The sequence below is a fragment of the Dasypus novemcinctus genome, chromosome 7, assembly GCF_030445035.2.
Source record: "Dasypus novemcinctus isolate mDasNov1 chromosome 7, mDasNov1.1.hap2, whole genome shotgun sequence".
NCBI lineage: Eukaryota > Metazoa > Chordata > Mammalia > Cingulata > Dasypodidae > Dasypus > Dasypus novemcinctus.
Window position 1 is genome coordinate 71,859,522 of NC_080679.1, and position 144,179 is coordinate 72,003,700.

General features: G+C 37.1%; 1 protein-coding gene and 1 non-coding gene across 5 annotated transcripts; one reads left to right on the forward strand and one right to left on the reverse strand.

Annotated features, from left to right (window-relative positions):
• Positions 1-29,332: 29,332 nt before the first annotated feature.
• On the reverse strand, positions 29,333-91,725 carry MTX2 (metaxin 2). 4 transcript variants are annotated; one of them, XM_058300603.2, is made up of 10 exons: positions 91,363-91,725; positions 68,245-68,292; positions 67,238-67,284; positions 48,828-48,900; positions 44,568-44,644; positions 43,215-43,307; positions 42,664-42,702; positions 42,151-42,276; positions 40,612-40,688; positions 29,333-31,889 (listed from the first exon to the last, which is right to left on the reverse strand). In XM_058300603.2, exons 1-10 carry the CDS (start codon positions 91,400-91,402, stop codon positions 31,706-31,708), a joined length of 804 nt encoding a protein of 267 aa, XP_058156586.1. In that variant the 5' UTR covers positions 91,403-91,725; the 3' UTR covers positions 29,333-31,705. The 4 variants fall into 4 exon arrangements, with proteins under 4 accessions (XP_058156586.1, XP_058156587.1, XP_071072345.1 ...); XM_058300604.2 differs by lacking the exon at positions 91,363-91,725 and adding an exon at positions 72,596-72,661; XM_071216244.1 differs by lacking the exon at positions 67,238-67,284 and having other exon boundaries at positions 91,363-91,635.
• Positions 91,726-105,055: 13,330 nt separating this feature from the next.
• Positions 105,056-105,162, forward strand: LOC111760084 (U6 spliceosomal RNA). The gene has a single exon (XR_002793881.2). It is a non-coding gene; the product is annotated as a U6 spliceosomal RNA (small nuclear RNA).
• Positions 105,163-144,179: the final 39,017 nt, after the last annotated feature.

The following is a 144,179-nucleotide window of genomic DNA, read 5'->3' on the forward strand; positions in this document are numbered from 1 at the left end:
CATTTTTACATATTTTTACTGAAGTATATGATTCATACATGAACATGCATAAACAATAGATGTATAGTAAAGATTTTGAAATTACAAAACAAACATACATAACATCATACAGGGTCTCATACATCACCCCTCCACCAACACTTCGCATCGTTGTGAAACACTTATTACAAACTATGCAAGAGCATCGTCAAAATATTACTACCAACTATACTCCTTATCTTACATTTGGTGTCTTTTTTCCCCCAACCCACACTATTTTTTTTAAATTTATTTTTATTACAGAGGTTGTGAACTTGCAAAACAATCATACACAGGTGTAGATTTCCCATACAACACTCCTTCACCAACACACCACACCATGGTGGAACATTTGTTACAGATTATGAGATAATATCATCAGATTATTACCACCAACCATGGTCCATAGCATACATTTGGCACACTTTTTCCATATACCTCCATTATCAACACAGTACAGCTTTGGCATTGATGCAAGAATATTATAGTTTTGCTTTTGACCACAGTCTATAGGTCACACCAATTGTAGTTTTCCCATGTCTCTTCATATTCCCACCACCCTGCAATAGTGGTTACATCTGCTCTAGCCACAGAAGGACCATATTGCATTTGTACCCTCAACCACAATCCTCATCCACCTCTGGGTTCACTGAATTATTCAGTCCATAGATTATTCTTTAGCTTTCTTTCTATTGACAATTACTTCTCCAGACTACCCTTTTCAGCCACAATCCTATTTATAAACCAGTTGCTATTCACTATAATTTGTTACCAACAACTCTATCCATTTCCACACTTTCACAGTCAAGTTAATTAAAACTTCTACATATATTAAGCATCAGTAGTTCTTCTCAACCTTCCTCTTATCTCCTAATAATCTACATTCTAGGTTTTAACTCCATGTGTTTATTTTTCACATTTAGTTCATATTAATGAGGCCATAAGATATTTTTCCTTTTTGTCTGGCTTACTTCGCTTAGTATAATGTCTTTAAGATTCATCCATGTTATCATATGTGTCCCAATTTCATTTCTTCTTACTGTAGCATAGTATTCCATCGTAGGTATATATCACATTTTGTTTATCCATTCATTAGTTGATGGACACTTGGGTTGTTTCCAACTTTTGGCAATTGTGAACAGCATCACTATGAACATCAGTGTGCAAATGTCTTGTGTCACAGTTTTAGTTATTCTGGATATATTCCTAGTAGAGGAATTGCTGGATCATATGACAGTTCTGTATTTAGCTTCCTGAGGAACCACCAAACTCTTTCAGAGGGTGAACCATTTTACACTCCCACCAACACTAAAGGAGTTTTCCTATTTCTCCGCATCCTCTCCAGCACTTATTGTTGTGTTTTTTAAATAATAGCCATTCTATGCAGTATTAAATGATATCTCATTGTTGTTTTAATTTGCATTTCCCTAATAGCTAGTGATATGGAACATTTTTTTCATGTGCTTTTTTGGCCATTTGTATTTCCTCTTTGGAGAAATGTCTATTTAAATCTTTTGCCCATTTTTAAATTGGACTGATTGCTCTTCTATTGTTGAGTTGTATGATCTATTTATAGAGAATGAAAATCAAACCCTTATTGGATAAGTGGTTTCCAAATATTTTCTCCCATTAACTGGGCTGCCTTTTCACCTTCTTGATGAAGTCCTTTGAATCACAGAAATGTTTAAGTTTGAGGAGTTTCCGTTTACCCATGTTTTCTTTCATTGCTCCTGTTTTTGGTGTAAGGTTTAATAACCCACCACCTACCACCAGGTCTTGAAGATGTTTCCCTACATTTTCTTCTAGGATCCTTATTGTACTTCCTTTTATATTTAGGTCTTTATTCCTTTTTGAGTTACTTTTGTACAAGGTGTGAGATAAGGGTCTTCTTTCTTTTGGCTTTGGATATCCAGTTCTCCCAACACCGTTTGTTGAATAAACTGTTCTGTCCCAGCTGGATGGGTTTGACAGGCTTGTCAAAAATCACTTGGCCATAGATGCGAGGGTCTATTTCTGAACCATCAATTCAGTTCCATTGATCTATATGTCTATCTTTATACCAATACCATGCTGTTTTTACCACTGTAGCTAGGTACTATCATTTAAAGTCTGGAAGTGAGAGTCCTCCAATTTCAATTTTCCTTTTTAAGATGATTCTGGCTATTCAGGCCTCTTACTCTTCCAGATAAATTTGATAATTGTGTTTTCCATTTGTTTAAGAAATGCTAGTGGACTCTTTATTGGGATTGCACTGAAATAGTATATCAATTTGGGTAGCATTGACATCGTAATGATATTTAGTCTTCCAATCCATAAGCATGGAATGCTCTACCAATTATTTAGGTTTTTTAAAATTCCTTTTAGCGGGAAACGGACTTGGCCCAGTGGTTAGGGCGACCGTCTACCACATGGGAGGTCCGCGGTTCAAACCCCAGGCCTCCTTGACCCGTGTGGAGCTGGCCCATGCGCAGTGCTAATGCGCGCAAGGAGTGCCCTGCCAAGCAGGGGTGTCCCCCGTGTAGGGGAGCCCCACACGCAAGGAGTGCACCCCATAGGGAGAGCCACCCAGCGCGAAAGAAAGTGCAGCCTGCCCAGGAATGGTGCCACCCACACTTCCTGTGCCGCTGATGACAACAGAAGCGGACAAAGAAACAAGACGCAGCAAAGAGACACAGAGAACGGACACCCCGGGGGAGGGGGGGAATTAAATAAATAAATAAATCTTTTAAAAAAAAATTTCCTTTTAGCAATGCATTATAGTTTTCTAAATACAAGTGCTTTGCATCCTTGGTTAAGTTTATTCCTAAATATTTTATTATTTTAGTTCCTATTGTAAATGGAGCTTTTTTCCTGACTTCCTCCTCAGATTGCACATTACTACTGTATAGAAACACCACTGATTTTTGCATATTGATCTTGTATCCTGACACTCTACTGAAATCATTTATTAGCTCTGGCAGCTTTGTTGTAGGTTTTTTTGGGCTTTCTAGATATACATTCATATCATCTGTGAACAGTGAAAGTTTTAATTCTTCCTTTCCAATTTGGATGCCTGTTATTTCTTTTTCTTGCCTGACTGCTCTAGCTAGAACCTCTAGCACTATATTGAAGAACCATGGTGACAATGGGCATCCTTGTCTTCTCCCTGATCTCAATGGGAAAGCTTTCAGTCTTTCATCATTGAGTACAATGTTAGCGGTGGGTTTTTCATATATGGCCTTTATCACACTAAGAAAGTTTCCCTCAATTCCTCAATTTTTTGTAGTATTTTTATCATGAAAGGATGCTGGATTTTGTTAAATACCTTTTCTGTGTCAATTGATAAGATCATGTGATTTTTCTTTGATTTATTAATGTGGTGTATTATACTGATTGATTTTCTTGTGTTGAACCAGCCTTGCATGCCTGGTATAAACCCACTTGATCATAACGAATAATTCTTTTAATGTGTTGTTGGATTCTATTAGCAAGTATTTTATTGAGGATTTTTGAATGTGTAATCATTAGAGAAATGGGTCTGTAACTTTCTTTATTTGTAATACCTTTACCTGGCTTTGGTATTAGGGTGATATTGGCGTCATAAAATGAGTTTGGTAGAGTTCCTTCTTGTTCAGTTTTTTGGAAGAGCTTGAGTAAGATTGATATTAAATCCTCTTTGAATGCTTGGTAGAAGTCACCTGTGAAACCATCTGGTCCTGGGCTTTTCATTGTGGGGAGCTGTTTAATGACTGTTTCAATCTCTTTACTTGTGACTGGTTTGTTGAGGTCTTCTATTTCTTCTAGGGTCAGTGTAGATTGTATGTTCCTAGGAATTTTTCCATTTCATCTACATTGTCTAGTTTTTTGGCATGAAGTTGTTCATAGTATCCACTTATGATCTCTCATATCTGTGGGGTCAGTAGTAATGTTTCCCTTTTCATATTTATTTGAATCTTCTCTTTTTTTCTTGGTCAGTCTAGCTAAGGATTTGTTGATTTTGCTAATCTCGAAGAACCAACTTTTGGTTTTGTTAATTCTATTGTTTTTTTTTTTGTTTGTTTGTTTCTCAATTTCTTTTATTTCTGCTCTGATCTTTATTATTTAATTCCTTCTACTTGCTTTGGGATTAGTTTGCTGTTTTTTTCTAGTTCCTCTAGCTGTATAGTTAGGTCATTGATTTTAGCTCTTTTTTCTTTTTTAATGTAAGTATTGAGGGTTATAAATTTTCCTCTCAACAATGCTTTCACGGCATCCTATAGGTGCTAAGATGTTGTATTCTCATTGTCATTCATCTCAAGATATTTATTGATTTCTTTTGAAATTTCTTCTTTGACCCACTGATGTAAGAGTGTGTTGTTTAATCTTCATATATATGTGAATTTTCCCTTTTTCTGTTACTTATTGATTTCTGACTTTATTAAGATCAGAGAAAATGCTTTGTATAATTATGATTTTGTTGAATTTATTGAGATCTGCTTTATGACCCAACATTATGGTCTCTACCAGGTGAAAGATCCATGAGCACTTGAATATATCCTGCTATTTTGGAGTGCAATGTTCTGTATATGTCTATTAGGTTTAGTCCATTTATCATATTATTTAATCTCTCTGCTTCTTTATTGATCCCCTGCCCAGATGTTCTATCCAATGCTGAGAGTGGCGTATTGAAGTCTCCAACTATTATTGTAGAGATGTCTATTTCTCCCTTTGGTTTTGCCAGTGTTTGCCTCATGTATCTTGGAGCATCCTGGTGATGTGCATATATATTTATGATTGTATTTCTTCCTGGTGAATCATCCCTTTTATTAATATGTAATGTCCTTCCTTGTCTCTAATAACAGTTTTGCTTTTAAGTCTATATCATCTGATATAAGTGTAGTTATCCCAGCTTTTTTTTTTTTTTTTTTTTTTTTTGGTTACTGCATGTGTGGAATATCTTTTTCCAACCTTTCACTTTCAAACTATTGGTATCCTTGGGTCTAAGGTGAGTCTTTCGCAGACAACATATAGATGGTTTATATTTTCTTATCCATTCTGCCAGTCTGTTTCTTTGGACTGGGGAGTTTAATCCATTAACATTCAATGTTATTACTGTGAAGGCATTTCTTATTTCATCCATTTTGATCTTTGCATTTTATCTGTCATTTTATTTTTGACACTTTTAGTTACTGTTACCGATACAGTCATTGTTTCTAGACTCTCTTCCAAGTCTCTCCCTCCTGTCTTTTTTCAGGTTCTAACAGTTCTGGTTATCTGTAAATACTCTAATCTCACCCTCATTTTTAAAAGATAATCATGCTGGATATAAAATTCTTGGCTGGCAGTTTTTCTCCTGCAATATCTTAAATATATCATACCACTGCCTCATGGTTTTTAATGAGAAATCAGCACTTAATCTTATTGGGTATCCTTTATATGTTATTCATTGCTTTTCTCTTGCTGCTCTCAGAATTCTCTGCCTTTGGCATTTAACATTCTGATTAGTATGTGTCTCAGAGTTGGTCTATTTGGATTTATTCAGATGGGAGTACAGTGTGCATCTTGGACACGGATATCTATGTCCTTCAATAGGGTTGGGGAATTTTCCACCATTATTTATCCAAATAGTCCTTCTGCCCCTTTTCCCTTCCCTTCTTCCTCTGGGACACCCATGACACGTCTCTTGATATCATTTATTTCCCTGAGTCCCTGTGCAATTTTTTCCATTCTTTTCTTCATCTGTCCTTTTGTGTGTTCACTTTTCGAGGTCATGTCTTCAAGCTCACCGATCCTTTCTTCTGCTTCCTCAAATCTGCTGTTATATGCCTCCAGTGTATTTTTTATTTCATTTATTGCACCTTTTAATCTATTTTCCTATGTATGCTTTCAAATTCTTCTTCGTGCTCATCCAATGTCTTCTTTTTTTTTTAAAGATTTTGTATATTTCTCTCCCTCTCCTTCCCCCCACCCCCATTGTCTGCTCTCTGTTTCCATATGCTGTGTGTTCTTCTGTGTCCACTTACATTCCTGTCAGTGGCACTGGGAATCTGCGTCTCTTTTTGTTGCACTGTCTCACTGCATCAGCTCCCTGCATGTGTGGCTCCACTCCTGGACAGGCTGTGCCCTCCTTGCACTGGGTGGCTCTCCTTATGGGGTGCACCCCATGCACATGGGGCTCCCCTATGCGGGGGACACCCCTGCATGGCAGGGCACTCCCTGCATGCATCAGCATCACATGCGGGCCAGCCCATCACAGGGACCAGGAGGCACTGGGTTCAAACCCTGGACCCCCCATGTGGCAGGTGAATGCTCCATTGGTTGAGCCAAATCTGCTTCCCCCAATGTCTTCTTTATATCCTTAATCTCTTTAGTCATATCATTGAATTTATTAAGAAGATTTGTGCTTTTTGCCCCACATTGGGCACCAGTTGCTGCAATCAGCTCACAGTAGGTTGGCTTGAAGGGAAAGCAACACAGAAGTTCATGAAATAAAGGTCAGAGAGAGAGACACAAGAGAGGAGATAAAGATGGGGCCAGGGAACTCACAGCTTCTGGAACTGAGAGCCTCTACCCTAGTTTCCACATCGTATTTATTAGGAACTCCAAAGCAGCTGTTCCTCATTAGCACGGCAACATTTACAATAATTGGGGGCAACAAATAGGGAACAGGTAAGCCAGTTTCCCACAACACATTTATTTGAACATCTAAGATTAGTTGTCTCAGCTCCTTTATGTCTGCAGGCTTATCTTGTTCCTTTAACTGAGCCATATCTTCCTGTTTCTTGTTACAGATTGTAATTTTTTGTTGGTGCTTTCACAACTGGCTTGCTAGATGTATTTATTCTGGGTACAGTTACACCCTTTAGTTTAGGGACTTCTTGTCTTTTCTCCCTTGCTGGTTGTGCAGTAGGAGCCAAGGATGTGGCTGGTGCTGTAAGCTATGGAGGCTGAAACTGTCCACATTGCCCCAGGAATTGATGAAGCTTCTCGCACCTTTCTTCTCTGTCAGGGGTAGGGACAAAGCTGCAGCCATGTATAATAATCCAAGTTGGGCATGACAAGACTGTCTGTAGTTGCCTGGAGACACTGATGAAGCCTCACACCCCTTCCTCCCCAACCTTGGGCAGGGATGGAGCTACAGCTGTGGGTAGCAATCTATGCCAGGTGGGTCCAAAATGACCACAGTTGCTCAGGTAAACTGATGTAGCACCAGACCCTATCCCTGCTGGGGGTAGGAATGGACCCTCTGGTGTGCCCAACAATCTAAACTCTGTAGGCCAAATACACCTGCAGTTGTCCCAAGAGGCTGAGGCAGTACTGTCCCTTCTGCCTTTTAGGGCCTGGGAACAGAACCACCAACGCTCAACAGTTCAGTCCCTGCAGGCCGAAAGTACCACCATTGCCCAGAGAGGCTGAGGAAACACCAGCCCCCTCCTATCCTATTGGGTGTTGGGGGTGGTTCCATGGGCACCCAACAGTTCAGTCCCAGTAGGTCAAAAGTACCCACCATTGTCTAGAGAGGCTGTGGAGAACCCAGACCCCTCCGGTCCTACTGGGGATGGGGGTGGATTCATAAGCATCCAATAGTCCAGTCCATGCAGGCCAAAGGTCTGCCATGCCCTGAAAGGCTGTGGAAACACCAGCCCCCTCCTTTCCTATTGGGGGTTGAGGGTGGATCCACAAGTACCCACCAGTCCAGGCTGTGTGGGTCAAAAGCACCTGCAGTTACCCAAAAAGGCTGGGCAAACACAGCCTGTCTCTTATCCTATCAGAGATGGAGGTGGCACCAGAGGTGCCCAAAGGTCAGACTTCTGCAGGCCGAAACTGCCTGAAGTTGCTCTGAGAGGCTGAGAAAAAAACAGCCGCCTCCTATCCTACAGCGGGGACAGAGGTGGAGATGGGCTCGAAGGTACTCAACAAACCAGTTTGTTTGTGGGCTGAAAACTCCTGCCATTGCCTGGAGAGGTCAAAGATACCCAGCACCTCTCCTAATCTATTGGGGTGCAGGCATGCAGCCCCAGGTGACTGACTATTCAGTCTGTGCCAGCAGAGAGCACGTGCAGTTGCCTGGTGAGCCTGGTGCAGGTTCCGTCAGCTTCCTCTCCTTTGGAGATGGGACTAGAGCCTAAGCTAGGGCTGCAGTCAGATCTTGGTGGAAAGATGCCAGTCCCTAACTTCACTGGATTTTCCATCAGCCCCGCTTCCCCTCACTCCAGGGGCAAAGTCAAAATGGCAGCCACTGGCTTCCGTCTAACCTGGACAGGCTCAAAGTCTAGTTGTTCCTAGGATTATACTTCCGTCCGCCAAATCCACTAATCAGTAGCTAAAGTCAGTGCCACACCATGTCTTCCTCCCACATTTTTTGGGAAACGGAGCTTCCAACTCCAGCCACAGAATAGCTCCCCAGGCAGCTTGCACCACAGGCACTGACCTCTGCAGTGTGGAGGACTCTACTCATGAAGCCTCTGTGCAGACAGGCAGTCTCCTCCTTCCACACTCTCAAGGATGTTGCAGGATACTCCTCTGGTCTCCTAGGACCTCCAAACAGGTGCTTTAGGTAGCTCTACAACTGCCCTGTATCACCTGTATCCAGGAGCTCCTTACTCTGCCACCATCTTGGTCCATCCCCCACCCAACAATAAAATACATTTTGATAAATACACACATCTTGGAACCAATACCAAAATAAAAATATAGAATTCTTCCATTTCCCCAAAAAGTCCCTTTGTGCCCCCTTCCATTCAATCAAAAAAAAAAAAAAAAAATCTGACCCAATCAACCAACTGATCTGCTTTCACTATAGATATTTTGCTTATTCTAGAATTTCATATATATGCACAGAGTAATACATATTGTGTCTGGTGTCTTATCCTCAGCATTCCTAATGATTTTGAGATTTATCCATGCTGTTGCAGGTACAGTGGTAGTTAATTCCTTTTCATTATTGAATAGTATTCTATTGTGCACATGTACTATAATTTATCTATTCATCTAGAGAGGAACTTTTGGATTTTAAAAAAATTCAGGGCTATTACGAATTGAGCAACTATGAAAGCTCAGGTAACAAATATTTGTGTGGACATGGTTTCATTCCTCTAGAGTAAATACGTAGGGGTGGAACTATTCCATCATATAGAAAATGTATGTTTAAGAAACTATCAGTTTTCCAGAGTGCTAGCATCAATTTATACTCTTACTAGCAGTCTATAAGGATTCCATTTGTTCCACAACGTTACCAACACTTGTTTATTGTACTTTTCAAATTTAGTCATTTTAATGGCTATGCAGAGGTATCTCACTGTGGTTTAATTTACATTACCCTGATGACTAATGATGTTAAGCTTTCCATTTGTCAATTGGGCATTCATATATTCTCTTTTGTATAATGTCTGTGAAAGTCTTTTGCTCATTTTGAACCTGGGTTGTTTGTGTTCTTATTAAGTTATAAGAGTTCTTTATCTGTTCTGGATATAGTCCTTTATCAGATATATTATTGCAAATATTTTCTCCCAGTCTGTAGCAAAACATTTCATTTTATAAAGTATCTTTGGAAAAGCAGTAGTTTTAAACTTTGATGAAATCTAATTTTTCAATTTTTTCTTTTATGGTATTTTCTGTGTCTTATTTAGAAAATCTTTGCCTACCCCAAGGTCGGAAAATTTTTTCTCAGTGGTCTTTTTCTAAGTTTTAAAGTTTCAACTTTTACATTTAGGTCTATAATGCATTTTGAGTTAACTTTTGTGTATCGTGGTAAAGATTAGGTGTTTTTTCCCCCATAAAGACACTGAGTTGTTCCAGTACCAGCTCTCTAAAAGACTATCCTTTCTCCCTTTGAATTATCTTGAGTTTTATTGATTTTATCCTACTGTCTCTGTTTTCTATTTCATTTTGGGTTTCATTTATTTTCTCTATTGTTTGTCCATTTTCTAATTCACTTATTTCCACTCTTTATTATTTCCTTCATAATACTTAGAGTTTATTTCTTCTTTTTTTAGGTTCTAAAGGTGGACCTATGATCTTTGAATTTAGGGCTTTCTTTTCTAATATAAGCATAAATTTCCCTCTAGGTACTAATTTAGTTGCATACCACATATTTAGTTATACTGTATTTCCATTATTCTTAAATTCAAAATATTTTCTAATTTCCCTTGAGACTTCTTTTACCCTTGGATATTTAGAAGCATGTTGTTTAATTTCCAAATATTTGGGTTCTTTCCATGACCTGAATTCACTAAATAACTATTTGTTGAGGTTTACCATATGCTCAACAATTAAGTTCCTGGACAATAAGGGGCAGTGAATCAGTCAGCAGTTCTTATCCACAGAACTTACTTTGCACAGCCTATGGCATATTATAGGTATTTTTTTTAAATAAATGAAAATAAAGCATATTGGGGGGCATAAACATGAAATTTGGTAAGGACCTAATTCACAGCAATATCAGTCTAGTAATGAAAGAACATGACACCAAGAGAAAAAGATTATATGGGTATTCAAGAACTTGCTAAAATAACTTTTTCTATACAATGAGAAATTCAGCACTTCCAAATTCTCCAAGAAACAGCTAACAGAAGCCTAATCTTTTATTACTTTTCACTGGGGGGAAACAATTTTTAACAACATATAGTCAAATTACTGACAATAAATGAAACAGTGCATCTACATGAAATGAATAAAGTGTTATTGTTTACATAACGATGGTCTAATATTCAGGAATACATCATAGATTAATTTTCAAGTCTATTTAAAGCATCAACTATTTATCATGGTAAGATGAGAGAGTGATCTCTCCTATTTGTAAGTCTGAAAATCTAAGTTTTGTTAGTTGACTTAATTTCATTATTAGCCTTGCCTTCTCACTTTAAGACTCCATGTATGGTCAATAAAGAGACTCACATATGTATTTCCTCATGTGTGCCATTTTCATCTTGTCTTTCAGTGCCTCTGTTTGTTGTACAAGATTTCAGTAATATATTTAAGTACATAAATTACTTGTTCCAGGAGAAAAAAATAATTACAATAAATAGGATCAGGAAGTCAAACTAGATGTGTATAAATGATACATGCACACAGATAAATCACTTTTTCTACCAATTAAGCACAGGAACAAAAAGCTGAAAATAGCAATATCCTTAATGCTTTATTTTCAATCTTCCTTTTTATACAGTGAAACATTACACTGATTAAAGTAGATTGCAGCAAACTCAGTAAGCCAACATTTCTGATTTAAAGAAAAAAAACACGATGAAATTAGTTTTTCTGGTCTCAATTATATCACAGCTCTTATATACATTACTATTTTTAAAACAACTTTTTTTAAGTTTAGTTTTAAAACTGAGAGAAAAACAACAAGGAGCTAACCCCCAGAAATAAATTTGTTCCTACTGTGAATGATATTTCTTTTGAAGGTATAATTAAACCAAAATAAAATAATTACACATTCAACATTAACAAAATATGTTATTTGGGAGCAGAGTTTTTTACATATGCTCTCCCCACAAGAATGCATTTTGAGTCAATTGTCTGTTTTTTGGCTTTTTGTTTTGTTTTTTGATTTTTAGAAGGTACCGGGCATTGAACCTGGGACCTCATATATGGGAAGCAAGCACTTAACCACTGAGCACTCCTGGTCACCTCATCTCAATAGTTTTTCAAAGTGCACACATTAAAAATCTGAGCATGAAAAACACAAAAAACAATGTTGAATCCACTAAACTTAGGACAATGAGCTCAATAGTGGGTGTAAATTAACTTAATCCATCACCTAAGTTAATGTTTCAGTAATTTGGCATGTTTGGTAAAAGTTTTCAAAATATTTAGCAAATGCAAAGGTTTCTTTGTTCTTAAAGGTAGTCTTTGACTATCACTAACTGGGAAAGGCAGGAATCAGAAGGAAGAAGCACTGTTTTTCAAATTAGAATCAATAATATTTTTTCCTCTAATACATGTTCATTAGTAAGTAGGCAAGAATAAATGAATGCCATTTATTTTTTTGTGCTTAAATAGGATGTAGGCAAATCAAATATCTATGTTTTAGAACCTTATAAAAAAAGATTAGTAGTTTTGGTACAAACAGATACATTTACCATTCTAGCAACTAGATATATCAATTAATTGAGATATTAATTAAAGTTCATTCTAATATAACTGATTTTTTTAAAACATTACAATATCCTAGAATACCTACTTCATTCTAAGAAATTCAAATTATGCTTGATGCAATTTCACTGCTAATTACATTCTACTGAATTTTAATTATTTGAAAACTGGCAATCCATATAACAAGAAGTACCACATCTTGCTAGTAATAACTAAAGATACTATCAAATTTCTGTATAATATTTCAAATTGGAATTTTGTATATGATATATTAGTATTTCTAATCAGTGAATTTATAAAATGGCGCTGGAACAATTGGCTACCATTTGCATAAATAGATAAGTAAATAAACATACAAACAAAAAATTTAAAAAGCAGGACCGTTAACTCTCTCATTTCTTGCCTCAAGATAATTCCAGACAGACTTCTATAAACACACAAATCAGAAAGCCTAATGGAAACTTACCACACTCAGCTAAGATGGAGGTGAAGAAGGACAACCACCACACCATGGAGCCTAGAGTGATTACAACTGAAAATGGGAGGATTGCATCCAGCATCCAGGTGGAATCTGAGCCTCCTCTTGACATAAAGGTGCAATGGACACAACCAATCCAGTGGCCACATAGAAGAGGTGGCATTGGATTGGGAAAAGGGGACATAATGGACAAAGGGTATGGGGAAAGGCAGGAAGAGATGAGAGGTGGAGGCGTCTTCGGGACATGGAGCTGCCCTGGATGGTGCTTCAGAGGTAATCACCGGACATTGTAAATCCTCACAGGGCCTACTTGATGGAATGGAGGAGAGTATGGGCCATGATGTGAACCAATGTATGTGAGGTGCAGAGGTGCCCAAAGATGTACTTACCAGGTCCAGTGGATGTGTCATGATGATGGGAACGAGTGTTGTTGGGGGGGGGGGGAGAGGGGGGGTGGGGGGGTGGGGTTGAATGGGACCTCACATATATATTTTTAATGTAATATTATTACAAAGTCAATAAAAAATAAAAAAATTTAAAAAAAAAAAAGAAAGCCTAATGGAAAAGACTGAAATACCTGAAACATAAAAATTTTAATTTATTCCTGGAAAAAATATCATAAAGTCAAAAACAAATGGCAAGCTGAAAACAAATATCTACAACACCTGTGAAAACAATACAACGACCACATGTGAATCATTAAGGAAGCAATCCAATTGGCAATGAACAAAAATCAGATTACAAATAACAATATGAAAAGATGTTTAACCTCACTTGTAATTAGAGATACAAAATGAAAGCATACTGACATACTATTTTTCACTGAGATTGGCAAATATTAAAATATTTCATGGTGAAATGCAGTTCCATGGGAAAAGATACTGATATCATTTAGCTATATGACCTTGAGCAAATTTCTTAATTTCTCTGTGCTTCTTTAGTTTTCTCATCTCTAAAATGGGAATAATATTACAGCATAGGGTTGTTGTAAAGAATAATTATTTATATTTCTGAAATTAAAACAGTACATCATACATACATACAATGTATTATTTAAATATACCTTTTAGAAAAATAATTTTACAATATTTATTTTTTATCAAAAGTAAAAAGCAGGAAGCAGACATGGCTCAACTGATAGAGCATCCCCCTACCATACGGAGGGTCCAGGTTCCATCCCCAGGGCCTCCTTACCCGTGTGTGAGCTGGCCCACACGCAGTGCTGCCGCATGCAAGGAGTGCTGTGCCACGCAGGGCGACCCCACGTAGGGATGCCTAAGCACAAGGAGTGTGCCCCGCAAGGAGAGCCACCCCACACAAAAAAATCGCAGCCCGCCCAGGAGTGGCGACACACACATGGAGAGCTGACGCAGCAAGATGACGCAACAACAAAGAAAGAGGTGCAGTTTCCCAGTGCCGCCAGATAATGCAAAGTGGACACGGAACACACAGTGAATGGACAGAGAGAACAAACAACAGGGGGGAAGGGGAGAGAAATAAATAAAATAAATCTTAAAAAAAAAAAAGTAAAAAGCACACACCATTTCATCAAAAATTTCCACCACAGGAATTTATACTTCAGGAATATCCACACAAATTTTTAAAGATATAAGTTCAAGGATGTCCACTACAATGTAACTTACACAAACTGGAAAAGCCTAAATCTCTTATTAATAAGAACTGATTATTTATGGTACACCATATAATGAAACATACGATCACTGATCACGTCTACTTCTCCTTCCATGCTATATCCATTAAAATGTCAGAAAGGACACATATTTTTAAAAGAATTTATCCATAACGACAGTAGAAAACAAGAAAGTGCTACGAGAAGGGCAGAAATTTTGAAGATCTTATGATAAAAAGAAGGCAGAAGGAATAAGATGCATCTGGAAATAAGTTTGGAGGAAACCAAAGCGTAAGTAGTAGTAACCTTGGTAACAAAATTATCAAGAAGTGGCAACAGAATCCAAGGAATCAGTGGCATCTAATATAAAGGGCAGAAAATGATACTGGGCCTTCAAGTGATTATTTAGGAAAATAAATTCCAAACACTTGGTCTAATGGATCTCTCCTCCATCCCCATTTTTACTTAGAAGCAAACAGTCAAGAGCAAAATTTGCTCTCAGGATGATATAGTGAATATAGACCTGAAATTAGAGAGAAAATGGAGTACCTAACAACTAACTCCAAGAAGGATGAGAAACATCATACTCAGCAGACAAACTTCCATCAAACTCTTTTTAGAAGCAAATAACTGGCTATGAGAAGCATGATAATGTAAACATAATTAGCATCCACAGAGAAAGGTAGAGTATACTTCTCAAATTCAAAGATAAGCAGACAGCCAAGAGTTTTCAAACATGAAGAAAACCAACCCTGTCAAAGATATATTAATAATCCCCAAACTCTACATACAGAAAAACTATCACCCAAGAAAAGAATGAATGATACAAAGATGAATTTAAAATATCTTCAGTAGGTCAAAAGAATACTGTACCCATGAAATAGAAATAAACAGAAATCATGGAAATCAAATATTATTTGTACTTCATGGAGTAATAAGGCCCAGACTTACCCTCTCCCTTAAAACACCTAAAAATCCAGACAAAATATATGAAACAATCGTTTTAAGACACTGGACGTCAAGCAACAAGGACAGTAATCCTTGAGAGATGAGAAACAAATGTAATGGGCCCTATGATCACCCTCAGATTTCTGAAGGAGAATTTCCAGCCTAGAGTACAGGGAAGGGAAATTCAAGCACAACATGGAAAACTCCCTTAGTTGAGGACGTAGAAGGAGAGTCCAGGGAGACAAAGACAGCTAGAGTTTGCAGGGAGAGTATTGAGAGAAATGAAAATTTAGAGATCTGAATAGGATCCCCCTTGGGTATTCAGCAGAATACTGATCACTGCATGTGTATGAGGAAACGACCAGAGGCTAAGAAAACCACCTAAAAGGCTTAGAGGGAGCATGCTACTACTAATCAAAAGAAAGCTGGAAGGATTAAGGGGTTAGGGTTAGGGTTAAGGTCAGGGAAACTGAATGCTTCCTCCAAAAGATCAGGAACAAGGATATTTCCTCCCACCACATCTGCTCAACATTGTTCTAGAGGTTCTAGTAAGTTGTGCCACATTTAATCATCTACCCCCAAAATAGTATGTTCTTAATCTTAATCCACTCCTGTGGATGTGAACCCATTATAAATAGAAACTTTTGAAGATGTTATTTTTAGTTAAGGTGTGGCCAAGTGAATCAGAATGGGTTTTAATCTTATCACTGGAGGCCTTATACAGAAGGCCACAGAAAGAAAGCTATGAGAAGCTAGAGTCCAGAAGTTATTAGAACCTGGAAGTGAAAGGAAACATTGCCATGTGATGGGAAAGCTAAGGAACCCCAAAGATCACTGGTAGTCAGCCCTGAATACCAAAGTCTTTGGGCAGACATCTCAATTTTGGACTTCTCCTAGCTTCAAATGTGATGGCCCTCAGCCAGGTTTGTACACTCTAGAGAAATGCAGAGTTCGATGTTTCAGTCTTGATTTTCAATTACTGGAGTGGCAGGTCAGGCTTTGAAGTAGCTGGTGGCCAGGACACTTTCAACACACCTTGTATTCTTTTGGTTCAAAATTTTATCATCCTATAGTGTTTACACTTCTAATAAACAAGTGTTTAGAAGTTATGTTTTACATAGGCATATTTAAATTTTTTAGAGCTCTTTACATCTTAAATACATAACAGGTGCTTATCTTTTATAAATGAGATATTCATATGTTTATTGAGGAAGCTCATGCTTGCAAAAATTTTTACCAATTTTAATTAGTATCAACATGTTTATACAAAAATATGGTTTCAGGAAGCACACACACAGAAAGCAAATTGGTACAATGAGGCATCCTTACAAGATGTAAAAAGCTCCCCTCAATAATATTAAATTACTAAATAACTGATAATAATTAAAATAATAGTAAATAAAGGAGAAGAGGAAAATACACATTTAATCATCCTGAAACCCTTTAAAAGTGTTTGGGGTAAAAAAGGATGTGACAGAATTCAATTCCCATTCTTGATTTAAATGTACCGATACAACATTCTAAAATAAAACCATTAACAATATGATAAAATTTCCTTAATCTGGCCAAAGTACATTTACTTACTAACAACCTATTAAACACTATTCTGAGTGGTGAAATATTAGAAACATTTTTATCAATGGTGGGAAAAAGACAAGGATGCCTGCTATCACTAGTAATTTTCAACAACGTACTTAAAACCAAGCACTTCAGTAAGAGAAGAAGATACATAAATATTGAAAGGGATAGACTTATCCATCACTAGAAAACCCAAAAGTATCAACTGAAAAACAACTAGGGCTAAAAAAGAGACCAATCAGGTGGTTGGATAAAAGATCAACAAGTAAAATCCAAAAAAAGCTTTCTTGTTCACCAGCAATGACCAATTTAAAAATAAAATGAATAAAAGGGGTAGGGGGATCTAAATTATAATCATCATTCAAAGACATTAGTAGGCAAAAACTAAGGAAATAGGGAAGCAGACTTGGCCCAGTGGTTAAGGCATCCGTCTACCACATGGGAGATCCGCGGTTCAAACCCCGGGCCTCCTTGACCCATGTGCAGCTGGCCCACGCGCAGTGCTGATGCGCGCAAAGAGTGCCGTGCCACACAGGGGTGTCCCCATATACAGGAGCCCCACGCGCAAGGAGTGTGCCCCGCATGGAGAGCCACCTAGTGCAAAAGAAAGTGCAGCCTGTCCAAAAATGGTGCTGCACACACGGAGAGCTGACACAAGATGAGGTGACAAAAAAAGAAACACAGATTCCTGTGCTGCTGACAACAACAAAAGCGGACAAAGAAGAATATGCAATGAATAGACACAGAGAACAAACAACTGCGGCGGGGGGAGGGGAGAGAAAGAAAGAAAGAAATAAATCTTTTTTAAAAAACTAAAGAAATGTACAAGATCAATGTGTACTAAAATATAAAACTTTGGTAAAGTACACAAAAGAAGATAAATGGAGAAATGAACATTCTTTTAGGCAGGAAACTCAATATTTTAAAAATGTCAATGTCCATCTAATTAATCTGGAAAGACGCTCCATTTTTAAATCATATTCACTTAGAAGTCCTAGCTACCACAGTAAGACAAGAAAAAAATATTTTAAAAAATAAAAGATTAAAAAGAAACTGTCATTATCTATTATGATATTGTTACGTCCATAGAAAACCCAAAGAGATCTTTAGAAAAATTACTACAATAAGGTTTAACAGGACCACTGACTAAATTTCATTCAACCAAGAGTGTATCTTTATATACACAATTCAAATTTAAATCTAAAGATAGCTTCTATAACAGCTAAAAAAGAGGGAGAGAAAGCACTGAGGAACAAAATCAACAAAAGATGTTCAAAACCTCCATGGGAAAAAAATAATACTTTAATGAAGGACATTAAAGAAAGCCTAAAAAGATGGAAGCTTGTCACATTTATGGATATAAAACTCAATTCTGTAAAGATAGTGATTCTCCCTCAAAAACAAATCCCTTTTTTAATTATTATTTTGGGGGAAATTTAAAAGCTGATTCTACAAAGCCCCAACTTCAGTTCCTGAAAATATAGAACAAGGTAGGGAGCTTGCTTTATCAGGTATCAAAGCTTAATATAAAACCATAGTAATTAAGACAATTTGATTTTGCTGCAAAACAGGATAGCCAATGTAACAAACCAGTAATAGGACAGCCAAGAAACAATCCTCAGCATATACGGCAAACTTATAGATGATAGAGTTGTGATTGTATTATCAGCAGGAAGAAGGCAGACCAGTCAGTAAACTGCTGGGAAAACTACTTATCCATTTGAAAAAAGAATAATAGATGGCTACCTCATACCATTAAAACAGAAGATATTCCAGATAATGAACTTGAATATGAAAGGCAAACTTTCATAATAAAATATTGGGAAGTAGTTTACGATCTCAGGTGTGATGAATACGGTAGATGGATATACAACATCCTCTCCTGCAGAAGCTCTAAAAGTAAAACCTACATTTTCCAGATTCCTTTACTAATAGGGTCGTGGATGCATTTAGGCTCAGCCAATCAGATACATTTGTGAAAGTCTTGAAAGGAGTGAGATGGAGGCTACACTCATTATCATAAAGACTGTTTTTTTCTCCTGTAGCATCATCAGCAGAGGTCCTGGTATCTAGTCACCAATTTTGTGAAGTAGGGTGGCAGGGTGTGGGCATCCACTTTGCTAGTGCATATCAAAGAAGACATAATCTGGTTTTTTATTAGAATGCTGCCATTCAGAATCTTTTGTGGGGGGATATGATTCAATCCCCAACATTTTGCCATCTGGGCTCCAAAGAAACATGGCAAAAGCATCCTACTCATGGCAGGTTTCTGATCACAACAGTGATAGAATTGTTGTGGGCGCCACATTACATTCAGGAGTACAAAGATAAAAATTATTTTAGCAAATTTCTCATTAGAAACCCTGCAAGCCAGAAGACCACAGAATGGTATCTTTTAAAGTTCTGTCTTAGTTTTCCAGGGCTGTAATGACAAATACCACACACTGGTTGGCTTAAACAACAGAAACTTATTGGCTCACAGTATTGGAGGAAAGAAGTCCAAAATCAACGTGACAGACTGAATCATGCACCCCAACAAAAGACATGTTCTTAATCTTAACCTTTATAAGATGTTATTAGTTACAATGTAACCAAATTGGATTAGAATGGGTCTTCATCTGTATTACTGAAGGCCTTATAAAGAGAAAATTCTGATAGAGGCAGAGAAAGCCACAGAAATAAGCAAAAACGTCAGTGGAAACCAGATGAGCAGACACAAGGAGAGAGAAATCACTATGTGTTGGGAGGCACATATGTAAGCCAAGGAATCCCAAGAACTGTGGCAAGCCAGCACCAGAATATTAAAGACTTTGGGAATAAAGCATGACCTTGTTGGTACATTCCTTTTGGACTTCTAGCCTCCAAAACCATGAGACAATAAATGTTTATTGTTTAAGCAAACATATGGTGCAGTATTTGTCATAACAGCTCTGGCAAACACGACAATCAAGGTGTCAGCAAGGACAAACTTTCTCTAAAGTCTGTAGCATTCTAGTGATGGCAATCCTCTATCACATAGCACTCTCTCTCTCTGGCTCTTCCTACTTCTGGCTTCTAATTCTATGGTCAATTTCTTTTGCTCATAAGAACTCCATCTAATATTGAATTAAGGCCTACTCTCATTCCTTTGGCTTTACTTTAGCTAATAGCATCTTTAAAGACCTGTTTAGGTTCATACCCACAGGATCTTTTGTGGGGGACATGATTCAATCCCCAACCTTCTGCCATCTGGGGTCCAAAAAGACATGTCCTCCCACATTTAAAATACATTTACCCCATCCCAACATTCTAAAACCCTTAAGCCATTTCAGTAAAAAAATAACAAGGGGGAGTGGATGTAGCTCAAGTGGTTGAGCACTTGCTTCCCATGTATGAGGTCCCAAATATGATTCCTAGTACCTACTAAAAACAAACGTAAAAATCAACTCTCATTGAGGAGTGAGTGTAGCTCAGTGGGAGAGCACCTACTTCCCTTGTATGAGGTCCTGGTTCAATCCCCAATACCTCCTAAAAAAAAAAAAAAAAAAGCCCTAAAATGGATTGTGGTGATGGTTGCTCAATTGTATGAACATACTAAAAAAAGCCATTGAGCTGTAAACTTTAAATGGGTGTACTGTGTGGTATGTGAATTAAATCTCAATAAATGTTTTTTTAAAAAAGTAACAAAGGCCAAAGTCTTATCAAGATCAGTTATAACTATTCTGGTCAACCATGATGGCAGTGTAAGACACTCCAGAGTGCTATTCTCCCATAGAATCATTGAACAACTGGCAAAACCTGGCAGCACCAGCTTCCTCCAAATTCCAGAAAACAGTTAAATAGTTGCAGTAACTGGGAGAGAGCTGAATCAAGAAAACACAGCTTTAAAAAAGATGGGAGAGGCTTATTGCACCCTTGCCGGTCCACTCTTTTCCCTTCCCAGTGAGGTTGTGAAGTGTGGAACGAGCTTGCATTTCTACTGTGGGTCCCTGACACTGTGCTAGAGGGAGCACAGTAATTCCTACGTGCATACAGGTGCATTGGGGTGACAGCCTGAAACATAGTAACAGGAAAAATTAAGACTTCCCAGATAAACAAAGGCTGAGGGAGTTCTTCACCTGCCCTACAAGCAATGCCAAATGGAGCTCTTCAGACTGAAAGGGAAGAATAGACAGGGTAGTGAAGTAGCATAAGGAAATAAAGATCTCCAGTAAAGGGAACCATATGAGTAATTAAATATGCCAGTGTGATTAAATGTTGATATTTCTCATATGAAACTACACTTTTTACTTCAAACAGCTTGTAAAATGCAAAATGCATAAAATGTAGTGATAAACCAATGGTTTGGGATATACAATGAAAAAGATATAATTTGTAACTAAAATCACAAATAAAAAGGGTAGCCTTACTACTGCTTACTTCACTGAAATAAAAAGGACTCCAAGAGGATACTATGGGGTAGCGGGTATCCTCAGCTGATAGAGAACCCGCCTATCACATACAAGGTCAGGTGTCAAACCCCGGGCCTCCTGATCCATGTGGTGAGCTGGCCCACACACAGTGCTGATGTATGCAAGGAGTGCTGTGCCACACAGGGGTGTCCCCCGCATAGGGGAGCCTCACGCGCAAGGAGTGCACCCCGTAAGGAGAGCCACCCCACGCGAAAAGAGTGCAGCCTGCCCAGGAATGGCGCTGCACACAAGGAGAGCTGATGCAGCCAGATGGCGCAACAAAAGAGACACAGACTCCAGGTGCCGCTGACAAGAATGCAAGCCGACACAGATGAACACACAGCGAATGGACACAGAGAGCAGACAAGGGGTGGGGAGGGGAGGGGAGAGAGAAATAAATAAAAAATAAATCTTTAAAAAAATAAAAAAATAAAAATGGCTATTCTAAAAAAAAAGGATGCTATGAAGAACAGTATACCAACAAATTAGATAATCAAGATGAAATGGACAAATTCCTAGAAACACATAAATTACCTACACTGACTCAAAAGAAACAAAAGCTCTCAAAAAACCAATAACTAGTGGAGATTGAATCATTAATCAAAAAACTCCCAACAAACACGGGACATGGGGTGCTGCGATGCCCGGAGATGTACTCACCAGACGCAATGGATGTGACATGATGATGGGGGAGAGTGTTATTGTGGGGGGAGTGGTGGGGTGGGGGCGGTGGGGGCGAATGGGGACCTCATATTTTTTTAATGTAATATCTTAAAAAAATGAATAAATTGAGTAGAATTTGAAAAAATAATAATAATTTAAAAAATTTAAAAATTTAAAAAAAAAAACTCCCAACAAAGAAAAGCCCAGGACCAGATGGTTTCACAGGTCAATTTTTTTTTTATCATCATTCTAAGAGGAATTAACACCAATCCTGCACAAATTTCTTTAAAAAGTTGAAAAGGGAACACTTCCTGACACTTTCTATGAGGCTAACATCACCCTCATATCAGAGTTACATGTATATCAGAAGAAAAGAAATTATAGACCAATACCGCTTATGAGTATGTATGCAAAAAATCCTCAACAAAATACCAGTAAACTGAATCCAACATATTAAAACAATTATAAATGTGAGAGAAACTAAACATATCCTAGAATAAAGCAACTAAGCTCTGGGAGGAAAAAAAATTATATACCTTGTTCAAGTGGGATTAATCAGAAATATGCAAGGGTGGTTCAAATTAAGAAAATCAATGAATGTAATACACCATATTAATAAAACACAAGGGTAAACATGATAGTTTCAATTAACAAAGAATAAACATTTGACAAAATCCAGTATCCCTTCTTGATAAAAACTCATAAGAGAAATATTCTCAGCATGATAAAGGGCATATACGAAAAACCCACAACTAAAATCATGCCCAGTGGTGAAAGACTGAAAGCTTTCCCTATAAGATAAGAAACAAGACAAGGAATCCCAGCCTCACCACCGTTATTCAACATTGTACTAGAAGTTCTAGCCAGAACATTTAGGCAAGAAAAAGAAATAATAGGCATCCAAACTGGAAAGGAAGAAGTAAAAACTTTCACTACTTGCAGATGACATGATCCTATATATAGAAAGAACTGTAAAATCTACAACAAAGGTACTAGAGCTAATAAAGTCAGCAAAATCGTGGGGTATAGGATCAACACAAAAAATCATTACTGTTTCTATATACCAGTAATGAGCAATATGAGGACGAGTCAAGAAAAACATTCCGGGAAACGGACTTTGGCCCAGTGGTTAGGGCGTCCGTCTACCATATGGGAGGTCCGCGGTTCAAACCCCGGGCCTCCTTGACCCGTGTGGAGCTGGCCATGCGCAGTGCTGATGCGCGCAAGGAGTGCCGTGCCACGCAAGGGTGACCCCTGCGTAGGGGAGCCCCACGCGCAAGGAGTGCGCCCGTGAGGAAAGCCGCCCAGCGTGAAAAGAAAGAGCAGCCTGCCCAGGAATGGCGCCGCCCACACTTCCCGTGCAGCTGACAACAGAAGCGGACAAAGAAACAAGACGCAGCAAAAAGACACCAAGAACAGACAACCAGGGGAGGGGGGGAAATTAAATAAATAAATAAATCTTTAAAAAAAAAAAAAAAAGAAAGAAAAACATTCCATTTACAATAGCAAATAGAATAAAATATCTCAACAAATTCAACCAAGAAACTTTGCTAAAAGAAATCAAAGAAGATCTAAATAAATGGAAGACAATTCCTTGCTCATAGATTGGAAGGCTAAATATCATCAAAGTGTCAATTCTAACCAAAATTATTTACAGATTCAATGCAATCCCACTCAAAATTCTAACAGCCTGCTTTGCAGAAATGGAAAAGTCAATTATCAAATTTATTTGAAAGAGTAAGTCTTGCCAAAGAGGCAAAAACATCTTGAAAAAGAAGAACAAATAAGATTCAAACTTCTTGGCTTTAAAACTTATTTCAAAGCTACATTGGTAAAAACAGCATAGGACTGGCATAAGGATACAGATCAATGGAATCAAATTGAACGTTCAGAAAAAAGACCCTCACTTCTATAGACAACTGATTTTTGACAAGACTGCCCAGTCCCCTCAATTGGGAAAGAATAGTCTCTACAATAAATGGTGCTGGGAGAAGTGGATATCCGTATGCAAAGAATGAAGGGGGACCCCTATCTTATACCATATACAAAAATCAACTCAAAATGGATCAAAGACATAAATATAATAATTAGGATGATAAAACTCCTAGAAGAAAATGTAGGGAAACATCTTTAGAATCTTGTTTTAGGTGTTGGTTTCTTAGACTTTATACCCAAAGCACAAAAGACATAATAGGTAAATGGGGTCTCATCAAAATTAAAAACTTCTGTGCATTGAAGGACTTTATCATGAAAGTGAAAAAACAACCTATTCAATGGGGAAAAAAAATATTTGAAAACCACATATTCCAGGAAGGATTTAATATCCAGTATATAAAGAAATCCTACAACTCAATAATAAAAAAATAACCCAATTAAAAAATGGGCAAAAGGCCTGAATACATTTCTCCAAAGAGGATATAAATGGTTAAAAAGCACTTGAAAAGATGCTCAACATCATTAGCTATTGGGGAAATGCAAATCATACCCACTAGAATGGCTATTTAAAAAAATGGAAATTACAAGTGTTGGAGAGAAGGTAGGGAAATAGTAACCCTCATACATTGCTGGTGGGAATGTAAAATGGGGCAGCCACCGTGGAAGGCAGTTTGGCAGTTCTTCAGAAAGCTAAGTATAGAATTACCATATGACCTGGTATTCCCACTACTAGATATATACACCAAAAAATCGAAAGCAGGTACTCAAACAGATATTTGCATACCAATATTCACAGTGGCATTATTCACAATTCCCAAAAGATGTAAGCAACCCCAATATCCATCAACTGATGAGAGGATAAACAAACTGTGGAATAGACATACAATGGAATATTATTCAGCAGTTAAAAGGAACAAAGTTCTGGTTCATGTAACAATATGGATGAACCTTGAAGACATTACATGAGTAAAATAAGCCAGAAAGAAAAAGACAAGTATTTATAATTTCACTGACATGAAATAATTAGAATAAGCAAACTCAGAGTCAGAATCTAGTATATAGAGGTTACCAGAGTCTGGGATGGGGGTAGGGAATGGGGGGGTCAATGTGTAAATTGTAAAGAATTTCTATTTAGGATGAATGTAAAGTTTTGGAAATGGAAGGTGGTGAAGGTAATACAGGATTGTGAGTGTAATTAATAACAATGAATTATGTATGTGAATGTGATTGAAAGGGGAAGTTTTAGGTCGTATATAAGTTATTAGAATAAAAATTAAAAGAAAAAACTAGGATTGTACAACACAATGAACCCTATTTTAAATGATGGACTATAGCTATTAGTACAATTATAAAAATGTTCTTTCATGAATTATAACAAATGCACCTCACTAATGCAAGGTGTTAATAATAGGGTGGTATACAGGAAGTCGGTATTTTATATATTTTCTGCATATTTCTGTAAACCTACAACTTCAAAAATTTTATTAACAACAAAAAAAATCCCAGCAGCCTTTTTTTTTGGTGGAAACTATCAGAATGATATTAAAACTTACATAGAGATGTAAAGGACCAGCAATACCCAAAACAGTTTTGAAAAAGAAGAGTTGAAGGACTTACTTATCCTATGTGATTTCAAATTTTATTATAAAGTTACAGTAATGAAGACAGTTTTATATCAGCATAAAGACAGACATAATGATAAATCAAAGTTGAGAGTCCTGAAATAAATAATTTCATTTATGGTAAATTCATTTTTGACAAATGTGCTAAGGAAAATCAGTGAGGAAAAGACAGTCTTTCACAAAACAAAAACCTTATCACTTACCTCACATCATACATTATAATTAACTCAAACTGGATCACAGACCTAAATGTAAGAGCTGAAACAATACAATTTCTTAAAGAAAACAGAGATTAATTGTGACCCTGGATTAGGCAAAGATTGCTTATATACGAGAACAAAAGCATAACCCTTAAAGAAACACTTGATAAACTAGGGTTCTTCAAAATTAAAAATGTATACTCTTCCAAAGCCACCTTTCAGAAAATGAAAACAAGACACAGACTGGGAGGAAAGCAATATATATTATCTGGAGATAGGCTTTGATTAAAGATGTATGCTGTAAACTCTGGTAACATCTATTAAACAAAATTTTTAACAGGTGTAAACAATAAGCCAGTAGAATAGTGGAGATAAAATAGACTCATTAAAAAACTCAGTTCAAAGGAAAGAAGAGTGTAACAAATAGAAAACACTCAGCAAGATGACAGATTTTAATCCATCCATATCAATAATTACATTAAACACTTCAAACCAGGGGTTCTTAACCAGGGGTCCATGAGCTTGAATTGAAAAATATCAACTTATTATATTTTCTCTGACCTCTAAGTGAAATCTAGCATTTCCTTCACTTACGAATGTAAAGCAATAAATTACAGTTGTAGTCATTCTATATCACAGTTGTTGCATGTCTCAAAAAATCATTTATGCTCATCCATACTTTGAAATCACAGTAGTTGTCAGACCCAAAGCTCGTTGAGTATTGTAAAACTATCTGCTGCCACATTCTAAGAAGAGGTCCAGGTTTTCACCTGAAGGGTCCATGGACCAAAAAAGGTTTAGAACCTCCGCTGTAAACATACCAATTAAAAGACACAGATTGTCAGATTATCCAAGACCAAATTCTAAATTGCCTATAAGAAACATTTTATTTTTTTTAAAGATTTATTTATTTAATTCCTTCCCCCTCCCCCGGCTGTCTATTCTCTGTGTCTGTTTGCTGCGTCTTGTTTCTTTGTCCGCTTCTGTTGTCGTCAGCGGCATGGGAAGTGTGGGCAGCGCCATTCCTGGGCAGGCTGCACTTCCTTTCGCGCTGGGCGGCTCTCCTTACCGGGCGTGTGGGGCTCCCCTACACGGGGGACACCCCTGCGTGGCAGGGCACTCCCCGCGCGCATCAGCACTGCGCATGGGCCAGCTCCACACGGGTCAAGGAGGCCCGGGGTTTGAACCGCGGACTTCCCATGTGGTAGACGGATGCCCTAACCACTGGGCCAAGTCCGTTTCCCAAGAAACATTTTAAATAAAAGCATATAAGTGGATTAAAAGTAAAAATATAAAATATATTTTGCAAGCATTAATCAAAAGAAAGTTTAGTTGAATAGCTATATTAACAGCAGACAACTGAAATAACGAAGTTCATATCAGACAAAAAAACTTCAGAAGAAGCATTACCATGGATAAAGAAGCACAGTACAGATCAATAAGGGATGAATTCTCCAAGAAGAACCAATAATCCTAAATAAAAATGCACCTAACGAGATCTCCTGAGAGTAATGTCACCAGCATGGCGACATCCCCTAGAAAAGTCTATACTCAGAATCAACAAATAAAAAGACAAATCCCACTTGATTAGACCTCTGGAGATAGAGACTGGAGAAGGACTCCAACAACACTGAATCAAAGAAAAAGAATCTCCAAGATCAGACAGAAAATTTCAGTCCCAGACCTGCCAGTACAACTCCACCCCCTCACTGAGCCCCACTCAGCTTGTAAATTGCACAGAGGCAGCACAGTTCATGTCTCCTGTCACAGATGCTAACTATAGAGCCCCTCAAACCAGTGAGTTAGAACCCCACCTATATCCAAGCACAGGGATCAAAGTCCGCATAGAGCCAGGGCAGAACACAACCTACTGAGGTATGTTGCATACAAAAGGGGGAAGAGAGAGACCTCAGTAAAACTGTTAGCAAGACCTGTGTACACTGTATTGCCATTTTCTATTGGCTAGACCACCTAAATGCAAAACGAACTTCTAGATTAATCCATCTGGCTCCCCAAGGCACAAGACTTCAATGGGGAAGAAACTGGAGGCAGAAAAGCCTCAACAGAAAAAAAAAAAGGGGGGGGGGGGGGAGGGAGGAGGGAACCAAACTGTTGTAATACAGGTTAAGTCCCAGAACTGAACAGTGTAAGGAAAAGAGGGCACTGAGTGAGGGACAGAACTGAAACAAATCATAGGAGTGAGAAAATTCTGCACAAAAACAAACAGAACAGATCAAGATTCTCAGAGAAGGAACAGGGGAAGGAAAGTTTGCTCCTGAAAGTGAAACAATTGCACAAAAATGCAATCTTAAAAATTATACTGTATATCCAGGGTCAAAAGAGAAAATCTGAACAGTTAAGCATGGGCTACACTAAAGCCCCAGAATAAATTGGGCCAAGTATTAAGAGCCTTAACACAAAGCCAATCAAAAATAAAACCCTAGACAAGAGGGAGAAATAGGCCTTTAGAGTTAACTCATCAAGATAATAAGATGCCCAGACACCAGCAAAAAACTTAGAAGCCATACTAAGAATAAAGAAAATATGGCCCAGTCAAAGGAACAAATTAAAACTTCAAAGGAGGGAGTGGATATGGCTCAAGTGGCTGAGCACACACCTACCACACGGGAGGTCCTGGGTTTGGTTCCCAGTGCTTCCTGAAAAAACAAAAACAAACAACAAGCAAAACAAACGAAAAAAGCACCTCAGGGAAGCCGATGTAGCTCAGTGGTTGAGCACTAGCTTCCCACATACAAGGTCCTGAGTTCAACCTCCAACTTCCCATTTCTCAGAAGTTTGCCAACCTGTTCTACACAATACAGTAATAATTGATTTCTTTTTTTTTAAAGATTTATTTTTTATTTCTCTACCCTTCCCTCTGCCCCCACCCCAGTTGTCTGTTCTCTGTGTCTATCTGCTGCGTGTTCTTCTTTGTCCGCTTCTGTTGTTATCAGCGGCACAGGAATCTGTGTTTCTTCTTGTTGCATCATCTTGTGCCAGCTCTCCATGTGTGCAGCGCCATTTCTGGGCAGGCTGAACTTTCTTTGGCGCTGGGTGGCTCTCCTTATGGGGCGCACTCTTTGCGCGTGGGGCTCCCCTACACCGGGGGCACCCATGCGTGGCAGGGCACTCCTTGCACGCATCAGACTGAGCATGGGTCAGCTACACATGGGTCAAGGAGGCTCAGGGTTTGAATCGAGGACCTCCCATGTGGTAGGCAGATGCCCTAACCACTGGGCCAAGTCTGCTTCCCTAATAACTGATTTCCAATGCTTGCATTTAGGCTCCTGGCTCCATAATAAAGATACAAATATACATGGGTCTCTAATTTTGCTTATATTAATGTCTTTTAAGAACTATATCCCCAAAGATGTTTAGGTATGTTTCAAACATTATTCCTCAAAAACTCCTAGGTTTACACAGAAAATAATACATACTCTTTGTGGAGGTAGAAATGCTGCACCAGAAAGATTAAGTTAGCTTAAGTCACACAGATATTTAGTAAGATAACCACAAAAAGGATGTGGTAGGTATTGCTCACTTTGTTATGGTCTGTTAACTATTAGGTCTCAATTTCATACTTAACATGAAATCATATTTTGAGGGAAGTTATGCTGAGTTATTCAAAAGCTTCAAGTAAAACAACCTTAAGTAAGCTAAAGAAATTTTCGTAGTTATCGTAAATTCAATTACCATAATTTGACAAAATCATTTTTAAATTTTAAAAAAATTCTTAGGAATTTGAAAATTAGGAAAATATCTACAACAGTCTAGATATAATCAAACTTTTTAATATTTCCTTTTATGTAAGGCTTAATACAACTTACAAATTAACTTTCACATACATGGATATAAATGAGAAATACTATAAAACGGTTGTCTATGAAACAATGTGCTTTAAAACAGTGACATTAAAGTAACTCCAAAGTTATTTATATCACATTAAATTTCATTATAGAATATAGTATCTTGAAATACCTTAATATTCAGGTACATTTTAACTACTTCTTATTAAATGACAGCCACGCACAACAGTAAGAAAAATACAACTCATTATTTATTGGTCAAAAAGCATTAAGAAGTCATATTATTAGTGAATCTTTCTGATTTACATATTTTAATTTTCTACTTTTCCTGGATTTAGGGTACCCAGCACTTAATACCACAGCTACTCATCCAACATTCAAATCAATTAAAAAGTAAGTAACAACAAATTGGATTTCTAAAGGGTTTCACAGAAGATAAACTTATATTAAACCCTATAAGGTACATTATTCAGAAGTCATCAACTATAATACTTTATTCTGCATCTGTCTTGATTTATAGTTTCTCACATCTAAAACCATATTCTGAAAAACTATGATTTAAATTACTATTCAAATACTTATTTTAAAATTCAAAACACATACAAGTATTTGGCAGCAAGATATTTAGCTCTTTTGTCAGCAAACAATAAATGGGAACAACTATCACTGATTTTTTCAGTGATAATTTTTAGATTTATGACTTGGCTTTAGAGACCCAAATGTTAGTAATGGCAGAAAACTGAATCCCCATAATGGGATAGCAAGGTTTTAATTTTCTAATGCAATGTGTTTGATAGTGACTCACCTCAATATGAGAGCGAAACAAGACCTCTCTAGGGGGGAGCTATGATAGTAAGTCTTAAGAATATATATCCCAACTGGAACAAACAACCAGGCCCTCATATTAAGAATACAACCAGTTGTAATGATTAAAAACCACAGCCCATGTTGGTATAGTATTTTTATGTCCAAAAAACTCAAGTAAAAAAGTCTCGATTTTATATTCTGGCATAGAATTGATAACTTGCACAATTAAATTAATGCGAAGGGGATCATTATTATAAAAAAGGCACCCCTATATACAAAACAAATATACAAATTTATACAAATAAACTGTCATTAAAATTGTACAAAAACACAGGTAACTGGGAGTATTTACTTTAATAATAAAACACATTAAAAAATTCACTTAGGACAGTGTTACAGTATTACAATCCAATGAGAGTATTCAAAGTTTATGTGAGATTTATACTAAGTAGAACCTAATATATCCTTTATTTGATAAAAATCTATAATTTTGTTTAAAAGCCTAATAGTTCAAAGGCAAACTGCTGCCAGACTGCCTGGGCTTGAATTCTAACTCCTCCATTTATCAGCTCTGTGACCTTGGGCAAGTTATTATCCTTTCTGTGTCCCCATTTTTTCACCTGTGAACTGGAGATAATACCATGCATAGTGTTGTGGTAAGCACTAAATAATTTTAAAAAGTCTGGAATATAAAAAGAAAATACCTAAGTACTATCATCATTCTAGACATTTTCTAGAAATTTCAAGTACCACAATTTCCAGACATTGTTTACAACCTCTCCCTGGTTTCATAAAATATAAAATATTAGAAAATTTTAGGATGTAAAATATAATCCTTAGAGCTTAACAGAAAGTTCCATTGATACTTCTGTGAAAACAATGTCCCTTCCCAGCAAAAGGAATAAAATAGCATTATTAAAATATCCTCATCTCAAAAAATAAGATACCTGAAACTGTTCCTAATATAAATTAGAGCTGCTCTGAGAAAACGTTTTCTATCAGTTAGATTTATACATGAAGAATGGTTTTAAATGTTACTCCATTACAAGATTTAATCATCTTGTAAACATTCACATTTTTTAAGTGTACACATGTTAAGAACATATTCCCCATGATCAAGCTCACCATATATTTATCAAAGTAGGAGTATTTAACATAAATTACTTGCCTTAGAAAAGATACTGTTTATTTCACACTATAAAAAGGTCAATGAGGAGGGTTTTGGAAAGAACAAAAGAGAATATAATATCCACACAGTTGTCTAAGCTTTCTTTTTATTTTTATACATCTTTCAAGGAAACAAAAATTTCAAGATACAGAGTACAATATATCAAATGGAATAATTCAGAATTATTTTAATATGTACACAAAAAGCAGTATTAAATGCATGTGAAGGATCTATAGTATGTTTTAAGGTTCCCAAAAGCAGTGTTTTTTATTTTAAAATCCTTATACCATTATCTATTATAATATTCAAGTAATATATATTTTAAAAGTTAGATTAAAAAATAATAATTAAGTTAACAAGCAAGTCTAAGACAACCTGATAGATAAGCTACCCTTATCATGCTCTTCAAAATAATGCTGTTCAATTCTTCTACAGAAAGCAAGGAGGTTGCTATAGTTTTTCACCTTCTCAGAAAGTTCATCATTCGTCAACTGTGTGGTAAGAATGGTATACAGATGCCCAAATACCAGTGCATCTAGTTCCGTAGGCCTAAAACAAAAAGTAAAAATGACAGTACCATGAATGGCATTTAGCTTTTACAGCAGAAAATACAACAGTTTTTTAAAACATTTTATATATCACTTAAAAAGAAAAAAGTCACAGAAGAAAAAATTCCTAACCCAATGTGACAGAATTTTATTGTTTTGACTTGGAGTTTCTATTACAGTATACGAAAAAAACTTTTAAACTATGATTTGCTAGTTGTCTGACTTGCTTTTTTGAAGTAGTGGTATTATGTGAGATAAGTCAAAATAATATTTGTGTTGTATGATTACCAATTAAATAAGTTAACATAGGTGTGAAAGAGAATAACAAATGTACCCTCCACTAATGCAAGGTGTTAATATGGGAATTCTATCTTCTGCATGATTTTTCTATGAACCTACAACTTCTCTAATAAGACATAATAATAATATAAGTATAATAGATAATATTCATTTTATTCATTAATTTAATAACTAAGTAAAAACAGCAAGTTTCCAATGTGCCCTGGCACACTGAAATAAAAAAACAAGAAAGATACTCTGAAACATGGACAGAAAACATGAATAACACAATTTAGTAAGAGCTTAAATAGATGCATAAACAAAATGTTGTCAAAGCATAAAGGACTTCACTGTGGTGCTGGAACAACAAACGGTATCAATTACTCAACCATACAGCGACAGCTTGATTTAACTTTAATTTTGCCACTTCTAAAAGTAACTGCTTTCTGAAGGAAATATAAAGATGGCCTCAACAAAAAATTTTCTGGAGTTTTTTCCCTTTAATTACACAGGCATACCTCATTTTATAGCACTTCACTTTATTGCGCTTCACAGATACTGTGTTTTTTTACATATTGAAAGTTTGTGGCAATAATCCTGTGTCGAGCAAGTCTATCGGCACCATTTTTCCAACAGCTTTGCTCATTCATATCTGTGTCACATTTTAACTAAGGAATGTACATTGTTTTTTTAGACATAATTCTGTTGCACATTTAATAGACTACATAACAGCATAAACATAACTTTTACATGCACTGGGAAAACAAAATATTCATTTGATTCACTTTGTTGCAATATTTACTTTACTGCAGCAATCTGGAACAAAACCAGCAATAACTCCACCGTAAGCCTATGTATTACTAACAAAAATGAACTTTATCTACCCACTACCAGTGGCCTTTGAATGGGGCATTACAAATCTATATTTTATTAAAATAATTACTAGTGCAATTTTATCAAAAGGAGAAAATACATCATAATTATGAACTAATTATTGCTATCAGTTCCATGTGGTAGTTTTTGAGAAAATATTTGTTAGACCACCTAAATATGAAAATATATCTATTTGGAGGAAAGAGAATAGCTTTAGGGTCAGTCAAATTTGAATTTGAAGCCCAACTATGCCACACTCTAGCTATGTGGCCTTGAGCAGTATTGATAAATAACGTCATGAAGATTTTTGTCTTAAGTACTTATCTACATGTCACTAACTCCCAAAAATTTATCTCCAGTCTCAGTTTCTCCCCTGAGCTCCAGATTCATACATTCAAATGCCTATATTTGACATCTCCACTTGAAGGCTTCATAGCATCTCAAACCTGCTCCACCTAACCGCCCACCCTGTCTTTACAAATTAAAAGGCACTGCTATCTACCCAGCTGTTCAAGCCAAGTATCTAGGGGTTACCCTTGAACCTTCTACTTCTCTTATTCTCTCATATCCATCAGCCATACCATGACATTCTACCTCCAACACACACACTGGATGCCACCACTTATTTACCTCTCCATTATTATGTCCAGTTTAAGCCACCATTATCTCTTACCTGGATCACTACAATAGCCTCCTAATGTGTCTCTTTACTTCTACTGATTCTCCACACAGTAGCCAGAGTGATTTTTTATAATGTCACTAGATTATACCACTTCAAACTTTAAACAGTCGAATGGATTTTCATTCTATTTAAGACTAAAATGCCAAACTCCTTACCCTAAGCATACAAAGCCTAGATTATCTGGTCCCTGCCTACCTCTTGAGCTTCATCTCCTACCATTTTCTCCCTGGACACCCTCTCAATATACAACCAAACTGGCCGTGCTTCCTTCATTTGAACATAGCCTGCTCCAGCGAATCCTACGGCCTCAACAGCAACTATTTCTGCTGCCTGGAATACTTGTTCCCTGAACTTCACACTGCTGGCTCTTGTCTGTGTTTTGGAATGAGGCTTAAATGTCACATCCTAAAGAAACTTCCTCTGACCATCCAAAACTCAAGGGGTCACACAGTCCTTATTATCATGTGATCCTACTTAACATTTTTTGATTATCTCTATCAGAAAGTAAGTTCAGAGAGACAAATGACCTTGTTTACTTGTTTCCTGCTGTATCCCCAATACCTACACCTATGCTCAGCACAAAGTAGGTTCTCAATATAAATAAGTGGAATGAATCAGTAAAAAGGTGATTCCATATCACACTATAACTGTGTTTACTTAACTGTTCCTCCCACTACACTTCAAACTTCGTGAGCAAACACTGTACATACTTTATCACCCCAGTTCTTAGACAGTATATAAGGAAACTGAACAGCATTTGCTGAATTAATGTATCTATCAGTCAATCAAAGAGATAGAAAACAATTTAGCCTGATGAAAGGTATGTGGGATGTTTTTTCAAAAGTAATAACACTCTTTCAAAGCCTTCCTCCTTTTGACATATTCATGAAGCATTAACCAAAGTGAGGTGTATAATCTACAACCACATTTAAAAAGGTAGCCAACTGGATAGTTTAAGAAGATCACAAATGTCTTTGGACTCAAGATTATTTCACAGTCAACAGTACTAATACCATCAAAGACTCTAATAATGCCATGACAGATGAAGAATCAATAGCAAATTGATCACTGAAAAGAATCAAGGATGTAAAAGGTAAATAAGCCTACAGCTAAAGCATTTGTGGAAAGTAATATAAATATCAATTCTTCCACATTCCTAAACATATTTCTTATAAGGTATATCATCTCACAATTAAGGATTTATTTTCCTTATCCTTGTTTAGAGCCAAATCCATTGCTTTTTATACTAATAAGAAAGGTGAATATATCCCCTGATCAAATGTCTAGTAATGCTGATGGGCATCCATTATCATTAAGTGAAGGCTCTGACTGAGTTCAAGTATGGATGTACATTCAATAGAGTGGTCTAGGAGTATTCCTAAAGTGGTCAAATTGTTGTTTGCTGCAAATACACCCCCACATAACTCCAAAGGTGCTGAATTCTATATGGGCATGCACATACACGAATCAATCTGATGTTACATAAAGTTTAAAAATTCATAGCAAGTTACTTCAGAACATCTAAGAGGAAATAGAATGCAGTATATTAAGTCATACAAAGCATAGCAGACATGTGCGTGTGCATATATACACACACATACACATATATATCCTATATAGAGATCTATATACATATCTACCTATAATTTTTAACCCATCTTGTTTTTTGTAGTTGTGGCAGTTTGAGATTATTTATGAACCCCAAAAAGAGATAAGGATTATATTTGTAAACTGATGTGTTCCTCTGGGCATGATACCCTTTGATTGTATTAGATTCAGCTGAGATGTTTTTAATTAAATTATGTTAAAATTTGGGATTTGATTCAACCACATCAGCAGGGTTTAACTCAGGTGGGCTGATATAAATGGGCACTCACTCAAGAAGACTCAGAAGAAGATACACAGGAAGAGAGAGAGCTCCATACACACAGGAGTAAACTTTGATCCTGTTGCCCCAGGAAGAGAGATGAGCCCAAAAAGAAGCCCTATGCCAGCCTACAGCTGAGAAAGAAGAAGAAAACCCTCACAGAGATCACCTGCCTACTTGCTTCAACACGTGGCAGCTGACTTTGGTGAGAAAGTACCTCTTATGGTACCCTGAGATGGACTCTTTAGGGCCTTATAACTGTAAGCTTTTACCCCAAGTAAATACGCTTTACAAAAGCCAACCAATTTCTGGTACTTCGCATCAGCACCCCTTTGGCTGACTAATACAGTAATCCTTACAAATTTCAGCAACTTCTAATTAATGGCCTCTGACAATATACATTACAACGTTCTGTCTTCTTAAAAAGTACACTTGTGGTAACAGTTACGTGACTCTATACCTTTGTTAAAACTCATAGAACTATACATCTAAAAATGACAATCATACTATATGTAAATTACAACTCAATAAACCTGAATTAAATTTAAAAATTTTTAAAAACAAGCAATAAACTCAATAAAATATTTGCAACTCATATAAGAGACGGGAGGACACATTTCCATGTATTGCTACAGAACTGTTTAATCAAGCCAAATATTTATATATATCCTGTTTTAATTCCTTTTCTATATCATATGAAAAGCACATATAACGTTTTCCACCGTCTGCTTACCAAACAGTTTGTGGACTGTAATTGAGATATACATAGCAACTCTCTTCCTAAGACCTCTAAGATCTTTCATATATATTGTCTCATTTATCTTTATAGACTTTATTAGAAACACCCAAGGGTGACATACAAATATATATTTACAGTACTAAGAAATTTCTTGCCTTATCACTTTTTTCACATTTCTGTTGGTTATCTACTACTCTTTCATTTGAATATCAAAAATTATAGAGCAAAATGTGAATTTTCCTATCTTTGTCATTCTATTATACATTTTTCTGATACTCATTTTTTATTATGTTTCTATATTTGTTTATTGTTTATGATAACTGATAATATCAGTCTAGTGTCAAAATTTATCTGGCTGTTCCCTACTTTTTCTTCCCCAATGTACTATTTTTTTTTTTTTAAGATTTATTTTTTATTTATTTCTCTCCCCTTTCCCCCACCCCAGTTGTCTGTTCTCTGTGTCCATTCGCTGTGTGTTCTTCTGTGTCCGCTTGTATTCTTGTCAGTGGCACTAGGAATCTGTGTCTCTTCTTGTTGCGTCATCTTGCTGCATCAGCTCTCCATGTGTATGGTGCCACTCCTGGGCAAGCTGTACTTTCTTCACACTGGGTGGCTCTCCTTACGGGGCACACTCCTTGTGTGTGGGGCTCCCCTACGCAAGGGACATCTCTGTGTGGCGTGGCACTCCTTGCGCGCATCAGCACTGCATATGGGCCAGCTCATCACACAGGTCAGGAGGCCTTGGGTTTGAACCCTGGACCTCCCATATGGTAGGTGGGCGCTCCATCCACTGAGCCAAATCTGCTTTCCCCCAATGTACTATTAACTTGCCATTGCTTCATACTATTAGATATAATCTACATATCCTTTCTTTATATACCAATCACTTACCTTTAGAATTGTTTAATTAAAGTTTGTAAATCAAGACCCTTGCCATCAACCTTTTTTATGTTTTGCCTTTGGATGTTTTTGAGCAATTATCTCTCCTTGTTCTTAACTGGTGATATTTTTTAATTGAATAAGTTTCAATAAAATCCTATTTCTCCCTGAAATTCTTCATCTTAAGATCTCCAAGTATAAATTTTGCACCATTTCTTCAATATACTTTCCCATCAGTATACAAATTCATTTCTTCAAATTTTGCCCTTTGTTAGTAACAATATTTTTTTCTTTTTCAAATCTAATTCCTTTTCCAATTTCTCATTCAATTTATTCTGGCTTAACCAACTTTTATTTAGCTTCTTCTAGCTATGACATTTTGATTAGAAATCAAAAAAGCCTGATTTAAAATAATACAACTCGTAGTATCCTAATTACATTTAGAAGAAAAAAATTTTTCTACTCTCTTCCTCTTTATTAAAATGGTTACATAAACATATCACTTTAAGAAAAGTTTTAGTTTTATTATTCCAAGTCCCCATTCACCATGTGAGAGGGAACAAATGACTTGGTAGCCTATGTGTAGGTATCTGAAGAGACATCAAGAAGATGGTATGTAACAGCACCAATTTTGTTTTATCTGCATTTCAGAATTATGTTTTAACTATTTAATAGTTACAACACTATATATTATGAAGTCTAAAAAAGCCATCAATGTTATCAGCTATCTTTTTCATTATTTCTAATTTTCAAATACGCTTTCCTTCTTCCTTCCCACTATTTAGCATCTTTGTCCTCTCTTCTCATTTACTGTCTTGCTACAAGATCTCCCCTAACTAACCTTTCCCTTTCTCTCAACAATTGAAGCTATTTGGTTTCTTTTATCAGTCATCTCAAAATCCCCTAATAGTAAGCTAGGAGGATACTTGATTCTAATTTTATTAGGGAGGAGTACACAGGGAAAATAAGTAATCTGCCAAAGTCAGTTTAGTATATGTTCAAGCTAAGACTAGAATTCAGGACTGCTGACTTGGAGTCTAATACTATAATACCACATATCTTGACTTAAGCCACTGCTCTATTCATTAAGATACAATGTCTCACAAAGCAAGGACTCCTGCTACTGATTAAAAGAAAGAGAAAAATTTGTCACAACAAAGTAAAAATATGAATTACTTTTTTATAAATGTAGTCCATTTGCATTCTAATATTAATTAAGCTACTGGATAGAGATTCAATTAAAAATGATATCCATTATTAAATCATAATTATTTGCTAGCCAAGAGAGAATATTATCTAAGTCTTCTTTAAGATGAAAGATTTTAAAAACCTACATCTTAATATCAATTATACTGTTCCTCAGAAGCCTTCAGTTTTGTACATGGTCTCAATTTTTAATTTTTTCATTAAAGTTTAAATATAATTGTTTCCTTATGAAGGAAAAAGATATCCACCAAATCACATGCCAAGTATCTCCAGTTATTCGTCATGAAGGAAAAAGGTATCCACCAAATCACATGCCAAATATCTCCAGTTATTAACTTTTTTTTTGTACCTAGTCTCAATTCTAAATTTTTTCATTAAAGTTTAAATATAATTGTTTCTTTATGAAGGAAAAAGGTATCCACCAAATCACACACCAAATATCTCCAGTTATTAATTCTCTGCATTGAGTTTAAATGAAAAGTAAATTATATCTATTTGTTCCTGGCCTCCCCTGAAGACAGCATGAATAGCAAAGCCAACTCTTAAAAAGATGCACTTCAAACAATAAAACATACCCCTTTCTGAGCTTTTCAACTTTTAAGAATTCCTGTATCAAGAAGAGACAGGAGAGAGGATATAGCTCAAGTGGTTGAGCACTTACTTCCCATGTGCAAGGTAAGGTCCTGGGTCTGATCCCCAGCACCTCCTAAAAAACAAAACAAGCAAACAAAAAAACCAACTCTTGGGAAGGAGCCATGGCTCAAGCAATTGAGCTCCCATTTACCATATGGAGGACATGGTTTGGCATCTCAGACCTACAGAGAGGCACAAGCCCCCGGGCAGCAAGGCAAAGCAACATACCAAAAAGATGATGATGCAACCAGATAGGAAAAAAAAAAAAACAACTCTCAGGGAAGCAGATGTAGCTCAATAGTTGAGCATCTGCTTCCCTTGTACAAGGTTCATTCCCCAGTACCTCCAGGAAAAAAAAAAAGATTACATAATAGTAACATTTGAGACTAAACAAACAGAAAGAATGTACAAAGCAAACATCACTAGAAACAGCAATATAGCTGTAAAGATACTACCTACCAGGATTTCATGGTTTGAATTTCTGACCTTTCTGCTTCAGAGATCAAAAGACCCCGAATTTCATTTTAATACCAGTTATATACAGCATACTTATGTTATAGATTTCTAAACTACTGTTATAGTCATTTTTACTACCAAAAAATGTTTTTATGCATATCTCCACCAAAAGATGTTTGATATGGCTATATCATAGCCATATATGTTTATGAAGACGTAATAAATAACAAATAAAAATTTTTAAAGATTATTAATCTAAAAAGCAAGAAATTTTTATTAAAAAGCCAAGAAAACATTGGCATTTCTAAGCAAATCATTGATATTAAATGTTAATTTATGCCGAATTATGCCCAATTTATGTTAATTTATGGTTCACAGAACAGACAGCTAATTATGACCTATTAAAACTGTAAAAATGTCTTTACCTACATTAGAGATTCTTCTCCATATTACAAACACAAAAAATTCTGTCTTAATGAATTAATTTGCCTATGTGTATATATACCTTTTATATTCATTTCTATGCTTTACAAATATTCTCAATAATTTTTAGAAGTAAAAGTCATGATAGTACTTGTCCATCCGACATCTTCTATCATTTAATTCTATTCCTTTTCGTTATAGACAACTATAGCTATACTAGCAGCATATTCATATTTTAATAGTATTCTGTAAGTTTAAAATCTTGTTATGATTTCATAGTTTGTAACTACCTCTTTTAGAACTACCTCCTTTATCATACTATATAGTTATGACTGATTTACATGTCTGTCTTTAAAAGAAATTCATAATGGCAAAGACTGCACCTTAGAAATCTTGGCCACCCAGAACCTAACACTGTGCTTGACTCCCAGGAAGTGTTAAACATTTGATGAGAGCAAAAATGAATTTTAAACCAGTTAAGCCTTTTCATAAATAAACACTCATTAAATCATCATAATTCAATTTTACATATTCTATCTATCTAAATTACTAGGCTACATGAAAAATAATCCTATGCTAAAACATGATAATTTCACTATTAATGGTCTCTTCTTGATTAAAAAAAATTCTCTCATAAAATCCAATAATATAGATGAGAAAATAACTAAAAAATTAAAATTTCTTACTGCTTATTGAAGAAATACAGTTGTGTTCCCAGTCTTTGAGAAAGAGCTTGACAGCACTGGTCTACATCTTCCAAGACCTAAGATAGGAAGCAGAGCCCAAAGAAAAATATTAAATTAGCAAAACTATAAAAGTGACTAAAACTTAACTTATATCACATTTTACAAAAATAGAGTAGAGGAACCTTTATAATATATTTCAAACAGACCACAGACCATATATATAAGTAGTACTTTCTATCTAAGAAATTGGAAGAAAACTAAAGAGTGAATGTCCTTTAAATGCAATTGTATTTGAGTTATTTAAAAGGATTATCAGGAAGCGAACTTGGCCCAATGGATAGGGCGTCTGCCTACCACATAGGAGGTCCGCAGTTTAAACGATGGGCCTCCTTGACCCATGTGGAGCTGGCCCATGCGCAGTGCTGATGCGCGCAAGGAGTGCCCTGCCATGCAGGGGTGTCCCCCACGTAGGGGAGCCCCATGCGCAAGGAGTGCGCCCGGTAAGGAGAGCCGCCCAGAGCGAAACAAAGTGCAGCCTGCCCAAAAACGGCGCTGCACACATGGAGAGCTGACACAGCAAGATGACGCAACAAAAAGAAACGTAGATTCCCAGTGCCGCTGATAAGGATAGAAGCGGTCACAGAAGAACACACAGCACATGCACACAGAGAGCAGACAACTGGGGGCAGGCGGTAGGGAAGGGGAGAGAAATTAATTTTTAAAAAATAAATCTTTAAAAAAAAACCAAAAAACTCCACTCCCCGCAAAAATGTTCATATATTTCAAATGACATATATTAGATATGTATTTTTAAATCTCCTTTAGAGAGGATATTGCTGACCCACCATGAGTAAAACCATTTCAGTTGTTTTCCCACTAGGAGTGATGGATTTTATTTACTCCATCCCTATTCATTTATTGAATCCCCCTTGTGGTCAATGGCACACATCAGTGAGGTGGCTAGCTAGGATTAGGTACAACCTTGGGAAAAAAAGAGACATTACCTAAATTAATGATACTCAAATTCGTGACCCTGACTAGATAGTTTTCTTTTAAATTTTGCTACTTCAGTAAATTTAAGACCAAAGAAAAATAGAAACATTAAGCACTGTATTAACAGGGTTGTTTAGTTTTTTTAAAGCCCTGATGCTGCAAATCTACATTTATTGACATAGAAGATGCCTCTAATGTGAGGAAAAAGTCAGGTTATAAAGTAGTAGGTATAACCGGAACTCATTTAAGAAATATGTTAAGAAACATCCAGGAGAATGCTCTATAAATTGTTAACAGTGGCAATCTCGGTGGTGGGATTTCAGGAAATTATCTCACTTTGAACTTTTCTGTATTATACATATATATTTTTTACAATAAGCATGTGTGATTTCTATAAAGTGAATAAAACTACATCATGTCAGAGAAAATAACAGCAAAGTTTTGCTAATTTTACATTATTTGAGAGTTTTTTTTAAAAGGGGAGTCAATACAAGAAATAATTTTTTTAATGCATAAAAACTGCATTCAATTTCCACCTGAACTGACCTGGTCCAGAGTCTTGTTACCCCATCCAATAGCTTTCATCTTACGCTTGACTTCCCATTGTTTCTGATAGGCCAAAATATGATTCAGTGGCCAAGGGTAAGGAGATCCATACCTAGCATGAGTGATCTAAAGCAAAAAGAATTTGTTAAAAACATGTCCTTCCTAAAAAACAAAGCCTCTTTTACAAATAGAATTCTGAGGGAAATATATATGCAGAGAATACAAATAGCACAATCTGAAAAAAGTACATAGCTTGCAATCTAAAAAAATTAAAATTTTAAACCATTTCCTTAAAAAACATATAAACTTTTATGTACTTTGCAACCAGTTATAACAAACAATGACACATAGCTTTCCTAAAATGTATGTGCAAGCAAAATTAAAGTAAGTGAAAAACTATATCACTAATGGTATAAACCACAATGTTTCATTTATGAGCAGGGACTTGCAATTCTGAGCAAAAGTGTTTTCTCATTAAATTTTAATTAAGATAAATGCTGCAGAACCACTCACCTCCCCTACTGTAGCTTCATCACACCACTGAAGATACAACTAGGAACAAAAGAACAGTCACTAAAACTTTAGAATACAAAAGAAAATGGACAAAGAAGTTATTTCTTGCCAAGGTAATTTTTTATAAGCCAACTTCATAAAAGTCACACATGAGTTTTTTCCCTTGGCTAATAATGCTACACAGAATCTTAAATTTAATGGTGATACTTTATAAAAATAATATTTTTTATTCATACAGTACATTTCTAAATACCACTAAAGCATCTTACAGGCATTATTTAAATAAACATCGGAAGGCCAAAAGAAAATAGTAAGTGGGCTAGAATAAAGTAAAATAGTGAGTGGGTCTTTTTTACAAATTGAAAATTTAGGAATGAAAATGCTAGGAAATTTGTTCAAAGGGAATGATCAAATAATTTGGGTACTCATCCTAGCCCTAGAATGGCTTGACTATTTTGCCATTTTTCAATAACTTTAAAATAAAATGTAAGAAAGAATATATTGTGTAAAGGGGATAAGTTATTTTCAAGCACTATTATCTTATCTTATACCTCTGCAGTCAACAGCATATTGTTGACTAATTCCATGTAGGCTTTCATTTCTGCTTTTTGGACTTCACCCAGTCCATCACTAAGAGAATGGCCCTAAGGGGAATTTAAAAAAATACAGAAGAGCATCATATTAAATATACAAATACTTTCAGTTATCCTACTACCAAGTAATATAACGTCAATGTTTTCACTATAAATGTCCAGGATTAATTTCCAAAATACTTCCTAAAACAAAAATATTTTATATGAAAGCATATTTTATACTCTGCTGTCATTACAAAACAAATACGTAGCATTTTTTCATAATAAAAGTGTATCTTTCAAATGATAAAATGACATTACAATTAGTACACAAAAGAAAATAGAATGGTCAGTAGCTTTGTTTTTTGTTTTTTTTTTAATTAAGAGACTAGCCTTATTAGTAACAAAAGAAATGTCAAAATATTAGCATATGTTGCTTAAAAAGTTGTCAAGGACAAAAAAAATATTATCAGTAAAACAGTAACCAAAAGACACTAATTTTTAGATTCTAATACGTTTTAGTACTGGTGGATGCATAAAATGGTATACCTTTTAATTCAATCAGGCAATCTGTTTAAAGATTTTAACAGCGCATACCCTATGACAATACAATATCACTCAGACATTTCTCCTGAGAAGATAATCAAATATACAAAAGTGTATGTATGAGATATTTACCTTAGCACTCATTATAACAGCAAAAAAAGTGGCAACAACCTAAATGACCATTACCAGAAGCCTGAATAAATAAATTATAATGCATCCATACACTAGAATATTACAGAATAAGTTTAAAGGATGTCATTGACATGGAAAAATTTCCAAACATATTGATGATTTTAAAAGGCAGGTTGCAAAATAACACATAATAGTATTATCTATATTGTCCATATACTTATAGAGAAAGGTCTGAAAGGATGTTCCCGAAATGGTGGTTGTACCATGATAACTATTAAAATCTAAACTGAATAAATGAGAAGTAGAATAATTCAAATAGTAGATAAACACAGTCAATTTCTAAACATATCCTATTCTCCCTACTCAAAGATATAACAACCTAACAGTTTATAACAACTTAACAGTTTTCATTTGTGACCAAAATTGTCATAAGCATAAAACAGAAAGTTATCTACCATTTTGGAAAGATCAAACTACCACTGATTTACATTAGGGGGAAAGAAGTATACTTTAGAAATATTTCTCCAGTAGTTTATATTGATATTTTTAGAAAACTAGTTAAAATCAATGTAAACATTAAGACATGCTAAAGAATGATAAATGACTTTTTTAGGAATAAGTGTGATTAAATGCATTTAATATCTTTTTTATTACCTTGGCTTTAACGAATTGGACTATTGGACCAAGTTCTGATACTACTTGATTTCCCACATGAATAAAAGGTACTTTACCTATTGAGGAAAAAAACGTGTGAAAACACTTTCCATAAAGTTTGTGCTAATAAAAGGGTATTAATATAAAACTGAAATATGTTTTATTAATACTCAAACTAGAGATTTCACAAAACTGTAACATTAGAAAATTAGAGTCAAATATGTTGGTGTGAAATTCTATAAATTTTTAAATATACTGATTATTGACTTAAAAGAAAAAAGAACAAGTAGATTCATTTCTAGAGATTCCATTTGGATATAATAAAAATACAATATTCCCTGTTCAGAACTCAGAGTAACAAATCACTACACAGCAATGAATAATAATTATCCAAGTACTAAACCAGGAATTGGTTTATGACCACTGATAAATTTCAAAGAAATTTAACTGAGCTTTCTCTTTAAAGTACAATAAACCACTATATTTTTAAATATATTTAAGAAACCTTTTTATGTCTTCAAATTTTAAATCTCTGATACCAATTAAGGTCAATATGTTAAGCATATAATGGTACGTCAATAAATGTCTTTGACTCCAAAATATCAGGAATTAAGAAAAGAGTCTTTGAAGGCATGCTATACTACCTTGTCCTTTATGATATAAAGTATGTTCCCAACACATGTATTAATGAGGAACAATCAGTGTGCTTACCAAACTGGCTTCTCTAAATAAGTGGACACTGAAAACTAGTATTTCATTTTAATACATACTAATACTTGATGAAATTATCAGAGACATTGAGAAGAAAATAGTCTCCAAATAATACGGTCTACCCCAAATTCCAGAGGATGAAACCTGCTGTCAGACCTAGTTCAAACAGAGTTCACACTAACAGCAGGCTTCTTCATGCTCCTATTCAATAGTCACTCCTCTTGGGCTCAGTCAACCTAAGGGTAATGGATGAGGGGCATAGCACCAACAAAAGCTTGGTCTGCAGTCACAGGATAACATACATGACAAAAGACAAGTCTTTTGGAACAAACTCAGTAGATATATTTAGAAAACATTTCCATGTTACCAATGTAAGAGTATTGAATTCTGCATTCCTTTCTTCTATTGCTTTATAAATCTTATTAAAAAGAAAAAAAGTCCATTTTTGGGTAAGCATTAGGCCATATTGTTTTTTACCTTGAGATATAATCTATGTAACTACCATATTGCTAAAAATAATGCAGGTCCTCTGATTTTAAATATTGTCTGAGAATGAAAGCTATCGTGAATAAGTACCTAGACTGAAGAGTATTTTGGGGGTAAGATCTTTTTAGAGTAAAGTGTATTTCCCATCTCTAACATCCAGTATGGAGTGTTTGGAAGAAAGAGATTATATTTTATTCATTTTTTAAAGATATATTGTAGATCCCAAAGCAGGGAAACAGTGTGGGTAGTTTATGAGTACTCATCTTACATATCTCTAAATATAAAAAGATATATAAAAGTTGAACATAACAAATTATAAGTGAATAATAAAATTTTCTGTCACTAACCTGACTTAAAATACAACAATGTTATAATATTATTGCAGGTTATCAAGCAAAAGCACAGTAAGACAGCTAACTCTGTCACCAATCAAACATCATTCTTACTATTAAAAAAACAATGGAGGGTCCATTTTTCATTTCAGGCACAATAATCATATTTAGAATTTTTATAATTCTAAAGAAAGCAAGAAAATGTTGCCAAAGCAAGTTCATAAATTCAGAGAATGTTAGAAACAGAAAGGATCTTGGATGCCATCTAATCCAACCGCCTCATATTAGAGAAGAAATCACTGAGGCTCAGAGAAGAGAAGTGTAATGTCCCAAGGAAATTGTTAAAATGTAACAAAGTCACAGGAGGACCAGAGTAAAAATTTCCTAACTCAAGCAGCCTTCTCACTATTCCATGATGCTCTCTCCTCTAAAAATCTACAGCAACAAGATCAAACCAGCAAATAAAATTTAAAACATTCTCCCAAGTACTCTAAATAATATGATGAAAGGGAATAGAATTTGAGATATTATGAAATTTAAGAACCTTAGCAGAAACGTTAAGACGTTAGACTCCTATGAATGTATGAATGCATGTTTATGTACATATTGTAGTCCTCTGTAATATTTATCTGTTTGTCTTTAAGTACAGTATAGTCATTTTAGGAAACAGGTGAAAAAACTACCTGGCTTCTCCTCATTTGCTGGAGAGTTTAACTTTATTATTAGTTTACTAATCTTCTAATATGGATAATGTGTAAACTCTTTTTGCATGATTATACAGAGGGAAAAGATTAACAGAAAGGAATATAATTCATCTGGCCAGAACTTAATAGTTTATAATATCTATATAGAAAATCATCAAAAAATGAGTCAATAAATGACCAAGAATCTAAAATATTTATGCTTATAAGCCTAGAAATTCTTCTGTGGAAAATTTTTTTTAAATGAATATCTATAAACTTATAGAGAAGGCATTCATATAAAATGTTCTGTATGTATGGGAAAGGTGTCTTGATATCTTTTGACAATTATTAGCATCCTTATGAACTTAAAATGAAAAAAAAGAAAAATGTTTAATACAAGTCATCCCCAAGTTATCATCACAATGAAGAGCTAGATAAAGGTCTCCCTAAAAAGTATGGGAAGGTGACGTGGCTCAACTGATAGAGCATCCGCCTACCATATGGAGGGTCCAGGGTTTGATACCCAGGGCCTCCTGACCCATGTGGTAAGCTGGCCCACGCGCAGTGCTGCTGTGCGCAAGGAGTGCCGTGCCACACAGGGGCACCCCCAGCTAGGGGAGCCCCACACGCAAGGAACACACCCCGAAAGGAGAGACACCCCGTGTGAAAAAAATCGCAGGCTGCCTAGGAGTGACACCAACGCAGCAAGATGATGCAACAAAAAAAGAGATGCAGTTTCCCAGTGCTGCCTGACAATGCAAGCCGACAAAGAGCACACAGCGAATGAGCATAGAGAGCAGACAATGGGGGAGAAGGGGAGAGAAATAAATAAAATAAAATAAAATAAAATAAAATAAAATAAAATAAAATAAAATAAAATAAAATTAAATTAAATTAAATTAAATTAAATTAAAAAGTAATGTAAGACACTTATACTGACTGGTTATACGCAACAGATTCATTCATTAAAGGACGGCTCTATGCGTTATTATTGCTCCATTAAAACTGTAATTATAATAATTCATATCAATTATATTTAATGTTTATTTAATTTAACAGCTTTGGGGTACTATATTTTCATGTCAAAAGTTATCTGAACCATATGTATTTAAAAGGGTACTTTAATCTAATATATGACATTGCAGAAAAGGTAAAACTTATAAAAAATGGGGAGAAAAGCTGAAAGTTGAATAAAAAGTATCCTAAGGGGAGCCAAGAGTGCCTACAACTGCAAACAGGAGAACTGGATCCATCATCCAGGTGGAATCTAAGCACCCTCTTGATATAGAGGTAGAGTGGACATAGCCATCCCAGTGTCCACAGAATGGAGGAGTGGAGTATGGATTGGAGTGGACTTGCTGATGCTCTATTCTGGAATTGTTATGATCAGTGATGGAAACAAATGTGGCACTCAGGTGGAGAAAGTGGCCATGATGGCTGCTGGGGGTGAGAAGTGGGAAGAAGAGGTATGATGTGGGGGCATTTTCAGGACTTGGAGTTGTCCTGAGTGGTACTGCGGGGGGTACTAGACATTGTGTGTCCTCCCATGGCCCACTGGGTGGACTGGGGGAGAGTGTAAACTTAAATGTCGACCATTGACCATGTGGTGCAGCAGTGCTCAGAGATGTGTTCACCGAGTACAGTGAGTGTCCATGATGTTGGAGGAGGTTGTTGTTGTGGGAGGAGTGGGGTGAGGGGGGTAGGGAGGGATATGGGGACCTCATAGTTTTTGAATGTAACATTAAAAAATAAAGACCAAAAAAAAAGTATCCTAAGATCTGTTAAAATAAAACATAGAGAAAAGAAAGAATTAGAAACAAATTTTAAGTGATGACTTTAACTCAAATCTATAACAAGTTAATTTTAACATGCCCATTCTAAAACTGTCAAGTTGCAACTGTTACTTTATAAAACTATGAGAAAATAGTTTCAAAGGTTAGAAAGGATAGGCATTTTTTAACTTCTGGGTTATATTTTTATATATATGGACTATCACTGCAATTTTAACAATACAGAATATTAACAGAAAAGAAAAAAATTTCACTTACCAGATGGAGACATATATTCTGCATTTGCCCTACAAACCACTTTGATAGGCAGATTACACATCTGCAAAAAGGTCTGTAAACCAGAAGAAAAGTACAGTAAACCTACTGAAAGCATATGTGTATTTGAACACAATTTTTTATTCAGTTTTTTCCCCCAAACTTAAGTAACAGTTGATATATTAACATTCTTCTGGGGAAGAACAAATTGATTCAAAGTGAACAATTTGCTTTCCAAACAAAAATGAAATGTCATTTCATTACTAAAAATCAATTAAGACTTAGACACCAGCAGGAAAATGAAATTTAAATATTTCTACATATTTAAGAGAATGTAAATTAACCACACATATTTTACTGTATTAGTTTATATAAGTCTTTGACAATGCATATTGTTTTAATTTTCTTTAACTGATCACTAAAGTTCAAATTTTATAAGCTATTGGTTGATTCCACTGTTCTTTATAAGATCATTGTCTTTCTGTTCTTAGGGAAAGAATCTCAAAATGTTATTTGGGCACTTTGAAATTCTCTCCATTAATACTCATTCACCATCCTAACATGTAGCTTCTATGCTCACTGATTTGCTTTTTTAAGGCTTAAATAATATATTTTCATTTTGTTTATAATAACAAAAAAAGTTTAACTTAAATGCCTAACAATAAGGGAACATGTAAATCCAAACCACAGAATGTTATGCAATTAAAAGGAAAAATGTCCACATTATAATATTAAATGAAAAAAATACAATTTTTTAAACTATCATACAAATTCACCTTTAAACATTTTTTAAGACATCAGTGAACTCTGACAAACCCATATGGCTTCTACCTGGTTTTCTCCACTCTTTTATATAGTACTCAAAGTTCCCCGTCTAACTCTCCACCCACAAGATTTATTATACCTATGTTCTTCTGTTGTTGTTTTTTTAAGATTTATTTATCATCCACCCTCCCCCACTTGTTGTTTGTGGTCACTGTCTGCTCTCTGTGTCCATTTGCTGTGTGCTCTATGTGTCTGCTTGCCCTCTCCCCAGGAGGCACCAGGAACCAAACCCAGGACCTCCCATGTTGGAGAGAGAGGAGCTCAATCACATGGGCCACTTCAGCTCCCTGGTTTGTTTTGTCTCTCATTATCTCTCCTCTTTGACTCTTTGTTGCCTCATCTTGTTGAGCCAGCTCATCTTCTCCAGGAGGCACCAGGAAGCAAACCAGGGACCTCCCATTTGATAGGCAGAAGCTCAATTGCTTGAGCCACATCCGAGTCCCTTTCTTTAACTTACTCAGTTGGGGAGGTCATAGGATACAATGGTTGTAATTACCACAAATTTTTAAAAAAAAATTTTTAAAAAGGAATGATTATAAATAGTAGTCAAATGGAAGCTGAGATAAATTAATAAGTAAACATGAATATTACTTACTGTACATCATTAAGATTATGACTAAACAGTCTATTCCCATTCAACAGAGATTTCTAATAGGGTGGCTTATTAAAATTCCTTCCTTACTTGTAGATTAGATATCAGTTCTGAAAAGTCTTAAGTATTAAGAGTATTGGACAGTGATTAATCGTACATAAAGAATGCCATTACCCAAAAGTATGTCTATTTTCTTCTTCAATCCTGTCTTTCCCAAACTCCAGCCCTCTAAGAACTCTTCCCTCTAAGAATAAGCCCTACTTGAGTCTGATCCCTCTCTTCTTAAACTCTCAAGATTTCTGCATTGTTCTGTAAATTTACATATGCATACCTGACCTTCCCAAGTGAATGTAACCTCTTAGAAAGCCACACTGTAGGTTTAAATTTTTTTGTTGTGATCTATTTGTTAAATTAAAAAAAAACACTCCCCTCATTTTCCCACAGCTAATGTAATACAGTGCACTACTTATAATAAGCACTTGATGTTATTTACTGACTGACAAAGTTCTCAAGATTTTATTATGACAGAAGCTGTAAATTATTCCCCCATATTTGTGCTCCCTTTTCTCTACAGTGGTGGAACCCATTAATTATATCTGAATACATGGCCTCCTGAAATAAAAACTTTATTTCTCAGTTTCCCTTGTAGCTGTGTATGGCCAGTGTTTAAATTTTAGCCAATAGGACTTAAAGTTCTGGCAACTCCTGGTAAGTTTCTTTAAAAGGAAGTATGAAATCCTCTTTTCTCTTCCCTGCTGACAAGAATGTGAAAAGGGGGAAGCGGACTTGGCCCAGTGGTTAGGGCGTCCATCTACCACATGGGAGGTCCACGGTTCAAACCCCAGGCCTCCTTGACCCATGTGGAGCTGGCCATGTGCAGTGCTGATGCATGCAAGGAGTGCCCTGTCACACAGGGGTGCCCCCGCGTAGGGGAGCCCCACACTCAAGGAGTGCGCCCCATAAGGAGAGCCGCCCAGCGCAAAAGAAAGTGCAGCCTGCCCAGGAATGGCGCTGCACACACGGAGAGCTGACACAACAAAAAGAAACACAGATTCCCGTGCTGCTGACAACAACAGAAGCGGACAAAGCAGACGCAGCAAATAGACACAGAGAAGAGACAACTGGGATGGGGTGGGAAGGGGAGAGAAATAAATAAATATATCTTTAAAAAAAAAAAAAGAATGTGAAAAGGATGTCTATAGCTACAGCAGGTGAACTGAACTATGACTGGAATATGGCGATGGTAGAACAACTACAGTGAAGGAGCCAAGGTCCTTGATGATCATATAGTCACTGAACTTGGACTGCCTATGTTTATATGAAAGAGAAATAAACTATCTTTTAAGCCACTGCTATTTTGGGTTTTCTGCCATTCGCAGCCAAACTTAATCCTAACTCATATACCAATTACTGTTTCTAGGCTTAAACACCACCTCACCCCAAAATTTGATTCCTCTGTGTCAGTGTTCACGCAAACTACCTAACAGTCCTCTAAATATTAAAAGTTTATTCCAAAGTGAGCTTTCTGATTGACTGAAAGTATAGATTAGTACAGTGGTTTTCAAACACCAGCATGCATCAAAATCACATGGAAGACTAGGCAAAATACAGATTGCTAGAAGGGGAAGAATTAGTGAGAAAAAGTATAAACAGTTCTTTCAAAGAGCTTGGCTGAAAGAAAAAAAAGAAGGGAATAGAAGGTCAACTCCTGTGGTGGTTTGAAACTGTTACTTCTATTAAGGTGTGGCCCACCTCAATCAGGATGGGTCTCAATTCTATCATTAAGCCAAGTAAAATTCAGAGAGAGGGAGAGAAAGCCACAGAAGCAACAGCCAGATGAAATCAATTGAACCTGGAAGAGACGGTAGTTATCAGGAGATGCCACGATGTGCCTTGCCATATGCTAAGAACCAAGGATTGTCAGTAGCCAGCCCCAAAACACCACGGTCGTCAGGACGAAAGCATGGCCTTGATGATCCTAGATTTAGAGTTTGTCCCAGCCTGAAACCATGAGCAAATAAATTCCCATTGTTTAACCCAACCCATTTCCTTACTTGAACAACCTAGGGAACTTCTATTATACATGTATATGTAGTAATGATAGAGAAGATTTGAATGCATTAAAACAAGACAAAAAACAACAACAGTGGAGAAGTGAAAATATAAGAAATAAATAACTAATAAAAAAAGACCCATAAGGAGGTAAAAGGGGATAGAGTAAGAGCACAGATGGAGGAATTTGTTTTGTCAAGAAACAAGACACTTTTCCACTGTAATGCAAGGGAAGTGGTTGGGAATCTGAAGATAACTGCAAGTTGATAAGTGAAAGGGACAAAAAAAATGAGGAAATGCTCATGTTGTATAAAATGGGAGAAGAAATCATCTGCAGAGTATTACCGACTAAGAAGATATTGTGGCCTTTGGGAGAACAAAAAGAATGTCAAAGAACTGCTTAATATAACATCTCAAAGGCATGAATAATATTCAGTTTTTACTTAATAACTATAATACTATAGAAATAATACAGTATCTTTTGCTAAACTACATGCATAATGGTAACAATATCAATCAATATTTTTAAAAGCTGTATTTCACTAAAAAAAAATTATGCCAAATTGTAATGCTCTGGAATCAAACCCAAGCTTCTCAGTTCTGTGATATTTTTAATTTCTTTACCAAAAAAATAACTGATCAAATTTGACTGATTTAGGGAAGTGGATATGGCTCAAGCAATTGGGCCCCTATCTACCATATAGGAGGTCCAGGATTCGATACCCAGGGTCTCCTGATTTAGGCAAGCTGGCCTGTGTGGCAAGCTGGCACAGGCAGATTGCTGGCCTGCGCAGAGGGCTGTCCCACGCAGGAGTAATGGCCCACATGGACAGCTGACACAGCAAGATGACTCAACAAAAAGATACACTGAGGAGAAATAATAAGAGACACAGCAGACGAGGGAGCTGAGGTGGCGCAAGAGAATGATCACCTCTCTCCCACTCCAGAAGGTCCCAGGATCAGTTTCTGGAGCCACCTAATAAGAATATAAGCAGACACAGAAGAACACAGAGCAAATGGACACAGCAAGGAGACAATGGAGGGATGGGGGAGAAATAAATTTTTAAAAATCTTTTAAAAACAAAATTGACCTATTTAACAATATTCAACTTACCACAGACCTCAAAAAATTAATGGCATAATTCTGGTCAGACCAAGGTTAATTTTATTAATTTTACAGTAAATACTACAATAACTTTTCATCACCAAACTATAAGAAATTTTCTGAATTAATCTATAGTTCACACACCAAGTTTGGTGTGACAAACACAGAATTTTCACTCAAACATTAAGAATGCAAAAACCAAACATTACGAAGACTGTCTTCAAGAACATAAAAACTCTAAAACCAAACCAGGCTTTGGTTCAAATAGTATTTCTCCTCTTTCTTGAAGAATGGAGTAAACCTCAGAGGTCCCAAAATAGTACTGTCACAAGTATCTTATCAATCCCCAAAAATACTCCAAATAAAACACATATGATACAACTTGAAACACGTCTTAGTTCCAATTTTGAAATAGCAATCTTCATATTTTCATCCCTATATAAATCCAAAGAAAAATGTAATTCTAATTATAAAAATTAACTTAGTATAACTTACCTGCTATTCTTCCTGGATACTTTATTCCAAACTAATTTAAATGATACATATCAAATATAGCAATATAATGGAGTGAAAACCTTAAGATATCCTATCAGAATAATGTTCTATAACAACTATGCTGTCCAATATGGCAATCACTAACCACATATGGATATTTAAATTAATTAGTTAAATAAAAGTTTAACTTCAATTTCCCAGCCACAATAGCCTCATTTCAAGGGTTCAAGCAACATGTGACTAATGGCTACTATAGTATTTGACAAGACAGATATAGAACACTTCTATCATCACAGAAAGTTGTACTGGACTATGTGGCTCCATAACAAGGCTAATAACTGTTTAAAAGAGATCTTAGCAAGAGAGGCTAGGATAATCAGAAAGTGATGAGGCTAAGAGTATCTGCATAACAGTACATCTGCATAACAGCAGAGTGCTTACACATGATGTGAGTAATCAATCAGCTTTTAATGATGGTGACACACTGAATGCCATATTTCCAATTTCAGAGAGAATTAATATATGATTTACTAATCTGCTGAACAACCCCAATTGCTAAAACCAACAGGCAAATTTATTAACATGTAAAAACTAAGAACTAAAGAATTAAAAAATTAAAACTATAACCAATAAATATACTCATTGTTTGAATATGAGTACTTAAGCATATGACAAGGTGGGGAATTTTTTAAACATATACATGCATACACACAGAACACAATACCCAGTACCTGACTTCTAAGATGCTGAATTTAGTAAGCCTGATTTATTTCAACATATTAAATAAATTAATTGAATTCACATTGAAAAAAATCATTGAAGGGATAGAGTGTTGGGATAGTTTTTATTTCCAAATAAAAAAATTTCAAAGGGAAAATGTAATACTAGATCATCAATAACCAGTTAAACATGAAGGACTGAACTTACACATTTATATTTACAGTCTTTCAAGAAAATGACTAAAGTAACAGTGAAGAAATAAAAAAAAAATAAACCCAGAAAGACTCAAAGAATGGGAAGGGACACAATGCAGACCAGAGATGTCAATCCATTTTTATGAGATGAAAAGCAGAGAAAGGAATGCTAACAGAATTAGCAAGGCAGAAGAAGTTAAAACCTAAGAGCCTGCAGAGAATATCAATACATTTGCATTCAGAGAATACTAGTAAGATTACAAAATTGGAGGCACCAAGTACAGAGAAGCGAATGGGCACAGAGAGCAGACAATGGAGGGGGGGAGAGAAACAAATAAAAATAAATGTGATTTTGATTTTTTTAAAAATAAAGGTATTCAATGAATATTATTGTAAATAATTTAAAGTCAAAAAAAGTGTATAATCCTTTCATATTTACTTTTTCCTTTCTCATAATAGCAATGGGTGACAAATTGTATATCATTTTTGCTTGGAGTTGGGAATTTTAGACTCAAATTTGTTACGTTAATGGATATGTTAATCTAGTCTTTATTATTATGAATAAAGCTACTTTGAACATTTTCATATTCTTGTATGTGTTTGTTAGTGGTCATATGCCTGATTTCTTTAGGGTATATTTCCGGGTGTGAACTGATGGCTCACAGGGTAGGTATTTGCTTATTGATAGATATTGCCAAATAATTCCAAAGTTGTACCAATTTATACTCCACTAGCAATGCAGGAGAGGCACATAAAAATACCAGTCAAATGTCCTATCCCAAATCCTGATACCCAGACAGCCATTTCGAATTTCTCAGTTGTTTTATTTTTCCTTGTATTTACCTGTACGTTGTTAAGATGCTTATGTTACTATTTCACTGTTTAATTTTAAATATATCTATTGAATTCCACTGTGGAATTCAGCTCTCCTCTCCTTCAATTTCTCCATCTTACATTTCTGGTTAAATTAATATTCATTGTCTACATTTTAATCAGAAGATAAATATTTTTCTCACTTGCACTATGAAACTATGAACGTATTTTTTTTAAGTGTACAGTCAGTGGCTTTTAGTATAATCACCGTGTTGTACATGCATCACAAAAAATTTGAGAATAATTTCATTACTCCAAAAAGAAAAATTCTACATCTTTTTATATGATTGTTTTCCTTTGGATATATACTGCTTTTAAAATTCATTTGGTTAGTTTATCTCCTTCAAATTATTTTGCAGAATTGTAATACTTCTCCTTACAATGGCCAATGTCCAGACACACAAATCATTGAATCTTTTTTTTTTTTTTAACTCTTGGAAACGTCACCTTTGAAATCATTATTCTTTTTACTTTAATTGGAATGGTTCCTGTATTGGCTGGCTCAGAGCTGTTTTCCTGTGGTGACTGTTCATCATCTTCCAGAAAATTCTGATTTTCTTCTATGTTGAATCCCGTTTTCTTGACCCTATATTGTTTTTTTCTCTTGGTTTATTATTTTTAATTTTTAAAGATTTATTTATTTATTTCTCTCCCCTCCCCCCCACCTCGGTTGTCTGTTCTCTGTGTCTATTTGCTGCGTCTTCTTTGTCCGCTTCTGTTGTTGTCAGTGGCACAGGAATCTGTGTTTCTTTTTGTTGTGTCATCTTGTTGTGTCAGCTCTCTGTGTGTGCAGCACCATTCCTGGGCAGGCTGCACTTTTTTTTTGCACTGGGCGGCTCTCCTTATGGGGTGCACTCCTTGCACGTGGGGCTCCCTACGCAGGGACACCCCTGCATGGCACGGCACTCCTTGCACGCATCAGCGCTGCGCATGGGTCAGCTCCACACGGGTCAAGGAGGCCCGGGGTTTGAACCGCGGACTTCCCATGTGGTAGACGGACGCCCTAACCACTGGGCCAAGTCCACTTCCCTATTATTTTTATTTTGTTGAAACACATCTTCATTAGCTTCCTGAGAAAAGGGTACATGGGAAATATAAATTTAAAGACCTTGCTTGCATGATTTTTTTTAAATTTCTCTCCCCTTTCCCGCCCCCCCCTCAGTTGCCTGCTCTCTGTCCATTCACTGTGTTTTTCTCTGTCCATTTATATTCTTGTCAGCGGCACCAGGAATCTGTGTTTCTTTTTGTTGTATCATCTTGCTGCATCAGCTTTCCGTGTGTGCGGCGCCACCCTGAGCAGGTTGCACTTTTTTCGCACTGAGCGGTTCTCCTTGAGGGGCACACTCCTTGTGTGTGGGGCTCCCCTACATGGGGGACACCCCTGTGTGGCACAGCACTCCTTGCGCGCATCCGCACTGTGCCTGGGCCAGCTCATCATACGGGTCAGGAGGCCTGGGGTTTGAACCTTGGACCTCCTATGTGGTAGGCGGACACTATCCATTGAGGCAAATCCGCTTCCCTTGAATACCTTTATATCAGTGAAGTTCTAAAACTAGCCCCAAACAATGACCTCTGTGATAGTCCTTAAAGATTCTAAATTCTATTTCTTTAGCAACTACTTCTGAATCATATCTCCTAGGCATTATCAAAATGGCTCAGATATTAAAAACAAAAATAAAAACTGGTTTTGAGGGGGAAAAAAAGCTGCCTCAGTGAGACTGCTATATTCATCACTTAGAATAATTTTACTTTCTGTTCCTGAGTCATATTTCATATCACCCTTATAAATGGGCAATCATCAGCACAGTTTCAACTTCTTAATCCTCACTAGTTAAGTCCCCTAGGAGAACCTAATGGATCCTAACAGAGTTCAGATTTAAGAAGCAAGTTGCTTAAGCAAGACTTGAGTGTACATATATATGAGAAATGTAATCCTCTCCATCAGTCTTAAGAGTCAATAGAGAACAACGAGTTAATAGAGCAGAAGCCTCCCAGACAGACATCTCTAGGTAGGAATCTTGATGAAAAATTGTGTTAGCTTGAGAAAGTTCCTTTACCTCTTAAACTTTCTCGTTTATAAAATGAAGACAATTGTATAAGCAGATTAATTGGAGAGATGTATGTAAAACACTTTACATACCATCTGGTCCACAGCAATTCAATAAATACAAGGTATCATTATTAACATTAGTAGTACTATTAGTGATAATAAATACTCATTTACCCATTTGCAAAGAAAGACTGTTTAACTTTGGTGACTATAAAAGTGAATATATGATGTATGTTTTCAGTGTGTATATTTATACAATAGTCTTTTGTAACAAGGCAAAACCTAGTGAATAAGGCTGTCCTGATTTTGATATCAACATATACTTTATGAATAATTTTTGAAAGTCATATGCACTAATAAAATTCCTCTCCTGCCAGAATATAAGCTCCCCTAGAACACAGAAACCATGTCTAGCTTGTTCATTACTTTGTGTCCTGCATACAATGGTTCTCAACAAGTACCTGCATAATGAATAAGCCATAGATATTCATAATAATAAACACAAACTTACCTAAATAGAAAATTAATAACCAAAAAAAAAAAAACTGGCATTTTACTGTTTTATGGGTCCAAAACTCACTGCTTTAAAAGGTTAGAGGGGAGCAGATGTGGCTCAAGCAGCTGAGTTCTCGCCTCCCACACAGGAGGTCCCTGGTGCCTCCTGGAAAATAAAACAATAACAAATGGCAAGCAAAACAAATGAAAAAAACGACTCAGGGAAGCCAATGTGGCTTAGTGGTTAAGCACCAACTTCCTACATAAGAGGATCCAGATTCAATCCCCAGCCCCAGGACAAAAAAAAAAAGTGAGATTTAACTCCTATTAAATGCAGAGGTATTTTTTTTTTAAATCAATAAAGTTACAAATATCAATAAACAAATACTGTTTTAAAAAACAGTAACTGGAATTCAACTTCAAGAAAAATAGTTACCTGGGCAGAAATCATCAGAAACCATAATTCAATAAGCATAAAAAGCTGTAAATACAGCAAATCTGCCACCAAAAATATGACATGCTATTTGAGAACACACACAATGAGAGATCGTATCAGAGAATAAAACCTTCATTAATACAACTCTCATGTGAATATATTCCTGGAATATTTGGCTCAATTTTAGATACATCAAAACTTGATCTGACAGCTATAGAAAAAAGTCAAGTTCAGAAAGAAAGCAAAAAAAAAGATAAACAAAATTGGAAGAGATTAACTTTCTACATCGGAATTTATAAAGAAAATAAAGTTATAGAATTAAAATTATGAAAGAGTAATTTTTGTAAACCAAGAAATTAACACACTGCCAGCCATACAGTTGGCGTTCAAGGAACAATTAGGGAGTAAAGAAAGAAAACTCCTTTTTTTCTGAGCTCCTACAAAGAATACTCTAAGTTTTGTTGTTTACAGGCAAAAAACATTCCCACCTAAGGAAATAACAATTATCCAAAAACCACCAAATTAAAAATTCCTAGGATAAGCTAAATAGATCGCAGGGATATAAAATATATTCATCTCATTTTGATAAACTACTGATAATAAGATTTTAAAACATTCACCAATGAACAGCACCAACTCCTTTCCTCTTGTTTATTCCAAAAATAAAATGAACATTTGTCTTACAAGTTAAATACATAACAATACTCTCTTTAATTGTACCTAAACAAAAATATCAGCATTGTCTGCCAGTAAAAATATAAAAACAATCCTAAATTTAAAGATATCCTTAATAAACTTTTAAAGGATTGGATGCTTTACAATGATTATTGTCATGGAATTTTAAGGGATTATAAACATAGTTTGTAAATGTATATAAGCCACATTAACAAAGTTACCTAAAATTCTCAACAGGGAACAGTCTATTTTCAGACCCATGAGATAAAGCTATCCTTTACACAGCAGACTTCAGATTTTCTTCTTTAGGACAAACCTACTATTCATTTCATAATTAGAGTTGAAATATTTTATGTAAGAATTCATTAAGGACTATTCCAAAGCAAGCAATACCATTTTTTGGGTACAAAATGGAAACGGTTCTGAATTTTAATTCATATCCTATTTTACCAGGACACGAAGGAAAATCAGTGACAATTGAAGAATTATTTTCCGCCAAACCGAAGAGGCATGTTTTAAAATTAAAAACCACGAACAAATCTATCTATAAAATAATTCACTTTTATATCAAACAGCTGCAGACCCTGTAATTGAAATAATGTGTCTAAGGTTACAGATGAAAAGTGTTAGGTATCATTCTTGAAATGACAGATTAAGTTCCTAATCCAGTTACAGTAATAGCCAAATTTGTAGTTTAACATAAATTAAGAACTTAATTATATTTGTGACTATTTTAAACAAAATAACAAATTCCTTTGTACCTGAGAATGTAATTTATAGCAAAGCCAGGTTCATTTTCTGAACCAATCTATTTCATACTGCAGAACACTGGTATAATGGTATAATGCAATTCTTGTTGTAGAATGTTGAAAGAGTAGACTCACTAGAAGCACAGAAGAGGTCTGAAGATAAATGAAGATGCTATTCATTCAAGGGTAATTTCATCTTAGAACTATATGAAAGATGTTTCACTCACACAGGGTATTGTACAGTCTCAGATTTAAGTGTATTTTCAACTCAAATATAATGCTGCACAATCTATTATGTTGATAGTATTTATCTAATAATGAAGAATTCTTAGTTTCTGTTTAAAAAATAAACTCTTATTTCCTCTACTATGTTTTTCTTTTTCTGTTTAGCAGCAACAAATTTTAAAATCTGGCTCACTATTTACTTTTTTTAAAAAAGTATTCCACTCTCATACTACCTTGCAATCTCTGAGAACTATAGGAGGATAAACTATAGAATTCTTTCTCAGTTAAAACAGATATTTATATTAGCAAGTCATTACCCTGTATAACCATTTTACATTAATATATATTGCCAATGACTAAAAATGACAACACTAATAGCCATGTAATTCTAAACATACTTCATTTCTACAAATCCTACAAGGCTAATTCAAATGTTTTACATACACTGTACCATTTATGACGGATTAATGTTAATACTGATATTTTTTAATCCACTAAATTCTGTTTGCAATTTAAGCTCCCAGTTATCTTTTACAGGATCACATTTTACATATTTAAATCATTCCAGATACTATAAGCATAATTCACCAAATGCTTTAATGCTTCCAAAACAAACTGAAGAAGTTAAATTAAGTCCTATCAAAGGAAACATCTACATTTTGCTAGTTTTAGAAAATGAAAAAGGACTTTAGGCAAACTCTTATCTAATAAATGATCACTAAATTCTCTGCATTTCTTAGCTTTTCTTTCCTTCTCCTAACCCTGAAACGAAATTCAGATCCTCATTTTGCAGAGGATGATTAAAGGGAGGAATGAACAAACTTTTAAAAACTAAAATTTTATACTTCATGCAATTTTAAGAAAGTTATATCAATTTTTAAATGTTTTTCATAAAATATTATTCTATTAGTTGTATTAAAATATATCCACCACTGGTGATCAACCTGTTTAAAATAAAAATGTATCCAACCAGACTGAAAATTCAAAATCATTTCCTCTAAAATCCTTCAGGTAAGCTGTCCACTGTGGCCCTTTGAATGACATAAGTTTACAGAGGCTATATTTTCACACCCACAGTTGTTGCTCCAATGCAACAATCAACCTGTCACCCCAAAGGAAAGCAAGTTCCCTCTTGCTCTTTCCCAATCACTACAGTAGCATATTATCATTTAACCACTAATTAATATGTCCACCTAAATAGCATCATTTGCTAAAAGGAAGAAGCAAAGGTCAGCTAACTATCAGAAGATCTGACATGTTAGTGTTCATGGCCCAGAATTAATGGAGCCTATTAAATGCTGACTTTCTTTAAATGATACAACACAGTCAACAGAAAGTAAATAGTTTGCATCTCTGACTTCCTTTTCATTTTTAGAGATAAAAGTATTCACAAGGGGTAGGGAAAAATGAAAATATTAAATGGGATAGGGAGATTTCCCTTAACCTAAGCTTAAATGTTCTTCTTACAGGAAGATTACTTTCTATGTAGGATTCTAACAATGATTAATAAATTGAGACAATCTCTAGAAATAAACTCTAATTTTACAATATTTAGAAAATTAAGCAATATATAAAAAGTAAACCAGTTTCTTTTTTAAAACTGACAGTATATACTAAATGAAAAGTAACATTTTATTAAAGACATTCACAAAATATGTAAATAAATCCTTTAAGTTAAAAGAGGCATTAATCCAGTACTCAATATCATCTTACATTTCTACTGCTTTTGCTTTTTCAAAAGGAAGTTCCCATTTGTTATCTAACTTCATCCTCACAATAACCCATAATATAGGTAAGACTGATTTTATCCAATTTCAAACAACTAAAACTGAGACATGTTTATCTTTTGCACTTTAATGTAAACTACAAACTATACGATATTATTTGCTAGGAAATGTCAGAAATAACTTGTTTCAATTAAATGTGTACTTATTGTTGGACAAAGAGTCAAAGATCTTATATCATGGGACTAGAATGATACGCAGCAAAGTATTATGAGTGTGGACTCTCGACTCAGACTCCCAGGTTTTACATTCCAGCTCTGCCATTACTTAGTTATATAACTTTGGGCAAACTCTTCACTCTTGTTGCCTTAATATCCTCATCTGGAAAGCAGGAATAATAATAGTAACTACCTCATAGGGTTGCTGTGTGTGAGCATATTCTATGGTAGCTAAAGCACTAATAATAAGGCTTAGCACACAGAATAAATGTATACATTTTAGCTACAATTATTACTGTTCATACTGACATTACCTGCAGAACGGGACATAATAGCACCTGCCTCATATACCTGTTGTGAGGATTAAATGAATTAAGAATGAAGTTCTGGGGAGCAGGTGTAGCTCAGCGGTTGAGCATCTGCTTTGCATGTACAAGGTCCCGGGTTCAATCCCCAGTACCTCCTAAAAAAAAAAAAAAGAATGAAGTTCTCAGCACAACGCCAAGCACACAGTAGGTACTCAACTACTGCTGTGGTTTTTCTGTTTACTTCCATAATTTTTTTTACCTTAGACAGGGCTTCCCCGAGTTTCACTTGCCCATCTTTCAAAAATGAGGTTAATTGTATCCTACACTAGGGTTGTAGAAAAGATTAAACAGGATATGTCACATTAAGCTCTCAGTACAGTTCCTACTGTTCAAAGAATCAAGAGAGAAGGATATAATAACCAACATTCATTGCATAGTTACAATATGCTATATTTGAAAACAAAGAGGCCAACAGCCTATTTGTGGAATCTACTATAAAAGACAGCACATAGAGAATGAGTAAAGATATCAACTCCGAAGAAAATTAAACAAAACATTTACTGCAGAAAACATATATATCTCTTTGAAGAAAATTAAACAAAACATTTATTGAATTCATACTATATTTCTAGACTGAACCTGCAGGGTTAAGGGCCAGCTCCACGTGGTTATCGAGCACTTGAAATGGAGCTAGGATGAATTTACATGTATTAAAGCTGTGAAATACACCCAGATTTTGAACTTAATATAAAAAAAAGTAAAATACCCTGTTCACAAATTTTGTATTGATTACATGTTAAAAAGATATTTGTATATAACAGGCTAAATAACATAACCTGTGTTATTAAAATTAATTTTATCATTTCTTTTTACTTTTTATAATAAGGCTATAAGAAAATTTTAAATTACATGTATGGCCTGTATTATATATCTATTGGGCATTTGGTTTAGGTTTTGGAGGTAAGAGAGAATAGTAACAAAGAATTGATATAAGCTTAAGTCCTCCAAACTGTAAGTATTATGAAATGGAATTTTTCTCTCCTCTCTCTCTCTGTCTGTTCCCCCTTTCTCTCTCTCTCTCTATATATATACCCATAAAAACGTGTTTATGTATATACGTGTATATGATATATATTACACACACGCACTGCTCATGGAAAGGAGAGAAACATGCTACACTTCATAATATACAACATATAAGATTATTTTATGACTAGACAAATTCTTCAATATGATGTCAACTTTGTGGATGATGGAAAGAAAGCAAATCTAAGGGAAAATCACAGGAAAAAATTATTTTCCTTCAAACTGAAATCTAAAGTTTCACTTAATCAAAAAAAAAATAGAGAGAGAGATCTAACCACTTAGTTTCAGAGGTATGCTAAATACCAAGTCTATGTGGTAAGGAGAATATAAATTTCCTGATGAATTAACAGGAAGGCTATTAAAATATTACATGTTGACATCTGGTGTCTTCTAGACACCAGTTTATGGATCCTGTAAACAGGTATCAGTTTACGGATACCTGTCATATTGTTTTGATCAACTTTATATAACAGAAGTGAGGTCTTTAACTGATTCTTCTAAACGAAGGCTAGTCCACCATCTAGAAGAAAATTACTCCATAAAGTTTACATCAGATATCTGGAAAAGTCACATTTATAGTCATGGCTACTATCAGCTGTCAAGCCCAAGAATATTGAAGAAAACCAAGAATTTTTAATATATGCTGGTTAATTTATCATCTAAGTGACATATGTAGGATAACAAAAAATTGAAATGCTTAAACAAAATTCTATATTTTAAAAAGTCTTTTTTCTCGCTTTACATTTATTTGTAAAATATATTTGATTTGAAGTGAGAAAGCAAATAAAATAAGAACCATAAAAATAGAGTTGCTAAATAAAAGTACATACTAACAGACCAACTACTTAACAAAACTGTTTTTTCTTTTTTTCCTGTTATAGATTATTTTAAAAATCAGTTTAATTTTTTTAAAGCAGTAATATATCTTATCTTGCTTTGTACTGAAAACCAGTTAAATCACTATTCCAGGGTTTCTCAACCTTGACACTATTGATATTTGGGGATGGATAATTCTTTGTTGTGGGAGATGTTTAGCAGCATCCCTGGCCTTATCCACTAGACGCCAGTAGCAACCTCTTCCTCAAGTTATGACAACGAAAAATGTCTCAACATTGCGAAGTGACCCCTGGGGGGATAAAAATCTCCCCCACTTGAGAACCACTGATCTATTCCTACCCAAAATACCTTGCTATTGGTGAAAATTACTTCAGAACTTCCTAAACTGCTCTTCTTCAGTTTAGGGGTTCTTCATAGGAGAGTCCCTGTATGGATTCAGGAGGAAGAAAAGTAAACTTCCTGCAACCATACGCAGACCTGGGTATGTTCTTATTTGTAGGTGTGCACTGGCATGTTTTCTAAAGAAAAGACCTGTGATCTGATGAAATGTTCTTTTATCAGATCCTAAAAGAATTACCAAAAAGCAGCAATTAAAAGGATTAAGAATCAGTGTTTCAACTAAAATATTAAATGTGCCATAAAGCTGTCTTTTCAAAGATATAAACAATTGAAGACACTATTTTATACACAGCAAAAAATTTACCTGTGCTCTTGGTTATCAGCAAGATTGTTTTCACCACCATTCATTCAACAAACATTTACTGAATAAATACTACATGCCAGATACTATGTTATTAACATTTGAAAGCTAAACTTAATTCTAGCTCCATCGCCAAAGGAAAAATAAACAAAACTCAACAACAGTGTTATAAAGTCCATATTTATTGTAATAACCAACTGGCAATTTTTTCTGCTTATCAAATGTTAATAACAATATTTTATTTTTAAAAATACATGACTTATAATACTAGTATCTAAAGTTAAATAAAACAAACATAATTTACACTCTTGGTAAAAAACAGTAACAAAAATCTTTTAAAAGAAAAAATTCTAAACTAATAAATTACTTTCCAGATAAATTTCTTTCCATCTTTTCCTTCCTTTCCTGTCTTAAACAAAACAAATGTACTGAATGACAAACTTATGTTTTAGATACTCTTATTATGGCCAGAGGATATCCAATTGAATAAAAATAAATAAATGAAATAACCTAAAATTAAGTAACTAGCACTGTGCTTGAACACAATAAAAGTGCAATAAACAGTTCCTTCCCTTCCCTTTCTTTCCATCCTCAAGAAGTTCAGTCTCATTTCCAATAAATACTACATCTCTTAGATTTCTCTTTTGAGTTATCTTTTAGGTGTTACAAAATAAAAAAAGTTGTCTTTTAGATTTACAAAACAAACCTAAATAACTAAATAGCTAACTATATGAAATGTTTGAATAACTACATAATTCAATAATCTACGTAAATATTTCTTTTTTTAAGTAAAAAATCACTAAGTATCCTATTATCCCTATAGTGCAGTTCAGAGTTTGGAGGGCCAATATTCACTTTCTGATTACACAACTGTGATAAACAACTTGAAGAGCTATTGCATTCAAGAAGTGGTGTGGGGGAGCAGATGTGGCTCAAGCAGTTAAGTGCCTGCCTCCCAAATGGGAGGTCCCAGTTTTGGATCCTGGTGCTTCCTGAAAAAACAAAAACAAACAACAAGCAAAACAAACGAAAAAACCAACTCAGGGAAGCCAATGTGGCTCTGTGGTTGAGCGCCAGCTCCCCATATACAAGGTCCTGGGTCTAATCTACAGCCCCCAGTACCTTAAAAAAAAGAAAGAAAAAAAAAAGTGGTTTGGGGCTAATAGATGCTAATGCAATCAATAAATATATAAGGAGTGGCTAGAGAAGAACATGTTTGCTTCAAGATTACCAAACTCAATAAGGATAGAATAGGTAAACTGATGCTTAAAAAGATGTGGTGAGGGAAGCAGATATGGCTCAACCAGATAGGCACCTGCCTACCACATGGGAGGGCTTAGGTTCGGATTCCAGTGCCTTCTAAAGAAGACAAGCAGGCACCACCCAGTACCGAGCTAGACGCTGCACCACTGCAACAAAGCAAGCAGATACCTAACAAGCAGACACCTAAACAAGCAGACACCTAAACAAGCAGATACCACAATTCAGCAGACACCACAGCCCATAAGGAGCAGAATGTGACTCAAGCCATGGAGGTCCCGGGTTCAGTTCCCAATGCCTCCTGGAGAAGGCGAGCAAAAAATGAGCAGACAGACAAGAGAACCATCTAGGGGTGGGAGAGGATAAATTAAAAAATAAATAAAGTTAAAAAAACAAAAAAGATTTACTCAAATATTTACAAATAAATTTAAAAATAATTGTGTCCATAAATGAACATACCACCTCAAGTAATCATTACCATCATATCTAACAAAAAAAAAAAAAACCCAAACTGCTTAGAAACAGAATGTTCCTAGTACGTAATTTTGATTTTTTAAAATTAAACAAAACAATTGTTTTTCTGTTTGTTTTATATACTGACTGTAATTGATTAAATAATACTACATGAAATTATACTTCAACAGAGAGGTAACATTACGTTGATGATGGTAAATTACACAGAAAAATTCTAAACATATAGTATCAGACTTTCTGGGTGGGAAAAAGCAATTGCAACACAATATGATGCATATCACCAAGGGTATGAAAATTCATTCCATTATTTATATATTTACCTGTACAGCAAGAGAAGCTGCATTGTCAGAAAGCAAAATTTGCTCTCCTATGGAAATACAATGAAAGGACCAAGTCAAAAGCATGATTGCTAAACAAGTAAAATATAAATATAGTACTTTTCTTTTAAAAATATTCTTATTTTTTTAAAAAATAGGTACAGCCTTTCACCAAAGTAATTATTAAGTTCTATAATAATGCTATTGTGTAATAATTTTGGCTAAATTATCCTATAATAAAACAGAACCATTTTCTCTAATAGTTTTAATCATTTTTCTTATTTTATCAGCAATATATAATTAAAAATCTCTCATTTAAAATACTCATTTTTCAAGTTTTCAGAAATATTCCTCTCCTTTTTCATTAAAACTCAGTAAAATAAGTAAAATAGTATCTGTTCAAACCTCTGTAGTTAAAAGTAAAAGGAATCACAATCATATAAAAGCAACTTGCAGTTAATATTGTGCAGTGTGTCTAGGTCTGTCACACAAAAGAAAGATGACAAGTTTGCTGCAATAAAAATTCCATGCTTAGAAAACGAGGGTTGCTGCCTATTAGTCTTCATTACTTTGCAGTCTTCTGACAACTGTAGCAGGCTGCTGAGCCCCAAATGGGGTCCATAATGTGATCTGATGATATATGAAGAGCTGCTAAAGGGAGCCTGAACTATCCTAGCCTATACATTTTAACAGTTCCTTTTTACTGAGAGCCCACTTTACCACAGGACTCAAAAATCTGCTGTCTCAGCTATTGGTGCAGTAAATCTGCCAACTGTGCCTGCAACCACATCATTTTACACTGCCTACAGCAGCCAACATAATGAGTCAATAATAAACTAAGGACCTTATAGACCATGATACAAGTTTAGGTAAAACCTCCTAGACAAATTATACAAGAAACCCCTTCTCTATGTTTTATGTTCTTTTCCAGTAAATTATATTAACTGAGAGATTTTTTTAAAAAATAAATTTTTATATGAAGCCATTTTTATTTGTGAACAAGTACCTACCTTTTAGTTGCTGATATAATGTAGCATTTTCAGGCCATGGTTCTGTAGCTGTGGAAACAAAAGAGTGATAATCAATAACTAACCAAATTAATATGCATAATTTACCTAGTGCATTGAAAGCCAATTGTCAAAGTTACCTTAAATATGGTGACTAATCACACACTACCTTTATAAGTAGATTAGATAATGTTTTTTAAATGCATGTTTGTTTACTGTTTGGTGGTGGTTTGTTTCTTATGGGGAGGAGATGGGAGACATCTTACCCATTAAAAAAAAATGAGGATTTTTAAAAAATCAAATAGCCTATATATTACTCTTGCTTTAGTCTCCTTCAAATATACACACATCCAAATATATCCATATATATACTACTCATACACATAAACACACCTATATAAAGATACTGAATTTCAATTCACTAAAAAATAGTGAAACTTAATAATTTTAACATTTTACTGCAAACTTTTAAGAAGGTAAATTTCAGACAATCTGAATGAATCAATATATTCCTATCAAGCTGCGCATCTTTTCTAATCATTAAAACCTGATAGTACTTAAAAATACAAAGTACTCCTATTACATTTTAGAACACTTCATTGCCTTGCCTTTCCCCCCACACCTACCCGCCCCACAAAAGCTAAGCAAAGTAGCACGATGCATCAATAAGGAACATGAAAGAAAGCTGATAAAACTAATTTTAAGTCTGAAATCAGCGCTTGATCTTGACCCTTTAACCTCTCATCTAGAGAAGACTCCAGCTACAAAGAGAATCTTTCAATTCCTGGAAAAAGCACTAAATTGGAATTTTGTCCAATCAACTGCACTTAAGTAGCAAGGGCTCTGCTGACAGAACATACAGCATATCATTTGTTGAGTTCTTCTTTGTAAAAACCATAAAACATCAGAATTACCAATACTGATAAAATAACTACTTTTGCTCTCAGCAAGAAAATTAAATATATGAGATTTTATAATAATTTGTATTTTTCTTATTGTGTTTATATTAATCCAGGCTGTTGCACTGCACAGATTATTATTTTTGTGATATAATTCTGCCTGTTTGGGTTTGTTAGGTTTTTTTTGTATAAGAAATTTATACAGGTGATGTATTTTTTTTTTCTTAAGACATCATTTAAGATACTCTACAACAGTACTGGGGGGGTCAGGGAGGATGGACTCCTTAATGTGCTTTTACTTATGCTTAAGAATGAAAAAAGGGAAACGGACTTTGGCCCAGTGGTTAGGGCGTCCGTCTACCATATGGGAGGTCCGCGGTTCAAACCCCGGGCCTCCTTGACCCGTGTGGAGCTGGCCATGCGCAGTGCTGATGCGCGCAAGGAGTGCCGTGCCACGCAAGGGTGTCCCCCGCGTGGGGGAGCCCCACGCACAAGGAGTGTGCCCGTGAGGAAAGCCGCCCAGCGTGAAAAGAAAGAGCAGCCTGCCCAGGAATGGTGCCGCCCACACTTCCCCTGCCACTGACGACGACAGAAGAGGACAAAGAAACAAGACGCAGCAAATAGACACCAAGAACAGACACAACCAGGGGAGGGGGGGGGGAATTAAATAAATAAATAAATCTTTTAAAAAAAAAAAAAAAAGAATGAAAAAAAAAAAAAACCAACCCAGCAGCATGACCATAAATTATAATGTTATTTTTCTTTTGTTTTGTTTTGGTTACACAAAATTAAACAAGTACTTAGGGATAATACTACATGAAATCATCAAGCAAATAATCGACCATACATATTTGTATGCTGTTTCCCACAATATTATGCATATAAGTAAAGACTATTGGATTTCAACTCACAAACCAAAAAGGTAGTGTGACTGAATGTTTATTTTACTGCAAACTTTTCAGCAAAGTAAAATTTCAATAAAAACCAATTAACCTGTATAACAGTTTTTAAAATAAAAGTTAGGAAAACAAAAACAAGCTGACATCAGTGAATGCTCAAAAATAATCTTTTAGGATAAATTACATGGTCAGCACACCATTTACATCTATACTAGAAACAATACAATGAGGTTCATTAATTATATGAGCCTAAGTCATTAGCAATTCAATTAAATGCATTATATTAATCTTATTAAAGCAAAAAGCATAGTACAAAATATACAAAAATTTCAAGAGTAAATATAGAACTAAGTTTCTTTTCTTTTTTCTTTTTTTTTTTAAAGATTTATTTTTATTTATTTAATTCCCCTCCCCTCCCCCGGTTGTCTGTTTTCTGTGTCTTTTTGCTGCGTCTTGTTTCTTTGTCCACTTCTGTTGTCCTCAGCGGCACGGGAAGTGTGGGCGGCGCCATTCCTGGGCAGGCTGCACTTTCTTTCGCGCTGGGCGGCTCTCCTTACAGGGCGCACTCCTTGCACGTGGGGCTCCCCTACGCGGGGGACACCCTTGCGTGGCACGGCACTCCTTGCGCGCATCAGCACTGCGCATGGGCCAGCTCCACATGGGTCAAGGAGGCCCAGGGTTTGAACCGCGGACCTCCCATGTGGTAGACGGACGCCCTAACCACTGGGCCAAAGTCCGTTTTCCCAGAACTAAGTTTCTTGAAGGCACAGATGTCTTATGTATACTACACTATACCATGTTTTACATACAACTGAGGTTTATTAACTGTGTGTGAGGAAAAAAAGGGATATTTGATTAAACCTACCATCCCATTCCCTAAACAGTCTGGCTAATCAGTTTTAATGAACCTACTACCACCAAGTATGCTAAGGTAATGGAATATTCTAATTAAATATTCTTAACATAAAACTGAATGTATTCTAAGTATTCTAAATATATATATATGGTAGTATTCTCTACCAAAAGTAGTTTTAATTTTTGCTTAGCTGTTTGGGCTATATATTACACACAGATTACAAATTTTCAAAACAATGGAAAAACATACACTTAAGCATTAAGTATATGCTGAATATAATTTAAGCATTACTTTGATCAATCAGAAACTACATCACTACTCTGTAGTATCACAGGGTTCTCATTTGAGCAACGTAGGGTTTAGAAGTTTCAGTTGAAAGTTAATTTATCATACCCAAATGGATTCTCTAGATAACACATGCAAAAGTAATGGACTCCTACAACATATTAACTGATGGCAAATACGAATAAAGAAGCTGCCTACAAATACCAAAAACTCTATTAACCTTCAGGTGTGGTGTATGGGGGTGGAGATGGGGTGGAATGGTATATTTTACTTGATACAATGTTCTAGCTCAGAAATGAGTATAAAGTCTCAGAAAGTAAACTAAAACTACCAATGTTTTCTTCATAAAGAACCTATCTCTTAAAAACAGAAGGCAACTAGACTGATAGAAATCTATGTAACCATGTTATTTCAGTTGCTTGGAATTCTAGTGGATCATGGCTCAATAAACAAGAAATGTGCAAGGAATGTGCACGGAATAACTAGCTACCTATCTCGCCCATAGGCAGTTCTGAGTATAGAAATGTTACTCATTTAAATACATCATCTAAATGAAACAACTCAAATAATTACATTTTAAGCATGGCATGGGAGAAGAAATCGCTAGTGCGTCATTTGACAAGAGTGCCAAAAGTGAAAATCCTAAATTGGGTGGCATAGCAGTGGATCCACTAATCCACCATGCAGGTATCATTCTAGGAAATGAGCTCTAGAACTGTCTTCATCAGTAAATCCATGAATCATGAACAACATTATTATCTACATGTAACTAAGTAAAAAGGTTATTTCTTGATTTGGGTAATATTAATTAGGGTCTTTTATCAATAACATCTACAATTTGAAAGACATTCAAAGTTCAAAAGAATAACTTCTTCCCCACTCTTCTCTTTCCCAGGATCAGGCAAGTCAATACCTATCCCTTGCTGCTGTCTGTGCATAAAAGGGGATAAACAAAGAGTTCAAACTTACGATACTACAATAAATCTTCAAAAATTTTAAAGATTTTCACCTTTTACTAGTTTACTTCAGTTAACCTGAAATGTTCAGATCACAGACTACTCCAATAGTGAATAAAATTTCACAGCTCACCTATCCTACCTATTCTCAATTCTACCACCAAAATTCCCTGATGTGAAGTATCTTTTTAAACCTTTTAGGAAAGGCCAGCCTTAGAATAAATAAAGGAAAACTAAAGTTTCTGAAAGGAGTTAGACAGGAAATGGGAGTTGAAGGAGAATGTTTATCCAATATTATCAAGGCACAACTTACTAGTATTATTAGCCATTCATGTACCCTTGCACAAAGAAGAGTCCTCCTCTATTCTGGTGAAATAATCCTCTTTGACTAAAAAGAAGGTAGGGGAAGAACACACATGATTTAATGAGGAAGATGGAGATACCTGCCTACCCACCTACCTAACAACAGGACCTCCATATCCAAGCGGAGTACAGGGGAACTTCAGTACTCGTCAATAATTGGTTCTGGGAGACATGACAAGTATCGAAAACGATGAGTACCAAACAAATTTTTCCCATAAGAAATAATGTAAATAAAGTTAATGCATTCCCAAACCAAAGTCAACAACCACTTTTAAGGCAATATGTAAAAATATAGGGTTGTTTATCATTACTTTACATGAGAAATAAAGCTAAAAATTAATAAATATTACATTATATAAAATAAAAACTTCATTTTACCTGTACTAAGAAAAACCCATGGCCTAATGGGATGGGGAGGGAAATGGTGAGGAAGAGAGGTTAAGAGGAGTGTTGCTTAGAAGGAAAGCCAGTAGATCACTGGGCACTTGTACTTCAAGTGTTCTTTCTCTTTGCCTTTTTTCAACTTACACCACAGGCTCTGTCACACACTTTGTCACCTTCACTAAAAACTTATCCAATGAGGACTGCTTCCGTATTCTTCTCAGAATTCCTCAAAAGTGTTAAACTGTTTAGTCACTCAATAAATTCACATTTATGTTTGTCAGAGCTTTGTCCAGATGGTACTTCTCCACAAAGTTTTGAACTTTTTGCCTATTTTGCACACATTTCTTTTATTAAGGAACTGGGGACATCCTCCCTTATCTCCTCACCTGAAGAAATCTCTTCAGCCACCTCATGTTGCTGCTTCTTCTGCAGTTCCTGCAGCTCCTCAGTGCTGAGCTCTTCACAATGTTTCTCCATTAATTCCTCAACATCAGCATCATCGACCTTCAGATCCATGGATTGGCCCAAAGATACAACCTCTTGCACAACTGTACCCTCTGTACCTGCAGGCTGAGGGTCAGCCTCAAATCCTTTGAAGTCTCTCAGAGTCACAGCTTGTCAAACTCCTCCATGCCGAGTGCATTGTCCTACAACCATGATCTTGAAATTCACTGACAATTCATCAGCAGCCTTTTCATTAGCACTTGCTGCCCTACCATGCCTCACAACACTATGGATACCAGTTCTCTTTTTACAATTATCAAACCAGCCATGGCTGGCCTTAAAAACTTCAACACTTTCATCATTCTTTTCAGGTTTGTTTTTCAAAAGACGGGCATGCAACACTTGCTTTTCCACATACCATGGCTTCCAGTATACTGTTGCTTCTCATTTATCCAAATTAATAACAGCTTTTCAACTTCGAGTGTTTGGGAACACTGCTTTGTTATGGCTTTAACTCCTTTCGCAACATCAGCCTTTTTTATTGCTTCTTTATTCATAATGATGGTGGAAATTGTTGTAGGCATACGGTATTCCCTGGCAAGATCAGTTAATGTGAATACCACTCTCATACTTACCTGCTACTTCTTTTTTTTGCTCAATGGCGGTGCAAAGTAATTTTCTTTTCTGCTCAGTACTATTACTACTCATTCTCTCAGGACCCATGATGAGGAAAAAAAAAATGCAAAAATATACAAAATGACCAGAGAAGCTTAAATAAGACAGCAATGGGATGTGCACAAGGCAAAAGCTACCATGTAACTAATAAGTGACCTTTTGTTTAGGCTGGAAAAGGTAGCAAATCACAAGGGTAGCAAATCACAAGGCAACCAACACCAACAAGTTCTAGCTTGCACATCAAGTACCAAATGATGAGTAGTGGGACAAAATGTTTGCATAAAAATGTACTGAGTGCCAAATTTGATGAGTTTCAAAGCCACTTTGTACCAAGGTATGGCTGTATTTAAAATTCCCCCAATACACTTCATTTTTTCTCACCTTCGTGATTTTGTTCAAACAATTCCCCTCAGCCCAGAATACTCTTTCACCTCCATATACCCTAATCCTATACCTTTTTCAAGACCAAGTTTAAACACTACATTCATTAAGAAGGCTTTTGGAACAACACAAATCTAATTTCTCCTTTATCTATACTGTCCCTAGTAGTTTGTACTTCTCGTGTCATATATTATTTTCTACTTTATTCTATTTTATATCAATATCTTATCTCCCTTTCTAGGCATTAAGTTCCTAGAATGTGAAAAATTCTTATGGTCCTGAGGTCATTTATTAACAACTTAGCTTTCAATTGCTCAAAACAGAATATGGCAATTTCAAAAATACATGCCAAAATATTTTAATTTTTTTTTTTTAATCTAGGCAGCATTTAAAGCTAATACCTTCATTGCAAGAGTTCCGAAGTAAGCTACCCACCTTTCAGAAACTAATTCTTTCAGGATAAAGAAACTACTGTATCATTTTCATATCCAAGCAACAATTTACTCTAAAGTACTCTAGTGGCCTGTATTAATTCACTCTTTAAAATTAATTACTACGGTAACCTCTTATTTTTTTTAGTGTAGCATTTTTTTGTGATCTATATATCTTTAAAAAAACAATCAAATTTTTAAAAATTAATTACTTGTATGTATAGTTATTTAAAAAGATAAACATAAAATTCAGCATCACATTGGTGTGATGACAAGTAGTAGTAATGTGCTATGTGGTTACATTAAAAGCACAGTGATTGTGTAACCAGTTACTATGACTGGTGGTTTTTGTAAACTAGGTTCAATTTTATACTAGCCAGAATACCTCATCTGTAAATACAATGTTTATGACTTCATTGAAATACAGTTATTGTAAAAAGAATATGAAGCCACTGGCTGACTTATGCCTTCTGACCTATTCTTGCCTCATTTTTTGTAAAGGGGTTAGGCTTTTTTTGGGGGGGGGGTTAATAAGGGTTTACAGCTAGAATTTTTTTTTTTAAGATTTACTTATTTTTTTATTTCTCTCCACTTCCCTGCCCCACCACCCGTTGTCTGCTATCTGTGTCCATTTGCTTGTGTATTCTTCTGTATCCGCGTGTATTCTTGGCAGTGGCACCAGGAATCTGTGTCTCTTTTTGTTGCGTCATCTTGCTGCAGCAGCTCTGTGTGTGTGCAGCACCACAGACTGCGCTTTTTTTGCGCGGGGTAGCTCTCCTTACAGGGCACACTCCTTGCGCGTGGGGCTCCCTTATGTGGGGGACACCCCTGCGTGGCACGGCACTCCTTGCACACATCAGCACTGTGCATGGGCCAGCTCGTCACACAGATCAGGAGGCCCTGGGTTTGAACCCTGGACCTCCCATGTGGTAGGTGGATGCTCCATCCATTGAGCCAAATCTACTACAGCTAGAATTTAGAATGCCAAAGTTCTATTTATTAAATAAAAAAAAAGTTTCACTGTTAATGGCTAGTACTTCTCCACTGGAAAAAAAAAGTTTGTTAATCTCTGAATTTGTATTTTCAGAGTAATAAATTTTTTATAAAATGAAAAAAACTTTACAATTATTTACTAGCAAAAAAACATTAATTTTTCTCATTTTTATAAAGAAAAATATATTCCTATTTTATAGTTGTTTAGTTAGAACTAAAAAAAATCAGATCGCCTCAAACCTAAGCTTGTATCCAATTAACATTATTAAAAGTCTTTTGGGAAAAAGTGATTTGGCTCAACCAATAGTGTCCGCCTACCACATGGGAGGTCCAGGGTTCAAACCCAGGGTCTCCTCATCCGTGTGGTGAGCTAGCCCACGCAAAATGCTGATGCGCACAAGAAGTGCTGTGCCATGCAGGGGTGTCCCCCGAGTAGAGGAGCCCCACACACAAGGAGTGCCCCCTATAAGGAGAGCTGTCCCGTGCGAAAAAAGTGCAGCCTGCCCAGGAGTGATGATGCACACATGGAGAGCTGAGGCAGCAAGATGATACAACAAAACGAGACACAGATTCCCCGTGCCGCTGACAAGAATGCAAGCAGACAAAGAAGAACACACAGCAAATGGACACAAGTAGCAGACAATGGGGGGGTGCGGGGGAAAGGGGAGAGAAATAAATTTAAAAATTTTTTTTAAATCTTTTGCCCACTTAACCCTTTACCTGCTTTCCAATTTTGCCTAGTCCTAGACCCTGATTATTTTCCATTTAGTGTCTCCTTTACCAGGAGCAAACAAGATGCCTCTTAAGGTTTCAGTCTTTTGCAGAAATGTAGAGTTTTTTATTCAAATGAGTATTTTTCAAAGAAACCTTCTCCACTCCTAACTTCCATTGGAGGAGAAGAAAAAAAAAAGAAAGGACACATACTGTTGCACTTCTGAAAGCCAAAAGAAAAAATAATGAATAAATAATTGTTAGAAAGCATATGTACAAAAGCAATGTTCCCAGACCAAAAACACATATTTGCTTCTCATTTATTTGAATTGTCTTTAAACTACCTACTATTTTTTTATGATTTATCAACCAATACAATATACAAAAAAAATCAATATTCTTTATGACATTATAATTTTTAGTTAAATAACTACTTGCCAATAAATTCACATATATAAATACAAAGATCTCTTCCAAGCTCCATATTTTACTTGCAGTATTCTCTTAAGTAACAAGTTGGGTGATAAAGTCATTCTGATGGCAGGTGATCTATCTAGTCCATTCAATTCAGGATATTTCAGAATATGAAAGTGCTGTGACCTAATAAACAAGTCATAATTCCAAAGTCCATCTCTTGATGATCTAATCTAAGAGGAAAAGAGAAGGGCCATGAAATGAAGTGCCCTCTTTTTTCTTTAAGTTCCGCATTCTTAATGTACAACATGACTCCTCTGGCATATGAATATAGGTGAAGACATAATTTGTAGAATAATGGGCATTAATATTACACACTGCTTCAGTTCTGTCATATTTCCAATCCATCAAATTGATTAATGCTATAATAACTACACAAACCTATCATTTGTGCACTAATGAAGTCAAACCCAGTTTATTCTTAGGCAACTAGTTTCCAAAAGCTCATAGATGTCATCTCTTCAGCCAACCAAGACTACTGAGATGTTTTTATATAAAGGAGTAAGAAACGTGATGGCTTTCTGCCAAAGGTGCAAATGCAAATACTACAAAATGCTCAAAATGCATTTGGCAGCTCTTTAATATGGACAAGTTACTGTAAGACATAGAAAAAAGAAGGAAATAAATAGACTAGTTTGACATAAATACTATAGAGATGCTTTCAAGTGATATCAACATGGACACTCAGTTCAAAACCCAACCAGTTTTAAGGCAGTTATGATATGAAGGCTACATTTAAAATAAATCTGAAAAATATTTAGACTTAAAATGTGATGCTATAGCACTTTATCAAAACTGGACTTTCAAGGGCTATACGTTACATTCAATGGTAAATCAACTTAAAAACTCTAGTACGATTCAAAGATACCTACATCCCAGGTAATACTGATCATGAAATGATCAAATAGTAATACTTGTGAGCTACTGTACCATAGTTTAATATTACATAGGATGGTTAAGCAGAAAATGACTCTTCCCACAAAAGGAGTTTAAAACTTCAGCAGTCAGAGGTCCTGGTTCACATCAAAAAGTGGCTCATGTTGAAGAATAAAGACACACAGTGTCATGCTTTCTTCTCCATAAACCTTTACAACAGGTAGCCAGCATTTTGTAACATAGTGGTAAGGCTACTTAAAGAATACATTAACACTTCTCCAAGCAAGTGCAGTTACAAAGATTAAGGGCTCTGAAGCAAGAAGCAAGAATTCTGGGACAGACAGTAGACTGGAGACACAATGCAAAAGGATTGCCGGACTCTTGGAGAAGATTCCAACCAAAACTATTCCCTTGGCTAACAAGTTATCATCAGTCCTTTCAGAGAAAAAAAACTTGTTGACTGACACTGAAACCCACTGTATATCCTTTAATGCTTGTTGCATATAATTACGTATGATAAAATATATACAGTTCTCATTTCAGAAAGTGAATTTAACCACATTCTACAAACCTGTTTTATTATTCATTCAATAAATACTAACTGATGCTTATAATTGCCAGATATCTTTCTATATGCTAAAGATACAAACATAAAGAAAATTAAGTCACTGTCCTTAAAAGACTTACCCTCTAGCGTTCTCGTGTTACCACGTGGCCTATCTCCATATTTGTTACCTTTATGTGTCAAATTTTAAAACCCCAAGAAATACATTAAACATTTAGTAACTAATTCTAATTCTCATCCACTAGCCAAGCCAGAATCTCAAACTGATGAATAAGCACAGTAAAAATAACAATTATAATGTCTAATGAAAAAGCAGACAGTAATTTTGATGTTATTTCCTATTGACAAATTTTTAAATTCATAAAATAAGAAAATTAGAAACATTACTTAAAATTCATGAACATCAAACCATTTTCCTACAACCTAAAGACTAATAATCAAAAGAAAAGAATCCAACAAAAGGTCAGACCATTGAAGAGTCAATTACCAAAATTACCTTACAGAAACAAATACTCAAGTCATGAAGGCCTCTTCTTCGGGCTTAACAACAGACAAAATGATACGATTTATTAGGGTATAATTCTAGTTAGAGCTCTAGGTTGACCCAGGTAATGAAATATGACGCATAGGGGGAAATTCCATTATAATCTAAGGATACCATATCAGCTAAGATAAATACGTACATCAGAGTCATTCTTAAAAATACAGAGGCAGGTTAAGTCATGAAGAAATTTTTTGGTTCACAAAAGTTTTTAAAGATAAAAATATATAATCAGCACAAAAACTTAGTTAAGTGTATAAACACAATGAAATGCATTTTATGTTTTCTATTTTGATAAAGCAGTTACAGTTAATGGGAATTGCCAAGACAAAACAATTGTTTTTATGAAAAGAAACTTCTTTATTACTAACCAATCAAATTTCATTTTTATTACTGGTATAAAAGAATTCAAAACCATGATTTTTTAATAAAATGTACAAAAATAAGAAAAGTGTTCAAGAACAGAGGATCATTTATGAAGAAATAAAAAATTAAAGATGTATTTTTCTGACTGCCAAAGCAAATACCTGGCTTCTATATATAAATGTCCGTGGCAGAATGTGCTGAATATTATAACTCCTATCTTTGACCAAAAAATGAGAAGCCTGAATTTTCAATAGCATCTCCATTTGATAAATTCAGTCCATCTGGATAACTACCTGCTAATCAAAAAATTTCAAAAATGTTAAGAAATCTGATGGTGTTTTCTTTCAATTTTCACTCAAATATGGAAGGCTTGAGCTAACATTAATAACTCAAAAGTCTTCACAGAAATAAGACCGACAAATTTTATGGGACACTGATCACCAAAATCTTTTAAGCTCAAAACTAAAAACCATGTAATTTCAGAGTAGGAAATGTTAATAAAGCATGCAAGAAAATTAAAACTCAAATTATAGCATCACTGTGGACTATTTCAAGGTCATACAAGCCTTTCAAGTGATCTTAACATCATATCAAAGTTTTGTGTTTTTTTTTTAAAGATTTATCACACACACATTGTCTGTTCTCCATGTCCATTTGCTGTGTGTTTATCTGTGTCTGCTTTGAATTCTATTAGACAGCTCCAGGAACCAATCCTGGGACCTTCCAGAGTAGGAGAGAGGTGCTACTTCTTTGTGCCACCTCAGCTCCCTGGTCTGCTATGTATCTTATTGTCTCTCTCTTCTGTGTCTTTCTGTTGTGTCATCTTGCTGCACCAGCTTTCTGCATGGGCCAGCACTCTGTGCAGGCCAGCACTCCTGCACAGGCCAGGCCGCCGCACGGGCCAGCTTGCCTTTACCAGGTGGCCCCAAGTATTGAACCCTGGACCTCCTATATGGTAGATGGGAGCCAAATCACTTGGGCCACATCAGCATCTCTCAAAGTTTTCTAAAAGGTAACAAAACATTTTCTCTAAGAAGCTGGTTTCCATACTATTCATGAATACATCATGACAAAATAAAACAACCCACATTTGCCATCAACAAGCTCTGCTTTGCCTCTAATCTGAGTATAACCTATTTTGTCTTTGTTTTGCTTCACCATCTGCCCATTCAATATTAAGTTCATTTGCGTCAAGGTTATAAGCCCTACAAAGACTATTCACATAACAAATGCAAATGAAAAAAGCGTTCTCTAAAATGTGATAGCCAGTTCAATACCTTAATAATTTCACAGTATGTTCCTTAATATTCCAGAATTCTCAGAATATTGAGGAAAATTTTCTAACAAAATATCTTTATTTTCAAAAACAAAAGACTTGAAGGCATTGTATTTTTTTCCCAATTATCAGCTGCAATTATCATCAAATATTTTGATATGTAGAAGTCTTCACCATCATCTTCATTCTGTCCTCAATATACCTTGTGAGCAAAAGCATCACTTCTATTTTCCAAAGGACTTTTAGCCAACATTTTCTACTTCTTAGAGCCTCTGGAACCCTTCTAAAATGCTGTAAAGTCCAGATTCTCCAGCAGTCATATAGAGGGGACATAAAATAGAAACACTTCACTACTGATATTAAAAAAAAGTTTTTAGACATGCCTGTTTTCATCATACTTGCTTACAAGTTGCTTACATATGAGTTCCATGGAACACATTTTCAAAACTACTTTCCTAGATCATACCATAAATTAATGCTCTTGCTAGAATGAAGTTAATACATTTAAATAATCAAGTACTACCCAATGCCTACAGTGAAATTAACAGAATATTCCAAGTCATCTTTTTCCACCCCTTATATAGTTTACTGGACTTCTAAATAAAGAACAGAACAGATAATGGTCCCAATTTCAAAAGATCAATAAATTACAATAGATGAAATTAACAAAAGTGCTTAAAATATAGCAAGGCATTGGTAAAACAAGAAGATAATTCAGAAAAAAAATGGTATAAGGGTAAATAAACATGAAGGACACTCTGGACAATCCAAAATGGTAATTAGATAGTAAAAAGTAACATCCTCAAAGGCCTCCTTGCTATAAGGAGAATAGCCCTTGGGGAATAAAAGGAACAACACAGAGACCACCATGGTTTTGCGAATTATGTACCACTCTATACTTGGTCTTTTAATATACATTATAAAATCTCCTTTTAAATAAGGAAACCAAAGCCTAGAATGGCGTGCCAAGATCACAGAACAAGTAAAAGGCAGAGCAGAGCCTAGGACCCAGTTTTTGTTTTATTTTGTTTTAGATTTTTCTTTTTACAGATTTTATTTATTTATTTCTCTCCCCTTCCCTCCTGTTTCCCCCCCCCCCCCCCAAGTTGTCTGCTCTCTGTGTCCATTCGCTGTGTGTTCTTCTGTGTCTGCTTTTATTCTTGTCAGCGGCACTGGGAATCTGTGTCTCTTTTTGTTGTTGTTGTTGCTGCATCATCTTGCTGCGTCAGCTCTCCGTGTGTGCGGCGCCACTCCTGAGCAGGCTGCACTTTTTTTTGAGTGGAGCGGCTCTCCATACAGGGCCCACACTCCTTGAGCGTGGGGCTCCCCTATGCAGGGGACACCCCTGAGTGGCAGGGCACTCCTTGCGCGCATCAGCACTGTGTATGGGCCAGCTTCACCACTTCACCACACGGGTCAGGAGGCCCTGGGTTTGAACCCTGGACCTCCCATGTGGTGGGCAGATGATCCAAATCTGCTTCCCTAGAATTTTTTTTTTAATACAAAGTTTAATTTATTTTTTCCTTCCCCTCTCCCTACCCTGCCCTGATGTTTTTGCTGTCTGTGTCCATTCACTGTCTGATCCATTTCTCTTCTTGTCTTTTCTTCTCGTCTTTCTCCTCCAGGATTCACTGGGATTCGATTCTGGGGACCTCTGATATGGAAAGAGGTTCCCCGTAAATGTACCACCTCAGTTCCTGGTCTCTGCTACACTTCGCTTTGACTCTCCCCTTCATCTCTCTTTTGTTGCATCATCATCGTGCTGTGTGACTCACCTGTGCAGGCACTGGCTCACCACATGGACACTTGGCTTGCTGCACAGGCACCCACGCAGGCACTCAGCTCACCACAGAGGCACACTTTCTCTTCTTTTTCACCACGAGGCCCCAGGGATCAAACCCGGGTCCTTCTATACGGTAGGCGGAAGCCCTATCACTTGAGCCACATCTGCTTCCCAGAACCCAGTTTTGTCTTACTCCAATGACCCTGGTTCCTAACTTTATACCTTCAATTTCCTTATAAAACAAGAATAACACCTAACAGGATCAATTGTTAATTATCAGCAATCATGTACATAAATCATCTTACACAGTACCTCAAAAATGGAAGCTTACTCTTATCATCAGTAATCCATTACTTGCCAGCTAATCTTTTAAGGCTAAAAATCGTTGAGCAGTATCTAGTACACAGGCCTACACTGAAAAAGACCCACAATAAATATACATCTATGATCTATATACAGGATTCAATTTTATAATGAAGATAAACATACCTGGAGCTTATCAAATGTATAACATGTTGGAAAAATTTGTTATAAAAGTAATTTCAATAATTTGCAATATTTATAGATTTTTGTAAAATTGAATTATGTCTTCTGTTTATAGTTTTTAAAAGTGTCACCAAACTCCTATCTACACAAAGGAAAGTGGAGGCAAAACCTGACAGAACAAAAAAAACTGATAGGTAAGCAGCTAACAATAATATTAACAAGCATTTATTGGGTGCTTTCTATGTGCCAAGCACAATGAAAAGATTTTTATCTATTTTCTCATCAAATCTTTAAAATAATATATATTATCACCATTGTTCAAATGAGAATCCTGAGGTTTAAAAAGGCCAAGTAATTTTCTCACTACTACACAGCTTAGCAGGTACCTGAACAAGAATCAAGACCAAACTTACTCCAAATCCACAGAAGTTATAAAAGCAAACTGAAGGAAGTAATCAACACCATAGCAGATTTCTGCTGTTTAGTACTCAGCACCTTTTTACAGTAGGGTAAATTATGTACCCCAGCAAATACATGTTCTTAATCTTAAGCCGCGTTCCTGTGGGTATGAACCCATACTCGTAGGACTTTTTGAAGAAGTTATTTTTAGTTAACATGCGGCCAAATGAATTAAGGTGGACCTTAATCCGGATTACAGGAGGCCTTATAAAGACAGCACAGGAGTCACAAAAGCAAGAAAGGAGAAGATATCACCTTGTAATGGGAGGCAGAGATGCGAGCCAAAGAACCCCAAAGACTGCGACAAGTCAGCCCCAGAATGCCAGTCTTCAGAGAGAAAGCATGTTCTTGTCAAAACCTTGATTTTGGATTTCTTCTAGCCTCAAAACTGTGAGCCAATAAATATAAGTTGTTTAATTGAAACCAGTTTGTGGCATTTAAGGCAGGGGCTCTGGCAAACTAAGATACTCTCCCTCCTTCTTTTATGTGCATCTTGTGGTACTGTTGTCTGGAACCTAGAGCCACTTGTGACACAGAATGGGCAAATGAGCCAGGGCTGTCCATCACATTACTCCATCCTTTTGGCTACAGTGACTGCTCCAAATGTGATCATGCAACCAGAACGGCACTATTCACAATCCACCCCAGAATATTCCCATACCCAGCTGACTGTAAAAAATAAAAACAAAAAACAGAAACTCAGGTAATATATTAGAAAATCATGTAATCTAAAAAAAAGTCACATGCAAGTGAAAATTTAAAATACTCAAGTTGCTTTACAGATTTTGAAAAACACATGATCATCTCAAATTAATATTATTTGTGATATTAATTTTTGATAAAAATCCTTTATTCCTATAATAATCATATTTCTATATTAAATAATTGTATGCCTTTTGCGTTTCTGCTATGACAAATAAGAAAACAGTTCACTTTAATTTCCTCTCTACTTCCAATTTTTGATAACGGCAACCATATTGTTAATCTCTTCATACACAGCCCTTGAAACTTCAATTAATGTACTTAAATATCTGGTTCACATTCCAATCATCCTTCTTCTATCTTGAAATTAGCATGCCTGAACTTCCTCTGCCTCTCCTCTTCCCTTCTAGGTATCTTTATAAAAGAAATCTATACCTTACTTTTCCACAGTCAAGATAAATAATTGTATAGCCATAGGCATTTTCAGGATGTTGTCTATACAATGAGCCTAAACGTTGGAAGTCAAAATTCAGAGTTCAAATTTCATGACCATAAAAATACTTCTCAGGTTACTTCTGAGTTGAACACAACAGCCTGAAAAGCATTTCTAAAGTTCTACCCATAACTTAACTCTGATGAAAAGACATCTCTTGAACAGAGTAACCATGATCATGATTACATTCTAGAGGAGCATGCAGTATATATATCAGCTTTGCTGGGATCCCAGGAAAAGCTTCTGTCATGCTCTTACCTGGACTAAAGTAGGAACAAACTTCAGGATGTTGTAAAGATGAGAGTTCCAGTCTTCTCTGGAAATATTGTTTCCTGGTGCTAGAGCCGCACATATACAACCCAGGAGTTCATTTTGGGTACTTGGTGCTAAGAGAATTTGGGAGAAGCCCTACAGATTTTCTAGGTTCGTCCCTATCCTTCAGGCTTGGAGAGAACTACACCTACAAATGAGAAGACTGGGAGCAGCAAGGCTTCTTCCTGGCATCTCAACACTTTGAATATGTCACTAGCCCTTAGCAGAATGGACTGCTCTACTTCCTACCACTCATATGTTATTCACTACTACTGGCTCAGAGACTTAAGTACACACACAAAATGAGAGTTTACCTAAGGGGATCAATAAAGCAGGCAGCTCCCAAGTAAGTAAAACTGCTAGAGTGGACAGAGAGATTTTTTTTTTAAATGACATACTGTAAGGACGATTCACTTGAAAGAGAAATATTCTGGAAATAAAATATATTTTAATTAAATATTTAATATATAAACCTAAAAATGGAATAGTAACCTGGATATCAAGTATCTCAGAATACTAAAAGAAAAAAAAAAAAAGGGAAACCTGAACACCTGACAGATAGATATAGGATATCAAATATTTAAATAGTTGTTGTCCAAAGGAGCAGATGGTGCAGAGGATATAATTTAAGATATAAGAAAATTTCCTCTGCTTGAGGAAACCTATAAATTTAGAGACTAAAACTACTCAAAAAATTCCTTATAAAATTAATTTCAAAAGACTCACACTCTTAGACCTATACTACTTTGTATTCTTGAACTCTAGGGTTGATGAAAATAAAATTAATAAATATCAAGAAAGAATAAAACTTGTATCATTTCTTATCAAATACATAGAAAGCTATAAGGGTAATGGAATAATAGCTATAAAATATAGAGAGAGGAAAAGAGTTATGAATTAACAATATATGCAGCAGAGACAACAGTCTTATGTCAGAGTAAAAGGAAAATGTTTTGAGATATTAAAAGATTTAGGGAAGGAGCAGGAGTAGCTCAGTGGTTGAGCACCTGCTTCCCATGTATTAGGTCCCAGGTTTGATTGCCAGTACCTCCTTTAAAAAAAAGAAAAAATTAGGGAATTATATCCCTAACACAAACCATGTGAGTAAAGTAATGAAGAACTACCTATCATAGGATGGGATCCCTGGAAGCAGATTTTGCAATATTATTCTTAATGGTGAAAGGCTGAAAGCTTTCTATCCAAGATCAAGAACAAGACAAGAATGTCACTTGTTACTCAACATTGTACTAGAAGTTCTAGCCAGAGCAATTAGGCAAGAAAAAGAAATAAAAGTATTCAAATTGGAAAGGAAAAAGTAAACTTTCCCTATTTGCAAATAGCATGATCTTATATAGAGAAAATCTTGAAAAAGCCACAACAAAGCTATTAGAGCTAACAAACAAGTCAGCAAAGTGGCAGGATGTAAGATTAACACAAATATCAGTGATATTTCTATACATTAGTAACAAAACAATCTACAGAGGATATCAAGAAAAAAACAACTCCACTTACAATAGCAACTAATATCTAGGAATAAATTTAACCAAGAATATAAAGGACATGTACACAGAAAACTACAAAACATTGCTCAAAGAAATCAAAGAAGACCTAAACAAATGGAAGGACATTCTGTGTTCATGGATTGGAAGACTAAATATTGTTAAGATGGCAATTCTCCCCATAGCAATTTACAAATTCAATACAATTCCCATCAAAATTATAACAGCTTTCTTTGCAGAAATGGAAAAGACAATCATCAAATTTATGTGGAAGAATAATGGACCCCAAATAGCAAAAGCCACCTTGAAAAACAAGAATGATGTTGAAAGACTCACATTTCCTGATTTTAAAGCAGAGTACAAAGCTACGGTAATCAAAACAGCACTGTGCTGGTACAAGGATAGACATATAGACCAATGGACTCAAACTGAGAGTTTACGGAAGTAATTTGGCTCAACTGATAGAGTGTCTGCCCACCACATGGGAGGTCCAGTGTCCAAATCCAGGGTCTCCTGACCCATGTGGTGAGCTGGCCCATGTGCAGTGCTGATGTGCGCAAGAAGTGCCCTGCCACGCAGGGGAGCCCCATGCGCAAAGAATGTGCCCCATAAAGAGAGCCACCCTGTACAAAAAAGCACAGCCTGCCCAGGAATGGTGCCGCACACACAGAGAGCTGACAGAGCAAGATGACACAACAAAAGAGACACAGATTCCCAGTGCCCCTGACAAGAATGCAAGCGGACACAGAAGAACACACAGCAAATGGACAGAGAGAGCAGACAACGGGGGGGGGGGGGGGGGGGTTAAATAAATTTAAAAAAAAAAAACTTTTAAAAAAACTGAGAGTTTATAAACTCCCAATTGCCAAGTGTTTTTGACAAGGTTGCCAACTCCACTCAGTAGGGAAAGAAGAGTCTCTTCAACAAATGATGCCGGAAAACTGGATGTCCACATGCAAATCATAAACAAAAATTAGATCAAATGGATCAAAGACCCAAACATAAAACGCCTAGAAGAAAATATGGGGAAGCATCTTCAGGACCTTGTGTGTAAGGTAATGGTTACTTAGACTTTACACAAAAGCCAGAGCAACAAAAAATAGGTAAATGAGCCTTCATTGAAATTAAAAACTTCTGAGCATCACAAAGGACTTCATCATAAAAGAAAGAAGACATCCACAGAATGGGAAAAAATATTTAGAAATCACATATATGGTAAAAGTTTAATATCCAGAATGTATAAAGAAATCCTACAACTTAACCACAAAAAAAACCAATCCAATTAAAAAATGGGCAAAAGATTTCAATAGACATTTCTCCAAAGAAGGTATTTAAGGCCAGGACTCTGGCAAAATGGACATGAAAAGATGCTCAACATCATTACAAATCAACACTGCAATGAAAAAACATTTCACATCTAATAGAATGACTACTATGTAAAAAGCAGAAAATTACAAGTGTTGGAGAGGATGTGGAGAAATACAGACACTCATTCATTGTTGGTGAGGATGTAAAATGGTGCAGCTGCCTGTGAAAAACAGTTTGTCAGGCCTCATAAAGTTAAATACAGAATTACCCTATGACCAGGCAATCCCACTTCTAGGTATATACCCAATGAGAGATACTGGCCATTATATATCCTGCCATAACATACAGAATTGAGTGGGAGAGTGTATAAAATAAAACGTAAACTACAATACATGTTTAGTGGCTCCAAATGTGTTCATCAATCGCAATGAATGTACTACACTAATGAAAGAAGTTGTTAATGAGGGAAGGGTGGGAGGTGTGGGGAATGGGGCATATGGGAATCCCTTATATTTTTGTGTATAACATTTTGTGTAATCTAAGTCTCTTTTAAAAAAATAAAAAATATATTAAAAAAAAAAGAATTGAAATCAGGGACTTGAACAGATATTTACACATGGATGTCCACGGTAGTATTGTTCATAATTGCCAAAAGATGGAAGCAGTCCAAGTCTCCATCAACAGACAAATGGTCAAACAAAATGTAGCATATACATACAATGGAATATTATTCAGTAATAAAAAAAGAATATAGTTCTGATACACTACAACACAGATGTCCTTTGAAGACATCATGTTGAGTGTAACAAACCAAACACAAAAGGACAAATATTGTATGATCTGATAAAATTAGAATATGCAAATTAATAGCCAGAAACTATATACAGGTTGGGGGGAGAGCAGAGATAAGGAATAGGAAGTTAATATTTAATTAGTATATAGTTTGTTTAGGATGGCGAAAAAGTTTTGGTAATTCATGGTGGTAATGGTAGTACAACATTGTAAATGTAACGAACACCACTGAATTGCATATGTGAATGTGGTTAAAAGGGGAAATTTTAGGTTGTATGTATGTTACCAAAATGAAAAGTTTAAAAAACCATCATGTAAACTATGGACTAGAGTTAATGGTATAATTATAATAATAATATTGTTTCATCAATGGTAATAAAGGAAGCAAAGTGTTAATAACAGAGAAAACCATGTATATGGGAACTCTATTTTCTGCACGATTTTTCTGAAAGCGTACAACATCTCTAGAAAAAGGAAAAAGATCATTATATGCTAACATAATTCTGTGAATAATACCTGTAACTTGTGCTAGGGAAAAAAACAGAAAGTTTAAAAAAAAAATTCTAAGAACCCAGAATTATTTTTACTCTCCTTTAAAGTTCTAATTCCAGCATAACATAATCCAAAATCATAATCTACCATTCCTTTTCATATAACTGAGTTAAAAGAACAAATCAAAATCCTCTGCCACTTTAAGAAAAGTATCACAAAGCAAATGCACAAATATGTATATGAAAGCACTGTTTACAACAAACGTAATGTGACATTTGGGATGTCCGGGGTTCAAACCCCGGGCCTCCTTGACCAGTGTGGAGCTGGCCCATGCGCAGTGCTGATGCGTGCAAGGAGTGCCCCCGCGTAGGGGAGCCCCATGTGCAAGGAGTGCACCCGTAAGGAGAGTAGCCCAGCGCCAAAAGAAAGTGCAGCCTGCCCCAGGAAAGGCACCGCCCACACTTCCTGTGCCTCCGACGACAACAGAAGCGGACAAAGAAACAAGATGCAGCAAATAGACACAGAGAACAGACAACCGGGGGAGGGGGGGGAATTAAATAAATAAATCTTTTTAAAAAATAAACTGGGAAGTTCAGGAAAGACTTCCAAAAAGATGTTCTTATGAATAAGGCCCTGAAAGAGGGAATTTCAAGAATATCACTGATGCTAGATGCCTTTGATGTTATTAAATACACTAAAAGGTTAGCGTAAACTACAAAAGTAGATTTATAATTACTTATTAGGTTATAATAGGATTATATGGATATAGCTCGCTAAATCTTAGGGTTGACCTCTTCCAAGAAAACCAAATTACAATCAGAAACAGAAACAATTGAAACAGTAGTTGGATAAAAGTCACAGAAGTCACTTAGAAGTCAAACACGGGGTTTCAGATAAATTATTAATTAGTTGAATATTCTTCCATAAGTTTTCCTTTGCTTATATAAACATATGCCTGTTTATATGATTTATTTTGAGTTGCCCCTAAACCATTTACTGAATTATCCATCTTTCTCCCAGAGTAATAGATCACTACAAATAGCTAGGATGGTGAACAGATAAAAATACTAGAAACTTTTAAACTTCAATTAAGAAGCAGAATTCCAAACTTACTAAAAATTTCGTGTAAGACATTCATCGTTCTCTCTTTAAAAGAAATACACGTTGGGGCACATGCATACAGTATACCAATATCAACAAACTGAAATGGTTGGTTTCTTTTCTTAGTTTAGTGGCAATCCAAATTAAATCCAATGATCTAACTTTATAAACTTGATCAATTTTTTTCCAACATATATGGTAAATATAGAAATAATCATTGTTTGAAATCTCAAGATTATTCATTGTTTCAGGTCACAAGTACTTATTGAGCATCAAATGACAGGTGCTTAGGATACAGTGAGGAACAAAATAAGAATGATCTCTGCTTTCATGGATCTTACAACCTAGTGGGAACATCTCTCTCCCCTAGAGAACAATATAGGTTAAGTGGAAAACAAAAATAGAAATCTATGTTCACATAAATGCAAAGGAATGAAAAACATTTTGGCAAATTTTATGACATTTTCAGTACTTCCCATTTCCAAAACACTACGTTCTTATTTCAAAAGTACTTATTTATCCTGGTGATTGTCTCTTTACTGTAGTTATGCTGAAAATATTTAAATCACACACTACGGATTTAAGACTAAATCCATTTAAAGATTAGCTATTGCCCATCAAAACCTACACTTAGAATACCTACACCTAATCTCCTTGCTTTTTTCAGCAATGTTTACTTTCTTTCAATACAGTAAAGAAACTCAATACCAGAGAACATTATATATTCCAATATATGCACACGCCATATTCAGTTCATCAACTCAAAGGTGTTTCTTAAAAGGTATACGTAGATTTAAAGATGCTTCAGTGAATCCTAGAAACTGGCAAATGGCAGTATTGCATCACTTGGAAAGGAAGTATGATATGCGGTGGCCCTCAATGACAAAAGATAACAAGTACGACTCATCACTGTCGCCTTAAACTTAAGGACCCAGGACGGAGAGCCTGCACCTGAGACTGAATTCTTTGGACGCCCAACTCTTGTGGCCACACCCCCACTTCAATTCTAATCCATAGCCGCCTCCTAGTACCCCAGTCCCTCATGGGAGAACGAGGCGCTGGACAAAACACAACACAGAAAAGCAGACAGGAATCAAGCCCTGTGGAGTGACCTCGGCCAAGTGCCTCCACCTTAGTTTTCTCATCCGAGAGCAGACGCAGGTTCTCCGTACCCGCTCCAGCCCCGAGCATGGGTTCAGCAACTAGCGCCACAAGACTGAGAGAAAGCTCCAGCTCCATAACCCACACTGCTCCCCAAAAATACCGCGCGCCGGCCCCCGCCTAGGCCCGCAGCTCTTGCCAGCGGCCACGTGCTCTACCTGCGATCTGGGAGACGAAGGCTTCCGCCACCAGAGACATGGCGACTAGGAGTCCCTGCGCCCGTGGTTCCTGATCCCCTCGGCCCTCAACGTCTTCCTTCGCAATCCCGGCAGCACCCAGTAGCTAACGAGCCTGACCTGGGCTGCGACGCTCGGACTCACAAGCTTCACCCGGACCGCCGCAGTATAGACGAGAGAGACGGCGACAACAAGTACCCAAGGTTACCGCCAGGCCCGGACAGGAACTTCCGGCGCAGCTGACAGCCGCGCGCGACCGCTTCCGCCGGCCCCGCCCCTGTGCCTCCCTCCTCCTGAGCTCCCAGCGTAGCCAGTCCGGGCTCACCGCCAGGTTCGACCTTGTGGAAAGACTGGGTACTTGATTCCGGATTAAGTCTTCAGTCAAGGGGCTTGGAGAAGCCCCTGGAGTTGTTTATTTTCCTTTATGTGAGCAAAAAGAAAAAAAAGAACATTTTTTACGCGCACACCAGGTACCAAGCCCTTTTAAGATATGTGGTCTATTTCAATTTATCCTCCGAACAACCCAGTAAGATAGTATTGTAATCGCCATTTTATGAATAAAAACAGGCCTCTAGTTTTTAAGCCGCCTGTCCAGGGATATAGCTGAGACCCAGATTCTACTCCACATAAATTCCCTGTCCACTTGACTGCTGGGTTGATGGGTCAGTGGACAGACATTAGCGAGTAATTATTTTTTTATTCACACATGCTTGGGGGAGATAAGAAGGTTTGAGTAGCGCTTAAGCTGAGAAAGAGCTTGCACTTCAACTCTATACACCCGAAATGAAGCTCATTTTGGAAAATAAGATAGTTTAATTTCACACATTTCATGCCCATTGGCAGGAAGGGGGGGGAGATGAGGATGGGACTCTCAATCCCATAAGTGACTTTGTCCCCCTTACCCAGTAAGTTCTTAAATTTTACCTTTACAATTGAAGAGAAATCAATACAGTTACAGATTTGGAAGCATAAAGTATTGCAAGTGAAACAGACTTCAGAGGTCATCTGGTGAACCAAAGCCCCCTTTTACTGATGATAAACAAGTACACACTGGTGACGTGAGGGGTTTTAAACCACACACTAAATCACAAAATCAGGGAGCTTATTATGTTTTTGCAAAGGAAACCTGGTGTTCTAAGAATTACTGTTCATGATATTTAGAAAGCTTTGTCTCCTTTCTTTGTGTATCCGTTTCTCTGAACCTCCTACAGTTAACTGTTCATGTTTCTGCCTCCTTAAATAGACTATAAGCTGTTTAAGGGCATCTTATCAGTATGGGGACCTCATTTTTTGAATGTAACATTAAAAAATAGGTAAATAAATAAAATTAATTTATCTCAAAATTTGCATAGAGATAAACACATCTATGTTTTACTGTGGAGTGAACTTGGCCAAGTGCCTCCACCTTAGTTTTCTCATCAGCTTCTTGCTGGCTGAAAATCTGTGCTCACAGGAGACTGTTAATGGTAGAAATAGAAGAGAGAGTCTAATTTTGTTTGTGCTAAAGGAGATTACAATGATGGTCATGAGTAAACCATGCCCAGTTTACTCATCATAATCTCTGAAGGGGAGGGGGGAATAGAGACCAAGAGAAATGATCTGCTCTTGGTATTAAGAAGCTTCAGGTCTCCACCACCCCACAGAAGTTTTGAATAACCAGCATGAACTGACAGAAACATCTTTTTCAAAGCTATAGAAAACAGTGAAAGGACTGCAGTAACAAGAATCAAGAAAAAAACTACTTAAAAGTAGTAGGGGACTGGGAGAGAGTGTAAACTACAATGTTAACTATAATCCATGCTGTGTAGCAGTGCTCCAAAATGTATTCATCAAAAGCAATGAATGTGCCACACTGATGGAATAAGTTGTTGATGTAGGAGGAGTGGGGGAGGGGGAGGGGGAGGAGTGGGGGTATATGGGAACCTCTTATATTTTTTAGTATAACATTTTGTGTGATCTATGTACTTTATTAAAAAAAGATAATAAAATAAAGAAAGAAAAAGTAGTAGGGGGAAGCAGATGTGGCTCAACCAGTTGGGCACCCACCTACCACATGGGAGGTCCCAGGTTTGGTCCCAGTGCCTCCTAAAAGAAGAGGAGTTAGACACCACACCTGCTGCAGCTAGTTAGATGCTGCACCCACAGCAATGAGCAGACACCTAAGTGAGCAGATGGTACAAGCTAGCAGACTCCACAGCCTGCAGGGAGTGTATATGGCTCTGGCCTTTGGGCACTCACCTCCCATGTGGGAGATCACAGGTTCTGTTCCTGGTGCCTCCTGGAGAAGACAAACAAAAATGAGGAAAGGGGGGGAAGGGGGATAAATAAAAAATAAAGTAAATACATAAAATTTGTTTTAAAAAGTGGTAGGGGGAAGCAGATTTGACCCAACGAATGGGGCATTCTGCCTACCACATGGGAGGTCCAAGGTTCAAACCCAGGGCCTCCTGACCTGTGTGATGAGCTGGACCACGTGCAGTGCTGATGCATGGAAGGAGTGCCCTGCCACTCAGGGGTGTCCCCCGCATAAGGGAGCCCCACGCACAAGGAGTACGCCCTGTAAGAAGAGCCACCTGGTACAAAAAAAGTGCAGCCTGCCCAGGAATGGCACTGTACACACGGAGAGCTGACACAGCAAGAAGACGCAACAAAACAAGGCACGGATTCTGGATGCCACTGACAAGAATACAAGCAGACAAAGAAGATCAAACAGCGAATGGACACAGAAAGCAGACAACTGGAGGGTGAGGGGGAAGGAAGAGAAATAAAAAAAATAAATCCTTAAAAAAATAGAAGTGGAGTGGTAGGGTCTTCTGGCACCAGGCTGGCCCCTCCCCCACCTCTCACCAGCTTGAAGAGGAGATGCCAGCATGGTTCCACAGGGAGCAGAGTAACCCTCATGCGCATACCAGGAGCATGTATGACTGCCCAATCTGACTGGTGATGGCCTGAAGGACTTGCCATCCCAGAATTTTCCCTATGTGTAGAAGGCAGCTAACAGAATTCTCCTACAAAATGATGTGAGAGGAGTCAAGCTCTGCCTGGGGCAAAGGATTGCTGGCTATAGGATATGCAGTGCAGAGTCTAGGACCTTGAGGAAACTGTTTCCTAGGGAAGAGGAGACATTCATATCTCTGTAAATGGGGGAATTCCTAGGACTACACATGCATGCCCAAGAAAAGACACATGACAGAACCACACTTTGGCTTCAAGCTAATCTCTAAACTCATTGTATGGATAACCTCTGAAAGAGATCACTTGCCCAGGTCAATCTGCAAAGACTGTGAAAGATGTTTTCCTTTCTTCTCTCCCTGTTGGCTCCTGGCATTCAAGGAAAGTCTGTCATAATACTAGCTGGATACAAGCTTAAGCAGCAGATGTCTCTGTGTCTAAATTCCGGTGATAACACAGTAAAATATCAAAATGTTCAGGTTTCAACAAAAGATTACAGGCGGCAGACTTGGCCCAGTGGTTAGGGCGTCTGTCTACCACATGGGAAGTCGCAGTTCAAACCCCGGGCCTCCTTGACCTGTGTGGAGCTGGCCCGTGTACAGTGCTGATGCACACAAGGAGTGCCCTGCCATGCAGGGGTGTCCCCCGCGTAGGGGAGCCCCACATGCAAGGAGTGCGCCCTGTAAGGAGAGCCACCCAGCGCGAAGGAAAAATGCAGCCTGCCCAAGAATGGTGCCGCACACACGGAGAGCTGACACAACAAGATGACGCAACAAAAAGAAATACAGATTCCTGTGCTGCTGACAACAACAGAAGCGGACAAAGAAGAGGCAGCAAACAGACACAGAGAACAGACAACCAGTGTTGGGACGGGGGGAGGGGAGGGAAATAAATAAATCTTAAAAAAAAAAAAAAGGTTACAAAACAGACAAGAAAACAGGAAGTGAAGGCCTAGGCAAAGGAAGAAATTAAAGCATTGAATTAGAAACCATCAAGGAGGAGAGCCAGACCTGAGAAAGACCAGAAAAAGACTTTTAAAATGTGGTCCTAAATATGCTGAAAGAGAAAAAAGGAAAACATGAACATAGAACTAAAGGAAATCAGGAAAAAGATGGATGAACACAAAGAGAATATTAGTAGAGAGTTGGAAATGAAAAGGAATCAAACAGAACCTAAGACCACAGTAACAAATTTTAAATTCCTTACAGGGTTTCAACAGCAGATTGGAGCTAGCAGAAGAAAAATCTGATGAACTTGAAGATGATACAATTCAAACCATCCAGTCTGAGTGAGGAGCAGAAAGAAAAAAGAATGAAGAAAAGTGAACAGAGCCTGAGGAACCTGTGGAACACCATCAGGCATACCAATATTCACATTGGGGGAATCCCAGAAGGAGAAAAGAAAAAGGAACAGGGAGAACATTGAAAGATATAACAGCCCAAAACTTACCAAATTTAGCAAAAGATATGAATATACACATCCAAAACACTCAGGAACTCCAAACAGGATACACCCAAATAGAACCACAATGCAACGTATTATAATCACACTGTCAAATAACTGAAGAAAATAGAGGATTCTAAAAGCCACAAGAGAGAAACAACAAATCACTATGAGGGAGCCTCATTAAGATTAAGTGCTGATTTCTCATCAAAAATTATAGTGGGGGAAGCAGCTGTGGCTCAGTCAGATGGGCTCCTATCTACCATATGGGAGGCTCTGAGTTTGCATCCCGGGACCTCCTTGTGAAGGCAGGGTCACCCACAGGCCATGGAGAGTTGCCAGCCCACATACACCGTAGAATCCCACCAGCTGCAAGCACTGTGGGGAGCTGACTCAGCAAGGTGACGCAACAAAAAAGTGAGACAGGTAAAAATCGCCAGAATCTAAAAGGCAAACATAAAATGCAATGAAAAATCCTGGTTTTGGACTCAAACAAGTAATTTATGACAAGGGCTACATAAAGGTGGGGGGGGGCAGAGAGGAAAAGGAATGTAGTTTAGGGGTACTATTGAAGTTAAGTTGGCATCAAAGAAAACAGGAGTGTTACAGATTTAGGATGTTAAATTTAAACCCCATGGTAACTACAAAGAATATATTGGAGAATATGGAAGCTCATAGAGATAGAAATTAGAGTACAGGTTGCCAGACGTGGGGGAAAAGGTAATGAAGAATTAATGCAAAGTAGGTACAGAATTTCTGTTTGAGGAGATGGGAAGGTTTTAGTCATGGAAGGTGATAAGGGTACCACAACATAATGAATGTGATTAATTCCACTAAATGTTACACTTGGAAGTGGTTGAGATGGGAAAGTTAATATTTATATGTTCCCACAATTAAAAAAACAAAACAAAAAACTAAAAGACAGTGACAAAGGCAATGCATGATCCTGGAGAGACTCTAACAAGGGAGAAGGGAAAGATCAAAAGAACTTTATTGGGATATATGAAAAATTCAAATACAGACTTTAAAATTTTTATCTATATTAAATAGGTTGAACTTCATAAATGCACTTCAGATAGTTGGATAAGTGATATCCTTGTTCCTAAGAAATGTATATGGCAGTATTAAATATTCAAGAAGCATGATGTATCCAATCTACACTCAAGTATTCAGGCAATGACTAGATAGATAGATAGAATAATATGGCAAAAGTGGCAAAATGTTAAAATTGGTGGATCAGGGCATCTAGGGAGATAAGGATATGTTCTCTGTATGGGATTTGTATTATTTTTGTTACTTTCCTGTATGTTTGTATTTTTTTAATTCAATACATATTTTTTTTAAGATTAATTTTATTTTTTTCTCTCCCCTTCTCCCCCCCCCACCCCCCGTTCCCCGTTGTCTACTCTCTGTGTCCATTTGCAGTGTGTTCTTCTGTGTCTGCTTGCATTATCTGGCAGCACTGGGAACCTGTGTCTCTTTTTTATTGCATCATCTTGCTGCATCAGCTCTCTGTGTGTGCAGAGCCATTCCTGGATGGGCTGCACTTTTTTCACACAGGGCAGCTCTCTTTGCAGGGCACACACCTTGCACATGGCAGCACTGTGCATGAACCAGCTCACCACACGGGTCAGCAGGCCCTGGGGATCCAACTCCAGACCTCCCATGTGGGAGGTGAATGCTCTGTCAGTTGAGCCACGTCCACTTCCCTGTATGTTTGTATTTTAAAATGTTCAAAAATGTTTAAAAATATATATATGAAAAAAAGCTTTCAGTTCCTGTTCTCTGCACTATAGAGAATTATTCATAACTTTGGAAAAGTGAAGATCCATTATCACTTCAAATCCTACTATAATATTACCAACTTTGTTTTGTCACCATTATAAAATTGAAGATACAATATTTTGACTCCTTCTTGACACTTTCATGATTTTTTAAATTTCTGCATATCACCAAATCTGTGTGGGAATCTGAGCCCAAATCCTTAGAAAGGACTGAGGGTTGGACTGGGGAACTAAATCAGACGGTAGATCAGTCCCAGAGGTGAGCTACAACGTGGGAGACGGGGAAGAGCCAGGGACTGGCAGACATGCAAGAAAGACAGCAAAATTAGAGGAAATTAGAACATGCCTTCTCAATACCCGTTAAGCATCCATGGTTTATGTATGGCACCTGGGTGAACTGGGCTGGCCCAAAGGTACTGGATTGGGATTGACAACAGTTTTTGCTATTCTAGCGAGCTTTTTAAAAAAGGCAGATCTGCTGGGGACACTGTCTATACTCAGTCCTTTCTTCACTGTAGACAGAGGCAGATTCATCAGTGCCATATGGATTTGCTTTTCTCCCCCTGATTGATGGTTCTTTTGCTTCCCACACAGGCAAATTTAGGCTTGAAAGAATCTATAATGTAGGAGGTCTTTATTAACAAAAATTAAATCCAATAAAATGCAGATGTCCTGTCAGTGCCCACAAACAAGCTGTCTTTGTAATAAATAGCAAACTGGAAAAATATATTTATGCATCTGTATTAGAACAACTGGTAGATATAAAACTGAGGATCTGTTTAAGATCACCACAATTAAGGAAAACACACATAAACAAGCCACTGGAATTTTTAAGAATGAGGTTTAAAATAAAAGTGTGGGGGAATCCACATGTCTCCAAAAGGATAATCACACAAATATTTTTTTTAAATATTAATGCATGACATCAACAACCTTATTGGTTGCACTAATAAAAATCACTTTTCTTGCAAAACTATTCTGTCATAAGGATATTTTCATGTTTCTAATCTAGATTTTATATTTGTATATTAGATAGTAAGAAAAACATACAGCAATTGTGAACATATATTTTATTAAGTAAGATTAAAATACTAAGGCATTTTGTTGGCATTTCATTTTTCTTTGATGGAATGTTAATATTTTAAATGTTGATCTTTTATTTTTCAAAACATGCCTACAAGAAAAATTTATCGGAGTTTCCTTCAAAATGATACTCTATATTTGACCATGACATAATAAATGCAGGTATTTTATCATGTTAGTTTCTCCCCAGTCAACAGAATTAACCATGTATCAATACAAATAGATTATTAATACATTTGAAAACACTGTTAATCATGTGGTGCCTGGAGTTTTTCTACTACCCATTTACAATCTTTAATTCTTTAAAAACAGTTGAACTGTAGACAACTATAAGCAATCTAATATATGGGGTTTATAAAGATATTTTTTAAAGGGAACAAAAATGGGGCAGGCACTTGTCCTTTACATCTCTAAACTCCTCTTTTCCTTTTTTACCCTAAGAAATCATGACCAATCCAGGACTACTGCGTTCTTACCTTTTCCTACTTTCTGATCCTACTCCTGTGTATTTTGGGCTAGCATACCCTTACAAAAATTACAGACATATTGGAGAAATATCTACAGTATTGATTCAAGTAGGCCTAGATTCTTCAAACATTAATTGGTTTTCAAAGGAAATTAAAATGTTCACTGTCTACATTCAGGCCTTGCATAACACAGGTCTCATTGGCTCTAATTTCACTGCTGAGAAGTTATCTTAAACCAGCTCCATTGTTCCATAGCTGGAATATTAAAAACTCAAATAAGGCCTTTAACTAGTTTAAGTAAGAGAACTCAATTTCTCCACACACAACTCCCTCAGCAAGATTTCTCCAGGGAATTTGTAACTAGACTCTCTCATAGCTGAGAAAAGAGAACTAGCCTATACAATGTATATATGTAAGTGTAATAGCACATATGTAAACACAAATATGAAAAACAACCTAAGTGTCTTAAAATGAGATGAAGACAAAGTAAACAAAGAGGATACCTAAGAGAATAAAGAGAATACAAACACACAGTAGAAAATAATTCAGCCATAGGAATAAATGAATTTATGAGTTATGCTGCAACATGGAAAAAATTTCAAAACATTAAGCTCAGTAGAATAAGCAAGACACATAAGGACAAAAATTGTATGATGTCACTCATAAGAGTTAACGAGAAATAGCAAATTTGTAGATCTAGAAAGTACATTAGAGGCTGCTGTGGTAGGAAGTTGGGAGGATGGGGGAAGGGGGAGTGTTTGTTAAAATAAATCTTTAAGATACTCAGGAAGGGAGGGAAGGGATGAAAGAAAATGAGAATAAATCCTAAATGATAATAAATTTATTCTTGTATCTAACAACAATTTAAACGTCCTATAAGTAACTTATATTTTTTCCTTATGATAAACTAAAAATATGTCTTTCAACATTTCTTTAATGTCCATTATCATGTTGAAGTAAATGTTAATACAAGACATAAGACTTTAGAAAAAACAATGGCATATTGGAAAACAGTTTAGGATACCAGCCCTGCTAAAACATGTTGAAGTAAGAAACCATAATTTTACAAATGTGTAAGTTGGATTAAAATGCACTACAATAGACCTAAAATTAAAATGAAATAGTATAGCCTTTCCAGTAGAAATTTTTTTTATTTCAGTTCTTGAGTATTAAAGTGTTTACTCCTAAATAGCTGAAGTTGTGTCCTATTGTATCTAATTATTTTTAATGTTTTGTTTTGAATAATTTTAGACTTATAGAAGAGTTGCTAAAATTGTAGGGTTTCCTGTATACTCTTCACTCAATTTTCCCTAATGTTAATATCTAATAATAAAACATAATTTTGTATCTTATGTAAATACAAAATTGTATTTGTAAATGTGTTTGGATTTGTGAACTCTGTTTGTATTTATACATAGTTAATTATTAATACCAGAAAATTAACTTTGCTATTATACAATTAACTAATCTACAGACCTTATTCTAATTTCTCCACTTTTCCCACTAACTTCCTTTCCCTGGTCCTGGATCTCACATTGCATTTAGTAGTCATGTCTTTTGTCCCCTCCCAGTCTGACGGTTCGTCAGTTTTTCTTTTTTTCTTTGCCTTCCATGACATTGACACTTTTGAAGAGAACTGATCAGTTATTTGGTAGAATGTCGCTCAGTTTGAGTTTGTCTGATATATTAAGGTTATATATTTTTGGCAAGAATACCAGAGAAGTGATGTGCCTCTTTCAGCACATGATATTGGGGGTACATGTCTGTATGTCTTATTTCTGATAATGGTAAATTTGATCACTAGGTTAAGCTAGTACCTGTCAGGTTTCTCTACCCTAAAGTTACTATTTTTTTCTTTTTAATTAATAAATACCTTGTGAGAGATACTTTAACACTATATGAAGTTCCATTTCTTTTTTTTTTTAAGATTTATTTATCTCTCTCCCCTTTCCCCCCACCCCGGTTGTCTGTTCTCTGTGTCTATTTGCTGTGTCTTCTTTGTCCACTTCTGTTGTTGTCAGTGGCACAGGAATCTGTGTTTCTTTTTGTTGCATCATCTTGTGTCAGTTCTCCGTGTGTGCAGCACCATTCCTGGGCAGGCTGCACTTTCTTTTGCTCTGGGCGGCTCTCCTTATGGGGCGCACTCCTTGCGCGTGGGGCTCCCCTACGCGAGGGACACCCCTGCATGGCAGGGCACTCCTTGCGCGCATCAGCACTGCACATGGGCCAGCTCCACACGGGTCAAGGAGGCCCGGGGTTTGAACCGCGGACCTCCCATGTGGTAGATGAATGCCCTAACCACTGGGCCAAGTCCACTGCCTGAAGTTCCATTTCTGATCATACTTTTACATCCTAACTTTGGTATCAATGGTTCTTGCCTCCAACAGTAATTACTTTAGTGTTTATCTAGTGGTGATTTTCTATTTTCATTATTCCTTCTATATTTATTCATTATAGTTCTACTGTAAAGAAGGGCTGTGATTCTCTTCCATTATTTGTTTATTCAATTACATATTTGTATCAGTATGGACTAATGCGTATTATTTTATTTGATGAATTATATTCCAAAACTGTTATTTATTTTGTTGCTCGAATTGGTTTTTTTGGGAGATTCTTTCAAGTTGTCTCCTGAGTCATTTCGAAATGTTCCCACCATTTTTAGAACATTTCCTTATTTTAGCACTAGAAGATGTTCCACATTCATCTTGTATTCTCTGTCCCCCAGTCATGTAATCAATTATTTCTTCAAGGAGCCCTGGTTTCTAGGTATGCCCATTGCTACTGGATTGTCATTGCTTCTAAGCCCCTTTAGCAGACAAAGATTGGAAATACGTGTGTGCATACTAACACACATGTACATATACACACACATCTATATTTCTAAACCTATCCATCTGTATAAATGTATGTTTTTTTAAGATTATGAATTCATACTGATTACTGCCATTTCAATCCAATAACCACAAAGTTCATTCTAACCTTTCCCTTTGCATATTTGTAACTTATTTCTCTGATAGTGGGAAGCCTGGCTCTCAATATCTACAATGTATTTTCTTATTTGTTTAATCACCGTATACACATAAAGTAGTTTCAGAAATGCAAATCCATATCCCTATGAAAAATTAATTAACTAGAGTATAATATTTCTGTAAGGTTCTTTTTGTCTTCACCCTTACAGTTTATAGTCAAAATACTGTTTTCTGAAGTTATACTAGTTATTTTCTTACCCCCACACTTCTTTGTGATTATATTATTCATTTAGTACATTTCATTTCATTTATTTACCCTTTATACTCCATTTTGGGTTCCCCCAACATCCTGGTTGATTTTAATTTGTTATTTGGGGTGTTTGTGAAACATTACTGGGTTCTAACTCAAAGTATGCAAAAAGATATACTCAGAGAAATGTCACACCCCCTCATCCCAACTACCACATTCTCTCTACCACTTCCCTGTTGGTACCCAACCACATTATTTCTGGTTTATACTTCCTGCATTTTTTATGTACAAATAATCCAATAAATGTGTGTTTTCCTGTGTCCTCTTTAAAAAAAATTTTTCCTACTCTCATAGTCTGTTTTTTTATGTCTGGCTATTCTTACATGTTTGTTTTTCCACATAAACTTTACTATCAATTTATATAGCTCCATAAAAAAGCTTGTTGGTATTTTTATTAGAATAAAATTAATTACTTTTAAAATAAATTAATTTAGGGAGAACTCACATCTTTATACTGTTGATTCATCCTATGCCAGAATACAGGATGTCTTTCCATTTGTACAAGTATTATGTTTTTGTTTTTCAGGACTGTTTTAAGTTTTCCATGTATAGGTTTGGCACATTTCTTATTAAATTCCTGAATATTTAATATTATTCATTGCTCTTAAAGTGGAATTTTCTCTAACTTTATGAACTCCAACTGGCTATTGTTTGTATATATGAAGGCTATTGATTTTTTTTAAAGGTTATTATTTTTGGCATTTTACTTCTATTTTAAATGTTAATAATTTTGGTGACTACATAGTGGTTATCTTTTGTGATAACAGGCAGTACTAAGAGTGATACGGTATCACTTCCTACCACCATACTTTTTCCTAATTTAGGACCTATAGCACATTCTGCAGGTTTTGGGGGACTCCTTCCCCCAGTGTCTCTGTCAGTGAAAATAACACAAAAGTATAGCATTCTATTACAGTAAAGCCCTCACTTAATACTTCTAAAAATACATTTCCCACTGACAAACAAAATTATATCAAAATAATCAGTTCTTGGGGAAGTTCAGAAAGTGCAGTTTGTGCAAAAGAGAAATATAGACATGTTGATTTTGAGATGGCAGCAGAATATGCAAGTGAAAATGTTCTGGAGGCATTTTGAGATGCAGAACTAGAGATAGACGAGATGCCAGGGATTTATTTTTTTAATCTGCTTATGGGTGATGATTGAAGCCAGGAGGTGGAATGTGATCCCAGAGGAAGAGAGTATAAAAAGGAACTGCAAGCTGATGCCTGAACCTTGTGAACCGCAGGGTTTAGGACACAGAGAGAAGATAGTAGTAGCATCAGAGCACAAGAAGTCACAGAAGTTAAGAGATAAGGAAAGTCCAGAGAGTTAATGTGGGTCTCTATGGCAAAAGCTCTAGAAGCTGAAAAGAAAATGAAGCATGAATAAATGCAGGTGACTAAGGTATTTACCAAAGTGTGGTCCCCAACATTCTAGTTTCCGTGAGGATTATATGTATTGTTGAAAACATGGTGTAGAGGTTGAAAAATTTTTTAAAGGTTTGGAAAACACTGTTATTAATCAAAGTTAAATAGGTTTCTTTTTTTTTTTTATTTTTTTATTTAATTCACTTTTTTAATAAATAGGTTTCTTTACTGCAATACTTCTCAGAGCTATTGCCAGCTCACATGAATTTGAGAATATTCAAATGCCAGTTTCTACAAATCTGTTCAACCAACTGAACTTTTTTTCCGAAAGACTTTCTTAGAACCGACATATCTTGGACCACACATGGGAAATTGTAGATCACATTGTAAACCAATTTTCCTTAGCCTTCTCTCTACCCTCAAATCCAGACACAGAATCTAGGAATTATTTTTCTTTTACAGGAAAAAAGCATTTTCTAACTCTGGAAGATGACTGACCAAAAATACTCCAAGTGTTTTCACACCACAGCCCCATCTGAACAACATGCTGAAACCTCCTCTGAAGTAGGAAAACTGTGAGCAGGCCAGTGAGATGGAAGCAGCAACAGGGTGGGATGAGGGAAAGACGGGACTCTGTTGAGGGTAGAGGAGAAGAGCAAGGAGTCTTCTGACTCCAAAAGGTCTGGGAATATTTGGAAACTCATGTGCAATCTGGCAACATCATTTCCCAAGGTGTCTGACCCAAGAGGGTCAGAAAGACTGTGTTGGTTAGCAGCAGACCCTCAACCCTGGGAGTAGGGCTGCTGCAGGCTGTTTCCAGAGAGGAGCATTTCCTGCAGGGGCCTGTCCAGATTGAGCGTGACACTGGCAATAGTCATTAGGGTGAGAAAGGGCTGGCTGGGATTCCTCTCTGAAACAGAAAACATTCCACACTCAAAAATTTTTATTATTTTTAAAACTATCATTATTTCATTTTATTATTATTTTTATTTGGTTATTTTCATGGCTTCATCTTTGGAGAGGTTTTGTATCACAGAAGGGTCACAACTGTGGCAGAGCAGGATTATTGGTGCAGGGTGTCAGTGATGTGGGGATGCATGGAAGGAGGTTTATCTGGGGCATGCCTCTAAGGCATGTGAATGGGCACAAGTTCATGCAGCATTGTCACGGTGGGTGGAGATGCACACAATAACCAAAAGAATATTGAATTCTCATCCTAGGGAATTCTGCTACATTTTCTAATGGGACAGCAAGAATCCCCTGAGTACAGGGGCAGTGCCTAGTAAAGAAGGATGGACCAGTGCTCGCTTTGGCGGCACATATACTAAAATTGGAACGGTACAGAGAAGATTAGCATGGCCCCTGCGCAAGGATGACACGCAAATTCGTGAAGCATTCCATATTTTTGAGATGTACTCACCAGATGCAATGATGTGTCATGATGATGGGGGAGAGTGTTATTGTGGGGGGAGTGGTGGGGTGGGGGTGGTGGGGGTGAATGGGGACCTCATATTTTTTTAATGTAGTATTTTTTTAAATGAATAAATAAAATTAAATTTAAAAAATAAATAAATAAATAAAAAGAAGGATGGACCATTACAATGGGCCCATGCAATCATTATATTGATGATTGTACTTATGAAACTTTTATTTTGAAATTGAAACTTAACCTAGCATTATATGTTGCCTAAGGGTTACCTCCTGAGGGCCTCCTTGTTGCTCAAATGTGACCTCTGTCTAAGCCAAACTCAACATGTAGACACACTATCTTCCCCCCAGCGTGGGACATGTCTCCCAGGGATGAGTCTCCCAGGCCCCAAGGGATTATTACAAAGCACCAACTAGCAATACATCTGGAAAAATACCTTAACCATAAGGGAGAAATGATGAATACAAATGAGTTTTAATGGCTAAGAGATTTCAAACTGAGTCGGGAGGTCATTCCAGTGGTTATATTTATGCATGTCTCAGCAGGATCTCATCAACTGCCACAGTAAACAGTGCCTCATATAGCAGGGCTCCTGAGGGCTCTAGAGACATCCAGATACTATAGGCAGGGCAGACAGCTCAGGAGTTTGGCACCCGGCCAGTGGCCTTACCTTGGAATATATGCTCCCCAGTGTGACAGAGTTGGAGTCATCTTTGGTTTGCCTACACATGGCTCTTCATTGGACTCACCAGCACAATTAACAAGGTGATGATGATAGACAATGCCCATCCCAAAGAACAAAGAGAGTTTGCAACTGCAAACAAGATAATTCCATCCATTTGCCCCATGGAATCTCAGCCCCCTCTCAATTTGAGGCAGAGTAAGCATCACCATCCCAAAATCCTCAGGATCGGGGAATGAACAATGGACTAGAGTAGACTTATTCTACAATAGACTTATTGTTACTCTAACAGTGGAAGAATTTTATCATTGATATAAAGGCAATGGCCACCAGAGGCTCTAAGGGAAGCGAGAGCAAAAAATAGGTGTAATATGGGAGCATTTTCAGGACACTGGAATTGCCCTGCATGATGTTGCGGTGATGAATACAGGCCACTACATATTTTGTCATAACTTACAAAATTGTGTGAGACAGAGTGTAAATTATAATGTAAACTATAATCCACTGCTAGTGGCAATGCTTCAACATGTGTTCATCAATTGTAACAAATGTACCGCACTAATTAAGGATGCTATTAATGTGGGAAAGTGTGGGAGCGGGAGAGAGTAGGGCAAATGGGAATCCCCTATATTTTTTATGTAACATTTATGCAATCTAAATTTTCTTTAAAATAAACATATAAATAAATTTTAAAATAAAAAAAACTTTAAAGAAAATTAAAATGAAATTTCCTAAAATGAAAAAAAAATCACTCCTCAAAAGACATTTTCTAAGAGAGCAGGTGTGGCTCTGTGGTTGAGCACCTGCTTCTCACGTACAAGGGGTCCCAACTTCAGTCCCTAGAACTTCCTTTAAAAAGGTGGGTGGGGGTGGGGATTTTCTGTATTAGCAAAGAAAAAGTGCTTTTCTTAATAAGCATCTTAAAAGAAATTACAGTGACTGTGAAAGCCAAATAGCAAAGAGTTGGATGAATTCATCATAAATCTGTTCACTGAAATGTAACATTCATTTAAATAGAAGTCATATTGTGTGTGAAAAAAGAAGTACTTTATAATAAATTAAGGAGAATGACACTTGCTTAATTATCCAATACTGATGTAAGAGTGTTCATTTTTTAAGTCCTAAAGGCATTGCACAGTCTAGAGATAAGTAGAAATATAATCAGATGTGTCAGTCCCTGGTTTTTGGAACTCTATACAGCTTCAGTTCCAAAATGTGCTCAGTTCTAAGCAAGTCCTAACCCAGTCTGGCAGTATAGTGGAAATCTCATTCCCATTAGTTTGTAATCAGTCTTGTTTTTCTAAGGCTGGCATCTAGGGTACCCACAGTCCAAACCCTGAACTTTGCTCTTTCCCATGGCAGATCTCCTTTATGCATGCCTAATTTGCATTAGGGTTTCTTTCCAAATTTGCTTTGTAAACCATTTCTCTCCAAGGGTAGACATCTGCCCAAATTCAAGTCCTTTTGACTAGGGTCTTCACAATCAGCCTGATCTTGTTAGCTGCTCTCCTCCATCCTTCACCACCACCTCTACATTCGACCTAATGCCTTTCAACTGAACAGACATCTTATAACTATTATTATTCCAACATTTGACTTAAATTATCACAAATTCATGTCATTCGTAATAAGAGCATTAATTGAATAAGATGGAAATTCAAACCAGCCCCTTGGACATTATGATTTGGAGTACTAACAATTCCCAATCATTAGTCTTAGCTCTGATTACGCCCAACTCAGTCCTCTTTCTTAAACAACCTGCCTAGAATTTTTTTTTTTAAGATTTATTTATTTATTTAATTCCCCTCCCCTCCCCCCGGTTGTCTGTTTTCTGTGTCTTTTTGCTGCGTCTAGTTTCTTTGTCCGCTTCTGTTGTCGTCAGCCACAGGGGAAGTGTGGGCGGCGCCATTCCTGGGCAGGCTGCACTTTCTTTCGCGCTGGGCGGCTCTCCTTAGGGGGCGCACTCCTTGCGTGTGGGGCTCCCCTACGCGGGGGACACCCTTGCGTGGCACAGCACTCTTTCTGCGCATCAGCATTGCGCATGGGCCAGCTCCACACGGGTCAAGGAGGCCCGGGGTTTGAACCGCGGACCTCCCATGTGGTAGACGGACGCCCTAACCACTGGGCCAAGTCCGTTTCCCATATTTTGTCATTTTAATCTGTGCAGTTTCCCCTGTAGAAATTAAGTGCAACTAGGGTTAAGAGTATATCCTCCTAAAAAGGTTTTGCCTTTGCTTCGGCCAAGCACTCCAGTCTAGCCTAAATAACTTTTTTAGGCTGATTTCTCAGCTTGGGTGTAGGGCATGGGAGGGGTGTATAAATCCAAATGATAAATCCACATGAGGGTGGGATACTATTTTTTCCACACAGAGCACAGACAAAAATCATCATGCTGCCCTGTTGCCTCTGTTGGTAGGTGGATTTTTGCCTAGCCCTTCTCTGAAGGCACAACCTTTCAGAGTTCCCAACATTATATGAGAGTCTAATCTGACACTGGTCCAAGGCTCCTCATGATCTTGCATGAGATAATAAAACCCAAGCTTCAAGATTAAAGAGAACAATAAACTCTCCAGGGCAGCCATAGCCTCCTATTCTATGATACCGTTTTGGTTCTGAATTCCTTTTTCATTTTTGGTGCTTGAGATTGTTTTATTTTGCCCTGATTTTGTAAGTGTTTTGTAATGGACGAGTTTTCAAGTTATTCAATGTACAATTTGTGGGAAATAGAAGTGTCAGAGTGCCTTTCTAATAAAAAAAAATATTGACAACTCCATCGGTATAATTATATATAATTTGTTTTTTACATAAACAAAAATTACCTTCAACAATAATAGAATACCTTACTAATGAACGTATTTCAGTAGACATCTCACTGTAGTTTATATATTTCTTAAAAATAAGAAGGCCTAGAATATAACTTCTGCTCTATGGAATAATAAAGTACCATTCATTTCCTGTTTTGTTTTTTCCATTTCTTTTTATGTATCCACTACCATTCTGGTTTAAGCCATTATTTCATGCTAGAACTTCTGAAATCTAGTCTTAATTTATTTTCATGTTTCTTGTCTCTCCCACTCCAAACCATTCTGCAGATGTCCACCAAATTAATCTTTCCAAAATGATGCTCTCGTCATAGCATGCCTTCTGCATGCTTTCTGATACTTCTCTATCCAAACTTGAACATATATTCTCTATCCCCTACACTCCTTGTTAATTCTTGTTTTTGTTCATAATTTTCATCTCATCTAGAATGCCCTTCTTCCTGCTCTCTGCCTTTCCAATTCCCCCCAGCCTTAATACTCTGCAGAGATCTCCCATCTCAAAGCATTCTCTCACCTCCTCCACTAGAAGCAATCTTGCCCACTTTAGTACAGCTTTAGGATCTAGCATCTGAAACATTCTCTTGGCAATTATCATATAGCATACAGATAATTCCCAATTTACAAACAGATTGTGTTCCAAAAGCATGTTTGTAAATTGGCTGCTTGAAATATTGAATGCAATTTCCCTTAGAAGTCAAATTATAAACACTGGTTGGATTTTGACGTTAGCTCACAAAAAAGATTCATACAAGTGAAAGAATACTGAATTCACATTCTGGGGAGCTCTGCCACATTCTCTAATGGAACAGTAACAATCCCCCAAGTTAGGGGCAATGACCAGTGAAGAAGGATTGTCCATTGATAGGCCCTTGATATTGATGACTATGTTTATGAGCCTTTTGCTCTTGAAATTGCAACTCAGCCTAGTGTTGTAGGGTGCCTAAGAGTTACCTCCTGAGGGCCTCCATGTTACTCAAATGTAACCACTCTCTAAGCCAAATTCAGCATATAAATGCATTATCTTCCCCCCAGCATGGGACATGACTCCCAGGGATAAGCCTCTGTGGCACCAAGGGATTACTACCAAGCACAGGCTGGTGATGCAACTGGAAAAAGACCTTGAATAAAAAGGGGAAATGGTAAAGACAAATGAGTTTATATGGCTAAGAGACTTCAAAGTGAGTCAGGAGGTCATCAGAGAAGTAACGCTTATGCATGTCTCAGCAGGATCTCAAAGTAAATACTACCCCAAATAGTGTACCTCCTGAGGGCTATGGAGACACCCAGGTCCTACAGTCATGGCAGATAGCTCCAGATTTTGGTGCCTTGCCACTGGACCCTACTTTGGAGTTTGTGTACCCAAGTGTGACAGAGTTGGACTCAGATGTGATTTCTCTACACATGCCTCTTCTGTCCCTTTTTTTGAAACTATAGTTGGCACTGGAGTTGGTAGGTATATGTCCAAGAGACTTGAATCTCTGGTTTGTCCATGTTCCAGCTGGGCCCTGAGCCTCCGTTGAGTTTCAATACCTACTCTCCAGTTCATTGGACTCACCCAGGACAACTAAAAGGAGGTGAGGATGGACAACCACGACACCAAGACTCTCTCAGTTGAGAGAGTCTGCAACTGTGAACAAGAGAGTCCCATCCATCAGCCTCATGGGATCAAAGCCCCCTTTCAATTAGAGGTGGAATGGACATCACCATCCCAGAATCCTCAGGATTAGGGAATAAAATATGGGCTAGAGTGGACTTACTGGTATTTTACTATAGACTTATTGTGATTCTAGCAATGGAAGAAATTGGAGCATCGATGTGGAGGCAGTGGCCCCTGGAATTGCTGAAGGCAGGGAGAGGGAAAAAGAGGTGTAATATGGGGGAATTTCAGGACTTGGAATTGCCCTGAATGACATTGCAAAGGCAGATAGAGGACACCATGTATCCTGTCATAACCTACAGAATGGAGTAGTAGAGAGTGTAAACTACAGTGTGAACTATAATGCATGCAATGGGGCAATGCTCCAAAATGTGTTCATCAATTGCAACGAATGTACCACACTAAAGAAAGAAGTTTTTAATGTGAGAAAAGTGGGAGGTGTGGGGAGTGGACCATATGGGCATCCCCTATATTTTTTATATAACATTTTATATAATCTATGTGTCTTTTAAAAATAAATAAAAAATATATTTTAAAAAAAGGTTTTTGAGCCTTTGGTGAAACAGAACCAAAGTACAAATAGCACCAGTTCAACAATCTGGGGGTCAAACTTCATGCATCCAGGAAAGAACATATGGATGAATATTAAATTATTCTTCCCTTTTTAACTTGTTTGTTTTTAAATTCTCCCCCTTTTGATAAAGTGATAATTTTCACACTTGGGCAAATTTCTACTTAATTGAATAAATACTTATTGGACAATTATTAAGTTCTAGGTCTTGGAGAAATACACTGAACAAGGCAGACAAATCGCTTGTCCTCAGGATCCCTTCCCTCTTCCTTTATGCAATCTTTCCCCCGCCTTATTGTTCCTCCTCCCACAGTCCAGAGTTTCCGATTTGGTATCTGGGTTGTTGGAAATAATGCCATTCACCAAAGCAGGGATTGCCAAAGAAAGGATGGGTATGTTTGCTTTGGTCTGTAGGCTTTGGGTGGCTGGTTTTTTGTAATGGTGTTGGTAACAAATGGTTTCTGTATTTTGTTATGTAGACTTTGGGAAGGACAGTGTAGTGGGAAGAGATGACTATGTATTCTATTTGTAGCTTAAAAGTTTGGCATGATTGTGGTAGAGATCTACAGAGTGAAAAAAAAGAAATACTGTCTTAGAACTTATGGGGAAAGGAGATGATCTGGACCCGAATTAGAGATTTAGAGGTTATCAGCGTACCAACATAATCATTCTCATTGGGTATGTGGATAAGATCTGTTTTTAAGTATGGGTAGCTTGAAGGTTTACTTTTTAAAGTGCTAAGTTTGTTGTATGGCCTTGTAGTTTACAACAGCAACTAGTCTGCACTCTTAGGACAAGAATGTTTCCAATCCAGCTTTACACTCCCATAAAGACTTGCATACTATGTGTATTCAATAAATATTTGTCAATTGTTCCACTGTGTCAATGTTAGATTCAGAGAAATATCAATTTCCCTGGAGCTACTAAAAGTAATTATAAACAATTGGATACCACAGGATGACTAAATATAGCAATAATAGCTACCATATTCACCAAAATAACAGCTAAGTTGCTGTACACAATTTGGGATTAAAGACCCGTTTAATAATAATACAATTCTTTCTGACCAAACCAGCTTACTCATTACTCCAGGCAGGCTTTGAATATTTCTTTTTCTATGCTTCTGGTAACTCCATTTATCCCACCTGAAAAGATCTTATCACTCCCTTCATAATCCACCCTCTTCTACCTTGTTAACCTCTTTCAGTCTCAGCTCTCTTAAGTCCCATCTGTGAAGACCTTTCCAAACACTCTGACTCTAAGTTATCATTCTCCCTTCTGAATTTCTCTAGGTCAGTATACATTACCTGTTTCCTTATTTTAACATATATAACCTATATTCCCAGGCAGATTGAAGAAAATCTTTCATACTTCAGTATCTCCCTTGCCCAGCCCAATATGGTACACACAATAGGTTCTCCATAACTCATTGCTGTTGGGAATAGGCATCAAATAAGTCATAGGATCATAACACCTAAGAAATATTCTGCATTTGTCCTCAAATTCACCAAATAGGCTTATTAGAGTTTCCTTACTAGGAGTCCCCAGTCAATTGCTAAAATGAGATCCTCTCATGGTGAAGACCAGAAAACTAATCCAACTTTCTTATTTTGAAAATGAAGAAACATAGTCCCAAAGAACTGAAATTATTTTTCTAAGGTTAATGGTATACTCTAGAAACCAAGTTTGCTGACCTCTACCTTGGAGATATTTGTGCAATGCCAAACATTTGGAGACTGGTACCTCAGTTATATTACTTTTTTTTTTTTTTAAGATTTACTTTTTATTTATTTCTTTCCCCCCACCCCATTGTCTGCTCTCTGGGTCCATTCATGTGTGTTCTTCTGTGTCCACATGGATTCTTATCAGCAGCACAGATTCAACTGTCTTAAAATGTAAGATGCTTTAAAAATGTGGTATGCTATGATAGTCAATACCTCAAAAAGAAACTTTTTTAAGTAATTGAGTAATTTAGCTTCCATTGCATCCTCTCAAAGTTCTGGTAATAAGAATAATCAAAAGCTTCTCTTAGTTTTACATCTGCATTTTAAGAATTATGGGGTACTACCTTAATAAGAAAAAAATGTCATTTAATAGAGAGATTAGCCCTCTTGGTCTCTCTCTTCCCCCATCTTTTAAACTAACAATAAAAAAGAAATGTGAATGTTACTTTTCAGAAAATTTATTCAGCCGTGCTATTGTTATATCTCCAGGGACTAAATTTGCATGTTGAAAAATACCATGATGTTCAAATGTGCATACCCTACCAGCCGGCATATCATATATACTATACAATAACATCTGGGATTATTAAACTTTGTCTTTACTGGCAACCCAATTGGCATCTTTAATTTACAATGCAGATGTTTTATACTGATGTATTTGGGAAATATTTGAACTATTCTCAAGACAGTATTCTGAGGTTTCTGCAGTGGTTCACTTTAGTCTTTTGAAGTTCTCTATACAATAGGATGCGTATATAGATTTTCCAAAACATTCTTTGGTGGGGAAAAAAGAAAAATTCAAGTTGGTATTATACAAAGCTTCCCTGAGTGATCTGTACCTAATTCCTTTTTTGCACTGTGGTTTTGGCAGTCAGTGTGCTTTATAATACCAATCTGATAAAAACTGTTCCTGTTCCCAGACTGCTTTGTGGAATCTAAATGATCTTGGATGCCTTGTATTTATGAAACACTCATATATCTAAAGTACAGATATAAAATTTTAATTTTACCTGCAAGCGCATCCTATCTGGGCTGTGCATTGTCCAGAGGGTGATACCCATGATAATTACTGCCCGTGGCGGGGGGAGGATATGGCTGATGAGTTCCATGTGCCATGATGCATCCTTCCACAGTGTAGTCACACTTGCACATTGTTCTTTTATTCAATCCTCACTTCTTACGGAGCTTACTCCTGTTTACACCACCTTAAACATCTGTTCCTAGTGTTTTTCCAGTGGTCCGCTATTGTGCGGCATGCTTAAAATATGGACTTCAAAACATCTTTAAAGTTGTTTACATCTCCCCTATTTCATTGGGGTGTAGTTGAAAGCGCATGGACTTTGGAGACACATACTGGAATAAAATTCTTAGCTCCGTTACTTACTAGCAATATGACTTTGGATAAGAACTCTCTCTGACTATTTTTCTTGTCCTTGAATAGAGATAGCCATACCTTCCTGATTAGGCTGCCATGAAGATTAAATGAGAGGAACTGTATAAAACACTTTCCATAATGTCAGACCCCCGTTAGGGTATGCAGTTGCCATTCTCTGTACTCAGTTGAATTAACCAGTATTAAAATGCACACTGCTTCCATTCTATAAACTAGCTGCAATTCAGGACTTCATTTTTTATTACTTATCTTGGCTTTCAATCATTAAGTTATCAGTGCCACATATATATTACATTCAAGATGTTGGGGTCCAACCCAAGGCAACTATATGTAAATTATTGTCTTTCCAATGGGATTACAGACTTCATGATGTTGATGATGACGATGATGATGATATATCTTTCCACTGTTATCCCCAGCCTTCTCCTCTCTCAGGAACAGTAATTGCATTGTTAGCAAACTCCTCTCATCCTCTGCCTCTTCACAAAATTTTCCCCACCTCCTGCCTATGGAGAACTGAACCTTCTATGCCCCCCAAAATACCCTCCAACCTTCTGGAGTGGAGACTGTTTATTTTCCATCCCCCATATTCAATGGAGCTAGAGGTAATATTTTCATTCTCCTGGAATTTTTTTTAAAAGCATAACTTTAATTTCCATGCAAAAATTCTTCATATTTCCTGTCTCTTAGAGACTTAGATAGCCAACAGGATTTGTTAAGAGATGAATTATGGAGTTGTGAAAGAAAGAGAGATGTCAAGGATGACGCCAAGATTTTTGGCTATGAAAGGATGAAGTGGCTGTCAACTAAAATAGAAAGGATTGAGATGGTGATTTGGGGTGAAGAGGAGTATGAGTAACTATGTTCAGGCATATTAATTTTGAGATGCTTAGGTGCTCATTAGACAGCCAACTGGAGGTGGTAGGTAAGAAGTCTGGAGTTCAAGGGAGAGATCCAAGAAATTTAAGATTCATCGGCCTATAGATGGCATTTAAAGCCTTGGAACTGGGAAGCAGATTTGGCTCAACTGATAGAGTGTCTGGCTACCATATGGGAGGTCCAGGGTTCAATACTCAGGGCCTCCTGACTCATGTGGTGAGCTGGCCCACACACCAGGCTTATGTGTGCAAGGAGTGCTGTGCCACACAAGGGTGTCCTCCGCGTAGGGGAGCCCCACGTGCAAGGAGTGCACTCCCCAAGGAGAGCCACCCCTCACGAAAAAAGTGCAGCCTGCCTGCCCAGGAGTGGTGCTGCATACACAGAGAGCTGACACAGCAAGATGATGCAACAAAAAGAGACACAGATTCCCAGTGCCACTGACAAGAATGCAAATGGGCACAGAAGAACACACAGTGAATGGACACAGAAAGCAGACAGGGTGGGGGGGAGGAGAGAGAATTAAATTAAAAATAAATCTTTTTTAAAAATAAATAAATAAAGCCTTGGAACTAATTAAATCATGTAGGGAATATATGTAGACAGAAAAAGGAGCAGTCTGATGACTTGAGCCATGGGCACTCCAATATTTCTAGGTCAGGAAGGCGCTAGAGGAGACTGAAAAGGAAAGTCCAGAAAAGTAGGAGGAAAAACAAGCTAAAGTGATATCTTGGAATACGGGAAAATTAAGTATTTCAAGAAAGAAGTTTGGGAACAGATATAGCTTAATCAGTTGAATGCCTGCTTCCCACATTGGAAGTCCCAGGTTCGGTTCTTGGTGCCTCTTAAAAACAAACAAACCAAAACACACACACACACACACACACACAAGCAAACAAATGAAAAAACCAGCTCAGGGGAGCTGAGCTGATGTGGCTCAGTGGTTGAGCACTGGCTTCCTACATACAAGGTCCTGGGTTCAATCTGCAGTCCTGGTACACCCCCCCCCCCAAAAAAAAGGTTAACAGCTGTCAAATGTTACCAATGAGTCAACTAAGATGAGGATGGAAAAATGACCACGGGATTTGGAGATGTGGATGCATGGGTGACCTTAAAAAGAGCAGTTTCAATAGAGTGGTAGAGGTGAAAACCTGCCTAATGCAGGGCCAAGAGAGAATTAGGGATAGGGAGTGAGATTGGAGATGTCTGGTATTATCAACTAATTCAAGGAGTTTTGCAGTAAAAGGTAAGAGAAGTAATTGTCATAGTTGGAAAGGATGGGAGGGTCAAGAAAAAATTTTTAAGATGGGAGAAATAACAGCACGATTTTATACAGATGGGAATGATATGGGGGAGGGCAGATGATGAGGCAAAAGAGAGGGGGAGAATTGCCAGAGCAACATCTTTAAGTTAAGGGTGCATGACACAGGTGGAAGGATGGGCCTCTACTAACAGCATGGGTGGTTTGTCCATAATAATGTGAGAAAGCAAATTGCATATGGGTACAGATACAGGCCGATGAGTAGACATGATGGCAAGAGCTTGTGAAAGTTCTCTTCTGATTTCTTTCAAGTGTCTTGGTGCAGGAAAGTCATCAGCTGAGAATAAGAATAGTCAAGGAAGAGGTGGAGGTTTGAGAAAAAGGAAAAAGTACAAAATAGTTATTTAGGGCAGTACTACTCAAAATGTGGTCTGCAGTCCAGTGCTTTTTTTTTTTTTCCAAATTCTTTGTTATTTGACCATGAAAAGATAAGTACAGGAATTAAGAGTAAGCATTTAAAACTTTTATAGCAATTTAACCAAGATATTTTATGACTATTAAATTTAATAATAAAAATATAAGTCTTATAGGCATTTGTTTTAATTCATTTTTCTAGTTAGTCACTTTTGTTATGTTTGATAGATTTGAAATTTTTTAGGAAGTTAGTCCTTCACAACAGATAATTTGAGAAACACTGACTTAAAGGGTAGAGGAGAGACTAGACTAGGCAAATATAGTATGACAACTGGGAAACATTAATGTTAGTAATCATGAATCTAAGACACACAGTCATCATAGTTGTCTTTTCCTCTTCTTATCCAACAGCACAGATGAATTTTAATTGGATAGAGAATTGGATTTAAGCAATATTTTGGGTTTTCCAAGGAAATACAATGAAGGGAGAAGGAACAAGAGCGTTGGAATGTAACAAGGGATCAGTTATAAAGAGTGAGTAAATAATTTGTCAAAACTCATAAAATAAATGCTTAAGATTTGTACATCCCTTTGTATGTAAAATTTGCATCAGAAGAAAACCATAAAAATATATTAAAGTTGTACCTTAAAAAGATGCATGCTGAGGTATTAAGGGGAAATTTAGGCATGTCTGTAATTTATTCTGAAATGCATTTTTAAGAAGATGACTTGATAGATATAGGAATGGCTAAGTGAATGAATATGTGATAAAACTTAACAGTAGAATTTAAGTGATGGACACACAGCTGAGCACTAAAAAATTCGTTCTCTTTTGCTGTTTGTTTGAAAATTTTTTCTAATAATTACAGGGAAAATGTTGCCTTGAATTTTCCTGTGCTAGTTCATTTTCTCTTTCCAGTCAGATTGTTAGATTCTGTAGGAGAAAGGCAGATATATCAAGTCCATGCTTCTCATTTCACAAGAAACTGAGTCCAAAAGGTGCTGAGAGACTTCATCAAGATCAAATGGTAAATTAGGGGCATATTTGACTCCTAACATAGTTTCTTCCCATTACACCAAGGACAACGGGCAGCTGAAATCCATAACTGACCCCTAAAGCATTCATGCAAGGGCTTCCAAAAAAATATATAAAAATTTGAAAAACCTGACTGTAAAATCTTGAATATATATATATAAGCATGTTTGCAAGGAGAAAACTCATAACGTTCAAAAGCTCTTAAAGAGGTCCATGACACAAAAGAGTTTATTGCCTCTCTGAAAGTTTACTAGGGCATGTTATATTTTCATCTGAATTCCTTGGAATTCCTAAGAACAGAGTTAAGACATTTGAGAGGTACTTTCAGACTGAATGATTAAAAAGTATTTAACTATATCTTATTTGTGACAATCGTGAGAAGTCATTTTGTAGTTTCAAGATTGTAAGGCTATGTGTTATGTAAGACACTTTATAGTTTTAATTGTTGTTGAGCTTGTTTCTTGGTGACCCCCTAAACGTGGTTATACTTTGCAAAAAAGCATTTATTTTTCCTTATATGATCTATTTCTTCGACTTTCACAGATCACTGTGTGTTCCTTAGAAAAATCCATCCAAATCTCTCTATTTTTAATTTCCAGCAAAATACTTTATCGCATGACTACTTTCTTGTTCAGAAAGTTATCTTACCTTTACATATGGTGTTAAAATCTTGGGGCCTGGGGTGCTCTACTTGAGACCTCTGCTCTACCACTAAGTAGAGGAAAGCCATCTTCCTGAGCTTTAACTTTTTTTTAACCTGTAAGCTAAACTTAATACCTCCTGAAGTGCCCCATAAGGTTTTGACAGTATTATGTGAATTAATATTCTTAAAATATTTTGAAGAATGTGAGATGGTAAGTAATATGTATGAGACTGTATTTGGTCAAGTCAAGGAAAAACGTGTATTATTTTTATACCTCAAGAGGCAAAAGATAATGTAAATTATTTAAGAAGTGGATGATTTAACAAGTCATCTTGGGGAGAAACTATTCCTTATCTAATATGAGTATCTTTCCAGAGTGACTCTTCCATTCACCTGTCCTTGAGTTTGCCATCCCTCTTATTTGTCTTCCCAGTGTCGACCTTGATCTTCTAAAGACCACGTTCACTTAGCAGATATCACAAAACTTATATAAGCACTAACTATGAAGGGTTTCTCCCAAATCTCTCAAGGATAAACTGAGAAGATACATTGGCACAGCTAAAACAGTCTGTCTATAAATCTGCTTGGGCTGTCAAAAGAAAGAGGAAGAGAAGAACAATTGTGCAGGAAGTAAAACAGTCAATGAGACAAATTAAAGGAAATAAAGAATTCTGGTGAGGATTGAACTGACAAGCTCAAGAAGAAAATGATGAAGACCTTTAATCAGGTCAGAAAGTCTATAAAATTGTGTAAGTACAAAGGGTAGAAAATGTTAATAATAAACCTCATCCTATTACATAATAGCCTAAATGAACTGTCAAAGCTTCAGAAAGGTCAGATTTATCATATATTTTATCTGTATTGACTGCTTATACTGAAACTAATTAGAAGTCTAATGGAGAATTTGCTTTGTTAAGAAGGAACAGGGAGGGAAGCAGATTTGGCTCAACTAATAGAGCGTCCGCCTACCACATGGGAGGTCCAGGGTTCACACCCAGGGCCTCCTGACCCATGTAGTGAGCTCGCCCACATGCAGTGCTAATGCGCGCAAGGAATGCTGTGCCACACAGGAGTGTCCACTGTGTAGGGGAGCCCCATGTACAAGGAGTGCACCCCGCAAGGAGAGTCACCCCTTGTAAAAAAAGCACGGCCTGCCCAGGAGTGTTGCCACACATGGACAGCTGACACAGCAAGATGATGCAGCAAAAAGAGACACAGATTTCTGGTGCTGCTAACAAGAATGCAAGAGGACACAGAAGAATACACAGCGAATGGCCACAGAGAGCAGACAACAGGGGCAGGGAAGGAGAGAAGGGGAGAAGGGGAGAGAAATAAATGAAAAATAAATCTTAAAAAAAAAAAAGGAGCAGGGAAGCAGATGTGGCTCAAGTGATAGGGCTTCTGCCTACCATATGGGAAGACCTGGATTGGATCCCTGGGGCCTCCTGGTGAAAAAGAAGAGAAAGCATGCCTGCATGGTGAGCCAGTGCCTGCGTGGCAAACCGAGTGCCCACACAGCGAGCTGAGTGCCTGCGTGGTAAGCCAGTGCCTATGTGGAGAATCAGTGCCTGCGCAGTGAGCCAAGTGCCCTTGCAAGTGCCCATGTGGCAAGCCAGTGCCAGTGAGCCAGTGCCCATGCAAGTGAGTCACGCAGCAAGATGATGATATAACAAAAAAAGAGAGAGAGGAAGGGGAGAGTCAAGGTGAAGTGCAGCAGAAATCAGGAACTGAGGTGGCACAGGTGACAAGGAAACTCTCTCCACATCAGAGGTCCCCAGGATTGAATCCTAATGAATCCTAGAGGAAAAACAAATGAGAGGACAAAAAGAGAAATAGATACAGAAGATCACACAGTAAATGGACACAGACAACAAAAAGAGTACGGCAGGGGTGGGAGAGGGGGAGGGGGGAAGAAAGAAGGAAACATTTTTTAATGAGTCAGATGATTTAAAATATGGACGGCTGTTGGACCCCTGTGATCGCCATGGGAATATGTCTGAGCTGGCCTGCTCTAAGATGAGAAACAAAGAGCACCATCCTAGCCAGCCAAATGTGAGTAAACCCTAGCAGAGCCCAGGAAAACCACCCAGCCAAGCTCAGTAGGCATTATGTGCCTTCTAATGAGATGCAATAGGGAGTAGATAATACCACTGTGGATGGTTGAATTATGTACCCCAGAAAAACATGTTTTTAATATGAATCCATTCCTGTGGGTGTAAAACTATTGTTAATAGGACCTTTTGAAGATGCTATTTTTAGTTAAGGTGTGACCAACTGAATCAGGGCGAATCTTAATCCTATTACTAGGAGCATTACAGAGAAGCCACAGAGAGAAAGCAAGGGGAAGAAATTGGAAATCAAAGGAACCCAGAGAAGAAAGAAGAGGCTGCCATGTGCATTGCCATGTGACAGAAAAGCCCAGGACCCAGGGACAGCTGGAAACCAGTCCCACAACACCAGGGTCTTCAGGCAGAAAACACTACCTGGCTGACAGCTCAATTTTGGATTTCTCGTCTCAAAACTCCTAGCCAATAAATTCCTGTTGTTTAAGCCAACCTTTGTGTGGTATTTGTTTTAGCAGCAAGGAATCTTAGCCACCTATGAAGTGGTCTTCCCCCCCAAAATAGAACCTGCTGATTAAGCCGCCAGATCTAACTACCAATTCACAAGAAATAAGAGGGCAGAGAACACGTTAAACAACAACATGGGGATGAATCAGCAAAATCCAGACTGTGAAAAACTCTTTAGGACAAATTATTTGTTTTCTTCAACAAACAAAGGGTAAAAAAAAAAGTAGGGAGGGGTAATCTACTGCGGCGGCTTGCTCAGTCGGTAGAGGTGGGGTCTGGCTGCGGACGAGGGGTTGGTCCAGCTCTGGATGAGGGGTCGGTCCCGCTTGGGACGAGGGGTCGGTCCCACTTGGGACGAGGGGTCAGTCCGGCAGCAGACGAGGGATCGGTCTCACAAGGGGTTGCGCGGTTCGGCTGACGGGGTCGCCCGGCGAAGCCGGCGACGAAGGGGTCACCCGGAGAAGCCGGCGACGAAGGGGTCGCCCGGAGAAGCAGGCGACGAACTGGGGACAAGGGAGGCCAGGCCCTTGTCGGGGGCTCTCAGGACTGGAGGGCGCACGGCAGAAGAACTACCGCGGAGACAAGGTAAACACGCAAGTCCACTTTACTGAGGGAGAGGCAACAGTTTTATAGGGGCTGGGGAAGGCTGATTGGTCGAAGCCACGCCCTGTTCTGATTGGTTGCCGGCGAAAGGTCAGTGGGCGGTACTGGACGGGGGAGGGGTGGTGGTTAGGGATTGGCTGTCGCTGTTGCTGGGGGAAGGGGCAGGGTTTAGGGATTGGTGGCTGCTGTTGCTGGGGTGGAGGGCAGACTTGAGTTTCCCGCCCACGCCTGGCTGTTGCTGCTGTCGGGGGAGGGGAAAAGGGCAGACTGGATTTTTCCGCCCACGCCTGGCTGTTGCTGCTGTCGGGGGAGGGGAAAAGGGCAGACTGGAATTTTCCGCCCTGCGCCTACGCAGGGAGAAAGAAGAAGAAGGGTGCCGCCCTACAGGCATCGTGTGGCGCCATCCGGGAGGAGGGGCGGCCGCGGAAGCATGGCTGCCGAGAAGGGGAGACCCGAGGGCACTCTGCGCCCATGCCGAGCTCCCTTCGGGGGTGACGGTGAGTCCGACCAGCCACCCTATTATGGGGGCAGCGGCTGGGCCTGCCGCGGCTGCTCCCCCGCCAGGCCAGCAAACCACACTTCAGCCCGAGGGGTGACCGCAATCTACAGACTAAGACAATCCGCTGTAAAAAAACACACTTATGAGACAATCAGGGAAATAGGAGCCCTGGTAGGATATTTAATAATATTAAGGAATTGCCAGGTTGGGAGTTTAAAAGATGATAATGGTATTGTGATTACTTTTTTCCTGAGTCTTTACAACTGAAGTATTTGGAGATTAAAAGATATGATGTCTTGGATTTGCTTCCAAATAATCCAGTAGGGAGGGAGGAGAGAGTGGGGGTGTAAATTAAACAATATTGGACATGAATTGATCACTGTTGAAGCTGATGATGGGTACATGGGGGCTCATTATACCATTGTCTCTACATTTGTGTACATTTAAAGTTCTCCATTTTAAAAATGTCTTACAAACTATGGAAGAATAAAATGTGCACACAACATATGACTGGAACAGAATATGGATACCAATTGGCAATTAAACTCTGCTATTACATAAGACCTCTGCCTTTGAAAATGCTTGATCCTCTAAAGACCCAATGACTTTATTAATGCAAAGATTTCCCTGGGCTAGAGAGTATCTCGAATGAAAGGAATGCATGAAATGAAAGGAAAAGCATGAATGAAAGGAAAGCATGCTAGAGACACATATGTAAAATGTGTGCCTGCGTGCTTGATATGTATTTGAGTATATTCCCAGAATGAATACCTTTTGAAATGTATTAGATCATTTTAATTATTAAAATAAAACATTCCCCATGACAAAATTCCAAACAGGACAGACATGAAGAAAAGGCAAAAAGTTCTTCTTCCCAATATCACTCATTAACATGTTCTTCAGTGTCCTTCCAGAAATGTCCTATCCATAATTGTGTGTGTATGTGTGAGAGTGTGGTTTGTTGTATGTGTATGTGTGTGATGAGGAAAGTTATTTTTAAGGGATATTTGATTAAGCACTGGGGTGATTTGGCTTTCTGTTCATTTTATTATAAACAATAATTACTAAATATATAATACATCTTTATTTTGTAGCAGCGATTTTATAGTCACAAAGTAGGTATACAGCTTAATCATAGTCCTCTTGTCACATGTGATTTTCCATATCATTCTAACAGTTATTTCTATTTTTATTGATTTTTGAAAAAATAGCTGAATTTTTTCTCCCTAATATAAAAGAAGATACATTAAAATGGAAACAAATTAATAGTTTATTTATCATTTTTCTTTAAACCCTTCAAGATGAAATTGTTTAGATAGATTTTCCTTTGGGGCTATTATGTTGCTGTCTCACAGCAACAAAGTAATACAAAATTTTAGTGCATAAAATTATGGGTAAAAATGGTTATGTTATTGTGATATATGCAATAAATGTTTCAAAATATTAAAATTATGAGCGTAGACTTCTAATATTACCGCTCTGTAATTTTAAACCATTATACTACTTCGTAATTATTGCACTTAAGATGGCTCTCACCTGAACATTGACTACAAGCTTTTTTTCTAATTAAATCTTTTATAACATTTCAAGACTTAACTCAAGCATGAGTTTCCCACTACCACGTTATTGTTAAAACTGCCTCAGTCAGCATATGCCCATTTTGTTAGTATTCCTCCAATGAAAACTGATATTTCATATTATAGAAAAGGAAAAGAGCAGGAAAAGTAACTCTTCCCTGGGTTACACGCAGGCCAGCTTCATGGGCACGTGACCTATGCATTTGCATATGGCCCCATGCTCAGGAGGTTCCCACACCTGAGGAATACTCTATTGATAGTACCTTGAAATTGTTAATAATTTTATCTTTGAACTTGTGTTTTGCAAGGAAGTCCAAGGGGGCAACAGAGCATATGCAGATACACAAAATGTGTGTCCATTGTTCCTTGCCACTCCGTTTGCTTACAGCACTTGCCTTGTCTCATGAGCACAAAATACCATGGGACCCAGCACGGGAGTTCAGTGAGACTCACAGCAAGTACAAAGTAAGTGTGTTTTGGCAGCCATCAGCTTCCATAGACTATTGGCTTTCAGGGAGTGGATGCTTCAAGAGGTGAGATATAAAGCAGTTGAGTTCATTTTCTGAAGCATTTTCAATATGCTGGTAAAAAGGAAACACATATGTAAACTTGAGCTACCAAAAACAAATAACGTAGGGAAGCAGACTTGGCCCAATGGATGGGGCGTCTGTCTACCATATGGGAGGTCCATGGTCAAACCCTGGGTCTCCTTGACCCATGTGCAGCTGGCCCATGAGCAGTGCTGATACGCGCAAGGAGTGCCCTGCCACGTAGGGGTGTCCCTGCGTAGGGGCGCCCCACGCGCAAGAAGTGTGCCCCGTAAGAAGAGCTGCTCAGCGCGAAAGAAAGTGCAGCCTGCCCAAGAATGACGCCGCACACACGGAGAGCTGACACAGCAAGATGACACAATAAAAAGAAACACAGATTCCCAGTGCCACTGATAAGGATAGAAGCAGTCACAGAAGAACACACAGCGAATGGACACAGAGAGTAGACAACTGGGGGGGGGGGGGTTGGGAAGAGAAATAAATAAATAAATCTTAAAAAAAAAACACAAATAACGTAATTTCAATGATTCCACATAAAAGTTAAATGCTCCTATATTAGCATTTAAAACTTGCATTGCATAATAAAAAGTGGATGGTAAAAATCATGCTAATAATATAAATCTAAGTTTTCTTTTCTTAGAATGGCACTAAATAGCAAATTAAAAAGACCATGACAAATCAAGAGAGATACCATAGACAAAAGGAAAATGCTTTCAATTTTAGTACCTTCAATAAGACTTTTTTCCCTACTTTGGGAACAAGAGGTCCATTTTCATTTTGCGATGGGCCTCACAAATTCTGTATTCTGTCCTGGTTACAGGTTCTTTATCTGCACAGGGAATCATCCTGCAGAAAGCATCTGTCTCCTGTTCCAAAGTCACTCATTAATTCATCTCACAGCTGAGGTCTGGCTGCAAACAGAGTACCTTTATTTTGGCAAATGGGCAGAAATGGCCAACAGAAGTAGCAAAAGGAATAATCATGTATCCTGAAATCTAGTATGGTAAAATGCTTAGACTCTTATAGATTAGGTTTCTTCTGCTTCATTGTGGTTTACAGCTATGGATTTTTCACACTGAAGAGCAGTTGTCAAAGAAGTATTTTTCCTTCATCATTTCTTTACAAAAGCTCATGACTTCCCAGTGCCATCTTGCTGTGGATTTTCTTTAATCTTAGATCTACTAGAGATGACCCAAGACTAACCAAAAACTATGTTATTAATTTTTATTATGTGTTTTTATGTCATCACTGATGAACCATCTTCAGATTATTTCAACAAATATTTCTCGAAAGCCGGCTTTATGCCAGCCACTGCTAGGCACTTGGAATAACATTGAAATAGAGTCACTGCCCTCAAAGAGTCTATGTCTAATGGTCCTTTAGAGGGAAGAAGGAAGGCCAAATGTGAGGGTGAGCAATCTAGTGGCTCCTAGGAAAAGTCCTTTGCTTTTTTTTTCATGCAAACGCAGTGAGCTCTATTTTTCCTGGTACATAAATCACTCCCAAATGGCAAGTTAAGCACATTAGGTTAACTTAGAGTACCAGTGGGTAAATATTATATTACCGCAAAATGGCAAGAAGGGGTTGAAAGTGCCTCAGTTGGGAGGAGAAATAATCCTTTGAAGAAAGCTACTGTTGTCCTTTTGAGTTGAAATTTCAGTTTCTTTGGTTTGAGAATCCAAGTACAGAAATGCTGTTTAGAAGAATATGACCAAAATTAAAACTCCTGAGTACCAAATCTGCAATTCAGACAATGGTCTAAATCAAGATGTGACAGGCTGGAGTGGGAGTAGCTCAGTGGTGGAGTGCCGGCTTTACATGTACGAGGTCCTGGGTTCCATCTCTGGTCCTTCCTAAGGAAGATAGAGAGAGAGAGAGAGAGAGAGAGAGAGAGAGAGAGAGAGAGAGAGAGAGAGAGAGAGAGATAAAGCTGCAGCCCTGGTGGGGGGGGGAGGGTAAGCCTGCCATTACACTTCCAGAGTCCTTTTGTCCATAAGTCTCTGAGGTCTTTGTTTTCATCATTCACTCACTTTTCTTCATTCCCAACACCCATCTTAAGAGCAATAATTGGTGGTGTGCTTATACTGCTGGACTCTTGAGAGCTGTGCTTGTGGCCCTGAAAATTATTTCCATATATTGAAAATTATTTATTTAATGTTGGAGGGCAGAAATTCTTTGGACTTTGTGTTCATGGAGTGTTTCCTTTATCCACAATGGCCCCTAGTTGCATCATATTTGCCTATTCCCCAATATCTATTCTTTCCTTCTTCCTTGCAATTGTCTTCCTAATTTTTAGCTGGGCACATAGCTGCCTGAAAAAAAAACATTTCAAAGCTTCTTCAGTAGTTAGGTATCACAGTTTGACTAAGTTTTATCTAATGTGATATAAGAAAAAATAAGTAATATCCTTCTTTCCTGTTGGCTTAAATGTAAATATGATAGCTGGAGCTCCAGCAACCACTCTGGACTGTAGGACAGCACATTAAAAACAGCAAAACAGAAAGACAGGAGGAGCCTAAACCCTGATGACTTCAAAGACTACCTACTTCTAGAATGTATTTGCTCCATTGGTTAAAGCCGTTATTATTTTGGGTCTCTGTTACTTGCAGCTAGACCTAATCCTAACTGATACATCTTACAGATTCTGCTGAGAGAAACTCAGTCTTAATACTTATATACTTTTCTGTATGTTGAAAAGTTCTGTCCCTTCTGTAGAGATTCCTTAAGAACAGTTAGTTTTTATACAGTTCCAATAAATTCATCCTAGTTATAAAAAGGATTTAGACAGCATAACAGCTGCAAATATTAGCTACTGGTTTTTCACCAATGCAGCTTCTAATTTTGCTAAGACTTACCTAAAGTATTTTAAATTACGCTTACCTCTAGGTGGGCTTCTGGTGCAATCCATCCCATCAGCTACCACAGTTCAACATTTAATTAGCAAAAACACATATATTTTTTCATGATGTAAATTCCCCCTCCAGCCTGGGACAACAGAGGCATCATTTCCTTTCCAAGTGGAGCCTAGAAGAGCATGACATGGGTGGCCCTTGAAGGAGTTACTGGAACGGGGGCATTAGGAAAAGCCAAAGCTGTCAGCAAAAGATAATTGGTATGCTTCCAATCCAAAAGGAAAGGCAAGAAGTAGGTGGGCAAATGAGTTACAGAGTCCCTAGAGGAGAAAAATCTCAGCAGATGCAAAAGCACCTGACTGATCTGGAAGAGCAATTTAGGACTTAGTCCTACAGCAGAATTAGCAGGAGAGGGTAACTCTACCTAGTGCCCTGCAGACATAAGGGAGGAAAGAAGTTCCAATGGCCTGAAAATTAAAAAGAAGGCCTAGTGTCATGAGCAAGTTGCCACAAACACGACTTAGAAAAGGCTGGCAGTTTAAGATAACCATCTTAAGGAAAAGGCGTAACAGTGGGGAAAATTAAAAATTAAAGTACATAAATAGATAGCCACATAAAAATAAAAGTTTGAAGGAAGTTACAAATGTAATTGTAATTCTATAATTGCTATAAATCTTTAATTTGAATATTTGGGGATCTATCTAGATAGATAGAAGGATTTTGGTCCATCATATATCAAAGGTGACTTGTCTTGTCTCAGGGCACGGCGGCGGTGGGTTGGCCTTCGGACTTTTGCGGAGCCGAACAATTACGGGCAGCTGGTGATTTCAGATTAAGGAAATGTACCTGTGAAGGGGGGAAACCCTACTTTTGAAACACGGTAGTTTATAGAGGACCTTTTGATTGTGATGGCTCTGCTCTTGGCCTGTGATAGGAGGAGCTGTAGTGAATTGATTCTGGGAGTTAATGAAACACTGCTCTGTGAAGTCATTCATATGCAAATAGTTTTACTCCGTTTCTACTCCTACTCCCATGTGTTTGTTCATATTCAGGGCAATTTTTAAAATATTTCTTTGTAGCATGAATGTGAAAGATTCTCCAAATTAAAGATGGAATGGTCTTCTAGAAATGGTCTTCTAGAATCAATAAGAGTCAGCAAATAATAAGAGTCAGTAAAGGAAAGAGTAAAATACTTCTATCATTCTTAGATCCCCTTCTAGATTGCAAATCCGTGAAAGAAGGGTACCTTTCTTTTCCCTATTGCCTGGTCCAGAATAAATCTTTGACAACAATAAAAAATATAAAGTGATGGTGACCCATATAAGGGCACATTCAAAATGGGATAATTTGAGGAGAGTTTGGTACAGGAACCATTTACATGGATGTGGGCAGGGTATAAGGAATCAACAAGCGCTACTACTATAGTACCCTGGAATTGTGACCACCCTGCAAGAAGAGGTGAGAGTACAGGAAGATTACTGGAATCTGAAGAAAAAGAGGCTGTGTGCAGAGGGCTGCCGGACAGGAGCCCGACACAGCCTCAGGAAACCCCTCAGGGAGGAAACCAGAGGAATAAATACTCACCCCCCTCCTTCTGGTCTCTGACCAGAATTCCCCTTGGCCAATACCAGCAGGAAGCTGGAGAGCTAGGGAGCCTTTGACGCGGTCCCTACAGTCAGATTCCTGGTGTAAACGGTGGGGGTGGGGGCACTGGATATCAGAGGCAAATGGAAGCTCTCTGGCACAGCTGTGCTTTCTCCGTTCTCCATGAGCTTAAGTCTGTGTAAGAAGGACCTCCTTCTAAAATTAGTCCTTAATCAGAGTAATGCAGAGAAAATCATGGAACCCGGAGCCTAAATTCCAGTCCCACTTCTGCCAATAACTGTGATACTGGGAAAAGAAAGTTCTTTGTATTTAGGTTTTCTTGTTTGTCTATTCTTCCCTATCTCTTGAGAGTGTTGTAAAGATATTTGCAGGGAAGTGGATGTGGCTCAAGTGATAAGGCCTCCCCCTACCATATAGGAGGAACTGAGTTTGATCCCTGGGGCCTCCTGGTGAAAAAGAAGAAGAGAAAGCGTGCTGGCTTGGCATACCAGTGCTTGCAAAGCGCCCGTGTGGTGAGCAAGTACCTGTGTGGTGAGCAAGTACCCGTGTGGTGAGCCAGTGGCCCGCGCAGGTGAGTCACGCAGCAAGATGACAAGGGGAGAGTCAAGGCGAAGCGCAGCAGAGACCGGGAACTGAGGTCGTGCAATTGACAGGGAACCAGGGAACCTCTCTCTCCATCAGAGGCCTCCAGGATAGAATCCTGGTGAATCTTAGAGGAGAGAAAATAAGAGAAGACAACACAGACAGCAAAGACACAGGATGGGAGGAGGGGAAGGAGTGCAGGAATAAATAAAAAATAAATAAATCTTTAAAAAAAAAAGATACTTGCAAGCAGCACTTGATTATACGTTGGCTTCTCTATTCTACCACCTCTTTCCTTAATAGTTTAATAACCAGGAACTTCTGTGGTTCTCTTTCTATTCATTGATTACTTTCTCCCTCTCCCTCTCTCTCTGTCATTTTTTCATTTTCTTTCCCATTATATTTCATCTGATATTGAAATCTGCCTTGTGAAAGCTGTCGTGGTTTCATTCCATATTCATTGTACCTACTATTAAACTATATAAAAAGCTGATCCTTCAAGTTTAAGGTGAATCACCTCATTTGATGTCTCTTAAAATCTTGATACAATCCCAAATTGTTCAAAACACAAATATTGTTCTGAAATAGTGTTCGAAGCCTTTCAGTGCAGTATATGACAGGGACAGTGTTCAAAGAACAAGCAAACTATTCTATAGGACTGTGATGATGATTATACATAATACCTAGCACTTACTAGGTATTTGATATGTACCAGGCGCCCTACTAAGTATTTTACATGTGTAATTTCATACCATTATTATTAGGTATTTTTTGGTACCATTATTATCCCTACTTTGTAGAATAGGAATCTGAGACTTGAAGAAGTTAGGTAACTTCTCCAGGGTCATACAAATATTACCTAAACTCAGGACTCAAATCCAGGTTTGTCTAACTCTATAGTCCACATTGTTAAACACACTTCCTTTCCTTAGAAGGAATGATTAATGAAGCTATAGTTAATTGCAAGGCATATTACTTTCTTTCTATGGTCCATACAAAATATTTTCATGTTTTCTCATTCAGTCCTTACATAGCCCTCTAGAGTGGGTATTTGAGTTCCTATTTGGAAAAAGAGGAAAATAGGATCATATTAACATTTTCCTTTTATTAGAGGTCACAGTTTCACATAAATATAATGCAAAAAAAAATACCTTTCTCATTTCAAAAATTGAAACACACCAGTACTGTGCAGTAATGTGTAATGCTTCATTATTTATTAACAATCTTTGACAGAGTTCAAGTTCTGCTCTCTAGTGAGGGGCAGAGTATTGTTGGGCTCAGTCACCCAACCTCAGGCCAGTATACTTGTTCAGGCGGCCCTCTGGGCAATCAGAGACATCATAGAAGTAAAAACCTACCAGTGTGTAAGCCTCTCTAATGTAAAAGAGGTGGTACCACACACACAGAGATGAGGGTGTCTACATTATTTTAAATTGCAAATAAAATAGGAAGCCGCTGAAATTCCCAAAGAGAATGAGGAAATTAGTGAAATTATGGTATTTTCACTTGAGAGAATATTATGTAGCCACTAAAAATCATAATAATAAAGATTTTTATGGCAACATGGATATACTTAGGGTTTAATGTTTAATAAAAATAGAACGCAAAATTTTATTCACATTACATTTAGCAGCAGTATACGTATATATGGATATATGTATGAAGACTGAGATTAAACATGCAAAAATTAAAGCAGTAGCTGTGATTGAGTGGTAGAATCATGGGTGATTTTCCCCCTCCACTTTGCAAACTTTCTCTGATGCCATTTTATTGTCATATTAGTCATCTATTTTTATGGAACAAATTACCCAAAACTTAGAGGCTTAAAACAACAAGCATCTATTTTCTCTCAGTTTTTGTGATCAGGAATCCCGACACAGGTGTGCGATGCCTCAGTCTCTTACCTGAAGATGGATCCACATCCAAGCTCACTCAAGCGGTTGTTGGCAAAGTTCGGTTCCTCTACAGTTGCTGGAGTGAGGGCCTCAGCACTCCCTGGCTGATTGGAAGCTTGCCTCAGTTCCCTGCCATGCGGGCCTGGCAGCTCACAACATGGCAGCTGATATTCATCAGAAAAAACGCAGGAGAGCGCAATCGAGCACAAGCACGACAGAACCAATGTCTTTCTGTAGCCTAATCTGAAATCCCATCACTTTGCCACATTCTATTAGTTAGAAGCCAGTCACTGACTCCAACCCACACTCACATAATCGGGGATCATTTGGGACCGTCTCAGAGGTTGCCTACCACAATCGCAAAACAAAGGCATGAAATTTTGTCACCCAACAGGGTCCAAAATCTGCCCATAATCCACTATTCTTTGGAATAGGATTAAGCAACTTCTTTTACCATACGTATCAGCAAAGGCCAATCAGAAGTTTCTAAGTATATTGAAAAGCTTGTGCTTTTGGGTAAGAAAGAGGCCGCTTGGGGCCATTTCTGAAAGGGCTGGAGTGGAGGTGACGGGTAGGGGGGTAGAAGAATGCAGAAAGAGCCCACTGCGGGTACCTAGGATTAGAAGGATTTCCTCCCCTTACCCCCCCAAACTCCCAAAGGGTTTCATTATGTTTTGTCCTTGACTAGCATGTCTTTGAATCTTTTGATTTGAGAAAGGCCCTTCATATTATATCTCTTAAAAGGTAAGAAAGAGAATGAAAAGTCAAGAGAGAAAACGTCCCTAGTGAAGCCCAGTTCAGTGGTTTTCATAGCTAGAAAGGATTCTGCTATGAAAGGTGCAAACACTTTCAGAAAATGGTAATATATACCTTTCCATTTGGGAGACATTGGGTATCCTGGGCAGGCCAAGACACAAACAGAGGAGAAAGGTGAGAAGGATGAAGATGTGGGAAGATGACCTCTGACCCAAATGATCAAAAAGAAAAAGAAAACGATGCGTGATTACAGAGCGATAGTACACAAATACAATTATGCCTCTGCTGCCAACAAAAGCCTCTGCCTGCAGAGTTGCCCACCCTGAATTTACCAGTTCTGTGGTTAGAGTCTTCACACTGAAAACAGGAATTGCCCCGGAACCTTTGAGAAAAAAGACGCCTTATCCAGCTCCCTTCACCAGTTCAGATTATAGTGTTATACATTTAAAATGTTCCCTCCAGACTCCTGTACAAAAGGAATTGTTTACCCCGGTTTATGTTTGAAACACCAGGTGAGCTCCCAAGGGATTCAGAACTCTGGGTTCTGTGACTGCCACAAATCTGGAAAGGCTGTCCTAGTTCAGCACGATTCGCCTGTAGTTGGTGATGCAAAAATTGTTGCTCCAAATCCTCATGCCACATAACAAGTCACTCCAGTTGAAAAGGGCTTTTATTTTAATCTCCTGGTAAAGGAGGTGAACTGACTTTTTTTTTACGGTTGTTTGTTTTGTTTGTCTAATGGGAACATGGGGGAGATTTTATCCAGCCTTGTGGTCAGCAAAGATGTTCATGCCCTAATCCGCAGAACCAGTGATGATCTTATGTTTCAGTGGAATTAAGGTTGCTAATCAGCTGGCCTTAAAATTAAGATTACCCTGGATTCTCCAGGTAGGCTCAAAGTAATCACAGGGTCCTTGAAAGGAGAAGCCGGGGGGCAGAAGAACTGGTGTCAGGGTGATGTGAGGTGAGAAGACTCACCCGGCCACTGCAGGCTTTGCAGATGGAGGGACCACGAGCCAAGGAATACAGCACCTCTAGAAGCTGGAAAAGGCAAGGAAACAGATTCTCCTCCAGAGACCCTGAAAGCAGTTCTCCTCTGCCAACACCTTGGTGTTAGCCCCATGAGACCCATGTCAGACTTCTGACCTACAGAACTAATAATAAATTTGGGTTATTTCAAACAGCTAAGTTTGTAGCCATTTGTTATGGCATTCATGGAAAATTAGTACAAGTCACAAGCCAAACAAATTGTTTAAGTTTAGCTTATTCCTTTCAGTGGTTGTTTTCCTGGGAGGGATTGCACAGTAACATAAGGATCCATTTGGGTCTGGCATGCAGGCCTCCTCCTGCCAGCGCAGTCGTTACAAGTGGTCACAGAACCAGTGGTCTTCAGTTTCTCTTTGACTTGTCACACTGAGTTGTGAGAGTAACTTTCTTCCACCGCAGAAATTGATTTTGGTTAGTGAAGAAATTGGAAAATACAGGTTTGTTTATTTCAATCAAAATGAATGAGAAAATAAAGACGTTTACATGTTACTGGTACTGTAAGAGCAGGATGCACGATGCCTGTTGTCAGCTTTCTTTAAGTCCAAAAATTCAGAGACATTTTGGACAAGGACAAAAGAAAAATGGTAAATCCTTTAATGTCCATGTAAATCATATGGGCCTGGTTTTTTTAAACTTGTCCTTCATGGGTTAAATTGAATGAAATCTTATTAATCTATTCTAGAAAGATAAAGAACAACATCCATCCTCCAGGGATGAGAATCTGGGATTCCAAACAGTTTAGCCATTTTCAAGTTAAGGATATCATGTGGTGAACTGCTAAGTGTAAGGAAATTGAACTCTTCTTAGTCCTTGAAAATTCCATGGGATTTTCATTCCTTCTCCACCTCCCCTTTCAACAGTCTGTGAAATGGAAGACTGACAGATGAACATGGATGTTAATAGCATATTCTTCCGATGATGCACTTGCTGAGCTTCCATTAACACTTAGGGGAATTATGTGCAACTATCACTGGGAGAATATATCTCTAATACTCTATTTTTAATTTTTTTTCAATTAACAATTATGTTTAGTCAATCCCCAACAGGATTTCTTGGTGAGATTGCTGACTTCCTAATGCAAGTTCCTTTCAGTTAGCAGAGCTAATATTGATGCCCATTTTTCACTTGATAGGGCACTGTTAGATATATCTAATGTCTACCTAAATGCATTTGTGAATTAAACCCTGTCTGGGAAGGTTTGTTCTTTCAACCTAGGGATTAGAAATTATACTGCCCCAAGGAGCAAGACTTGCTATATTTAGCCTGGGATCAATGCCAAAAATGCACAGACAAACCAAGAGATTAGGGGGTCCTGATAATCATTTTTACTCCAGTAAAAAAAAAAAATCATTCTACCCCTTGATTTTCACTCCAGCTAAACGTCAAGGCTAGCAATTATGTGACATCATCGGAAAAATACAATTTCCAGATTTCAAATTATTTTAAACTGTCCAGAGTCTCATTTTCAGATCAATGATATTCAATGTTTGAAGGGGAAAAGATTAGAAAGAAAGAAATAGCCTTTAGCAAAGACCAACTGATAATTTTATTCCCATTTTGCAATGAGGAAACCAATCCTTAGCAGACTAATTAGGTAAATTGCAGAAGTATACAATCTAGTTGGTAGCAGGATCCGTATTCCAGCCGACAATTATCTAACTCCAGGTCCCATGGTCTTATCTTTTTACTATTAATCCTGTATTAAAATGAGAGAAAGAGGGTGTGTATGTTTGATTTCAGTTGGAGAAGTAAGGAAGTAAGACCATTATAATAATGCAATGGTTTTAGAACCTTCCAAAGTAAGTCGAATAGCATTCTGACTCAAGCTTCCTTCCCATTTTTAGACAAGAATTTTCCTCTTCTTTGTCCTTGCCTTTCCTTCCTAATAAAAGCACTGATGAAATTAAACATTAAAACTCCAGGAGGAACAAAAACCTCCAGGAGAGCACAGATTGTCATTTATCTTTGTATCCAGTGCTTGGCCCAGAATAGGTGCTTGTCATTACCTTGTCATATGAAAGAAAGAATGAATTAATAAACCAATGACTCAATGAAGATTATTCTATTTATAATGCTTATTGGAGCTTCTGTTTCATTTTCAAATGTAAGAAAGTATTTTGTCATTATTTTAAGCCAACTGTTTTGAATAAGTTAAACATTACAAATTTTCATGTAGTACTAAAAACTAATACTGGACATTGAATTTTTCTCTCTGTCTATATATACAGACAGACATACACACAAATATATACACACATACATATATGTCTAATACTGTATTTCTATGGCTATATATTTAGTACTATGGTTTTATTGCACTTCCAAAAATGTTTTGAAATAGTTTATATTAAAAGGTATAAGCACTTTGAGCTCCCAGGTTACATTCTCAGAAAGGGTCTTTTTAAATTCCAATAATTTCAAAATAAGGAGATTTCTCAAAATGAGAGCATTCAGGGGTTTCTCTAAAATGCTCATCTTAGGCAGTGTTTATAAATTGTCCAACTACAATATAAAATAACTTCTAAAGCTTGAGTAGATATGCATATTGTTACTATTAACAAGAAATGAAGAAAAATAGTTCATATTTAAAATCTCGATCAGTAGTTATAGTTATATGTATACAGCCTCAGACAGCAGTAAAAAATTTCCAAAGCAATGTGTGGTCAGAGAACTCTTCTCAGAATGTACACCTAATATTTCCCATTTTAGGCATTTTTTAAGAAGAGAATATAACATCTTAAATGCCTTTTTAGCAAAAAAGAAACAAATTTTAGAATTTGTCTTACACAGGATTCCATGAAATGATCTGTTTCCAAGTTTTAAAAAATCCTAAAGAATTATAATTAAATATGTTTTGCTTCAGTAAAAACATCATTCCTGGAAGTATATTTCTATCAAAAATAGGCCATTTTCTGAGGGCGGTGGACTTCGTCCAGTGGTTAGGGCGGCCGTCTACCACATGGGAGGTCCACAGTTCAAACCCCGGGTCTCCTTGACCCGTGTGGAGCTGGCCCATGTGCAGCGCTGATGCGCGCAAGGAGTGCCGTGCCACGCAGGGGTGTCCCCCTCGTAGGGGAGCCCCACGCACAAGGAGTGTGCCCCGTAAGGAGAGCCGCCCAGCGCGAAAGAAAGTGCAGCCTGCCCAGGAATGGTGCCACCCACACGGAGAGCTGACACAGAAAGATGACGCAACAAAAACAAACACAGATTCCTGTGCCGCTGACAACAACAGAAGGGGACAAAGAAGACACAGCAAATAGACACAGAGAACAGACAACCAGGGTAGGGGGGGAAGGGGAGAGAAATAAATAAATAAAATAAATCTTTAAAAAAAAATGTAGGCCATTTTCTGTGAAAGACTTCAGTTCATATCCTTGAGAAAAGAGGGTTTTTTTTTTTCATATCTACCTTTGGAGGATATATTGATACAATGAAAATGTCAATACACATAGGTCATACATGAAGAGTGTTTGGATTGATTATGTGCTCTAATAGCCTGCAATCTAAATGAAGAGGTTTTTTAATAAGAAGATAATAGGACTATAGAGATCTTTATATAGCATACAAATACATGGGGAGGTGTGTTGTAACGTGAGTAAGACTAATTGATCATCTTATTGGAGAAACACTTATCTTGAGATGAAAAATAGCCACACTGTTGTTTGACATTTGGATTGTCGATGGCTTGACCAGAAGAAACCTTAGTCAAACACTCCAGGGACAGGAGCAGTTCAAGAGAGCAGTTGCTTGCCAAAGGTCACGGATAGAATGATAGGGTTTGTTCCCTCACAGTCCCAAGAAAGTCATCTGCTGCATCTTCCATCCCAGTAGGGGAGAAATAAAAGTATGGCCAAAGTTATCTTTTTATTCAGAATAACCTGTGCTTTTCAAAAGTAAAATATTTAATTATTTGGGAGGAAACCCAAGCAAAGAAAACATTCAAGCTGATAGTTAATTTAGCTTGAAAATCATCCAAATGAGTAGAAATTTCAAGATAACTTTAGAATCCATATTTGCTTTTAAATATCCAAAAGAAAAAAATATGCTTCAGGTAAGCGTAAAAGCATTTTTAAAAGAAATGAAGAAAAGAGAGTGGGCCTCTCTTCCCTGCCATGGACTTAAGGTTTTCAGATAGAATTGTTGGCGGTTCTTTTTATTCCATGTACCTTTGCTAACTTCAGTATTTCCTGAGGCTGCTTATATTATGAACAATAATTTTTAAAATTGTCTGGGATTTTAATATCACATTAGCAAATACCACACAACTGGATTTTAAACATTATTTTTTAATTAACTTTATTTCAAACTTACAAAAATAAAAGAACAGAAAAGGGCACCTCAAAAGTTATGGAAACATTACTCCTGAAAATTCTTTTTCAGGCACTTCCATCTCATTTAATTCCCACTGCTACCTCAGTTGTTCCTATAATGTTCAGAAAGATACACAGATGAGCACAGATTGTTAAAATAACGGAGTCAAGGTCTCCTTGTTAATGAAAAAAAAAAAGGAAGAAGAGGTAAAAAGAATATGGGGTGTGGTTTTGTGAAATGTGAATATAATCAAGCACTTTTTCCCCTCTCTTCTACAACTGAATTATCTAACAAGGTTTTGGGAACAATGCTAAAACCTGATGGTGGACATGAGGCACTCCCAAAACTTGACCTCTACAAAGGAAAAGATTTCACAAAACTATTTATTATTTTAAGTCGTGTAATACTACTCCAAGGTTGATTTAAAACAAAGCAGACTTGGCCCAGTGGTTAGGGCATCCGTCTACCACATGGGAGGTCCGCGGTTCAGACCCCGTGTGGAGCTGGCCCATGCGCAGTGCTGATGCATGCAGGGAGTGCCCTGCCATGCAGGGGTGTCCCCACATAGGGGAGCCCCACGCGCAAGAAGTGCGCCCCGTAAGGAGAGCCGCCCAGCGCGAAAGAAAGTGCAGCTTGCCCAGAAATGGTGCCACATACACGGAGACCTGACACAGCAAGATGACACAACGAGAGGATTCACAGACTCCTGGTGCTGCTGATAAGGATAGAAGCGGTTACAGAAGAACACACAGCAAATGGACAAAGAGAGAAGACAACTGGGGGGCGAGGGGAAGGGAAGAGAATAAATAAAAAATAAATCTTTTTAAAAAATAAAATAAAACTAAGCAAAAAATAAAACCCTAGGGCTACCTCTGGGGAAGTCAAGGCTTCCCCACCATCTCCACACCCTAAAATTTTTGCACGGTGAATTTCAAATTAGCATATAAAGTATAGGCAGACGGGAAAGGAAAACTATTTTAAAAACTGCCATATGAAGCCTGAAATGTGTGCAGGTTGAGGGAGAGAGCCTGTTGCATTCCCCTTCACCTTACTAGGAGTTGGCTGTGTGTGACTGTAGGTGCCAGCATCTTACACTGACCCTCCTCCCACGCATCAGATACATACTCCTTCTTTGCCTATCTTGTTCACTCAAGCCAAAGGGCCTTCCAAGCACTATTAACACAATAACCAGGAGTCCCAGAAGTAACTCTCTCTACCAGCATGGCATTTGTCATTAACGTCTTTAATGTTTCTGGTTAAGCCTGAGAAGAAATCCATGTAAATCATTCCAAATTTCTCTCACTCTCCCCATTCCTTCTCTTTCTCTCAACCCCTACTTTGTAAAGTTCATAAAACTCACATTATTTAATAATCAAGTACTCAACAACGGACATTTTTCTATGAGGGAAGATGAGTTTAAATTTGTTTCAGATTCAGATTATCACACAGCAGGATCAAAAGAAAATCTTGAACATATCATTTCCAGTTATGTGATCTTGAGGAAATTATTTAAGCTCTCTGGGACTGTTTTTCCATCCAAAAAATGGAAAGCCTGCCTCAGTGGTTATAGTGTGAGGATTAAATCACATAACTTATAAATAATTGGAATGTCATAGGCTCACAAAAGATGTCAGATTCTTTTTTTTTAAGATTTATTTTATTTACTTATTTATTTCTCCCCACTCCCTCGATGTTTGCACTCACTGTCTGCTCTCTACTTGTCTTCTTTTTTTTAGGAGACACCAAGAATTGAACCCAGGACCTCCCACGTGGTAGGCAGGTGCCCAGCCGGTTGAGCCATATCCCCTTCCCAGATTTTTTTTTTTTAACATTTCACTCTTTTATTCAAGGTCTTTTTCCAGCTTACTGCAACACTTTTTACGTTAAAAAACACATTAAACTGAAAATCAACTAAATACACATCCTCTGGGAATATATGTTTTAGTATGCCTATAATATCATCTGTAATTTAATCTTATAAATCCACATGGATAGCCCGATTCTTTTTTAACATTCACATTTATTTACATATAAAATTATAAATGGATGTGTTTTTCTTTTGTCAGAAATGTCTTTAGTGTTAAATAATCTTTTTTTACCCTTTCAAAAAATGGAATAATCAGGTATGTTTAAAACTTGTATATTAAGGACTGAGTTAAAATGTTTGCCTGCATACAGTTTTACATTGTTTCCACTTTTTCCTTAACTTACAATTTTAAAAACACTGTCATATAATTACATAGTCTTTATAATATTGACTTTGTGCATCAAAAATTTCCATAGAGTAATATATGACAACTCTATTTAGGTAGTTCTATTATTAATAGAACTTTATTATTTAGTTTTCCTGCTGTTAAATATTTTGTTTGCTTCCAATTATCTAATATTAGCATCAAAAATATTGAATGGGAAGGAGGGCTTTGTGCAAAAGAGCTTTTTATAATTTATGGACTAATGTCTTAGGATATGGTTCAAGAAATGTATTACTGACTCAAAGTGTATGAACACATATTTATGGTTTTGATTTGTTTCATTGATTTCAAATACAAAGAAGGAAGAGACCACAGGAGAAGTCTGAATTTGGGGATTAGGAAAGTGGGAAAGGAATATTTCAGGAAGAAAAAAATGTTGAGAAAAAAACAAGCAAGTAAGAGCTTAACATGAATTTTTAAAACTTGATGGAGTGTTAATGCTCACTACATACAGAATTTATGTTTGGAGTGACGGAAAGTTTTGGTAATGGATGGTTGTGAGGATAGCACATTTTGAATGTAATTAACACCACTGAATTGTATACTCGAAAATAGTTAAAGCGGCAAATGTGATGTATATATTTACTACAATAATATTTTTTTAAAGCAGTCTGGCAATAATGCCAACTTAATTTACTAGCTAGGATAAGAGTAATTCTCTAAAAGGATTTTATGAAGTTCTATTTAGTTTTGGTTCTGAGAATCTTAAGTGCTTAAATTTTGGGAATTTTCCAAATTAACTAAAAAAGGTCATGTCAACAACCAAAATCCTCAAAAGTTTAGATAAAAACAATTAACTATTTTTTAAATTTTCAACTCATTTATTTTATTTTACACATTAGTATTAGTGGGAATTTATCTCTGTACCTATAACTTGACCTTTGGCTTAGTCCTTAGATCAAGACCATTTTTTTAAAGCAAGGATGTTTCTATTAAAGAGAGAAATTTTCTTTTAAAAAAAAAACAGAAACACAACTATAGTTCTGAAATAATTCCAAAAGTAGCCTCTGGGAACAATTTAGTTGGCGCAAGTGTACTATTTTCTTTTTGTTAAAAAAAGGTGTGGGGTGGGATTTTATATATCAAAGTTGGCAGAATTTTCACGTTTGACAATTTTGTTGCTAAAGAGGTCCCAAAATTCCTCAAACCCATTTGGGAAGTTTCCTCAATGTGTGCATTATAGTAAACAGCAGCAAAATACCAAAACTATACTATTACTAAAAAGCTGCTGCTCCTGCTTGTGCCTTTAGAGTACTAGCTGTAAAATAGTAATGCAACAGTAACAACAGTAGGCCAATTTGTGCCATCAGTGGGCATTTGAGTTATCCTAAGGAAGAGCCAAACTGTTTTCTTTAAAAAATTCAAGGCATGACATCTACAATCAAACTGGGCAAATACCTGTTGTGTTGGGGGGAATTATTTAAAATGTCACTAAGTAAGAGACAGTAGCATTGTATTTAGTATTCTAAAGGCATGTTTCAGGTACTAGAACAATGATTCTGGTAAGACTGCTCACCTACATAAACGCACACACATAGATTTTAATGGTTAAAAAAAAACAAATGTGTTACTTTAGAAAAATGAATGCTGCGCATTTTTAGCGATATCATTACAATAGACTCTGATTATTCAGTCCATACGTAACCAGAAGGTGCCTTCTATGCTGACACGGCTTCTCTGCACTAATTCCCAGCAGACTGAAAAGCATAGGGCACAAAGGAACATTTACTCATCAGATCCCACTGATCTCTTCTGTACCCATTTCCTGGGCAAGCTTCTTGGTGTGAGACTTGATTGATCTGATTCAAAGTTTCCTGAAGAATCCAACTCATATCAACATCATTCTGACTAATATACCCATTTCTAATTTCTGTGCTGGTCTTTTGTGCTTTCTGGATTCTAGGAGTTGATGAAGGCTAGCAACAACTGGCACAAGGCTGGCAAGGAACATATATGTAAAGATTGCTTCTCAGTCTAGCCCGTCCTCTCTTTCAATAATTGTAACTGTACAAGCAAGGCATTGAGCAAAGTGCTTTACATTAATTATTTTATCCTCATGGCTATCCTATGATGTAGGTATTACAATCATTTTTTACCAATGAGGAAACTGAAACACTAAGAGGTTAAATAATTTGCCAAGGTCCATTTAAGTAAGCTAAAATACAGACCTAGATATGCCTGATTCACGAGTCTGAACTCTTAACAGTGATACTGTGGTTATGTCTATATTTGTATAGAAAAAGCCTAGAAAGAGAGATACCAGGATATTGATCATTAACAGTGGTTATTTCTGAGTAGTGAGATTATAGGTGACTTTTTTTCTCCTTATACTTTCCTGAGTAGTCTGAAATTTATATGATTCACATGGGTTCTTTCTATAGTCAGGAAAAAACAACAAATCAATTTCCATTTTGAAAAAAGCAAACAAGTCATTGTTCCTAACCAGTAGGCAGCAAACCACTGGAGAATAGGGGAGTAACTTAATTATTTCAAGTTTCTAGAAATCCCTATATTACCCAATCACCGTCTAGAATGAATAAATAATATGCCTTGCATATATTTTTTCCAAATGTATTTAAATTCTCCCAAGATGTATACTCATAGTGCTTTAGTTTATTAAATAAATGTATATTGAAACTAAAAATAATAATAATAATTGTAACTGTTTGATTAAAGATGGCATCTTGAAATACACTACCACACAAACATTTGTATTTCAGACTGATGACTAGACCAAGAGGTCTAGTCCTTTAGACCACTCATGGGTTCTGCAGGAAAGGAGCGCTCAAAAGTTGCCTGTCTCCTGCATGACACTACAGGGTTCAGGGGAAGAGCTGTGAAATTCTGGATATGAAACTGGTAGTCCTGAGGATAATGGAATAAGGCACCTAAGGATTCAACAAAAAAGTCTTCTGTACCCTTGTTTGTAAAGTCTACAAGGAATGTCACCATGGTATTTGTTGAAAAATCTGCTTTTACAAATAGGACAGTTGTATCTGCTCTTGGTGATGCTTCAGTGTCACCAGATACATCTTCCTCTTTATCTTCTGTCAAATCTGTGGGTTTATCTTCTTCCACTTCAGCTTCATCATCATCTTCAATTATTGAATCGCCCACTGCTTATTCATTCTCTGTAAGTTCTTCAGCCACTGCTAATGAGCCTCCAGGGCCTCCTCTGAACAAGAGGGTGGCAGGGAACCCAACAAGAGAAGCAGGAGCAGGCTGGCAAGGAGCCCCGTGGTGCGGCCGGTGTCCAGTGACCAAGCGCTCTCCAAGTCTCAGCGGTAACATAAATGATTCATGTTTTACTTCAGAAGGTACCAGAGTCAAAGTTTCTTTGAAAACATGTCCTAGAGACCCTGAAACTCAGAAAATCTTCTCTGAAGCTCAGTATGAATAGCTTTCAGACTACACAATAGTAGAAATTTGGCAGGCCTCACACCTGCAAAAACTTGCAGATGGGCTCCAGTGTCCACACCAAACAGAATTCCAGATTCATCTTTTAACTACAGAAAATTCCACAAGAATCTAATAATCCCCTGGGTCATCCAGAACCCCTGAACACATTCCCCATATTCTAAATATAATCCTTTGCATTTTTCCTACGTAGAATACCAATCACATGTGTGGACCATATGCCGCAGTCTAATATCTCCCCAATCAGCAAGGAATTTCCTTGGGTTTTTCACAGCATCCCCGAGGAACCAGAAATAGACAGTGGGAGAATCCAGTTTGAAGTAACCCTCTTTGACTGAACTGAAATGTATAAGTAATGGTACCAAGATCTGCTAGAAAAATTGTGTGTACTATGTGTTCCTGAACTTGTGTGTTTTATCAATTTTTAATTACCACTTTAAATTTATGAGGAAATTATTTTTTAGTGCACGAATCATAAATAAGACCGTTGGTTTAAGTAAGGCCATGGTTAGTCACCTCAAAAAACGTTCACACCATCTTGGAGGGGAGTAGGGAATGCGCCCAGTTAACTCACAGCCAGTAGGGTTCCCCATGGCCCAGGGTCCCCCAGCACAATCTAGCCACTGCACAATTCTCAGTCTGCAGAGGAATAAGATCCAGGAAATTGCTCCTGGATAAGTCACCCTAAGCCCTGGGTCAGAACCAAACCAGAGGCACGTTAGATAAACCCATCTCTCAAGAGTTCTGAGCCACAGGTCATTGAGGTTTCCTGGGCGCAGAAAATTATCAGGCTCAGGATCTCCTACTTTCTCCGGGCCTGCAGTGTTAGAGTGAGTGAGGAGAAAAGGGAGGGCAGAGGAGGAGTGAGAACAAGAGGAAACACTTTTTTTTCCCACTACCAGAGGTTGTTTTGATTCTTTTAAATTGATAGAAGTTCACGTAATTAAATATATTTTCCTTTCTGTTACTCCAGTAAATATGTTCATTGTAATTAAATAAGATTTTGCAGTCCATTACTCTGTAATGGATGTAGCCTTTGGGTATTTTTGAAAATGAAAATTAAAAGAAAAATGAGCAAGTAAATTCAGTGATTAATGCATCTGTGAGCATCTTCATACTATCTTTTAAACAGACTAATGAACATTTTAAAGCAAAATAATAACACAAAAATAAATATACTATGTATTTGCAATATAAACCTGTTTTTTCAAAACAACTACCAATAAATTAATACTGTCATGCCCATTCCAAAGATGGAGACAGCAAGGCATGAAGAGACCAAATTGCCACAGCACACGGTGAGTTGGCAGAAGGAGTAGCCATCTAGAGCTGCTGGCCCAGCCAGCAAGGCGACAGTGACTACCAGGAAATTGGTCAAAGTTTCAAAGTGGTTCCCAATTTG

Bases quoted from the DNA above. Each gene is read 5' to 3' on its own strand.
- MTX2 (XM_058300603.2), bottom strand. From the start codon at position 91,402: ATGTCTCTGGTGGCGGAAGCCTTCGTCTCCCAGATCGCAG. The intron at 68,293-91,362 runs GTAGAGCACGTG...TTGTTTCCACAG, and splicing joins CTTCGTCTCCCAGATCGCAG to CTACAGAACCATGGCCTGAA. The intron at 42,703-43,214 runs GTATAAGATAAG...TTTTGTTCCTAG, and splicing joins ATATGCTGTTGACTGCAGAG to TTGTATCTTCAGTGGTGTGA.